Source organism: Dasypus novemcinctus, chromosome 10 (assembly GCF_030445035.2).
Source record: "Dasypus novemcinctus isolate mDasNov1 chromosome 10, mDasNov1.1.hap2, whole genome shotgun sequence".
Taxonomy (NCBI): domain Eukaryota; kingdom Metazoa; phylum Chordata; class Mammalia; order Cingulata; family Dasypodidae; genus Dasypus; species Dasypus novemcinctus.
Window position 1 is genome coordinate 43,129,573 of NC_080682.1, and position 121,896 is coordinate 43,251,468.

The 121,896-nt window shown below is 39.3% G+C and overlaps 1 protein-coding gene and 1 pseudogene across 2 annotated transcripts; both read left to right on the forward strand.

The window, feature by feature from the left end:
• The first annotated feature begins 16,460 nt into the window (after positions 1-16,460).
• Positions 16,461-62,076, forward strand: LOC101414370 (U4/U6 small nuclear ribonucleoprotein Prp3-like; annotated as a pseudogene).
• Positions 62,077-65,139: 3,063 nt separating this feature from the next.
• NUP160 (nucleoporin 160) lies at positions 65,140-121,482 on the forward strand. Of its 2 annotated transcripts, none has more exons than XM_058306199.2 (36): positions 65,140-65,394; positions 65,652-65,763; positions 73,887-74,097; positions 75,774-75,996; positions 77,241-77,319; positions 77,856-77,970; positions 78,518-78,676; positions 79,234-79,311; positions 79,962-80,059; positions 80,875-80,959; positions 82,529-82,597; positions 84,573-84,656; positions 85,500-85,670; positions 86,481-86,580; positions 86,848-87,013; positions 87,483-87,610; positions 87,690-87,850; positions 93,601-93,734; positions 94,526-94,596; positions 95,319-95,478; positions 96,080-96,149; positions 96,745-96,843; positions 97,562-97,681; positions 100,660-100,755; positions 100,854-100,948; positions 101,050-101,146; positions 101,240-101,345; positions 103,561-103,721; positions 110,987-111,047; positions 112,509-112,619; positions 113,409-113,532; positions 114,163-114,264; positions 115,447-115,588; positions 118,009-118,134; positions 119,194-119,298; positions 120,503-121,482. In XM_058306199.2, the coding sequence occupies exons 1-36, from the start codon at positions 65,235-65,237 to the stop codon at positions 120,590-120,592; spliced, it is 4,269 nt and encodes a 1,422-aa protein (XP_058162182.1). In that variant the 5' UTR covers positions 65,140-65,234; the 3' UTR covers positions 120,593-121,482. The 2 variants fall into 2 exon arrangements, with proteins under 2 accessions (XP_058162182.1, XP_071074160.1); XM_071218059.1 differs by lacking the exon at positions 120,503-121,482 and adding an exon at positions 119,701-119,835 and having other exon boundaries at positions 65,181-65,394.
• Positions 121,483-121,896: the final 414 nt, after the last annotated feature.

A 121,896-nucleotide genomic window follows, 5' to 3' on the forward strand; every position in this document is an offset into this window, starting at 1 on the left:
TTGAATTATAAGGCTCTTAGCCTACAGGCAGGAGATCCTGTCTGTGTTGAAACAAACATACTCCAAAGCATTGAACTGAGAGCTACCAAAGAATGCCATTTGCTGGTAGACCAAGGAAATGCAAGTGAAAATTTTTAAAATAAGTAAGAGAAGCTTTTTCCAGCCTTTTAGCTTCTCTCCCCAAGGCTCTAGGAAGTGGGTCTGCAACAAGTTACTGGGTCAGAGTCCAGTTTTGAGCAACTAGCAGGGACAATCCTAACAATCCAGGTCAAGCCAAGAATCAAAAAGCAGTGGTGGAAAGTGGCTGTGGCTCAATAGATTGGGCTCCCATCTACCATATGGGAGGCCCTGGGTTCGCTTCCCAGGGCCTTGCAAAGGCAAGCTGGGCTGCACCCTCAGAGAGGTGATGGCCCACGCCCATGAAGAGCTGGCAAAAGGGAGACGAGCAGACACAAAAGAACATACAGCAAATGGACACAGAGAGCAGACAGCAAGCAAGCTGAAGGGGGAAGGAATAAATAAATAAATAAATAAATAAACAAATAAAAGCAGTGGCAATACACTAAATCACTACAAAAGAGAAAGAAATTGAGCATCTGAGTAAACTATATCCTAATCAAATGCCTAGATATCAGCAAAAAAAGTACAAGCCATACCAAAAAAGTGGAAGACATGGCCCAAGAAAAGGAATATATCAAAGCCCTAGAAGAGATACAGGATTTGAGAGAACTAATTAGCAAGGTGTGCATAAATTTCCAAAATCAAATTAATGAGTTTAAAGACAATATGGTCACAGGAAGCAGAATTGGCTCAACGGATAGAGCATTCACCTACCACATGGTAGGTCCAGGTTCAAACCCAGGGCCTCCTGACCCGTATGGTGAGCTGGCCCACACACATTGCTGATGTGTGCCAAGGAGTGCCATGCCACATAGGGGTGTCCCCCATGTAGGGGAGCCCCACGCGCAAGGAGTGCGCCCTGTAAGGAGAGCCGCCCAGCTCGAAAGAAAGTGCAGCCTGCCCAGAAGTGGCACCACACACATGGAGAGCTGATGCAGCAAGGTGATGCAACAAAAAAGAGACACAAATTCCCAGTGCCACTGACAAGAATGCAAGCGGACACAGAAGAACACACAGCAAATGGACACAGAGAGCAGACAATGGGGGTGGGGGAGAGAGGAGAGAAATAAATAAAAAATAAATCTTAAAAAAAAAAGTAAGACAATATGGTTAAAGAGATAAAGGACATTAAGAAGACATTGAGTGAGCTCAAAGAAGAATTTGAAATCCTGAACAGAAAAGTAACAGAGCTCATGGGAATGAAAGACACAATAGGCAAAATAAAAAACATATTAGAGGCATACAACAGCAGACTTAAAATGAAAGAAGAAAGAATAAGTGATACCAAAGACAGAACAGCTAAAATTGAAGAGAGAAAGAAACAGAGAGAGAAAAGAATGGAAAAAATTGAGCAGGGGCTCAGAAATTTGAATGACAACACAAGATGCAACAACATACATGTCATGGGAGTTCCAGAAGTAGTAGAGAAGGGAAAAGGGGTAGAAAGAGTATTTGAGGAAATAATAGCCAAAAATTTCCCAATTCTCATGAAAGAAATGAACTTACATGTCCCAGAAGCACACCATTCCCCAGTCAGAATAAATCCAAATAGACCCACTCCAAGACACATACTACTCAGAATTTCAAATGTGAAAGATAAAGAGAAAATTCTCAGAGCAGCAAGGGACAAGTAAACCATCACATATAAGAGATGCCCAGTAAGACTTAGTGCCGATTTCTCTTCAGAAACCATGGAGGCGAGAAGACAGCGGTATGATACAATACTGAAAGAGAAAAACTGCCAGCCAAGAAGTCTTTATCCAGCAAAATTGTCCTTCAAATACAAACATGATAAAATATTCACAAACAGAAACTAAGAGAGTTTACAAAAAAGAATCCACCTTTGCAGAAAATAGTAAAGGAAGCCTGTGAACCTGAAAGAAAAGGACAGGAGAGAGAGGCCTGGAGAAGAGTATAGAAGAAAGAGTATAGAAGAAGAGTATAGAGAAAGGATAGCCAACAGAGTAAAAAGACAAAAATATGATATGACAAATGAAAAACAAAGAATAAAATGATGAAAGTAAATAATGCATTTATACTAATATCATTAAATGTGAATGGATTAAACTCCCCATTCAGAAGATACAGGCTGACAAAATGGATTAAAAAAACATGAGCCATCCATATGCCGCTTACAAGAAACTCACCTTAGACCCAGGGATAGAAACTAGCTGAAAGTGAAAGGTTGTAAAAAGATATTCCATGCAAATAGTAACCAGAAAGAGCAGGGTAGTTATACTAATAGCAGACAAAACAGACTTTAAATGCAAAAATGTTATAAGAGATACAGAAGGTCATTATATATTAATAAAAGGGACAATCCACCAGGAAGATATAACAGTCATAAATATCTATGCACCCAACCAGGGTGCCCCAAAATACCTGAGACAATATGGATTAGAGTGGACTTACTCGTATTCTACTATAGAACTATTGTGACTAGTAATGGAAAAAAATATAGCACTGATGTGAAAAAAGTGCCAATGGTAGTTGCTGAGGGCAGGGAGAGGGAAGAAGATATGTGATGTTGGAGCATTTTCGGGACTTGGCATTGTCCTAAATGATATTGCAGGGACAGATGCTGGACATTATATATCCTGCCATAACCCACTGAATGTACTGGGGGAGAGTATAACCTACAATGTAAACTATTATCCATACAGTACAGCAGTTCTCCAAAATGTATTCACCAAATGCAATCAATGAGCCACAGTGATGAAAGAGGTTGTTGATGTGGAAGGAGTGGGGGGGGGGTATGTGGGGTATATGGGAACCTCTTATATTTTGTAATGTAACATTTTTTGTGATCTATGTATCTTCAAAAAATACAATTTAAAAAATAAATAAAATAAAATAAAAATACATGAGACAAACTCTGGCAAACTGGAAGGAGAAATAGATGTCTCTATGACAATCATTGGAGACTTCAACATCCCACTCACACCATTCAATATACCAACTAGACAGAAGATCGGCAAGGAAACAGAGAACTTGAACAATATGATAAATGAGTTACTAGCAAACATATATAGAATGCTTCACCCAAACTCAGTGGGTTATACATTCTTCTCAAGAGCCCATTGATCTTTCTCCAGGATAGAACACAGGTTAGGGCACAATGCACCTCAATAAATATAAAAAGATTGAAAGTATACAAAGCACCTTCTTAGATCTTAATAGTTTGAAACTGGAAATCAATAATAGGAAAAAAAAGTAAATTCATAAATGTGTGGAGGCTGAACAATACACGCCTAAATAATCAGTGACCCAAAAAAAAATTGCAAGTGAAATCAGTAAATATACTGGGACAAATAACCAAGAGCACAACTTATTAAAACTTATGTAATATACGAAGGCATTCTTGAGAGGGAAATTTATAGCCCTACACACCTATATTAAAAAAGAAAAAAGAGCTAAATTCAAAGATTTAACTGAACTACTAGAGAAAGTAGAAAAAGAGCAGCAAACCAATCACAAAGCAAGCAGAAGGAAAGAAATAATAAAAATAAGAGCAGAAATAAATGAAATTGAGAACCAAAAAAACAATAGAGAAAATCAACAAGATCAAAAGCTGGTTCTTTGAGAAGATCAATAAAATTGACAAACCCCTAGCTAGCTGAATAAAGAAAAAAAGAGAGAAGATTAAAACAAATACAATTAGAAATGAAAGAAGGGAAGTTAAGACTGACCCCACAGAAATAAAAAGGATCATAAGAGGTTGTTATGAGAAATTGTATGCCAACAAACTAGACAACCTCGATGAAATGGACAAATTCCCAGAAATGCACAACAACCTACACTGATGCTACAAGAAATATAAGAACTTAAACCAATCACATTTAAAGAGATTGAATCCATCATCAAAAATCTCCCAGCACAGAAAAGTCCAGGAGCAGAAGGCTTCACAGGTGACTTCTACCAAGCATTTCAAAAAGAATTAACACCAATCCTGTTTAAACTCTTCGAAAAAGTTGAAGAGGGAGAATTACCCAAAATACATTTTATGAAGCCAACATTACCCTAATACCAAAGCCAGATAAATATACTACAAGAAAAGAAAATTACAGACAAGCTCTCTAATGACATAGATGCAAAAAGCCTCAACAAAATACTTGCAAATCAAATCCAACAGCATATCAAAAGACTTACACATCACAGCCAAGTGGGATTTATTCCTGGTATGTGGGACTGGTTCAACATCAAAAAATCAACATAATACACCACATTAACAAATTGAAGGAAAAAAACACATGATCATCTCAATCAATGCAGAAAAGGCATTCAACAAAATCCAGCATACTTTTTTTGTTTAGAAACACTTGAAAAGATAGGAATAGAGAAGGAAAGTTTCTTAATATGATAAAAGGCATATACAAAAAAACCAAAGCCAGCATTATTCTCAATGGGGAAAAGTTGAAAGCTTTCCCTCTAAGATCAGGAACAAGACAAGGATGCCCACTATCACCATTGTTATTCAATATTTTACTAGAAGTTCTACCTAGGACACTTAGACAAGAAAAAAAATTAAAGGCATCAAAATAGGAAAAGAGGAAGTAAAACTCTTACTGTTTGCAGATGACATGATCTTGTACTTAGAAAATTCTGAAGTATCCATGACAAAGCTACCTGAGCTAATAAATGAGTTAAGCTCAGCAAAGTGGCAGTATACAAGATCAATATGCAAAAATCAGTAATGTTTTTGTACACTAGAATTTTCAGGGGGAAAATTCCATTCACAATAGCAACAAAAAGACTCAAATACCTAGGAACTAACTTACCCAAAGAAGTACAGAACCTATATGCAAAAAACTACAAAACAATGCTAAAAGAAATTTTAAAAGACCTAAACAAATGGAAAGGCATTCCATGTTCATGGATTGGAAGAATAAATATTGTGAAGATGTCAATGTTACCCAAACTGATTTATAGATTCAATGCAATACCAATCAAAATTCCAACAGCCTACCCTATAGAATTAGAAAAGGCAATTACAAAATTCATTTTAAGGGAGATGCACCTGAACAGCCAAAAGCATTCTGAAAAAGATGAGCAACATGGGAGGAATTTCACTGCCTGAACTTGAAACATATTACAAAGCTACAGTGGTCAAAACAGCATGGTGCTGGCATAAAGATAGACACATTGATCAGTAGAATAGAATTGAGAGTCCAGAAATAAACCCTCACCTCTATGGTCAACTGGTTTTTCACAAACCTACCAAGTTCATGTCAACAGGACCAAATGTCTCTTCAACAAATGGTGCTGGGAGAACTGGATATATATAAATGAAAGAATGAAAGAGGACACCTATCTCACTCCCTATAAGAATCAACTCAAAATGAATCAAAGACCTAAATATAAAACTACTAGAAGAAAATGTAGGGAAATACCTTCAAGACCGTGTAGTATGTGCTGGTTTCTTGGACCTTACACTCAAAACAAGTTAAACAAAAGAAAAAACAGATAAACAGGACTGTATTATTCCGCCAAAGAGGTGCTGATGCAAAATACCAGAAATTGGTTGACTTTTATAAAGGGTATATATCTGGGGTAGGAGCTTACAGTTACCAGGCAATAAAGCATAAGTTACTTCCCTCACCAAAGTCTATTTCCATGTGCTGGAGCAGGATGGCTGCCTATGTCTGCCAAGAGTTCAGGCTTCCTGGGTTCCTCTCTTCCCAGGATTCCATTAACTCTCCAGGCTCAGCTGCTGTGCTTTCTCCACAAAGTCGGCTGTAGAGTATCAGGCAAACGGCTCTGTCTCTTGTCCCAGGGCTTCTACTGTGCCTAAGGAACTGTCTCCTTCCCTCTGTGTTCTTCTCCTGTGTGTTCACTTCCCAGGCTCCAGCTCTAAACTCCCAACTCTGCCCTTTGCAATGTCTTTTCTCTGTGAGTACCTACCCACCAAAGGGCAGGTACTCAATGTACTCAATGCCCTACTGACGTGGCCCAATCAAAGTCCTAATCGTAATTTAATCAATTAAAAGTGATACCTCTGACTGACCAGTTTACAAACACAATCTAATAACTATTTTTGGAATTTATAAAGAATACCAAACTGCCACAGGGGCTTTCTCAAAATTAAACACCTTTGCACCTCACAGAACTTTGTCAAAAGGGTGAAATGGCAGCCAACCCAATGGAAGAATATATTTGGAAATCACATGTCTGATAAGGGTTTAATATCCAGGATAGATAGAGATGTTACAACTCAACAATAAAAAGATAAACAACACAATTAAAAACTGGGCAAAAGAGTTGAATAGACATTTGTCCAAAGAAGAAATACAAATGGCAAAAAAACACATGAAGAAATGCTCAGCATCACTAACAATTAGGGAAAACTACAATGAGATATCATTTCACACCTATCAGAATGGCCACTATTAAAAAAACAGAACTACAAGTGTTGGAGAAGATGTGGAGAGATAGGAACACTTATTCACTGTTGGTGGGAATGCAGAATGGTACAGCCACTGTGGAGGACTGTCTGGCAATTCCTAAAGAAGTTGAATGTAGACTTGCCATGTGACCCTGCAATACCACTACTGAGTATTTACCCAGAAAAACTGAGAGCAGTGACATGAACAGACAGCTGCACACCAATGTTCACAAAGGCATTATTCATGATTGCCAAAAGTTTGAAACAACCCAGGTGTCCAGCAACGGATGAATGGATAAACTGTGGTGTATTCACACGATGAAATATTATGCACCCATAAGAAGAAATGAAGACATAAAGCCATATGACAACATGGATGAACCTGGAGGACATTATGTTGAGTGAAGCAAGCCAGACACAAAAGGACAAATACTGTATGACTGCATTACTGTGAACCAAATGTATTGTGTAATATACTGTATGATTTAAAAAAAATTATATGTGTCCAGTACATTTAATTGAGAAATGGATGTTTTTATTCAACTGTTTTCTTCTTCTTTTTTCTTTGTTTATGTTTATTTCTTTATTTCTCTCTCCTTCCCTCCCCCCCCCCCCCCCCCCCCGCCATTGTCTGCTCTCTGTGTCCATTCGCTGTGTGTTCTTCTGTGACCGCTTCTATCCTTATCAGCGGCACCGGGAATCCGTGTCTCTTTTTGTTGCATCATCTTGCTGCGTCAGCTCTCCATGTGTGCGGCGCCATTCTTGGACAGGCTGTCTTTCGTGCTGGGCGGCTCTCCTTACAGAGCGCACTCCTTGCGCGTGGGGCTCCCCTACATGGGGGACACCCCTGCGTGGCACGGCACTCCTTGGTACATCAGCACTGCGCATGGGCCAGCTCCACACGGGTCAAGGAGGCCCAGGGTTTGATCCGCGGACCTCCCATGTGGTAGGCAGACACCCTAACAATTGGGCCAAGTCCACTTCCCTTTTATTTTTTATCTTTTTTTTTTTATACTTTCAATTATTAAATGTACAAAATAAAGTTTAAAATACAAATATGTATATGCTGAGCTTAAAACAAAAGTTGGGTCTGAGCTTCCTGGTAATCAATACAACAAGAAACATGATGAGTTACAAAATACACCATGTCCCTGAAGTATAAAGAGACCAGTTAGGCACAGCACATGGTTCTAAAACTGCAGTGTTGCCCATGGGCCCTCCCAAGTCCTTAGGAGCTTATTTCTGAAAGCACAGAGAAAAGTTTTCTGTAAAATGTGACTAACTTCCTCTGACAGCTACCAGGGCCCCTGTGGAAAGCTGGATGGAATGCTCTTCATGGAAATGAGGTGAGGGCCTCAAGGAAGAGAAATGAGAAAAGTGTCTGGTGATGGCCATCAGACCTTCAGGTCTCTGTAAAATACCAAACACCAATCAGGAGCCAAAGAGTTCATCAACTCTTCTATCTGGAGCTGTGAAGATCCAAGAACCTGTTTGTTTTATTAAACTTGATCTCAGTTCCACGCCCTGCCCCTTTCCAAAACCTTGGCCTTGTTGGGCCCTGTGGCCTCTGTAGACTTTTTGGTCTCCTCAGAAGAATCATGGGAAAAAAAGAGGACAGATTTTTGTTTGTTTATGTTCTTAAAGCAGTTTTATTTAGATATATTCACAGACCATACAATCTATCCAAAGTGTACAATCAATGGTTTTCAGTATAATCCCAGAGTTGTACAGTCATCACCACAAAAAATTTTAGAACAATTTCATTCCTCCAATAAGGAAAACTCCACATCCCTTAGCAGTCACCTCTCAATCCCTCTATCCTTCCCTAGCCCTACATAACCACTAATCTAATTGCATCTTTATAAATTGATTTATGTTTACATTTTATATAAATGGAAGGACAGATTCTTGAGAAGGCTAGACAGCCTTCTCAAGGCTAGGTGGGGACACTCACAAGCACTCCAGATTGTCCCCCTTAAATAGGGCCAGATGAAGTTCTCACTGACTTTCTTTATTGTGTTTAGCTTTTAATGAAATTCAGTTAAGTCAGTTGTGCATGCTGAAATTGCCTAGCAAGGATGGCAGTGGTGGGCCTTAGATTTGGTTTATTCACTATCAAATTTCACATAGTATCTTTTCTACTAAAATCTGATTAACTCATCAGGGCATGTCAGTTTAAATTTCATCATATAACAAAAAGATATGAATTTTCATAACTGTCCTATAAAATGAATATACAAAGCAGGGAGTGGATGTGGCTCAAGCAGTTGAATGCCCGCCTCTCACATAGGAGGTCCTGAATTTGGTTCCCAGTGCTAAAGAAGATTTGCAGATGCAATGAGCTGATGCAATGAGCTGATGCAATAAGCAGACACAACGAGCAGACACAATGAGCAGGAAGCAGATATGACTCAAAGGTTGGGCACCCACCTCCCACATGGGAGTCCCAAGTTCATTTTCCAGCACCTCCTAATAAAGATGAGCAGACACAATGAGCAAACCCAATGAGCAGAAAACAAGCAGACAGACAAGGGAGCCATCTGGGGGAGAATAGTCTTAAAAAATATATATGTATATATATTTATACACACACATGAGGGAAGCCAAATGAATCCAAGAAAACAGAGCCCACATGTTTCTATAAATTAGGAGAGAATGGAGAAGGGAAGAAGTTAAGGACAGAAGTGAAAGCCCAGAAATGGTGACAAATATCAAAAACTGAAAATCCTTCTAAAGGAAGGTTTTCTTTGGATCATCATTAAATCTGCACAGAATACCATCATCAATAGGAATCCTATGCTTCCCAAGTGTACCACACTGATGCAAGGTGGTATTAATTAGGGGAGAGGAGACAGAGTGGAACTCTGGATTTTCTGCACAATTTTTGGGGTGGTACTGGGGGCCGGGAATTGAACCTGGGACCTTGTCCACATTAGCTTCCCTGAGTTGGTTTTTTCATTTGATTTGCTTGTTGTTTGTTTTTTATTTTTCAGGAGGCACCAGGAACCAAATCTGGGACCTCCCATGTGGGAGGTGGGCACGCAACCACTTGAGCCACATTTGATGCCTGCACAATTTTTCTCCAAACCTACAACTTCTCTGAAAAAAAAAAAAGGATATAAAAAGCTATTTATTCTAACTTTCCCTTTGTAGACTAATGATTAATCTCCTGTATGGTAATTTGGCATTACTTAGAGTTTGTGATAAATGCTTCTGTGGTAGGCTAGGGTTCACCAGTAAAAAGGAAGGAGGGAAGGGGAGGGAGAAAGAGAGAGAGAGAGAGAGAGAGAAGAAACGAAAAGAAACAAAGTAAAAAAATAAAGAGAAAGAAAAGATTTTCAAAAGTATGTTACCAAATTTATAAATTGAAAACAAAACTAAACAAAAAATTCTTTCCAAATCATGTTACTAAAAATAACGTTGACCCTTGGTATTTGTCTGAGGAATCCTCTGGAGAAAAAAAGATTTCATCCATTGGAGAGAAACGGGGCCAACTCATCTGTACTCTTTGGTTTAATTAGCTAAACTCTTCCAGATGGAGAACACTCAAAGCAAAGGAATATTTCTGAGTTGCCTGGATTTTTAAGTATAACAATATGTTACATGACAAAGAAAATATGTGTCCTTTATCTCTGCCTTTCCAGGGCAAATGAGGAAGTGTTCGGTAGCATGATGATTTCCAATTTGATTATTTAAAAAGAAACACTGCTAATTTTACTCAACATTTTACAAAGAAATATTGAATGCTTGCTTTTCCCATGTTAAGCACTGGGGGAGAAAAATAGGACAGGATCGTGCCTTTAAGGAACGTCACATTTAACTAGAGGTTGCATTCCTAGTGGGTGACACTGGGGCTCTATTTGTTGAATAAATGAGTGAATGACATAAGTGCTTGAATAAGGACTGTATTAGAGTCTTGTAACAAAGGTCCAAACAAATTACTGTGGACCGAGAAATCACGGGGAAAGGAGTGGGAAAGACTTCCAGACACAAAAAGCTTGCACGTGCAAAGGCATGGTGAGAATAAAGAGTAACATGTATTTAGGCAACAGCACGTAATTTGGTGTGGCTGGGGCATAATGTGTGTATGGAATGTGTCTAGAAGCAGGGAGATCACAAAACTGGGTTGGGGCTCATTTGAGGAGGGCCTTGAAAACCTGCTAAGTAAATAAATCTTGATCTTTTAGTATGCATAGTGTTTTAGAAAGTTAATGCTAGATGAGAATAAAGGTTATATGAAGAGGGGAGAGGGGGAAGAGAGGAAGTAAAAAGAATCAAATAAGCAAATATTAAGTGCTTTGTTTTTGCCTGACACTAGGATAGAGCCTCTGTGTGTGGGGGGGGGGGGTTGTTTGTTTTTTTACTTTTTAACTCTAAAATCATTTTTATCCAATAGGTTTTTTTTTTTACAGTTCTACAGTTCATCTTTTTTTTAAAAGATACATAGATCACACAAAACATTACATTAAAAAATATAAGAGGTTCCCATTTACCCCACTCCCCACACCCCTCACTCCTCCCACATCAACAACTTCTTTCATTAGTGTGGCACAGTCATTGCATTTGATGAATACATTTGTAGGTATCAGGGCTGGGGATTGAACCCAGCACCTCCTATGCAGGAAGCTGGCGCTCAACCAACTGAGCTACACCAGCAATTCTGTATTTATATTAAATCTCATTTACTCCTTACATCCGTCTCAGTGGGTACATAATATTATCCTTCTTTTCAAAGGGGGGAAACTCCAAGAACTTAAGCAACTTTCCCCAGATCACCCAGCTAATAAAAGATAGAGCTGGACTTTGAAACCAGTGGAGAATGAAAATACCATTGGACTCATAAAATCAGTATTAGGAAAAACTATATGGTGGAACACTGGAGAAAGTTAATGAATATTAAGAAAGACACACATACAAGGTATAATGAAAGAGAAGCAAGACTATACTATACAAAAGGACATTCACAGGATGTAGACAGATAATCATAGAAAACCACAACATGTGTTTTCCCCGCCCCCCACCCTTGCGGCTTGCTTGCTGTCTGCTCTGTGTCCATTTGCTGTGTGCTCTTCTGTATGTCTGTATTTATTTTTATTTATTCCGCCACCCTTGCACCTTGCTTGTTGTCTGCTCTCTGTATCCATTCGCTGCACGCTCTTCTGTGTTTTTACTTGCTCCCTTTTTGTTTCGTCATCTTGCTGAGTCGGGCCAGCAGCGCTCAGTGGCGCTTGCCGGCCAGATGGCTCTCCGTGGTGCTTGGGGGCCGGCGGCTCTCTGCGGTGTGCGGGCAGGCCGGCCTTCGCAAGGAGGCCCCGGGACGCGAACCCAGGGCCTCCCATATGGTAGACGGGAGCCCAACTGATTGAGCCACAGTCGCTTCCCATATGGGTTTTTTTTTTTTTCAAGATACTTTTATTTTTAAAACAGGTCACAACATTAAGCTTTTGGCCCCTTCTGCTGTTATACAAGCTACAAATGCTTGCTCAGCAGCTGAAGGGCATCCCTTGGAAGCCTGCCGCAGGGAGGAGAAAGCAAACGATGTAATAATGCCATTCACTCTGGCATGCTGTGCATTAGATTTTGCTCTTCACTTTTTTTTAACTTGAAACAATTTGTTATGAGAGTCACAAAGATACAACTCATGATCTTGCAACTCTAAAGCTCTAAATCAGAACCAGATGCTGCCTACTGTACCCTGTTTCCTAGAAACTGCAGAATTTTGAGGACAACACCCTGCAAGTACCACACCACTGATTTCAGTTCCTTCACAGATACTAATACATGACTAAATAATGTGGTTGCTGGGCATTGTATTGGAACATCTGCTTTCCTTGCCTGAGAGTCTTTTTTATAGCTTAAAACTTTTTCTGATTTCAAAAATAAATCGTTTTTAGCATTAAAAATCTTGAAAATACTGAAAAAGGAAGAAAATAAAATCCCCCTTAATCCTTCTACTCAGCAATACGTTAACCACTGTTAACATTTTGACAATTTTGTTCTAGTTCTCTTCCTACATATACACACACGTACTTCATGGAAAATGGGCATATAGAAACTGTTTTATATACTCTGCTTTGTTCACTGAACAATATATCATTAACATTTTTCCACATTACCAAATATTTTTGGTGACTGCTAGTATTCTATCATATGGCATAAATTGATTTAACCTCTCTTTTCATTCAATGAATTTGATTAATTGAACATATACTATGTATCAGAACTGTGCTTGACACTGAGTGCACAGATGTGAGTAACACAAAGTCCCTGCCCTCATGGAGCTTACAGTCTTCTTACTGACTTCTAGATCATTGAGAATTTTTGTCATTAAAAACTAGCACAGTTTGGGAAGCAGAAGTGGCTCAAGCAATTGGGCTCCCATCTACCATATGGAGGGTCCTGGGTTCAATTTCCAGGGCCTCCTGGTGAAAAGCAAGCTGGCCTGTGCGGCAGAAAGTGCTGGCTGTCCCACTTGGCGCAACAAGATGATGCAACAGAAAAAGACTCAGAGGAGTGACAGTGAGAGATGCAACAAATCAGGGAGCTGAGGTGGCTCAGGCAATTGAGTGCCTCTATGCCATGTCAGAAGGTCCCGGGATTGGTTTCCAGTGCCTCCTAAAGAGAAGAAGGGAAGACCAGCAGACACAGAAGAACGCCCGGCAAATGGACACAGAGAGCAGGCAGTGAGGGGAGGTAAATAAATAAATCTTAAAAAAAAAAAAGCTAGCACAGTGAAATCTGACCTCAGCTATGTGATCAAGCTTAACCTTATCAGTAATATGTCATGTTGACCATGTGTACCCATGGTATGACTTGGTGAAATGGCGTAGTCTTTCTCCTGGAACCAATCGCCCCAGTCTAGTTGTGAGAAAAACATCAAACAAACCCAAACTGATGGACATGATACAAAATACCTGACCAGTACTCCTCCAAACTGTCAAGGTCATCAAAACAAGGAGAGTCTAAGAAACTGCCCCAGTCTAAGGAACCTAAGGAGACATGACAACTAGGTGTAACATGGCATCCCGTCGGGGATCTCGGAGCAGTGAAAGGATATTAGATAAAAGGAAGGAAATCTGAATAAAGTCTGGACTTCAGTTAATATTAATATATCAATATGGGTTCATTAGTTGTGATGAACATCATAAAACATTAACAATGGGAACCGGGTCAGGGGGTAGGTGGGCAGACAGAGCTCTCTTCTAACCTTGTAATCTCTGTGTAAATCTAAAACGATTACTTTTTTTAAAAAAGCACTGTGACAATCATCCTTTATCTTGAAGCATATCTCTGATGATTTGGTGATTTCCCTAGGATAAAACCCCAAGAGTGGAATTGCTGAATCAGAGCATACACACTTTTATTCACCAGAGATTACATTTTAGAAGCGTTATAGGTGTTTTGCTGACTTTTTAAAGCTATATTAACCATATTGCTTCACCACACACAACCTCATTTTATGGATGAGGAAACTGAGATCCAGAGAAGTGACTTGCCCAAGGTCAAACTGGCTATTTAACAGCGAGAAGTAGAACTCAGTATCCAGGTTGACTGTAATGCCTGCTGGCCTGTGCCTGGTTGTGGCCAAATGAAAAATTCTTCCACTCTTAAGTGGAATCAGCGATCGAAAACCAGACCTGTCTTTGTTTCCTGTAGGGAAATACAAGGGTTTGCTTCCTTAGTTTTGAACATGGTTGCTAGGAGCTAGGAGCATTTTTAAGTAAGTTTTAAGAACGGATTTGGACACAACTAGTAGAATGGCTTGACTAAACGCCTGAACAAATCATTTTTCCTTTCTGAGTTATTGCTTCCCAATCAGAAAAATCAGAATTCCAATGCCAACTTCTTGGTCTTCAGACAGGGACCTTGTAGAGATCAAGTGGCTAGTGGAGATATATCCACAGACTAGGCTTAGAGAAAAAAGTCAGTCAAGGAAAAGGCATTCTAATGGGAACAAAGGGCCCATTTTCTGTTAAGTGGTCTGTCATAGCCCATTTCCTTGCCTGTATAGTCTCTAGACAAGGAAAATCCCAGACTTGGCATTTGTAAGGAAGAAGAGGGCAATGGAAAGGAAGGGAGAGAATTGTTAGACTTCTTGGCTGGAATTCAGAAACAAATAGTTCCCGAGCCTGGCATTGTCAGGGCCTGGGTCAGGACCAGCCCAAGGAGGCAGACAAGGAACATTACCGTTGCTGACTTGGCTCCACACACCGTTAACCCAACAGAAACTGGTGCGTAAGCAGGATCCTGGGAAATGCAAATGAAATATAAACAATCACTGGGTGCGGACCTGTGGTTGCCTATAGAATCTTTTTCAGACCACAGATTGCAGTCGTACATTTGGCTTATTTAATTTCCAGACAGTCATGCCGGATTTGGGCAATGACAAGGGCAATCTAAAATTAAAGCCCGGGATTTAGAAAAGCACTGGCCTCTGACCTCAGACTGGAGCCTCTAATCAGAGTCCTTGCCCTGACTCAGGTCAGTGAGCATCTTTGCTCAGAGATATGGAAATGACTTATTTTATTTGCCTATGAACATCATTCTGCACCTGCACTGAACTGAAATTTGGCAAGCAAAATGAGGAAGGAGTAATGTTTCTAAAACACTTCCTATTTTTATGATTTGAGCCTTTCTACTCTCTGAAGAGAAAGTATAGGAGAAAGAATTTTCAGGAGCAGATGAAAGAAGAAAAGAATTAAACAGATGGTAAAAATCTCTCAATTGATACTTATTGCCGTCATTACTTTTACGGAAGAAGACACAAAGATGTAGGTGGGTTGATTGGCACTGCCCATGATGGCACAGCAACAAAGGAAGTAACAACTCTAAGGTTCTAAGAAAGAACAGAATGAGAAGGGAGAGTCTGAAATGGTTGTGACCTCACGACAGTCTAGCTCTAAATTAGAATCTATAGTAAAATACCTGACACTGCAGCTCCTAAATGGTACTGCATGCTTTTACATGAAAAAACAGTTCTGGATTCTGTGTGCCAATAAAAAACTTTTTACTGGATTGGCTCTGACCTTGGTCTTTAAAGTTAAAATTACCCATATTTTGCTGACATGACTTAACTGCCCCTTTTAAGGCTACCTGTGCATCTGACTTTTTGTTGATGCCTCCAGTTCCACCATTAGAGATTCATTTCTTTCAATTAGATGGTAAATAGACTATATATAGCCATGTTCAAGTCAACTGATAACAGCTGTCTGAAAGACCACAATGAAAACTATTTAGAGGCTCAGTAGGAAAGACTCCCACAACCGATTAGCATGATGAGCAAGAGGGAAGAGTGACAATGCTCCATGGGTTAAGGTAACTTTGCAGTAACCGCACCTTTGGGAAGGGCAATTTATTAAGCTTTTATATGTCGTCAGCATCTCAGTATGAGTCCATATCAGATCATTTCCAATATACCAGAGCTGGTTTTAACAGGTACAGCAACTACATTTGTTTAAGTAACTTAAAAAAAAAAATTACTTAGATTTCTTCTCCCAACCCCTTGTTGTTTTTGTGCTAGCCGTCTGCTCTCTGTGTCCATCCACTATGTGTTCTTCTGTGTCTGCTTGTCTTCTCTTTCGGCAGCACCGGAACGATCTGGAGTGGGAGAGAAGTGCTCTATCTCTTGTGCCACCTGCACTCCCTGGTCTGCTGCGTCTCTTCTTGTCTCTTTCTGTTGCATCACCGCGCTGCGCCAGCTCTCCACTCGGGCCAGCTTGCCTTCACCAGGAGGCCCCGGGAGTCCGAATCACTGGAACCACATCCGCTTTCCGCAGTTACATTTTTAGAAGCAAAACTCTGGACTTATGGTCAAAGCAAGAATTTTTCCCCTGACTTTGTGAATTAAATTATGTGCAAGCTCTTTACAAAGATATAAAACTAACAATTAGACTTGTATCACAATATGTTGAAATTTATGGAAAATATTACATGAAAAGTGAAAAAATACCTAGGGCATATGGCCCCTAAAGAGAAGTCCAAAGCAGTAGAGGCTCGCTCAGGTCTGGGTGGGAACCATGGGCTTGCAGAGGCCACAGAGGATCCTGGTATGTGAAGTTATGTGTTTTACTAAAAGGGTTGAAGGAATACTGGAAAGGGAAGTGAGAAGTCACCAACATATTTCATTCATTCTACAATTTTCTTTTATTTTTATTTTTTTATTTTTTATTTTTTTAAAGATTTATTTTTATTTAATTCCCCTCCCCCAGTTGTCTGTTTTCTGTGTCTTTTTGCTGCGTCTTGTTTCTTTGTCCGCTTCTGTTGTCGTCAGCGGCACGGGAAGTGTGGGCGGCGCCATTCCTGGGCAGGCTGCACTTTCTCTCGCGCTGGGCGGCTCTCCTTTAGAGGTGCACTCCTTGCGCGTGGGGCTCCCCTACGCGGGGGACACCCCTGCGTGGCAGGGCACGCCTTGCGTGCATCAGCACTGCGCATGGGCCAGCTCCACACGGGTCAAGGAGGCCCAGGGTTTGAACCGTGGACCTCCCATGTGGTAGACGGACGCCCTAACCACTGGGCCAAAGTCCGTTTCCCCAATTTTCTTTTAAAAGAACATACTCTGGGAAGCGGACTTGGCCCAGTGGTTAGGGCATCCGCCTACCACATGGGAGGTACGCGGTTCAAACCCCGGGCCTCCTTGACCCTTGTGGAGCTGGCCCATGCGCAGTACTGATGCGCGCAAGGAGTGCCCTGCCACGCAGGGGTGTCCCCCACATAGGGGAGCCCCACGCGCAAGGAGTGCGCCCCGTAAGGAGAGCCGCCCAGCGCGAAAGAAAGTGCAGCCTGCCCAGGAATGGTGCCGCCCTCATGGAGAGCTGACACAGCAAGATGACGCAACAAAAAGAGACACAGATTCCCGTGCCACTGATAAGGATAGAAGCGGTCACAGAAGAACACACAGCGAGTGGACACAGAGAACAGACAACTGGGGGGGGGGGGGCGGGCGAGAGAAATAAATAAAAAATAAATGTTAAAAAAAAATAAAATAAAAGAACATACTCCTGCAGGGCTTTGCTCTGGAGGTCCTGGGGACAAGTTTTAAATTCTAGACACCATGTCAGGATGATTATTAAGTCTCTACGGTGCCATCTTGGCTTACCCATGAGTTATCAACCTTTTCATGATGTCTACTCTCTTTAAGCAAGGAAACCCCTGGCCCAGACTTCTTTTTTTTTAGAGTAAATCTTTATTTTCATTGGCATTTCATTTAATATACTTTCAAATTAGGTCTTTGCTCTACGATGAGTAAAACAACAGATACCCTAAGTCTCATAAGAGATTGTTTTTCATGCTGTTCATCTGAGTGGGGCATGGGATTTCAGAGCCCCCAGGGTTGACCTCTAACATTTTACCCCTTGAGAGTTTTTTATCCCCCCTCACAAAGTTCAGTGTCAATTTTTGTGCTTTTTTTCCCCTAGTAAAATGTCACAATAGGTAAAAATGCTGCACTTATTTCTCTAAATAAACTAAAAATAGTGGGAGTTTGGAGCTATTTAATTCTTCATTATAAGTCCAGGCTAAGTCATGACTTTGATTGCCATGGTCTATTGAACATACTAATTCCAAATTTGGTGACCATCAACAAACTGGCACCCACAATGAAGCCCACAGGCATAAACTTTCCAGAGTAGTAGAAATCTTATTCCCAAAATGCCAGCCAAAGTTTCAAATGTAGCCAAGAAAATCCAAATGTTCCTTGGATCCTGAGACAGCTGATAAGCACCCAGGCCTGGTAAACCCCCAAAGAGTTCAGAAGCCAGGGAGAGGACACTGCCTGCTTTGCATAGCTGAAGATCCCAGCAGAAGCACCAGTGCTGCACAGCCAACGCCACACCTCTGTACAGGCACTAGTGGGCAGGGACCCTTCTGAACTGTTCTCTTGCCACCGTGTCCAGTCAGGAGGTTACACTAGACCTGCACCCGGATCAGGGGACAAAAGTGGGTGGTAAAGCAAATCCTCTTAAATATGGTACCTAAACGACTCTCCTGAATATCAGCACTGCTTCACAAGCCCACGTATTTTAAGGCTCTCTATACAGAGGTTGGATCTACTTTTTGGAGAAATTTAAACTATTTACAAAGGTTTGGTTTAAGATTGAAGAAAGTTCTTAAAACAAGTCTACAATAAGATCCACGGGGAAGCAGATTTGGACCAACGGATAGGACGTCTACCTACCACATGGGAGATCCAGGGTTCAAACCCAGGGTCTCCTGACCCATGTGATGAACTGACCCATGCGCAGTGCTGATGCACGTAGGAGTGCCCTGCCACGCAGAGTGTCCCCTACGTAGGGGAGCCCCACGTGCAAGGAGCGAGCCCCGTAAGGAGAGCCGCCCCGCGGGAAAGAAAGTGCAGCCTACCCAGGCGTGGCACTGGACACATGGAGAGCTGACACAGCAAGATTACACAACAAAACGAGATACAGATTCTGGGTTCTGCTGACAGGAATACAAGCGGACACAGAAGATCACACAATGAATGGACACAGAAAGCAGACAACTGGGGGGGGAGGAGCGGAGAAATATATAAAAAATAAATCTTTAAAAAAAAAAGATCTACAGAGTGCTTTACACAGTGAGTTGTAAGGGAAGACACATAAGTAAATCTAAACTCTTCAACAAGAAAGGAAAAGCCCTCCACAGTATAGCCCCAGCCTTCTCAACGACTCCTTGTCCCAGTTCTTTCCATGCTTTCAAGCCACTTTTGCCTGGAATACACTTTCTTCCTTGTACACATATCTCTTTTCTAGTAATTACTATATTGTACTGTTACCTGTATTTCTCTCTCTGTGTCTCTTTTTTTTTTTTTTTTTTTTTTGAGGGCCAGGGATTGAACCTGGAACTTCATACGTGGGAAGCTGGCACTCAACCACTGAGCCACATCGGCTTCCCTGAGTTGGTTTTTCATTTGCTCATTGCTTTTTGCTTTTTGTTTTTAGGAGACACCAGGGATCAAACCCGGGACCTCCCGTGTGGGAAACAGGCACTCAAATGCTTGAGCCATATGCACTCCCCTGTTTTTCTCTTTTGTCTCTCCATTAAACTGGAAGAAACTCAAGGGCAGGAAACGTAAAATTTTTATTCTGTTAAGAAAAATTTCATGAGCATATACTAAGTGCTCGCCACCATACTAAGCACCAGAGATACAACAGTGAACAAGGCAGACAAGGTCCTTGACCACCAGAACTCATATCTGAAGGGATCTTTCAAACCACAGTGTCTAGTACGTGGGAGATGAAAAATGAGACTGAAAGAATATATGAAAGCTAAACGACATTCCTGCCAGGAATTTGAAATTTATTTGTTATGAATAACAGAGCAACACACAAGCAAAGGGCAATATATATATATATTTTTAAAACCTACGTAAATGGAAAATCTTAAGTTTATTGCATTGTGTTTGTATTCCAAGTCATTGCCACTATTAACATAATGTTGAAAGTAACTGTCCAAATGGCAGGAAACCATGTTCCTGGAACTCAAAAGAAAGTAGATAACATCAAAAGTATTCAATGAAAGATGTTATTCATAGGGGGAAATGTGAGAGGGGGAGAGGGTGGGGTGTATGGGAACCCCCTATATTTTCAATATAACTTTTCTATAATCTAAAACTTCTTTAAAAATAAAGGTTTTAAAAAGTTTCCAATGTGAAATAATAGTCATTTCAATTAAAGAATTACCTAAAAACTAAGCTCCATGTAAATACAAGGTATTACTGCTGACTTATGATGATGATTCTTGAATTCACTGTGTCTAGATCATAGATACAAAGGTGAAATGAGACTCCGTAGTCAGGAAAACATGGTACACTAACAAATATAGAGAGACATACATATACATATATGTGTGTGTATATATATATGTAAAATATATATATATATATATATTTTTTTTTAGGTACGGGGACCAGAGATTAAACCTGGGATTTCATATGTGGGAAGCCAGCACTCAACCACTGAATCACATAGGCTCCACTAGTTGGTTTTTTTTGCTGTGTTTTTTTTAAGAATATTATTTTCCTCTCCTCCCCTCCCTCCCCCCTCCCCTGCTCTGCTGTTTTTGCTGTCTGTGTCCATTCACTGTGTGATCTTCTGTATTTCTCTTTTTGTCTTCTCGACTTTCTCTTCTAAGATTCACTGGGATTTTGAACCTGGGACCTCTGATCTGATGTGGAGAGAGGTTCCCTGTCAATTGCGCCACCTCAGTTACTGGTCTCTGCTGTGTTTCACCTTGACTCTTCCCTTCGTCTCTCTTTTGTTGTGTCATCATCTTGCTGCGTGACTCACTTGCACAGGGCATTAGCTCACTGCGTGGGCACTCAGCTTTCTGCATGGGCACTCAGCTCACCACGCAGGCTCTGGCTCACCACGCAGGCACTGGCTCAACACGTGGGCACCTACGCAGGCACTCGGTTCGCCATGAGGGCACTCACATGGACACTTGGATCGCCACACGGGCACTGACTCGTCACGCGGGCACTGGCTCACCACACGGACATTTACACGGGCGCTCGGCTCACCGCACGGGCACTTGGCTCACCGCACAGGCACTCGGCTCACTGCACGGGCACTTGGCTCACTGTGCAGGGACTTGCCTCACCACGCAGGCACTTGGCTCACCATGCGTGCACTCACGTGGGCAGTCGGCTCACCATGTGGGCACTCAGCTCACCACGCAGGCACTGGCTTACCGCGCAGGCACGCTTTCTCTTCTTTTTCACCAGGAGGCCCCAGAAATCAAACCCAGGTGCTCCCATACGGTAGGTGGAGGCCTTATCACTTGAGCCACATCCGCTTCCCTAACTGGTTTTTCTGTTTGTTTTGCTTGTTGTTTGTTTTTCGTTTTCCAGGAGGCCTAGGGAACCAAACCTGGAACCTCCCATGTGGGATGCAGGTGTTCAACCTATGGAGCCACATCCACTCCCCCAAATATTTTTAACATACAGGGAAAACGACAAAGTCTATTCCCATGGAATAATGGTTCCATGAGTTGCCACTTCAGAGTATTCTGCAGGTCAGAGTCTGGAAAACATCCCACATAAGTCTCTCTGGAGCTGCATAAAGCATACTACCGTGTTAACGTCTCTGAAAAGTTCTGCAGGAAAGAAATCTGTTTAGCATTATTTATCATCATTTTCCATTTCTATTTAACCATAGAACTCTCTCATGTAGTATTAACAGCTATTGAGTTAGTTTAGGAAAATCTGCTTTAAAGTTCAATTTACAATACCTACCTATCTATTAACAGTGATCTGGCAAACCAAAGTATTCTAAGAATAGAGTGTCAGGCAGCAAAAATATATTTCTTAAATAAATAGCTGTAAAAACCTGCTGAACGCACAATAATCGTGGTAACATTGTTGCTCAATGAAATCACAATCTAGCCACTAGATGGCAATATGATTCAATTTATGTTGCAATACCACAGATTATAAGTGGTTCAAAAGATCTTTGCATTTTCTAGGAATACATATGTGCTTTCATTTAGTCATTCTTCCAACATTTGTAGGTAACTTTAAAGTTTCCAGAACTCTGATGGATATTGGAGACAAGAAGAGGAATCTAAAGGAGCTCACTGTCAAAGACATAATTCCTGGATTCCAAGGAAATAAGATGTATCACTGATTTAACAACTCTTTTCAGGAAGGAAAAAAGAACATGACTACATTAAATTTACACATGGATTTCAAGACATGTTCCTATTTTTAAATTTTTCTGTTTTGAAATAATTTCAAACTTAAGGACAGTTGCAAATATAATGCGAACCCCAACATATCCCTATCCCACTACCACAAACCCAAATCTACCAATTTTAACATTTTGCCACCTTTGCTGTATCCTTATTTTTTTTAGAGAACTTGAAGGCTTACAGAAAAATCATGCAGAAAATACAGAGTTCCATATACCCTTCCCCGATTAATACCTTACATTAGTGAGGTACATTTGTTACAGATGATGAAAGAATATAATTATACTTGTACTAATTATAGTCCAAGGCTTACATTAAGGTCCCTTGTTTGTGTTGTACAGTCCTATGGGTTTTTACATTTTTTTATTCTAGTAACATATATACAACCTAAAATTTTAAAACTATTAGACGATGAATGATTACTGTTTAAGCTAATCCATTTTGTGGGATATGTCATCACAGCTCTGGCAAACCACAACAAATCACCTAAATACCAAAAAAAGCAGTATCTGAAGAACAAAAAACATAAGTCACACAGAAAACAAATAGCTAAATGGCAAAAGTAAATCCTTCCTTATCAGTAATTACCTTAAATGCAAATGGATTAAACTTTCTTATTAAAACACAAAGGGTGAGAGGATACGGGTCAAGCAGTTAAGTGCCTTCTTCCCACATGGGAGGTCCCAGGTTCAGTTCTGGGTGCCTCCTTAAAACAAAAAAACGAAAAAACCAACTAAGGGGAACAGATGTGGCTCAGTGGTTGAGCACCTGCCTCCCATGTACAAGGTCCTGGGTTCAATCCCCAGTACCTCCTAAAAAAAAAAAAAAAAACCACCATCCCAGGAAAGAGGAGAGAGAGATATAGTCTAAGGCTGACTCAGCTTCTGACCCACAAATTTGGTCTGTTGTGTCCCACCAGCCCTTCCAGGCTGCCATCGTTTGCCTTGGGAACCGGCAAGGGACTAAAGAGATCCGACCCTCCCAATCTCCTTCCTACTAACCAGGACTGATTATTGAGGATACAGAGGGAGTGGAATTATTTCCTACCTGGGAAAAGGGAGGGGCTTGCCAGAAAATGCTGGAGAACTATCTCTGAGAAAGAGCAGTAGTAATACACATCCTCCCACCAGTAAATCCCTATGAGAGAGAAAGAAATTGAGTATCTGAGAAAACTACCATCCTAATCAGATGCCTAGCCATCAGCAAAAAATTATAAGCCATACTAAGAAAATGGAAGACATGGCCCAAGAAAAAGAATATACCAAAGCCCCAGAAAAGACACATGATTTGAGAGAACTAATTAATGAGATGCACACAAATTTCCAGAATCAAATTAATGAGTTGAAAGACAATATGGAGAGCAGATGGCTCAAGAGGTTGAGCACCCGCCTCCCACATGAGAGGTCCTGGCTTCAGTTTCTCGTGCCTCCTGAAAAAAACAAAAACAGGAGGCAGACCTTGCCTAGTGGTTAGGGCGTCCATCTACCACATGGGAGATCCACGGTTCAAACCCCGGGCCTCCTTGACCCATGTGGAGCTGGCCCACGCGCAGTGCTAATGCATGCAAGGAGTGCCGCGTAGGGGAGCCCCAGACACAAGGAGTGCGCCCCATAAGGAGAGCTGCCCAGCGCGAAAGAAAGTGCAGCCTGCTCAGGAATGGTGCCGCACACACGGAGAACTGACACAACAAGATGTCACAACAAAAAAAGAAACACAGATTCCCGTGCGGCAGACAACAACAGAAGCGGACAAAGACGCAGCAAATAGACACAGAAAACAGACAACCGGGGCAGGGGGGAAGGGGAGAGAAATAAATAAATAAATAAATCTTTAAAAAATAAACAAACAAACAAACAAAACAAACGACAAGCAAAAAAAAAAAACACTTCAGGGAAGCAAATGGGACAGAGTCGTTGAGCACCGGCTTCACACATACAAGGTCCTGGGTGCAATCCCCCACCCCTGGTACCTCAAAACAACAAAAAAAAATTAAGGGAAGTAGATGTGGCTTAAGTAGTTGGGCACCTACCTACAACATGGGAGGTCCCAGGTTCAGTTCCTGGTGCCTTCTAAAGAAGATGAACAAGACAGGAAGCTAACACGATGGGCTGGCATGGTGAGATGATTCAACGAGGAGACACAATGAAGAAACACATTGAGAGACAGAACAAACAGGGAGCAGAGGTGGCTCAAGTGATTGGGTACCTCCCTCCCACAAGGGAGGTGCCAGGTTTGGTTCCCCATGCCTCCTAAAAAGAAGACAAGCAGACACAGCAGACAGCAAGTGCAAACAATGAGGAGTGGTGGGGAAATAAATAAAATAAATCTTAAAAAAAAAAAGACAGTATGGCTAAAGAGATAAATGACATCAAGAAGACATGGAGTGCGGCGGCTTGCTCGGTCGGTAGAGGTGGGGTCTGGCTGCGGACGAGGGGTCGGTCCAGCTCTGGACGAGGGGTCGGTCCCGCTTGGGATGAGGGATCAGTCCCGCTTGGGACGAGGGGTCGGTCCGGCAGCAGACGAGGGGTCGGTCTCACAGGGGTTGCGCGGTTCGGCTGACGGGGTCGCCCGGCAAAGCCGGCGACGAAGGGGTCGCCCGGAGAAGCAGGCGATGAAGAGGTCACCCAGAGAAGCAGGCGACGAACTGGGGACAAGGGAGGCCAGGCCCTTGTCGGGGGCTCTCAGGACTGGAGGGCGCACGGCAGAAGAACTACCGCGGAGACAAGGTAAATACGCAAGTCCACTTTATTGAGGGAGAGGCAACAGTTTTATAGGGGCTGGGGAAGGCTGATTGGTCGAAACCACGCCCTGTTCTGATTGGTTGCTGGCGAAAGGTCAGTGGGCGGTACTGGACGGGGGAGGGGTGGTGGTTAGGGATTGGCTGTCGCTGTTGCTGGGGGAAGGGGCAGGGTTTAGGGATTGGTGGCTGCTGTTGCTGGGGTGGAGGGCAGACTTGAGTTTCCCGCCCACGCCTGGCTGTTGCTGCTGTCGGGGGAAGGGAAAAGGGCAGACTGGATTTTTCCGCCCACGCCTGGCTGTTGCTGCTGTCAGGGGAGGGGAAAAGGCAGACTGGAATTTTCCGCCCTGCACCTGCGCAGGGAGAAAGAAGAAGAAGGGTGCCGCCCCACAGGCATCGTGTGGCGCCATCCGGGAAGAGGGGCGGCCGCGGAAGCATGGCTGCCGAGAAGGGGAGACCCGAGGGCACTCTGCGCCCATGCCGAGCTCCCTTCAGGGGTGGCGGTGAGTCCGACCAGCCACCCTATTATGGGGGCAGTGGCTTGGCCTGCCGCGGCTGCTCCCCCGCCAGGCCAGCAAACCACAATTCAGCCCGAGGGGTGACCGCAATGGAGTGAGTATGAAGAAGAATTAAAATTCCTGCATAAAAGAGTAACACAGCTCATGGGAATGAAAGTCACAATAAGTGAGATCAAAAACACATTAGAGGCATACAACAGCAGACACAAAATGATAGAAGAAAGAGAAACTGATACCAAAGACAGAACAGTCAAAATTGAAGACAGAAAAGAACAGAGAGAGAAAAGAATGGAAAAAAATTGAGCAGGGGCTCAGGGAGTCAAATGACAACAGGAACCACAACAACATATGTGTCATGGGAGTTCCAGAAGGAGAAAAGAAGGGAAAGGAACAGAAAGAGCATTTGACGAAATAACAGCTGCTAATTTCCCAATTCTCACAAAAGAAATGAACTTACATGTCCAGAAAGCACACCGTACACCAATCAGAATAAATCCAAACAGACCTACTCCAAGACACATACTACTCAGAATGTCAAATGTCAAAGAGAAAGAGAAAATTCTGAGCAGCAAGGAGAAGCAAACAATCACATACAAGGAATGCCCAGTAAGATGTAGCACAGATTTCTCATCAGAAACCATAGTGGTATGACACAGTTAGGATACTGAAAGAAAAAGCTGCCCACCAAGAAGTCATTTCCAGCAAAATTGTCCTTTAAATATGAAGATGAAAAACTATTCACAAACAACAGAAACTAAGAGAGTTAGTAAAAAGAATCCACCTTTGCAGAAAATATTAAAAGAAGCCTTAGAGCCTGAAAGACAAAGACAGAAGAAAGAAGTTTGGGGGAGAGTATAGAAGGAAAACTAGCAGAAAGGATAACCAAAAGAGAAAAAAGGCAGACAAAAAAATAACATGACAAATGCAAACCAAAGAATAACATGGTGGAAGTAAATAATGCATTTACAGTAATATCATTAATGGGAATGCATTAAATTCCCCATTCAAAAGATATAGATTGACAGAATGGATTAAAAAAACATAAGTCATCCATATGCTGCTTACAAGACACTCACCTTAGAACAAGGGATAAAAACCAACTGGAAGTGAAAGGTTGGAAAAAGATACTTCATGCAAATATTAACCAAAAAGAGTAGTAGTAGTGTAGTAGTCAGCCAAAAGGGTGCTGACACAAAATACCAGAAATCTGTTGGCTTTTATAAAGGGTATTTATTTGGGGTAAAAACTTAAGAGTTACAATGCCCTAAAGAGTCCAACTCAAGGTACCATAAGAGGTACTTTCTCACCCAAAGTCTGTTATCACATATTGATGCAAGATGGCAGACAACATCAGTGAGGATTCAGCCTTCCTTTCCCTCTTAAGGCTCTGTGAATCCAGCTTCTTCCAGTCTCAGCTGTAGGCTGGTATAAGGCTCGTCTCTCTTCCCAGGGTCCATTTCTTTCCAGGATCAGCTTCTCTGGTCTCTTCACATGGTCAGTTGTAAACTATCAGGCCCATCTCTCTACCCAGGGTTCCAGCATCAACATTCAATTCTCTTCTCTGCCGTGTCTTTTTCTGTGTTTTCCTGTGTATCTTCTCTGTTTATCTACTTCCACGTGTTCTTAATTGAGTGTCTGTTTATATATCCTACCAAGGGGGGCAGGGACTCAACCCTGCATGACCTAATGACATGGTTGAATCAAAGCCCTAATCTTAACATAATTTAATCAGATGTCTCAGCTAAATCTAATACAATTAAAGGGTCATCATGCCCAGAGGAAGAGACCAGTTTAGAAACATAATCTAGATCTCTTTTTGGAATTCACAACATCAGACTGCCACAGATAACTATACTAATATAGGACAAAAAAAGATTTTAAATGCAAAAAAACAGTTATAAGAGATACAGAAGGCCATTATGTACTAAGAAAAGGGACAGTTCACCAGGAAGATAAAACAGTCATGAACATTTATGCACTCAACCAGGGTACCCTGAAATACATGAGGCAAACTCTGGCAAAACTGACAGGAGAAATAGATGTCTCTACAATAATCTTTGGAAACTTCAACACACTGCTCACATCAACAGATAGAGGAAACAGAAGATCAATAAGGAAACAGAGAACTTGAACAATATGATAAACGAGTTAAACCTAACAGACATATACAGAATGTTGCAACCAAACTCAGTGGGTTATATATTCTTCCCAAGTGCCCATGGATCTTTCTCCAGGATAGATCACATTTTGGGCACAATGCAATTCTCAATAAGTATAAAAAAGATTGAATTATACAAAGTACCTTCTCAGACCATAATGGAATGAAACTGGAAATCAACAATAGACAGGAAAAAGGCAAATTTGCAAATGTGTGGAGGTTAAATAACAAACTCCTAAAAAATCACTGGGTCAAAGAAGAAATTGCAAATGAAATTAATAAATATATTGAGACAAATGAAAATGAGAACACAAATTATCAAAGCTTATATAATAGAGCGAAGGCAGTCTTTTTTTTTTTAAAGGTAGAATTAATATTTTATTGTCATTTATAATCAGATGGCAGTTAGGTATAAAGTCTTCATAAGTGATCTTTTTTGTAAATAAAAAAATTACAAGTTAAGTTTAAACAGCTGACAGCTGGTTATATGTTTAGAAAACATGACTACCTTAATTCATTAATGGTGGCTTCAAACTTTTCCTTATTAGCGCCAGAAAATTCACCCACTTTTTGTCCCTTTTTATAAAACTGAAATGCTGGCATGCATTTGACTTCACATTCTGCAGCCACATCCTGACAGTCATCCACATCTACTTAACACCACCTTGCTATACTTTTCAGAGAGGGAATAAAAGAAAGGCTTGATCATTTTACAAGGCCCACACCATGTGGCTGAGAAATCAGCTACTACAAGTTTATCACCAGCACTGTTCAAGCCTGCCTGAAAATCACTCCAGGTCTCGATGTGCTTCACCATTTTGGCTGCGGGGGGCGGTCTGACGAGCGACCGACCGTGGAGAGTGTCAAGAAGGACGGGAAAAGCTGGACTGTGTCGGGCTGAAGGCAGTCTTGAGAGGGAAATTTGTAGCCTTAAATGCTCATATTAAAAAAGAAGATTAAAAGGAGAGTGTGAACTACTACAGAGTATTATCCACGTTGTGCAGCAGTGCTCCAAAAGAAAAAAAAAAATGAAGAAAGAGCTAAACTGAAAAATTTAACTGAACAACTAGAGAAACTAGAAAAAGAACAGCAAACCATTCCCAAAGCAAGCAGAAGGAAAGAAATAATAAAGATTAGAGCAGAAATAAATGAAATTGAGAACAAAAAAACAACAGAGAAAATCAACAAGACCAAAATCTGGTTCTTTGAAAAGATAAATTGACAAACCCCTAGCTATAGACTAACAAAGGAAAAAGAGAGAAGATGCAAATATATACAATCAGAAATAAAAGGGGGGAGTTACAACTAATTGCACAGAAATAAAAAGGATCTTTAGAGGATATTATGAGAAACTATATGACAACAAACGAGACAACCTAGATGAAATGGACAAATTTCTAGAAATGCATAAATAACTTACACTGACACTAAAAGTAATACAAGAACTTAATAAACCAATCATATTTAAAGAGATTGAATCTGTCATCAAAAATCTCCCAGCAAAGAAAATCCAGGTCCAGATGCCTTCACAAGTGAATTCTACCAAGCATTTGAAAAGAATTAACACCAATCCTGTTTAAACTCTTCCAAAAAATTAACAGGAGGAAAATTACCCAACACATTTTATGAAGTCAACATCACCCTAATACCAAAGCCAGATAAAGACACTACAAGAAAAGAAAATTATAGACCAATCTCTCTCTAATGAACATAGATGCAAAAAATTCCTCAACGAAATAGTTGCAAATTAACTCCAACAGCACATCAAAAGACTTATACATCATGACCAACTGGGGTGTATTCCTGGTATGCAAGGTTGGTTCAAAAAAAAAAATCAGTGTAATACACCACATTAACAAATTCAAGAACACACTTGATCATCTCGATCAACACAGAAAAGGCATTCAACAAATCCATCCTCCTTCTATATAAAAACACTTCAAAAGATAGGAATAGAAGGAAAATTCTTCAATAAAATAAAAGGTATATATGAAAACCCCGCAGCCAACATTGTACTCATTAGGGAGAGATTGAAAGTTTTCCCTCTAAGATCAGGAACAAGACAAGGATGCCTACTGTCACCACTGTTATTCAATATTATACTAGAAGTTTTAGCTAGGGCAATTAGACAAGAAAAAAAATTAAAGGCATCCAAATAGGAAAAGAGGAAGTAAAACTCATGGTTTGTAGATGACATGAACCTGTATTTAGAAAATTCTGAAATTTCTACAACAAAGCTACTAGAGCTAATAAACGAGTTCAACACAGTGGCAGGATACAAGATAAACATACAAATATCAATAGTGTTTTTGTACATTAGTACAGAACAATGTGAGGAGGAAATTGGGGGGAAATTCCATTTACAATAGCAACAAAAAGATTTAAATACCTAGGAATCAATTTAACCAAAGAAGTATAGGACTTAAATACAGAAAACTATAAAAAATGCTAAGAGAAATCAATGAAGACCTAAACAAATGGAAAAACATTCTGTCTTCATGGATTGAAAGACTAAATATCCATGAAGATGTCAATCCTACTCAAACTGATTTATAGATTCAATGCAATACCGATCAAAATTTCAACAGCATACTTTACAGAAATAGAAAGGCAATCACCAAACTCATTTGGAAGGGTAAGTGCACCCAATAGCCAAAAGCATTCTAAAAAAGAAGAGCAACATAGGAAAAATTTCTCTGCCTGTCCTTGAAACATATTACAAAGCAACAGTGGTCAAAACAACATGGTACTGGCATAAAGATAGACACACCAATCGGTGGAATAGAATTGAGAGTCCAGAAATAAACCCTCACCTCCACAGTCAACTGGTTTTTGGAAAACCTACCAAGTCCATGTCAACAGGACAAAACAGTCTCTTTAACAAATGGTGCTGGGAGAACTGGATATCTATAACTAAAAGAATGAAAGAGGACACCTATCTCACTCCCTATACAAGAATGAACTCAAAATGGATCAAAAACCTAAATATAAAAGCCAGGACCATAAAACTACTAGAAGAAAATGTAGGGAAATAGCTTAAAGACCTTGTGGTGGTTTCTTGGACCTTATACTCAAAGCATGTGCAACAAAAGAAAAAATAGATAAATGGAACCTCCTCAAAATTAAACAATTTTGTACCTCACAGAACTTTGCCAAAAGGGTGAAAAGGGCCAACTTAATGGGAGAAAATATTTGGAAATCACATGTCCAATAAGGGTTTAATATCCAGGATATATAAAGAGATTTTACAACTCAACAGTAAAAAGACAAATGACACAATTAAAAAATGGGCAAAAGACTTGAAATTGTCCAAAGAAGAAATACAAATGGCAAAAAAAAAAACATGAAAAAATGCTCAACATCACTAATGATTAGGGAAATGCAAATAAAATTACAATGAGATATCATTTCACACCTATCAGAATGGCCACTATTAAAAAGACAGAGAACTACAGGTGCTGAAGAAGATGTGGAGAGTTAGGAACACTTATTCACTGTAGGTGGAAATGCAGAATGGTACAGTCACTGTGGAGGACTGTTTGGCAGTTTCTAAAGAAGTTGAATATAGACTTGCAACGTGACCCTGCAATACCACTACTGGGTATATACCCAGAAGAACTGAGAGCAGTGACATGAACAGACATCTACACACCAATGTTCATAGTGGCATTATTCACAATTGCCAAAAGTTGGAAACAGCCCAGGTGTCCATCAACTGATGAATGGATAAACAAACTGTGGTGTATACACATGATGGAATATTATGCAGCTTAAGAAGAAATGACATTGCAAAGCATATGACAACATGGATAAACCTGGAGAACATTATGTTGAGTGAAGCAAGCCAGACACAAAAGGACGAATACTACATGATTACTATGAACTAAATATATTGCATAACACATCGCATGATCCTATTTATATAAAATGTAAATATAAATCAATTTATAAAGATTAAAAAGAGGTTACAAATTAATAACCTAACTTCATACCTAGAGCAACTAGAACGAGAAAACTAAACACAGAGTTAGTAGAAGAAAGTTAATTGTAAAAAGCAGAGATAAATGAAATAGAGAATAGAAAACAATAAAGAATCAAGAAAACCAAAAGTTAGTTCTTTGAAAACGTCAATAAAATTGGCTAACTTTTAGCCACACTAACAAAGAAAAAAGGCAAGAAGGCACAAATAACTAAAATTACAAATGAAAGTGGGGATATTATTAATGACTTTACAGAAATATAAAGAATTATAAGAGGGTACTATAAATAATGGTATGCCAAGAAATTAAATAACCTAGATGAAATGGACAAATTCCTAGAAACACACAATTCATTAACCTGACTCAACAAGAAAGAGAAGATCTGAATAGACCAATAACAAGTAAAGCAATTGAATCTATAAATAAAAATCTCTCAAGGAAGAAAAGTATAGGATCAAATTATTTCACTGCTGAATTCCACCAAATATTCAAAGAAGAATTAAACAGATCAACATCCAAATATTAGCTGCATTTTTATATGACAGTAATGAACAATGTAAAAAGGAAATAAAGACAATAATTTTATTTGCAACAATATCTAAAAGAATAAAATACCTAGGGATAAATTTAACCAAAGAGGTGAAAGACTTATATACTGAAAACTACAAAACACTGCTGAAAGAAATTTTAAAAGACCTAAATAAATGAAAAGGAATCCATGTTCACGGATTGGAAGGCTTAATATTGCGTAGTGATCAATACTTCCTAAAACAATCTGCAGATTCAATGCAATCCCTATCAAAATTCCAGCAGCCTTTTTTGCAGAAATGGAAAAGCCTACCCTCAAATTCATAGGGAATTGCAAGGGGCCTGAATAGGAAAAACAATCTTGTAAACAAGAACAAAATTAAAGAACTCATACTTCCTGATTTCAAAACTTAAGTAATTAAAAGTGTGGTACTCAAATATGGATAGACATATAGACCAACAGAACAGAACTGAGAATTCACAAATAAACCCATACATCTATGACCAGTTGATTTTCAACAAGAGCGCCAAGGCCCTTCAAAGAGGAAAGAACAGTCTCTTCAACAAATGATGCTTGCAGAATTGGATATCCACATGCAAAAGAATGAATTTGAACTCTGATCTCTCACCATATAAAAAAATTAACTCAAAATATATTAAAGATCTACATATAACAGCTAAAACCACAGCTCCTAGAAGTAAACAGAGGGAAATATTTTCAGAGCCTTGTGTTAGGCAATGGATTCTTGGATATGACACCAAAAGCATGAGCAACAAAAGAAAAAATAGATATATTGGACTTCAAATTAAAATTTCTGTACATAAGAGGACACAATCAAAAAGTGAAAAGTCAACCTACAGAATGAGAGAAAATATTTGAAAATCAAATTATCTGATAAGTGTTTAATATCCAGAATATATAAGGAACTGCTACAACTCAACACAAAAAGACAGACAATCCAATTAAAAAGTGGGCAAAAGAACTGAATAGACTTTTCTCCAAAGAAGATACACAAATGGTCAATAAGCACATGAAAAGATGGTCAACATCACTAGTCATTAAGAATATGCAAATCAAAGGCACAGTGAAATACCATTTCACACCCATCAAAATGGCTATTATTTTAAAAAATGAAAATACATATTGGCAAACAATGCAGTGAAATAGGACCCCTCCCCCACTGGAAACTGTTGGTGGGAATGTAAAATGGTATAGCCACTGTGGGAAACAGTTTGATGATTCTTCAGAAAATCAAACATAGAATGACCTTATGACCCAGCAATTCCGCCTTTAGGTATATACCCAAAAGAAGTGAAAACAGGAACTCAAACACACATTTGCACACCGACATTCATAGCAGCATTATTCACAATAGACAAAAGGTGGAAGCTACCCAAGTGTCTATCAACAGATGAATGGATACACAAAACATGGTATATACATACAATGGAATATTATTCAGCCATAAAAAGGAATGAAGTTCTGATACATGCGATAACATGGATGAACCTTGAAAATATCATGTTGAGTGAAATAAGCTAGAGACAAAAGGACAAATATGATTTCACTCATATGAAATGTCTAGAATAAGCAAATTCATAGAGACAGAAAGCAGAATAGTGGTTACCAAGGCCGGGGGGCAAGGGAGAATGGGGATTTATCACTTAATGTACACAGAGTTTCTGCTTGGGATGATGAAAATGATCTGGAAATAGATAGTCATGGAAGTTACACACCACTGTCAATGTACTTAATGTCACTGAATCGTATAGTTAAAAATAGTTAAAGTGGAGAAGCAGATGTGGCTCAACCAGTTGGGCACCCACCTACCACATAGGAAGCCCCTGGTTTGGTTCCCAGTGCCTCCTAAAGAAAACAAGCAAGACATCAAGCTGACACAATAGGCTGGTGTGGCGAGCTTACACAAGATGATGCAACAAGATGATGCAGTGAAGAGACACAATGAGGAAACCACAATGAGAGACATAACAAGTAGGTGCAGAGGTGGTTCAAGCCATGGGGTGCCTCCCTCCCACATGGGAGGTCCTGGGTTTGGCTCCCAGTGCCTCCTAAAAAGATGAGCACACAACAAACAGACACAGAGAGGAGAGTGCAAACAACAAGGATGGGTAGAAAGAAAGAAAGAAAATAAGCCCTTAAAAAAAATAAAGTGGTTTTTATGTTATGTAGATTTTACCCTAATTTTTAAAAATTGATAATTCCAAAATATCTAGTGTATAACTTGGGTGCCAAGCAGATTCTTTCCTGCTCGTATTATGTAACAATAGTTCTATCTCTTCCTGGTAATTAGGATCAATTACCCCTGTCTTTATGGTGACTCCTTTCCTTGCCTAATGATCTGTTGGCATAAGGAGCCTGAAGTGACTGGGTGGTAGACGTAGCTTTCCTTAATGGGACGCTTACTATGTTCCTGGTGGGAGCATTCCCTTTCTAGGAACCAGGACCTTTAGAATCAGCCTAAAGTTGCAGATATTGGAAGCACAAACTTCCCTCATGGGTCACTAAGTGTGATGAAAAGTAGAGCCAATCCTCCTTCCACCCCTGGCTTCCCTAGTCCACATAGCTACTGTGTCACTTTGGGTCCTCCAAGAAGCAGATGCCAAGATGAGATTCGACATGCAAGAAACTTATTCGTGAAAAAGATAAGAGGGGAGGGAGCAGGAACAGATGGGGAGAGACTTCAGACTGGTGCAGACCGGACACCTGAGAAAGGAGAGAGGGAAGGAAGGATTGAGACCATACTGCAGGTCTGAGACCATACTGCAAGTTTGAGACCGTACTGCAGGTCTGAGAAAGTCTCAGCCAGGCCAGTGGGTAGTCCCCAAACAAAATTTGCCCATTAGAGGAATCCCATATTGGGCAGTAATGGCCTGCTGTGCTCAATCAATGGCTGGAAAGAACCTGGTCTCAGCCACACTGTGGTGAATCCAAAGGACTACCAGTAAATTAAGCTCCCAGCAGTAGGTTCTTTTAAGGGACATCTGAACAGTGCACCTATTTATTGGGAACATGGCACCATGTAAGGATGGTTGATCTCAGACATATACCATATCCTGGAGGATGGTGTGCCATCCTTACAGGGTATTATCTCCAAGCTGATACTTCAGCTGAATCTCCAAAAGGCCAGCACTGGGGTGGCCAATGACAAAGGCTGTCTGATGTCAACTAGCTGAGTCATTCTCTTTACTTGATTGTTAAGTGTTTCTTCCACAGTGTGTGCTCTCTGGTGGGTCTTAACATATGATACAAATATCTTCACATTTTGTGCCCATGCCATAATAAATCTCTCAACTTGCTCCTTCCACAGACCAATCCCAGAATGCCAATCTTCAGGGAGAAAGCATTGCCTTGATTTGGACTTTCTTTTAGTCTCAAAACCATAAGCTAATAAATTCCCATTGTTTAAGCCAACCCATTGGGTATTGGCTTAAGCAGTTTAGGAAACTAAACAAATGTCTTTTCTTTTCAACCTGCAGAAATCCCTTTTGCATTTCTTGTAGGACCAGTTTAGTGGTGATGGAGTACTTCAGCTTTTGTTTATCTGGGAATGTCTTAATTCCTCCATCACTTTTGAAAGACAGTTTTGCCAGATATGGAATTCTCTGATGGCAATTTTTTGCTCTCACCACTTTTCATATGTCATCCTACTGCCTTCTTAATGCCATGGTTTCTGTTAAGAAATTGGCACTTAATTTTATTGAAGCTCCCTTATTTGTGACATGTTGCTTCTCTCTTGTGACTTCCAGAAATTTATCTTTGGCATTTGACCGTTTGATTTAAATGTGCTACAGTGTAGGTCTATTTGGGTTAACCTGTTTGGAGGTTTTTGAGCATCTTGGATGAGTATGTTTACATCTTTCATTAAATTTGTGAAATTTCAGTCATTATATCTTTGACTATCTCGTTTTTCTCCTTTTGGGACTCCCAAAATGTGTATATTGAACATTCATGGTGTACCACAGGCTCATCTTCATTCTTTTTTCTTTCTGCTCCTCAGATTAAATGACTTTAATGGGCTTATCTTCAAATTCACTGATCCTTTATTCTAATAGCTTCAACCTGTTGTTAAACCCCTCTAGGGAATTTTAAATTTCTGTTACTCTTGTCTTCAGCTCTGTTTGGTTCCTTTTCATAATTTCCATCTTTCTATTCATACTCTCTTTTTGTTCATCTATCATTTTCCTAATTTCCTTTAGTTCTTTGTCCATGTTTTCCACTAGCTCTTTGGGGATATGTAGGACCATTTTTTTTTAAGTCTTTCTCTGGTATGTCCCAGGTATGGTTCTCTTAACTGATGGTTTTCCATGCTTTAATATTCTTCTTTGCCTGGGCCACATAGTTCCCTGCTTCTTTACATATTTATACTCTTTTGTTGAAACCTCAACATTTTGATATTTTATTGTGTTAATGCTGGAATTTAGAATCTGAGGCACCTGTTCCTTACACTTGTATCCATCTAGTGTTATGACAGATCTTTCCAAGAATACCAGAAGATTTTAAAAAAGAAGAAAAAAAAAGAAAACACTTTTCCAAGTCTTTGCAGATTGACCTGTACTAGTGAGTTCCTTCAGAGCTTATCCATACAATAATTTTAAAGAATAGACTGAGGCCAAACCACAGGTCCTCCCTGATCTTTCTGCACATACATCTTGTCTCAGGCATGTGCATGTGTCCCTAGAAGTTTCCCCAGTTACACTGATACAAATACTCCCTCTTCCCTGGAAACAGTTTCCTCCCAGTCTGGGCACTGCATTGTATGTTCTATAGCCAGCAATCCCTTGCCCCAGGCAGGCATGACATGACTTCTCTCCTACCATGTTCTGTAGGATATCTTTGTGAGCTGCAGTCTTTATGCAGGGCTAATTCTGGGATGGTGAGCCTGCAACAAGTCTCTGGTTCAGTCCTTCGGGCTTCCCCCAGATGGACTGGGCCAGACTTACATGCTTGCAGTGTGCATGAGGGTTATTCTGCCTCTCCTGGGACCTGGACCAGTGATCTGCACTGTTGCATTGTCCAGCTTTACACTGAGTCTGTGAAGGGTGGGGAAGGAGCCAAATAGGGCACCACAAGATCATACCATTTTTAAGTAACCTTTTTTCTTAATTTGGTGCTTGCCCTGTTACTGCAACCCTTTAACTGTCTTCTAGAGCTTTGAGAAAGATGTTTCTGCCAGTTCTTACTGGTTGTTCAAAGCTTCTGTAGGGTACAGAGACCTGAAGTGTCTTACTCCCCTGTATTGATCTGGGCAGGCAACCTACAGCTTTTAAGTTGTCTTTTCATAGATTCAGATCATAGATTACCATGTTCCTGCAATCTTTCAACTGTTTTCTGGAGCTTTGAGAAAGATACTACTGCCAGTTCTTGCTAATTGTTCAAAATTTCTGTGTATGGCTGCAGCTCTGAAGCTTCTTACACTGCCATCTTGATCAAGATGTGTCCTTGTAATTAATATTTGCCTTATTAAATTTAAGATAGTTTTCTTCATCCTCAGCCCATGATTTTTTCTTGACAAAAAGACCAGGGCATTTATCAAGAATAATGTCATATATTCTGAATTTTGTCTAGTTGTTTCTTCCTGTATTGTTTAACTCTAGCTTTTCTACCTTTAATTTCCTATAAACTAGATGTTATCTCAAGAATTGATTAGATCTGAGTATTAGTTTATTATTACTTCTGTAACCAACTACCACAAATGTAGAGGCTTAAACAATGCAACTTAATTATCTCACGATTTTCTAGGTCAGATGTCCAATGCAGATCTCAGTGGGCTAAAATCAAGATGTTGGCAGGGTTCCATTCCTTTCTGGATGCTCTAAGGAATGATTCATTTCCATGCCTTTTCCATATTTTAGAGGCTGCCACATTCCTTAGCTTATGGCCCTCTTCCTCTATCTTCAAAGCCAGCAGTATCACATCTCTCTTTTTCTGATCCCAGCAGGGAAAGGTTCTTTGCTTTTTAAGGAGTCACGTAATTCAATAAGTTGAATAATGTAGTTATGAACAAATAAAGTATTCTTTCCAGATTGTGGAGGGCAGAATAATGGCTTCCCAAAGATGTCCAAATCCTAATCCCTAGAATCTGTCAATATGTAACATTACATGGCACTAGGGACTTTGCAGTTGTGATTAAGAATCTAGAGATGGGGAGAATATACTGAATTATCCAGGTGGGCCCAACCTAACCTCATGAGTCCTTGAAATCATAGAACCTTTCCTAGCTGAGGTCATAGAGAGATGCAACATGGCTGGCTATCAAGATGGAGGAAGGGGGCCACACGCCAAGCAATGTAGCGGCCTCCAGAAGTTAGAAAAGGGAAGGAAAGGTATTCGACCCAAGAGCTTCCAGAAAGTAATGCAGCTCTGCTGACACTTTGATTTTAGCCCAGTGAGATCCTTGGACTTCTGACCTACAGAACTGTAAGAGAATAAATTTGTATTGTTCTTAGTAATTTGTTACAGCAGCAATAGAAAGCTCAAACAATAAAGCACACAGAACTCTAATAAGATGACACATACAAATGAAATAGTTCAATAGAGTAGTCCAAATTTCCCCACCAATGGGTACAAGTAAGTTACATTAAAAACACAAACAAACTCCACTGACTTCTGTCCCCATCTACTCAGGCAGTTTCTCAGTTCCTGCTAAAAGAGTGCATCAAGAAAATCTGGGAATACTCAAGAGAGTGTCTGTGTCCTTGAAATAAGCTGTTTATGAAATAATTCATTTTCAAGTAATCTAGGGCTCCACCAGATAGGGCTAGTAACTTTGCTAGCCAGGAACTAGTCTTCTTGGGGAACTGTCCCTGCTCTCCTGGACACCAGTCCTTGCTAGGCACTTATCACACTCCTCTGGTCACCACAGACTTCTGGAAGGTACCTCCTAAAATGTATGCATCCTTAAAATAGGCAAAGCTGCCCTCAGGTCATTTATCCACAGGGGGAATAAAGGCTCTTTCCTTTTATGTATCCTGCTGCAGTAATCTCAATGCAGTGTTTGTGTAACTTGTTTTATAGAATTTGTAATGAATTCATTATTTTTCCTTTTAGTTCACCACTCTGCCCTACAAGTCCAGTGGGAGCTGGGGGTGAGGAGGGGGGAGACAAATCACAGTGTATTCAGATTGATCCCTCTTCTACAATAACTAAGTCCTACAATATCAAATTACTACAGGGCTCCTTCTCCTCTAAGGCAAAATTGTTTCCCAAGACTCTTTTCAGTCCCCTGCAAATAGATTTCTGGCATACACATCTCACAAGTTTGTCAGGTGTGCCCAGATATGAATGAATCTCACCTGGACTCAAGTTAGGACTCCCACTATATGAAGAAGGCATTAAAAAACTGGGACAAAATAAGTTTCTTTTTTTTCTCTGTCTCTTCCCCGCCCTGCTGTTTTTGCTGTCTATGTCCATTTGCTATGTGATCTTGTGTGTCAATTTCTCTTTTTGTCTTCTCTTCTCATTTTCTCCTCTAGGATTCACTGGGATTCAATTCTGGGGACCTACAATGTGGAGAGAGGTTCTTTGTCACCTGCGTCACCTCAGTTCCTGGTTTTTGTTGCATCTTGCTTTGACTCTCCCCTTCATCTCTCTTTTGTTATGTCATCATTTTGCTGCATGGCTCGCTGTGGGGCCTGGCTCACCAGGTGGGCACTGGCTCACCGTGCAGACACGCATTTACGAAGAGGCCCCAGGGATTAAACCCAGGTCCTCCCATATGGTAGGTGGAAGCCCAATCACTTGAGCTACATCTGCTTCCCGAAATATGTTTCTTGTTCAAGGAATTATAGGAAGGAGAAAGGCCTTGAAAGTCAGGGCAATTTGGAGCTATTGAAAGTTTTTAAGAAACACAACAATATAAAGGGTGTTTAGGAACACTTATCTCATAGTGTACTTGCAAAATGGAGAAGCAGTGAGAGGAAGAGGTAGAGAGAGCCATTAGGGAGTTGTTCCAGTAATCTAAGAAGAAAATGTGCAAGGTTGTAGGAGGAAAAGGGAATAGGGGGGCAAAAGAGTGTTCTTGCTATCTCTTGCTGCCTACCAAACTACCCAGAAACTTAGTGGCTTAAAAACAGCAACCATATATTTTACCCATGAATCTGTAATTTGGACAGGACTTAGTTGGGATGAATGGTCTATGCTCCATAATATATTGGAGGCCTCAGCTGGGGTGACTCAAATGGATGGGACTGGAACAGCTAGGGACTCACCAGGCATCTCTTCATATAGTCTTAGAGCCTCTGAAGGTGGTCTCCCTTGTGGTCTCTTCAGGTGGGAACCCCAGGGAAAATGAACTTCTTACATGGTGGCCTGCTTCCTCCAGAGTCAGCGTTCCAAGACAGAGGAAGTAGACTTTCTTAAGGCAAGCTTGGTACAGCATCACTTCTGCCGCATTCTATTGGTTATAGCCGTCACAGAGCCCTTCCAGATTCAAAGGGAGGGGACAAAGACTCCACCCATCTATGAGAGGAGGGACAAAGATAAAGGTCCTTGATGAGTTTTCGGGGACATGAGCTGTCCAAAGATGAGCTGGGAAATTCTCTCTGAATGCTAAATCACATCCCCTTTTAAGGCACTCAGCTGATTAGATAAAACATCACTCATTGCTGGTTGCAATCTCCCAGGTTGACCATAGATCTAAGTAGTCATCTATACAGTAAACCCACTGATGACTAAAGCCCATAAATGTCCTTATATTACAATTAGCCCAGTGCTTGCTTGACCAAAAACTGAGCGCAATTACCTGGCCAAGTTGACATTAGCTTATCCATTATGGTCTACCCTTTGCCAACTCAGCAACCATATACATTCCCTTAAACTATACTTAGTCTCTAAATAAAAACCGTGGGAAACAAAGGCACAGTGGTGCTGTTTCCATGGTTATGCTGTTAACACAGGAATGCAGAAAGTAAACAGGACCGACACTGTCCGGGGCTGGGAGAAATATAAGAAAACACACTTTGTAGTCTGAGAGAGCACTAAGACCTCGTACTCTGAGATAAGATGTTAGTCCTGCAGCTTGTGAGAACTTATAGTGTACAGCTGCATGCTATCACTTGTGCTTACTTGAGTATATATAATGTTACTTGGAAATAATAAAGTTGTCTGTTGAGCTTGATGAGTCAATACTCTCAGACCCCCTGATCCCAGTCTTCTCTATGTCTTTCATTCCCAATACCCTTTGGACCAACATTCTGACAAGTGGCACCCAATGTGGGACCCGAAGAAGTGAGTCTTCCATAATTATATTGGGAACCCATGAAAAAGACCTGGTTAAGGGTCAAGTGAGACATCCAAAGCAGAGCGACTCAAGTCTTCAAGATTAAGTAAGTAAAATAACATTTCCGTAAAGTCATCAGGGTATGGGTAATCAACCAGGATGTCTGGAAGAATATTCTCAAGAGTTAAAAACTTTATTAAATACTACAGAAGTGCCAGTTAGAACAGCTGATTTATTAGAACTCTTTGCTTTAGTTCAAAAACATTGTTATTGGTTTCAACCACAAGGTAAAAACCTTTTAAATTTGAAACAGTGGAAACAAGTAATGAAGGCTTTATGAAGAGCATATCAAAAAGGAGAATCTATTCCACTGTCAGTTTGGACTTTAGGCCAGCAAACAGCAGCTGCTGTAGATCCTTTACAGTCTGAAGAAGGAGAGAAAGATGAAATTACTATATTTTCTAAGCCCATAAGTAAATTTGAAATAAAAGAAAGTAAATTGGAACAAGAACAGGAGCTTGAGGCAAATGGGGAACCATCAGGTTTTTTCCCTCATCCTAATATAAACCCTTTCATCAACAAAAGCTCAGTGAAGTGTCCTAATGAAATATCTTCTATGTATCCAATACAACCCTCTGCACCTACTGAATTGCCTTCTGTTACTAAGTCTAAATTAGAAATGTTTTCAGACGTTGCTGATGCTTTGTCTTACGTTAATAAGATTTTTGTTCCTAATCCAACTCCACAAACACCCTTGATGCGATGTTTATTGCAGGAATCTAGATGGGGGGTCCCAAAGCTATGCAATTATTATCTGCTTTCCTGGTAACATTACAAGAGATACCACCAGATATAAATAATCTGCAAGGGGGTGTCAAGTTTCATCATTAACCAATACCTTTTAAACTATTGAAAGATTTGAAACAGGCAAAAATACTAAATAAAATCCTTATTAATGAAAGCAGGCTTGTAAGAAAACTCTTTGTTAAAGTGTTAACTAAGATAAGAAAACTATTCTGGCAGCAACTCTGTAAACCCCCTGCTGTCTACATGATAATGTAGCTGTGGGATAGTGGGGGTTAACAGAATTAAGCCAAGGGAAAAGGAGAAAAACATTGCAACATTGGTGTTCTGTTTTGTTTCCATGCTAATTCTGATTGGGCCTATTTTACCAAAAAAATAAAATTAGTACAAAATTTTTTATCAAGGTGTTAAGAGGGATTTTTGGTTTTAAATCAATAGCTTACTCCTGAACTTCAAGTCTCAGTGTAGTCTTAAAGAGTAGTAATCCAAAAGATGTGTGTTAACTGTCTGTCTAAACTGATAAATAAAAGCTTAACTGCATTTATGCTGCTCAAGTTATCCTAACTGGTTGCTGACTACTAATAAAAGAACAAGCTTCCATGTTACAGGCAACATGGATTCCAAAAGAAATCATAAAAGCAGTAAAATCTGAGATGTGAAATGATGGAGAGCTTAAAAAACAACTATACCAGAAAAGTAAGAATTATGAGTCAAATTGTAAACTTTGTTTTTGTTGGTGTGTTGTAATTGTTTTGTTCGTCTGTTCAATGTCAGTGTGTATTTTGATACCTCTGGATGGTGATATAAATTAATAAATAAAAATGTCTAAAAGAGCTCTATTCAAATGGCCTGAAATTAAATAAGTGCTTATATTAATACGTAAGTTTAAATGTTAATAAGATCTCTACAATGATAGAAAATTGTAAGTCTTGATTAACAAAATTACTATAAGTCTCTTCATAAAGAATAGTTCTTGCCTAAATTGAAATGAATAGTTTATTTTTCTTCACAGGATAAAATAAAGGATGTGAAACTTAAATGAATATTAAAGAAGGTAAAAAGTTTGTGGGAGTGCTGACTGAAATGTAATAAGCTGTTCAAAAAAAGTGTGTTTTATCCTAAAATAAGATGGCTGGTTTTCATAAAATCAGAAGGAACATATGCAGGACAGGACTCGAATGCATGTGGCAAGTTGTAAAAGGTATTGTGGTAACATTAAACAAGGGAATGTGTTCTGTGAAGGTGAAATTTGTCTTAAAATAATTACAGTCTATATGGTTATAAATAATTATAAGAAGTTTATGGAAGCATTGTTTGAATTACAGTGTTTAAGTGGCTAATTCCAGTAATTCATTCTAAAAGAATGCTTCTAGTATTACATGCCACTCGGTATTTAAAATAAAGTTATATTTGCATATAACCAAACTGAATCATTATTTTAATAAGTTTGTTTAGTGTTGATGGTAATTGTATGTCATAAGAAGTTTGCTTGGAGATAGTTTCCAAAGTCATTTGAGTAACTTATGTATGTAGGGTATATAGAATGTGTTTTTATCATTAAAGAAACAGAAAATTATTTTGTCCTAAAATAAAATTATTGGTTATTAAGAAAGAGTAAAATGTGGGACAAAACCTGAATGAATAGTGAAAGTGCAGAAGGTTTGTGAAAAAGGAATGTTTATGGTTAAAGTTGAGTATGGTTAAAGTTGAGTAAAATGTGGGACAAAACCTGAATGAATAGTGAAAGTGCAGAAGGTTTGTGAAAAAGGAATGTTTATGGTTAAAGTTGAGTAAAAAGGAAAGTTTATGGTTAAGATTTGATGGGTCTATCTATAAAGTTTTAAAAGCTTTAGTATCAAATAATATACTGATGCAAAGTTAAAATTTTGTTCTTTCTCAAAATTTCTCAAGGTGTTAGTCTGTTTTAGTAAAAGTTTATAGAGTTTTTCTGCTGAATAATCAGTATACAAAGAAAGTCTGTTTTATCAAAATAGTTTCTTGTACTTTAACCTTATTATTTCCTTTGTTTTTTAAGAAGAAGCAAGTCTTATCACTTTTAAAGGAACATAATGTTCATACCTGCTTTCTCAAAGTCAGACCTGAAAAGTATCTTTGTATTTCAAACTATTGCAAAAAATTTGTTCTTTTACCTTGAAAAAATTAAAGAAAATAAAATAGTTAAGTTCCTTTAATATGTTATAAATTGAATGGAAAGTGTTTAAAAGTATTATAAAATGAAACGGAATTCTTAGCCCTCTGTTAATTAAAGTTGTATAAGTAAAAAGTTCATAGGAATACTTAAAGAGTGTATAAAATTCCTGAAAATTTACCATTGTTTCAGCATAATATTAAACAAAAGTATTTACTGAATTATGGCAAAACAATTTATTATGGCAGACTGCTCTTTCTAATTTTATTGGGATACTTAATACAAATTTTCCATCAAATAAATTTCTGACATTTTTTCAAAACACAGCTTTTGTCATCAATGTAATAGTACAGGACCAAACAATAAAAAATGCTAGTATTTATTTTACAGATGGAAATGGACAAGAAAAAGCTAGATAATATGGACCCACTAAAAATTATTGATATTAAACAACCTCATCCCAAAAAGCAGAAGTGTCAGCCGTTATTCAATTACTTTCTGATGTACATGAACCCATTAATATAGTAGCTGATTCTGCCTATATTTGCTATACTGTTAACCATATGGAAACTGCTTATCTTTCTCAAAGTATGGAGATTGATTTACTTTTGGCAGATTAGCATACATCCATGTAATTGTAAATACTTGTAGTGGATTTACTTGGGCTTTTACTATGACAGGAGAAACTGCAAAACATGTTATTCATCATAGTCTTGCTACTATGGCTATTATGGGTGTGCCTAATAAAATTAAAACTGACAATAGCCCTACATATATTAGTAAATCATTTTCTAATTTCTATAAAGCATGGAACATCCAACATAATACTGAAATCCCCTATAATCTCTGAGGGCTGGTGCCAAATCAGATCTGGCAGATAAGTGTCACACATGTTCCAACTTTTGGTAAATTGCAATATGTTCATGTGTGTATTAACACTTATTCTCACTTTCTCTGGGCTACAGCGCATAGTGGGGAAAATTTTTGTCATGTTTATTCACATTTGTGGTCTGCCTTTGCAGTCATGGGATGCCCTGCACAAATCAATACTATAATGGTCCGGCTTATTCTGGCAAACAATTTGCAACATTTTGCTCTAAATATTCCATTGCTCATGTCACAGGAATTCCTTGTAATCCTACAGGCCAAGCTATAGTTGAATGGTCACATCATACCCTTAAGCAACGTTATTAAAACAAAAAGGGGTAGATGATGACATTATAGTACCAAAGGACCAATTGGCAAAAGCTTTATTTACTTTTAAATGTTCTTAATGTATATGATTCAATAACAACTGCTGAATGGCATTATGCTTTGAATAAGATTAAAGAAAAGATATTGTGTGACTCAGCTGAATATCAGCCAATGTCCTGGAAAGATGTACTAACTAACACTTGGCAAAAAGGGAAGGTTAAAGTATAGAGGAAAGGATATGCTCTTGTCATTACAGAAAACAGGGAACAAATTTGGCTGCCAGCTCGATGGATTAAACCACGGATAGAGGAGAATTTTGATGATAACTCTTCTTCTCCTGATTGCGTTGATGGTACCTCTGAGTCATGAAAATGAAAACCATACTTATTGGGCTTACATTCCTAAACCACCTCTAGTATGTGCTCTAACATGGGGAGACCCATCATTTCCTATATTTTTTAATGAAACATATGTGTTTCCCAAGCCTATAGATGATAGACTACCCTTAAAACCTGATGAAGAAGGGAAGAAAAGATATAATCTTACCCTTCCTTTTGATCATAGACCATTGTGTATTGGAAAAAGTCCCCCTTGCATGCAAATAAAAAATCGAACTATGGTAATTATGAAAGCTAAGGGTACCAAGTTATTAGTAACTTTGTTCCCTTCATATAATTTGGTTGTGACTAAAAGGCAAACTTACAATTGTCCACCCTGAGGCCACAGCAATAAAGAAGGATGGCAAGAATGTCATACAGGAAGAGGATCTGTCATTTTTAATGATTCCTATGGAATGGTGTGGGAAATTGCCCCTATAGGGCCTCCCAAAGAATATAACTGCAGATTTATATGGTATGGTCTTAATAGCATAGGGCAACAAGTCAGTAATATGCAATATCCCTTTCTGGAACCTCTGTATGTGAATGAACAAATGGTATACACCAAGAATAATAGTATATGGAGATATAGAGGGAAATGGATACCCACCCCATGGATAAATGATACTTATAATCTGGAAATACATAAAAACCTGTGGAAAGTATTTCTGGGAACTGCCCCTACTTATGAATAGATTGGTAACTACAGTCAAACCAGCCAATATTTACAATTAAATCAAGATTATCAATTAAGAGCATGTGTTAGAGATCCATATGTGTTTATCACTGGAAAAATAACTATAAGTGACAACGTTTTGTTTTATAAAAATGGTGCCTTGTATACATGTCTGTCAGAAAATGTATTGCAGGACAGAGACACCATTACAATGGCCAGAAGATGATGAGGTATATGGATTCCCATCCAAATGAACTGAATTTGGCAGTCATTACCTGAAAGTCAGTTGCTGCTTCACATGGCACAAGGGATCCTGAAGTGGACAAAAAGATTTGTTGGACTCTTAATAATTGGCATAAAGGGACTGATTGGAATCATTACAGCTGCTGCCACTGCTGCTGTACCTTTGCATGAGACTGTCCAGACTCAACAGTATGTGCATGATTGGCATAAGTATGCTAGTGATTTATGGCATAGTCAAGAACATATTGATGAACAATTAAATAACAGAGTTAATGATTTAGAATCAGCTGTTTTACAGCTTGGAGATCAAGTGTATAACTTAAATTTGCTTAGAGGATTGAAATGTGACTGGAATGAGAGTAATTTTTGTATTACCCTGCTTGCTTACAATGCTTCGATGATTGAATGGGAAAAGATTAAAAATCATTTGATAGGTCATAGAAGTAACATATCCTTAGAAATAGTAGAACTACAAAAAAAAATATTAGAGATGTCTCATACTCAGATTTTTGTAGCTGATGATAAGGATATCTTTGATGATCTGATTTCACATGTTAATAAGTTTAATCCAGTGAATTGGTGGAAGTCTCAACATTTTTTATCAGCACTAGGAATAGGACTCTGTGTGTTGGTCTTGTTGCTCATTGTTGTTGTCTGCCTGGGACAATGTGTTTGGAAAAGACTACACAGTGTGGATGCTATAGGGCAAGCCTATAATTTGGTGCTTGCTAAAACCTTGCAAAAAAGATCCCCATGGTCAGAGCACTTGGCTGGTAGTCAATGAAGGGTAAGACTCTCAGAGGAGGGCAACCTAGGACAGGCACAGCCACGCTGACTAAAACAAAAAGGGGGAAATGTGGTAAACAAAGGCACAGTGGTGCTGTTTCCATGGTTACACTGTTAACACAGGAATGCAGAAAGTAAACAGAACTGAAGCTGTCTGGGGCTGGGAGAAATATAAGAAAACACACTTTGTAGTCTGAGAGAGCACTAAGACCTTGTACTCTGAGATAAGATTTTAGTCCTGAAGCTTGTGAGAAATTTTAGTGTGCAGCTGCATGCTATCACTTGTGCTTACAATAGCTTGAGTATATATAATGCTACTTGGAAATAATAAAGTTGTCTGAAGAGCTTCAGAATTCAATGCTCTCAGAACCCCTGATCCCAATCTCTCTTTGTTTTTCATTCCCGATACCCTTCAGGCGGACATTCCAACAAAAAACAATAACAGACATGCATATATATACAGATGCATATATATATACATGTATCATATATGTATACATATATCCACCTAACAATGTTCAACTCTCCTGTGTACAACCAGAAATGCATTAATTAGCTACAGAATAGGATGCAAGTCCTTGGGTAATATTCACTCCTTAAACTTGACATGCTTAAATATTATGACATGAAAACTAGTATAACTTGTCATATGATAAGAGAAAAGGTTGGGGAAGAAAACAAAGAAATTTGTTTTATGTACATATACAATCATACTTATAATGAAGCAAGGAAGAAGGATTCATGACTATTACAGTCCTTGTTTCTGTACTGGTCATGTGGTCAATGTTCATATTTATCACTACCTTCTTCCACTACCCATTCCATGTTCCCATTACCCACAGCAAGCACTTCAGCTGGCCATGGTTCTTTGCCTGGTGGGGTGACCCAAACTTTCATTCCTGAAGATTCCAAGCTAGTTCTGCTTGGATGGGGTTGTTGCAATTTTCCATTGACTTTAATCATAGGGCATGACAGTACTATGAGATGTGCTAGAGGATCTCCTGTATCCTAGGCAAACTCTTCTTTACCTTCATTATGTAGATGTAGTCCTATTTCCCCTGATAGTCAGGATCAATCACCCCAGCCAGTAGAGTAATCCTTTTCTTTGTCTGTTGATTCAGATGTAAGAGGAGCCCAAAGTGGCCTGGTGGCAGTCTTAACTTCCAGTTCAATGGAATCATTGTTGTGTTCCCTGGTGGCAGCACTCCTCCTTTTGGAACTAAGACCTGCAGACTGGCAGAGGTTAAGGTTGTGGAGACAGGAAGAAAAATTTTCCTAGTGGATCACTAGGGGTAATAGTGAGTGGTGCCACTCCCATGTCCACCCCTTGATTCCTGGACCCATGAATCCTGGCTATGAGAGAAACAGCATAGAGTGGATACTGATTTAGAGCACACATGGCCCCCTGGAGGACACTGCCCCAGCCCTGCAAGGTATTGCCACCTAGGTGGCACTGTAATTGAGTCTTCAAAAGGCCATTCCACTGTTCTATCAATCCAGCTGCTTCAGGGTGGTGGGGAACATGATAAAACCAGTGAATTCCATGGGCATGTGCCCATTCCCACACATCATTTGCTTTGAAATGGGTTCCTTGATCAAAAGCAATGCTGTGTGGAATGCCATGGCAGTAAGAAAGACATTCGGTAAATCTATGGATGGTAGTTTTGGAAGAAGCATTGTGTGAAGGAAATGCAAACCCATATCTGGAGTATGTATCTATTCCAGTTAAAACAAATCACTGCCCCTTCTATGGTGGAAGTGGTCCAATGTAGTCAACCTGCCACCAGGTAGCAGGCTGATCACCTTGGAGAATGGTGCCATACTGAGGGCTAAGTGTGGGTCTCTGCTGCTGGCAGATTGGGTACTCAGCAGCAGCTGTAGCTAAGTCAGCCTTGGTAAGGGGAAGTGCATGTTGCTGATCCCATGCATAACCTCCATCCCTACCCCCATGGACCCTTGGTTCATGAGCCCATTGTGCAATGACATGAGTGGCTGGGGAAAGAGACTGAACACTAGCCAGAGTGAGTCATCTTATCCATTTGATTATTAAAATCTTCCTCTGCTGAAGTTATCCCCTGGTGAGCATTCATGTGAGGCACAAATATTTTCATGTTTTTTGCTCACTCAGTAAAGTCTATCCACATACCTCTTCCCCAGACCTCTCTGTCACCAATTTTCAAATCATCTTCCTTCTAGGACCCTGACCATCCAGCCAAACCATTGGCAGCAGCCCATGAATCGGTGTACAAATGCACCTCTGGCCATTTCTTCTTCCAAGCAAAATGAACAACCAGGCACACTGCTCAAAGTTCTGCACACTGGGAAGATTTGCCCTTACCACTGTCCTTCAGGGATGTCCCAGAAAAGGGCTGCCATGCTGCAGCTGTCCACTTTCAGGTGGCACCTGCATATTGTGCAGAACCATATGTAAAGCAAGCCCAGGTTTCTCTTCCTCAGTCAATTGATTGTAAGGGACTCCCCAAGAGGCCAAAGCGGTGGGCTGGGAAAGAGAAAGTAGCATGGCAAGGGTGGTAGCCAAGGCATTTGGGCTACATCCTCAAGTAACTTACTGGTGCCTTCAGGACCCACTTGAGTCCTATCTTGTTCATATATACCACTTCCACTTTATTATGGAGGGATGCTGTGCACACCCAAATTTATGGTTTGGTGAGTCAGACAATACCCGGCTCATGATAGGTAACTCAGGTCTCATAGTAACTGATGGCCCATGGTTAAGCATTCAGTCTACACTAAGGCCCAGCAGCAGGCCAAAAGCTGTTTCTCAAAAGGAAATAGTTATCTTCAGAGGATGGCAGGGCTTTGTTCCAAAATCCTAAGGGTCTGTGTTGTGATTCTCCTATAGGGGCCTGCCAAAGCCTCCAGACAGCATCTCCATTTGCCACTGAAACTTCCAGCACCATCAGATCTGCTGGATTATATGGCCCAAGTGGTGGTGCAGCTTGCATAGCAGCCTGGACCTGTCTCAGAGCCTCCTCCTGTTCCAGTCCCCACTCAAAACTAGCAGCTTCTCTGGTCACTCAGTAAATGGGCCGGTGTACCACACTCAAATAAGGAATGTGAGGTCTCCAAAATCTGAAGAGACCAACTAAGCATTGTGCCTCCTTTCTGGTCATAGAAAGGGCCAGATGCAATCGCTTATCCTTCACTTTAGAAGGAATATTTTGACATGCCTCACACCAGTGGACACCTAGAAATTTCACTGAGGTAGAAGACCCCTGTATTTTTGTTGACTTTATCTCCCATCCTTTCTCACCCAAATGCCTTACCAATAAGTGGACCAGTATGATGTTTTGTGGGAGGGAGAGATGATCAAGGTCCCTGCAGGCAATATAATGACAAAGGGCTGGAGAGTTGATATACCCCTGAGGCAGGAGAGTGAAGGTATACTGCTGGTCTTGCCAGCTGAAAGCAAACTGTTTCTGGTGGTCCTTACTGATGGCAATTGAGAAAAAAGCATTTGCCAGATCAACAGCTGCATACTAGGTACCAGGGGGTATGTTTATTTGCTCAAGCAATGATACCACATCTGGGATAGCAGCTGCAATTGGAGTCACCACCTGGTTAAGTGTACAATAATCTACTGTCATCCTCCAAGATCCATCTGTTTTCTGCACAGGCCAGTTAGGAGAGTTGAATGGGGATGTGGTGGGAATCACCACCTCTGTATCCTTCAGATCATTGATGGTGGTGGCACTAATCTCTGCAATCCCTCCAGGAATCTGGTATTGCTTTTGATTTACTATTTTGTTAGGCAGAGGCAGTTCTAGTGGCCTCCACTTGGCCTTTCCTACCATAATAGCTCTTACTCCACAAGTCAGGGATCTAATGTGGGGATTCTGCCAGGAACTAGAATGTCTATTCCAATTATGCATTCTGGAACTGGGGAAATAACCAAAGAATGGGTCGGGGGACCCTTTGAACCCACTGTGAGACAGACCTAAGCTAAAATCCCATCAATCTCCTGACTTCCATAAGCTCCTACTCTGACTGGACTGACAGGACTAGGCCCCATCCCTAGCCCCCATAACAGCCGCTATGTGCAGAAACTACAAGTTTGTTATTAATCTGCCCCATTGTGGAAGTGCAAACAACCATTTACTCAGAAGGAGCCACATCCCGTGACATAGAACAGCCCCCCCATTCCAGAGCCTACATGTCCAGATACAGTTCATTTCCTCACAAGAATAAAGAAGCCATACAATCCCAGCAACCCCCACACACACCCTTAGAATTCACTGCCCCTAGCCCACTGTCCCCTAGCCATCCCTATAAGCCCTCGAGTCTTACTCAAGCCCCAACCCCCTCCCACTGACTAAGCATGTTCCTGCCTATAGACGTACTATATAAACTCATGAACTTCCTCTGCCAGAGGCGGGCTCAAGTTTCTCTCCAGACCCCCGCCATGTTGGTGGGGGCTGGAAGAGCTTCCCAATAAATTCTTGCCTGCAATCGCTGGTCTCCACATCCCAATTGTCTCACTCCAATATCTAACATGGACCACAGTGATGTTTTGGGTCTCCTGGAATTAATGTAACTTCTGAGCCACTGCCTAATAATCTCCGAAATGTCTGATCATTTCCTTTTCCCCAACGCACAGTCTGGTAAAAGGCCATAGGTCTCCTTGGGCGAAGATTAACAGTGTAAATTTTTGGCAGTTTAACGGGATCCTTCCCCAAGAGGACCTGGCCTTCTCATTCAAAGGACTCTGGGTCTGTAAATTGTCTTGTCCAGGAATTAAGGGACCATGATCTCTGCATATGTAATTCGAGTTAGAGTTTTGTTTACTTGCTCTAGAACTCTTCTGCTTATACAGATCCAGAAGAAATTTAGTAGACTGCCCATCTATTTCACTTCTAGGTACCCCATGATCTATTAGCCAACACCATAACTCTACGTAACTCAGATTATTTTGAGTGCGACTTTGAACCTGCCTTTCATTGTGGTAGCCACGCACGCCTTGTCTTTAATGATTAACTGCCATACTTGACCTTTACCGGCCCCAGATCCGATCATTCCCATGTTTAAGTCTTCTAATTCTGTTACAGCCCTCCCTACAGTAATATCTGGACTATAGAGAAGAGCAACCACGGAGGTTTTCAGGGAAGATGGAGTTAGTCTTACAAATTTATTCCTCACATTCCTGGTTAAAGGTGTGCCCACTGGACATTCCTGGGTGGGTGGGCACAGCTCAAATGGTAAATCCATTCTAGCATTCCAAACTCTCTAAGCTTCTGAATTCCCTCTTCTACAGTATACCAGGGCAAACTGGGAATCTCAATCTCAGACATGCTAGGTCATCTTTTGGTCCATGTTTCAGTCAACCACCTGAACAAAAATGTTAGAGCCCTTTCTAACCCCTCACACTACAGCATTGAATTCAGAATTTCTGCTTAGTCGGCCCATGTCAATAAATTCAGCATGATCCAACTTTATATTCCTTACACCATTATTCCATACTCCTAGTATCCATTCCCACACATATTCCCCTGATTTCTGTCTATATAAGTTGGAAAACACATGCAGTTCTTTCAGAGCATAGCGTACTTCTTCATGGGCCACACTTTATATTTCATCTTTGGGGGCTTGTTGTGATTTTAGTTTAGTAATATGTCTGGAAGACAAGTGGGGTGGGGTGGGTGGATAAGGAAAAGGATTAAAATGTTTTGCAAGCTACTGACTAGGGGCATTCCTTTGCATTTTCTTCTGTTGAGACAGGATTTATCTCTTCAGACACAGGTTGGAAGGCAGATTCCTCAGGGCAGGGTGGAGATTGGGCAATACATGCTGGAGTCAGGCTGGTACCTGCCTCAGGGCTGGGAAGAGGTCCAGACTCCCTGGGGCAGGTCAGAGGCTAGGCAGTGCAGGATTCAGTTTGGCTAGTACCCACTTCAGAGCAGGAAGGAGGTCCAGGATCCCTGGGGCAGGCTGGAGGGTGGGTGATACAAGGTTGACAGAGTGAGGTCTCCCAGGGCAGGCTATTACAGGTTTATCTGGTAAAGTCTCAGGAAAATTTAGGGTTCCAATGTCCCTACCAGTATTATCATCATCCCATATGTCTCCATCCCAGTCCTCTGAGTTCTACTCCTTTCCACACAATGCCTTCACTTTAACCACTCCTGTGGCTGCAGGAGACAAGATTTTCTTTCAGAGCGCACATAGACACTTTCATGTCTTTCATGTAGCATTTAAGTTTCAAATTTGAAGCCTGTAGCTCATCTCTTTCTTTTGTAACTATATCCAGAGTATCTAGGAGGAGCCAGCCAACATCATTATACCTTTTGACTCCACAAAACTTTGTGAAGGTCTTGAAAACAGTCTCACCCAGATCCTTGCCTCCAATAAGTGAGGAAATAGGGGGATCCAGTGATGCTATTTTGTGTATATTCATTGCCAACTCACACCATGGATTGTTAGTGGTTTTTTTCATTATTGAAAAGGGAGTCATTAGGTCCCTCGTATCCAATTAGAGTAGAGAGCTAAAACTCTAAGAAAAATGTAAAACTCTAAGAAACACCTCAGACATCCCATGTTTAAGATTCTGTTTCTCAAAAGCCACTCCCAGTGCCAAGCTGTCAGGTTCCTTTGGGAAACAGAATCAACAGGCGATATCTGTAAATAGTATGAAATTTATAAGATTCTCTCACGTGACTGTGGGGATGCACAAGTCCAGGTTCTGCAAGGAGGCTACAAACCAGGGGCTCCAATGAAATCCCAATGAAGGTCCTGACAAATTGCCGGGAGATGTTGGCTGTCCAAAGACAACTGGGAAATTTGCTCTGAATGCAGAAATCACTTCTCCTTTTAAGGCATTCAACTGATTAGATAAAACATCACTCATTGCTGGTGGCAATCTTAGGTTGATCATAGATGTAATCAGCCATCTATGCAGTAAACTCACTGATGACTAAAGTCCATAAATGTCCTTATATGACAATTAGCCCAGTGCTTGCTTGACCAAAAACTGGGCACAGTTACCTGACAGAGTTGACACATTAGCCTAACTATCACAATATGGTACTAGAATAAAATTAAAAAAAAAAAAATCCATGGAACTACAAAACACAGTGAACCTAAGTGATACCATGGACTATAGTTAATAGTAGTTACAAAAATGTACTATCATCAATTACAACAAATGTACCACACCAATGCAAGGTGTTACTAGTAAGTGGTATATGGGAATCCTGTATTTTATGCATGTTTGTTCTGTAAACCCATAACTTCTCTAATTAAGAGGGGAAAAAAAGACAGAGTCCAATATTTTTTGACCCCCATGTCTTAACTGCTCCTTCCCAGTGCCAACATGCACTTTTTAAAAATTAACTTATTGAAATGTCACCCACACACAAACATATATAAACCGTAAGTGTATAGTAATAGTTGTGAACTTACAAAACAAACATATATAACAATATACAGGACTCTCATAACTCACCCTACCACCAAAACTTTGCATTGTTGTTAAATCTTTTTAACTCATGATTAAAGAGCATTGTCAAAATATTACTACTAACCAAAGGATTATTATCTTTATGTCATCTATATATGAACATACAAAAACAATTAAATGTACAGTAAAAGTTGTGAACTTAAAAAGCAAACATGCATAATATGCAGGGGACCCCTACATCAACCCTCCACCAACACCTTGCATTGTCATGGTGTTGCATTGTTACAAATTATGCAAGAATATTGTCAAAGACTTACTACTAGAGACCTTATCTTACATTTGGTGTTAAAAGATTTATTTCTCGCCAGATCCTGAGCCTCAACAGACTCCAGCACCTACAATCTGATTTATTGGACTTACCACACTCAGCTAAGATGGAGGTGAAGAAGGACAACCACCACACCATGGAGCCTAGAGTGATTACAACTGAAAATGGGAGGATTGCATCCAGCATCCAGGTGGAATCTGAGCCTCCTCTTGACATAAAGGTGCAATGGACACAACCAATCCAGTGTCCACATAGAAGAGGTGGCATTGGATTGGGAAAAGTGGACATAATGGACAAAGGGTATGGGGAAAGGCAGGAAGAGATGAGAGGTGGAGGCGTCTTCGGGACATGGAGCTGCCCTGGATGGTGCTTCAGAGGTAATCACCTGACATTGTAAATCCCCACAGTGCCTACATGATGGAATAGAGGAGAGTATGGGCCATGATGTGAACCAATGTATATGAGGTGCAGAGGTGCCCAAAGATGTACTTACCAAATCCAATGGATGTGTCATGATGATGGGAACGAGTGTTGTTGGGGGGGGGGGGAGAGGGGGGGTGGGGGGGTGGGGTTGAATGGGACCTCACATATATATTTTTAATGTAATATTATTACAAAGTCAATAAAAAATTAAAAAATTAAAAAAAAAAAAAAGATTTATTTCTCTACCCTTCCCCCGCCCCCCCTTGTCTACTCTCTGTGTCCATTCGCTGCATGCTGTTCTGCATCCACTTGCATTATCCTGAGGCATTGGGAAACTGTGTCTCTTTTTTGTTGCATCCTCTTGCTGCATCAGCTCTCCATGTATGTGGTGCCACTCCTGGGCGGGCTGCACTTTTTTCACACGGGGTGGTTCTCCTTTGCAGGGTGCACTCCTTGCACGTGGGGGATGCCCACATGGGGATGCCCCTGTGTGGCACGGCACTCCTTGCGCATGGCAACAGCACTGCACGTGGGCCAGCTTATCACACAGGTCAGGAGGCTCTTGGGATCGAACCATGGACACTCCATATGGTTGATGGATGCTCTACCAGTTGAGCCACCCATCTGCTTCCCATATTTTTATATATATATTTTTTATGACAGAAGTTGTAAATTTATAAAACAATCATGCACATGTGCAGAATTCCCAAACAACACTCCTCTATCAACACACCACACTGTGGTGGAACATTTGTTACAGAGATAATATCACCTTGTTGTGGGAAACTGGCTTACCTATTTGTTGCTTCCTGTTATTGTAGATGATGTTGCAGTTGCTTCCTGTTATTGTAAATGTTACCTTATTGTAGATGTTGCAGTTGCTTCCTGTTATTGTAAATGTTACCTTATTGTAGAAGTTGCAACTGTTTCCTGTTATTGTAAATGTTGCAGTTGCTTCCTGCTACTGTAGAAGATGTTGCAAGTTGCTTCCTGTAGCAAACAGCTGCTTGTTAGCTTTTCAAATAAATACAATGTGGAAACTAGGATTGAGGCTCTCAGTTTCAAAAGCTGTGAAGTTCCCTGGTCCCATCTTTGTTTCCTCTCTTGTGTCTTTCTTTCTGTCCTTTTATTTCTTCAGTTCTGCATCACCTTCCCTTCATGCAGACCTATTGCTGAGCTGGTCTCAGCATCACCTGATTGTTACCACATCCATAGTTTACTTTTGGCTCACATTTTCCACACTGCCTCATTATCAACACAGTACATCTTTGGCATAGATGCAAGAATATTATATTATTACTCTTAACCACAGTCCATAGGTCACTCCAGTTATATTTTTCCCATGCACTCCCAACACCTGCAGTAGTGATGTACATTTGCTCTAGCTCACAAAGGACACTTTTGCATCTGTACCATCAACCACAATTCTCATCCACCTCTTGGTTTACTGTGCTATCCAGTTTCTAGATTATTCTCTAGCATTCTGTCAATTGGCATTTACATACCTAGATTACCATTTTCAGCTACATCTCCATTTATAAACTGTTACTCACTATATGTTACCATCCACTCTACACATTTCCACACTTTTACAGTAAAGCTAATTAAAACTTCTATATACTTTAAACACCAGTAGCCCATCTCAGTCCTCCTTTATCTCCTTTAAGAATCCACCACCTACCACCAGGTCTTGAAGATATTTTCCTACAATTTCTTCTAGAATTTTTATGGTTCTTGCTTTTACTTCTAGGCTTTTGATCCATTTTGAGTTAATTTTTGGATAACGTGTGAGATAGGGGTCCTCTTTCCTTCTTTTGGCTATGTATATCCAGTTCTTTCAGCACATTTTGTTCTACCCAAGCTGTGTGGGTTTGGCAGACTGGTCAAAAATCACTTGACCATACCTATGAGGGTCTGTTCCTAAACCATCAATTTGGTTCCATTGGTCAATGTGTCTGTCTTTATACCTGCACCATGCTGTTTTTACCACTATAGCTAGGTAATATGATTTAAAGTCCAGAGATGAGGGTTCACTTCTTTTTATGATGTTTCTGGCTATTCAGGACCAATTATCAAATAAATTTGATAATGGTGTTTTCTTTTTTTTTCTTTTAATGCTGGTGGAATTTTTTTATTAGGATTGCATTGAATCTGTATATCAATTTGAGTAGAATTGACATCTTAATGATATTTTGTCTTCTAATGCATGAACATGGAATGTTCTCCCAGCTATTTAGAAATTTTTTTATTTAACACTGAGTTGCAGTTTTCTGAATACAAGTGTTTTACATCATTTGTTAAGTTTATTCCTGTCTATTTGAGTTTTATCTGTTATATTTTATTTTCACCACTCTTTTGACACTTTTAGTTACTTTTATTGATATAATCTTCTTTTCTAGACTCTCTTCCAGGCCTCTCTCTCCTGTCTTTTCTTTTCAGGCTCTTTTCCTGAAAATCTGGTCTCTTGCTTAAAAATCCTCTCAGTTTGTGAGTATCTGTGAATTTTCTAAAGTTGCCCTCACTTTTGAAAGACAGTCTTGCTGGATATAAGATTCTTGGCTGGAAGGTTTTCCCTTGTAGTATCTTAAATATACCAGACCACTGTCCTCTTGCCGCCATGGTTTCTAGTGAGAAAATAGCACTTAATCTTATTGGGTATTCCTTATATGTTATGCATTGCTTTTCTCTTGCTGTTTTCAGAACTCTCTCTCTGTCTTTGGCATTTGACATTCTGATTATGTGTCTTGGAGTTCGCCTATTCAGATTTTTTTCAGATGGTAGTACTTTCTGCTTCTGGACATGGATACCTATGTCCTTCAAAGGTTTGGGGAAATTTTCTACCATTATTTCTTTAAATATTCCTTCTGCCCCTTTTCCCTTCTCTTCTCCTTCTGGGACACCCATGACATATATGTTTGCATGCTTTTTGCTGTCATTTTGTTCCCTAAGACCTTATTCAATTTTTTCCATTCTTTCTTCATCTGTTCTTTTGTATGTTCACTTTCAGAGGCCATTTCTTCAAGTTCACCAATCCTTACTTCTGCCTCCTCAAATCTGCTATTATATGATTCCAGTGTATTTTTCATTTCATTTATTGCACCTTTTGTTCCTATAAGATCTGCCATTTTTCAATGTATGCTTTCAAATTCTTCTTTGTGCTAATTCTGTGTCTTCTTAACATCCTTAATCTCTTTAGCCATCTCACTGAATTTATTGAGATTTGTTTGAACATCTATGATTAGTTGCCTCAACTCCTTTATGTCATCTGGAGGCTTATCTTGTTCCGCTAACCGGGCCATAGCTTCCTGTTTCTTGGTGTGGATTGTAATTTTTTGTTGGTGTCTTGGCATCTGGCTTACTAGAGTATTTATTCTGGGTGCAGTTTTTCTCTTTAGTTTAGGGCTTCCTGCCCTTTCTCCCTTGCTGGTTATGCAGTAGGAGCCAAGGAAGTAATTAGTGCTGTAAGCTGTGGAGGTTCAAGCTGCCTTCATTGTCCCAGGGACAGATGAAGCTTCTCCCAACTTTCTCCTTTGCCAGAGGTAGGGACAGAGTCACAGTTGTGTGGAATAATCCCAAGTCATGCACGCCTAGACTGAGATTTCCCAGAGAGACTGATGAAGCTTCACACCCCTTTCTCCCCAGCCCATGGTAGGTATGGAGCTATAGGTGTGGGCAGCAATCTATGCAGTGCAGGTCCAAGATAACTGTAGTTGCACCAGTAGACTTCCTATTATTCAGTTTGTGCCAGCCAAAGATACCTGCAGTTATCTGGATAGGCTTGTGCAGGGCTCACCTGCCTCTTCCCTGCCAGAAGTGGGGCTAAAGCCTAGTTTAGGGCTGCAGGCCAATCTGGGTGAAAGAAACCAGTTCCATCCATCACTGCGATTTTCAGTAAGCCCAGCTTTCCCTCACATGGGGCGCAGAGTCAAAATGGCAGCCACCAGCCTCCTTCCAACTTGGACAGATTCACACCCTAGCTGTTTCTGGGGTTAAACCTTAGCCAGCCGAGTCTACCATTCAGTAGCTGAAACTGGCAGTCAAACATCTCCTCTCCCCTGTTTTGGGGAAATGGAGCTTTCAATTCCAGCCAGAGAATAACTCCTGAGGCAGCTTTTGCTGCCAAAGTAGGATAATCTCCAGCCTCTGCATGTTGGCCAGTAATTGCCTGGAGAGGCTGGTGCAGGTCCCCTAGCTTCTTCCCTGCTGGAGGTGGTGCTGGGTCCTGGGCTAGAGTTGCATTCTGATCTAGATCTGGATCCAAAGAAGCCAGTCCCCACCAGCACTGTGATTTTCAGTCTACCCTATGTCCCCTTGTGCCAGGCATGGAGTTAAGATGGTGGCTACCAGCCTCTTTCTGACTTGGACAGGCTCAAACTTCAGCTGTTCTCAGAATTATACTTTAGCCTGCTGAATTTACTCATCAGTAGCTGAAGTCAGTGCCAACCGTCTCTTCCTCCCCTGTGTTGGGGAAGTGGAGCTTCCAATTCCAGCCGCGGAAAAGCTCCTGAGGCGGCATGTGCCTCCAGTGGAGGATGGGCACCGGCCTCTGTCATGTGGATCGCTCTACTTACAAATCCTCCCTGCAGATGGGCAGCTTCCTCCTCCCATTCCTTCAAGGATGTTGCAGGATGTTCTTCTGGCCTCATGAAGCCCCCAAACAGGTGCTTCAGTTCCAGATAGCTCTGGGTGTTTACTAACTGCCCTGTAGCAGCAGCTGACTCTAGAAGCGCCTTACTCCACCGCCATCTTGCTGGTTGTCCAACGTGTACTTTTAAATTCCATGACAAGGGCAAATGTGATAAGACTGCCCTATGATAACAAAGTCTCAAATGGAGAAGCTTCAGGCAGAGATTTCACAGGCAGCTCAAAAAATAGGCATCTATACTTCAACTAAACTGGTCCTCTTTACCTCTGAGAAGGAGTTAAAGGAAGGTGATATCCCTAAAATTGAGTCATGGGATATCTTATATCACCCCAAATGGTTTTGATCTTACAGAGAAAAATCTGTAGGGAATATTATTTTGAATCACAAATCTTGTTGAATATCCAGTCCTGCTCAATCTTCTAGTCAACAATGATATGCCAGTAACTCTGGAAGTATATCTTACCGAAAAAGAACAAGAAACTTTGCAGGCATACTAGGAGGGAAGTACAGAAGTAACCACAAGAGAAAGGCAGGTTGGGTCTGATTCCTTCTTCAGAAATCAAATTGAGAATTTCCAATTTGACATGTTTATTAGGAGTAGAAGCTGTTCAGAACCCCACAAAGGTAGAAGCCCAGGTCAGAGCTCAAATAACAAAAAGACAGAGAACACATAAGGAGGTCAACACTGTCCAAAAACTTAATGCAGAACAGAGAAAGGTCAAGAAAATCGAAAAGCTTAAAGAAAACATTTCACAAAGATTACATGTGGGGAAGCGGACTTGGCCCAGTGGTTAGGGCGTCTGTCTAGCACATGGGAGGTCCATGGTTCAGACCCTGGGCCTCCTTGACCGCGTGGAGCTGGCCCACGCGCGGTGCTGATGCGCGCAGGGAGTGCCGTGCCACGTGGGGGTGTCCCCGCGTAGGGGAGCCCCACGCACAAGGAGTGCACCCCGTAAGGAGAGCTGCCCAGTGCCAAAGAAAGTGCAGCCTGCCTAAGAATGGCGCCGCATACACGGAGAGCTGACACAACAAGATGACGCAACGAAAAAAACACAGATTCCCGTGCCCCTGACAACAACAGAAGTGGACAAAGAAGACGCAGCAAATAGACACAGAGAACAGACAACCGGGGTGGAAGGGAAGGGGAGAGAAATAAATAAATAAATCTTAAAAAAAAAAAAAAAGATTACATGTGTCTGTTCATAGTGTGAAATCTGAGCAACAAAGTAAAGATGTTCAAGATTAAGGCCAATGCTGAGCACCTATACCTCACAAGGGTGCTGGTTCAGGGCAGTGGGTGTAGCTCAGTGGTTGAGCACCTGATTCTCATGTACGAGGTCCTAGTTTCAATCCCTGGTACTTACTTTAAAAAAAGAAAAAGATGTCACCGTAGTAGTGAAAGGGGGCCCCAAGGCGGAGAAAAAATTTAAGCATCTTATGCTGCATTGAATAAAATGAGGTAAACAGACATCTCACACCAAGGGAGAAGAGGAGAAATCTGATGAGGAAGCTATGAAGAAAACCAACAAATGTACATTAGTTTGGGAGGGTATAGCCAAAGATTGGAGCTCTGGGGAGATGATGTTCAAATTGTGCCCTACAGAGAACATGGCTCAGGAGTATTTCAAAAACATGGGACTGAACAAAACTAGGACCTTGCACTGAGTGAATCTGTGCTAGGTGACACTGATTGAGACTACTGCAAGCTCTTGACTCTCCCCCTTTGCCTTTGTCTCTCAGTCTTCTTCCTGATTCTACTTCCCATCCCACCTCCACCTGTGTGTGTGATCTCAAGAACTTTGCCAAGCAGACAATGGGACAGAGGAAGAACACTTTGCTCCCTTCCCCAGTCTGGTGCTGCCTTTTTTTCCCCACCACCAAATGCTGATTGTTCCTACGAGGAAACACAACTCAGTTTTCTTCGCTGTCCCCCCAGACCTGCTTCTCTTCTCCTGTTCTCATCCAGTTATTGGCAACTACCATTCTCCCAATTCTCAAAACAAAAACATGGAATCATCCTACACTTGGCCCTCTCTTAGTTTCACACTCGTTCACAGGATCCCATCATTTTACCTCCTAAATATTTCTTCAAATCTATTCCCTTCTCCATGCCAACCTAGACTACTCATGCATTCATTCAATAAGTATGTACTAAGTGCCTCTCATGATAGGCATGATTCTTGGGGTGTGGAGTCAAGTGAACAGGTGGGTGATGGGAGCATAGAAAGCAGGGAAGCAATTTAGGAGTTATAACCACAATCCTAGTGAGATGATGGTGGTTTGGATCAGATTGATGGCAGTGAGGAGGTAAGAATTGGTTGGATTTTAGGTATAATTTAAAGAAGAGTCAACAGAAGTCCTGACTGCTTAGACGGAAGATGAGAGAGAAAAAGGACCCAAAGAGGACTCCAAGAATTTTAGCATGAGTAATTGGAAGGATGCCAGTAATTGAGATAGGGAAGACTGTGGGTGGAGCAAGTGCTGAGGGGAGACATCAGAACTTCAGTTTGGGACATACCAGAATTCAATTTTAGACATGTTAAGCCTAAGATAAAGAGGTGGTTAAGCATCTATGTATAGCAGGAGAAGTATATATAGAGAAATTGAGAGGTGATGAGTCTTTTTGTTAGTTTATTATTATTATTGTTGGAATAATGAAAATGCTCTAATAATGAAGTGATGAATGTACAACTGTGTGTTTATACCAAATGCCACTGATTGTGTACTTTGAATGGATTTATGCTTTATTAATATGTATCAACAAAATTGATTTGTTAAAGAAAAAAAAATAAGTGGTTGGCTATTTAAGTTCTGGAGTTTGGGAAAAGGTTTGGGCTAGAAAAATACATTTGGGAATTATTAGCATATAGATGATATTTAAAGGAAGAAGACTTAATGAGATCCTCAGGGGAATGTATGTAGACAGAAAAGAAAAACTGAGCTCTGGGTACTCCAAAATTGCAAGAGGAGTAACTAGCAAAGAAGTCTAAAAAGGAATAGTCAGTGAAGTCAGAGGAAATCAAGATCACGTTGTGTCCTGGAAGCCAAGTGATGAAAGTGTTTCCAAGAGGAAGGAGTAAGGAATTGGCCAAATGCTAAAGGTTGTCAAGTTAAGAAATGAGAATTCAATATTAGATATGTAATGTGGATGTCACTGGTGATCTTGAAAAAAGGCAGTTTCAGAACAGCAATAAGAGCAAAAGCCTAATACAAGCAGGTTTAAGAGAAAAGGTGAAAAGTAACTAGAACACTTGAATTTTGCTGCAAATGTGGGGAGGAGGAGTAGCTGAAGTGAGTGAAACCAAGGAGGGCTTTTTTGGGGGGGAAGGGAAGGAGAAATAACAGCAAGATTATATGCTTAGGGGAATAATCCAGTTAAAAGGGAAAAATTGAAGATAGAGGAGAGAGAAGAGAATTTCAGGAATGATGCCTTTGAGCAGGTGATCTAGTGAAAAAGTAGAAAGGTTGTCTCTATATAAATTCACGGACAATTGAATTTATAGTAGCAGGAAGGGAAGACAGCACATGAATACAGATGCTGGTAAGTGGGGAGATGTGGTATTGGGGGAAATTTTTTTGGAAATTCTCTTTTGATTACTTCCATATTGTAAGCAAAAAAGCAAACTGAGAGTAAGGAGGAAGGAAGAAGTGTTGGGGTTAGAAGAGTTGTGAAATACTCATCTTGGACAGTGAAAGACTAATGGACAAGGGGAATATGATGTTTCATGTAATCAGAGGGAGGGTATATATATTTCTCCAGCCCTGGTTAATTGCATTTGGATTTAATTGAAGTTGTTGTTTTTAACTAAAGTATAATGAAGAGAGCAAGCTAAACAAGAGAGTAATTTAATGGAACTTAAGCAGAGAAAGAAAACATGAAGAAAATGAAGGGCACTGGAAAAGCGAAAGGAACAAAGGATTGTAGGTGGGATGTAGGGATTGCATTGTTGGAGGTAGAGGGAGTGCCCTAGAGGGAGTGAGCTGGAAAGACAGTGTTGATGAATAAGATGAATGAAACACAGAATGACAGAGAAGAGTTGTGGTCACTGGTAATAACAGGGTTACAGAAGTCCTGAACAAACGTTGGCTATCTTTAAGAAAAAAACCTCTCCCTCTGAAAATCAGCATTTTCCTCAATATCGACCATCTTCTCTGCCCTAGATACCGCGAGTAAATCCACAGTATTTTCTAAAGATCTGCTATAGGTCCTTATTTCATTCATTGACAGTCAAGAGAGAGAACCCGGGTAGAACGAAAGGCAAACTCCTTTTTTGGGTAACCATAACGAAACTTCGGCAGGTTGCAGGATCAACATCTAATTTAACACATTACTATGTTTCATTATACAAGAATACATGAATACAGTCTCTTGAAATAATTCCAATACAAAAGATTTCTACTCTGCAGTAACTCTCCTCCCTCATCCCACGAATCTGAAATGTGATGAAAGGAAGATTTACAGTCCTACACTCTCAAATAGGTAGAGGTGACCAAACATTTGGGATCCCGCAGGGGGCGCTAAACTGCCCAAACAGAAACACACCCGACCTCGGCCCTCCAGCAAGGTTCAGTCACGCATCCCCGGCTCCGGCATTTTAAATGGCAACAAACCGGCCACGCCCCCTAAGGCTGCCGGGAAGAGCGCGCTGCACTCCGAAAGCGTCCCAGCCGGCCACTCGTTGGTTCCTGCAGATAGAGTCGCTTCCTCTCCCTTTTCTCTACTAGTTTCCTCTCTGCCCACCATCATTGCCCGGCCAGCTCTGTGGAAATCCCTCAAAGAAGGGTCCCACCCGCCTTCCTTCAACCGGGGCCTTTTCACTTGTCTTCATCCCCATTTGCCCCACCTCCGGAAATGACGCCAACCACCCGGCCCTGTCAGTGTCCCGTCGGGCCTCGCGGCGGCGGCGGGAAGATGGCGGCGGCGGGAGCCATGGAACGGAGTTTCGTGGAGATAAGCGGAGCTGAGCGCGAAAGGCAGAGGCATTTTCGGGAATTTACAGTCTGCAGCGCTGGTACGGTAGTGGACGGAAAGCGCACAATCCTCTCACGAGTCCCCGGGTTTCTGTCCCCACCCCCCTGGGTTCATCGTTTAAGTCCACATTCCGCTGACCGCTGGATCAGAGCTTCCCCGGTGTCCCGCTTCTTTCTCTTTTTCCTTTTCACTTTGTATGGATTGTCAGTCCGTCACCCCACTTTGCTTCCTCAGCGCCCTTAGGCCCTGTCATCCGCAGAGAACCACGTGTGCGTACTGACCATGTTCTTTTTCCAGGCACTGTGAATGCGGTGGCTGGAGCCGTGAAATACAGCGAGAGCGCTGGGGGGTTCTATTATATGGAAAGCGGCAAGTTGTTCTCCATCACTAGAAACAGGTTCATTCATTGGTAAGTGCTGTTTTTGCCAACCCCTCTTGAACTTGGCTTCTTCAGTATCTGGATGTCCTTGGCTGTTATAAAGTGTTATTCTACGAAGCAATAATCGACAGTTCGCAAAAGAGAAAGACTTTTTAATTCATGTCTGAATCAGGAGAAAATTAAGGCAACGCACAGTTATAGCAGAGGTAACCACCCCACCCCTTTACCCCCAGCCTAACAGCAGAGGGAAAAGTGTAGTTTAGGTGATAAAGAACCGAGGATCACGTTTAAACATGAACTTACAGCGTTGTTGTGGGGCTGGGTTCCTTGGGGTTTTTTAAAGGCTTTTGATTTTTTTGTAATTAAAAAAGCTTCATTTTTTTATTTCACTTTCTGTCTCTGTTTTTGTGCCTTCTACACTTTCACAGTGATTTTTTGCCTTTCAATAAGGAAAGCACTGTTTTTTTTAGCTATCTTTTTTTTTCCTCTCCCCTTTTCTGCCCCCCCCCCCCAGTTGTCTGCTTTCTGTTTCCATTTGCTGTGTGTTATTCTGTGTCCACTTGGATTATTGTCAGTGGCACCAGGAATCTGTGTCTCTTTTTGTTGAATCATCTTGCTGCATCAGCTCTCTGTGTGTGCAGTGCCACTCCTGGGCAGGCTAGCTTTTTTTGCGCTGGGTGGCTCTCTTACAGGGTGTGCATCAGCAATGCACGTGGGCCAGCTCATCACACTGGTCAGGAGGCCCTGGGTTTGAACCCTGGACCTCCTATGTGGTAGGCAGATGCTCTATCCATTGAGCCAAATTCACTTCCCGAGGAAAGCACTCTTGATCCATTGTTTTTATAACACTTTACAGCTTTCTTCATTTTACAAATATTTCTTGAACCTCTATACATTAGGGCATTTTAAGGATTTTGAATTTATCCTAAGTACATCGAACAATCACTGAAGTGTTTTTAAAGAGTTATTAACACAATCAAACTTGCATTTTTAAAAGATCAGTCTAAATATGTGGAAAATCGATTTGGATTGGGTGGGGCTATTACAAAAGGACACTTTGCTTTTATGATGGACCAAGGAAGAGATGCTGGTGACTCAGGCTGAGAGTGGCTTGGAAAAGAAAAATAGATTATTCAAATGATACATTTAGAAGATAGGTTCACTAGGACTTGGTGACAGATTGAATATAGAATGGGGGTGGTAAAGGGAAAAAGAGGAAGCAAGGATACCTCCCAGGTTTCTGATGTTACTAATCAGATATGAGAAGTAGTACCATATATTGGGATACAGGAGACTGGTTTTGGAGAGAGAATTCTTTTGGACATACTAAATTTGAGGTACCTGTGCTGCAGCTCTTAGAAATGGTAGTAGGCATTGCAGTTTACAGTTTGAGGCTTAGAAGAGGGACCTATGTTAGAAATAAATTCACTTAAATTTAAGAAATATTTTTGAGTGCCTACTGTGTTTCAGTCAGTGGTTAGACACTGGAGATATAGACAGGAACAGAATGGGTAAAAAGTCTCTATTCTCATGGAAGGAGACAGGTTTAAAAAAAAAAAAAGTAAATACAATTTGTCAAGTAGTGGTAAGTGGAATAGAAAAGAAGAAGCAAGGTAAGGGCTTATAGGAGTTACTAATTTACATAGGATGGTCAGCGAAGACCCAGGGATAAGTTGACATTTGAGCAGAGAAAGTGAGTATACCTGGGGGGGAGTATTTCAGGTAGAGCCTTCCAAGAAGAATGAACAAAAAGTACAAAGACCCCTGAAACTGGAGCTTCTTGTGTTCAAAAGAATGGCAGAGGGAAGTGGACTTGGCTCAATGGATAGAGCTTGTGCCTACCACACAGGAGGTTCACAGTTCAAACCCAGGAACTCCTTGACCTGTGTGGAGCTGGCCCACGCATAGTGCTGATGCACGCAAGAAGTGCCGTGCTGTGTAGGGGAGCCCCATGTGCAAGGAGTGCACCCCATAAGGAGAGATGCCCAGTGCAAAAGAAAGTCCAGCCTGCCCAGGAGTGGTGCTGCACACATGGAGAGCTGATGCAGTAAGATGACACGACAAAAAAGAGACACAGATTCCTGTGCCGCTGACAAGAATTGAACTGGATACAGAAGAACACACAGCAAATGGACACAGAGCAGACAACAGGGAGTTGAGGAGGGGACGGGGAAGGGGAGAGAAATAAAAATTTTAAAAAAAGAATGGCAGAGTATCAGAGTCTGAAAGAAGAGTAGAGCAGTGAGAGAGACAAAGCTCAGGGCCAGATCAGGGTTTTGTCAGTTAAGTCTTACGCTTTTACTCTGAGTGAGAAGGGAAGAAGCCATTGGAGGGTTTTAAGTAGAGGGATGATGTGATCTAAGTTGTATTTTTTTTTATCCCCCTCCACCATGTCTGCTCTCTGTGTCCATTAACTGTGTGTTCTTCTGTGACCACTTCTATCCTTATCAGCAGCACTGGGAAACTGTGTCTCTTTTTGTTGCATCATCTTGTTGTGTCAGCTCTCTGAGTGTACAGCGCCATTCTTGGGCAGGCTGCACTTTCTTTCGCACTGGGCGGCTCCTTATGGGACACACTCCTTACGCATGGGGCTCCCCTACACAGGGGACACCCCTGCATGGTAGGGCACTCCTAGCATGCATCAGCACTGTGCATGGGTCAGCTCCACACGGGTCAAGGAGGCCCGGGGTTTGAACCGTGGACCTCCCATGTGGTAGGCAGACGCCCTGTCCATTGGGCCAAGTCCACTTCCCTAAGTTATATTTTAAAATCCCTGATCATTGGCTGTTGTCTTGGGAATACGGTGTAGGAGGGGAAGGATGGAGACCAATTAAGAGGCTTGTATGATAATTCACACAAGAGAAGATGGTGATTGAGGCAAGGATGGTAGTAGTAAAAGCAGAAATGTTTTGATGTGGATAGCTTTCAAGGTGAATATATTAGAATTTACTAATGAATCTGATGTGTACAGAAATAGAGGAGTTAAGGGTGACCCCAAGATTTTCAGCTTGGGCAACTGGAAGTTTTGAGGTGCCATTAACTGAGATGAGAAATAGTGCAGGTGAAGCAGATGTTTTTGTTTGTTGGGTTTGATGAGTGTGGGAATTCTATTTTGGATAGGTTTAGTTTGATATGCCTATCCAAGTGGAGATGCTAAGACAATAACCAGGAGTTCAATCGAGAGGGTGGGCTGAAGATACAGATTTGGGAATTGTTGACATGAGACGGCATTTAAGCTTGTTATATACTGAATGAGATCACCTGAGGTTTCTCAGTCTCAGCACTTGCTGGCATTTGGGACCAGATAATTCTTTGTCATGGGGGCTGCTGCAGGATGTTGAGCAGCATTCCTGGCCTCTATCCTTTTTCCTACCACCACCCCAGTTGTGACAACCAGCAATGTCTCCAGATAATTGCTAAATGTCCTGGGCGGGGTGGGGTGGGGAGGAATCACTGCCAGTTATGTATCGCTTGTACAGATGAGGGAAGAGAAGAGGTCTTAAGGACTGAACCCTGGGACACACCAACATTTAGGAAAATGAAGAACTAGTGAAGAAGACTGAGGAAGAATAGCTAGTGAAGTGAGAAGCGAACAGGAAGAGAGTGTTATCCTGTAATCTGAGGGAAATATTTCGAGATAAAAGCTAAAAAAATATCATTAAATGCTGCATATAAGTTGGGTAAGATAAGAAATTAAAATTGACTTTTGGGTTGTGGAGGTCATTGGTGACCTTTTCAAGAACTGCTCCAGGGAAGCAGATGTGGCTCAACTGATTGAGTGTTCACCTACCATATAGGAGGTCTGGGGTTCGGTACCCTGGGCCTCCTGGCCCGTGTGGAGCTGGCCCATGTGCAGTGCTGCCACGCGCAAGGAGTACCATGCCTCGCAGGGGTTTCCTCTGCGTAGGAGTGCCCCCTGCGTAGGGGTGCCCCATGCACAAGGAGTGCGCCCCGCAAGGAGACCCACCCTGCATGAAGACAACACAACCCATCCAGGAGTGGTGGCCACACACACAGAGCTGATGCAGCAAGATGACACAACAAAAAGAGACACAGATTCCAGGTGCAAGCAGACACAGAACACCCAGCGAATGGACACAGAGCACACACAACTGGATGGGGGGAAGAGGGGGAAAGGGGTGAGAAATAAATAAAAAATTTTTAAAAAAAAGGGCAGAAAGGTGAGGGAGTATTAAGAGAAGTTGAAGATCCAGGAACTTGTGCTGATATATATGTATAGCATGAGTTACCAGAAGCACAATAGCTCTGGGGAATCATCAGAGCTCAAATGTGCTCACAACCTTGGGAGAACATGTATAGTGAGCAGAGATGATCCAGGACAATGGTCTGAGTAAGGGTGAGCCAAAGAAAGTAGTGAGGATGTCTGGGGAGATGGGAGGAAAACCAAGAGAGGGTAGTATCATACAATTCAAGAAAGAATTTTAGGAAGGAAGGCATGGTCAAGTTTGTGAATGTTGCTATGAGGTGAAAAGAAAGACTGAGAAGACTTCATTGGAATAGGTATAGGACCTTGGCAAGAAGGGGGTCGGGTGGCACAAAAGTCAGATTTAGTAGTTGTGTGTGCTTGTGTGTTAAGAAATAGTTTTATTTAACTAGTTTTCATAGCTGAGCATTTAGTTCTATAAAAACTTCACAGACTGTACAGTTTACATATAGTTCACACTACTGAACAAAAGAGTAGGTCCCACAGACGTAAAAATACGGTACCAATCAAACCAAGGTAGAGGCAGATTTACACACTCTAACAGCTGTCTTTATGGCTGGAGAGGTGATCAGTTCTAAGTATAAACTTCAAAACTGTACCAAAAAAAGGTTTTGATTTAATTTATTCTTCGTACGTTCAGTATGATTGCAAGCCCAGAAGCCTAACTAATAATAGAGATCTGGAGTCAGGAATGAGACTAGGAAATTGAGAAATCTTGGCCACGGAGAAGGGGGAGAATGTAATATCTAGGTTGGGAAGTACCAGATGAAAAGGGAGACCAAGCCAAAGCAAAGTTGAATTTTGATGCAAGGCTGTGGAAGGAAAGATGGATACAGGAGATGGAATAGGTTTAAGAGAATATACGTTTAAAAGTCAGGAATTGGCCTTTATTTGCTGGACGGAGACTTTGGGGAAGTAGGCAGGTGAGTTGGCAAATGAGGCAATGGGAGTTTAGGGCAGCCCCAGCATGTTTCCTGTGGTTCCAAAGTTACCATGTGCCTGAGTTAAACTGGAAGAGTCTACCCTGCATCCTAGCACATTGGCTTTGTTTCCTGAGTACAGTATGTACTGCCATTTCTTTTTCAGGAATATGACATAATCAAGTGTTTCTCTATCCACTTTTAAGGACATTTTGCTAGAAATTATAGACTTTAAAAAATATCAGCAAAGAATGTTTTTATTTTTTTCATGTCATTGCTTTCAGCTGTGTTCCATCAACCCCTCTTTTCCATTGTATGGCCCTTAACAAAGGTGATAAATTTTTAAAACCCTTTTAGTGCTCTGAAAAGAAAAAACCCTGGGTTAACTCATAACATAAATGCCTTTATTTTCTCATTACGGGTAATAAGAAAAAATCAGCTGAGTCAAAAACAACCAAAAATTTTAATTAGAGCAAAGATGATATCCTGGAGAAAGTATTGGTAGAAGAAGGATTCATGGTGAACATACTTTTAGGGTAAGATCTCTCCTATCATTACTCAAGGAAGCATTCAGAGGAAAGGAATGGGGGAAAAAAACTTTAGAGGGCTGCTTCAAAAGAGGTAAATGACTGAGAGAGAATGGAGGGAATTTGAACTAGTGAGAATTTATGGTCAGAACAATTTTAATGAATATATTTACTTGAGAGGAGCAGAGGTAATAAAGTGGGAGCTAGAAGTTAAGGAAAATAAGCTAGTCAATTACAATTTTAACCTTGATTTTTGCTGTAAGGAGTTCATTTCAGCATTCTGGAGTAAATGTGACGACAGCAAGAGGCATAGAAGCCTTGTTTGACAGTCATTAAGTATCATCTGGTGCTGCTGAGAAGAGGGCACTAAGTCTTAAGCTGCAGTAGTCCAAGAAGAGATGACCAGTTTAACTGCAGAGATGAAAAGGAAGGAGAAATGTCAGAAAAAGGAAAGCATCAGGATTTGACAGACCACAAATGCTGAGTGAAGGACATAGACAAGTAAATATGTGCCAGTGATTTTTGTAAGATACAAATACTTGTAAATCACAAGAAATTTCTTATTAGAGTAAGATAGAATTCCATTTCTGTAATGGGTAAAAACTAGGTACAGGGGAAGGATGGCTGTTAAGAGTTTTAATCTAAATTCAAACATCAGATTTAGTGTCCTTAGGCAAAAGTTCGTTGTTTCCTACAGGAAACGTGTTGCAACTTAAGCTTGAGTAAAGCTTTCTTCCCCCAAGTTTTCAGGTGTTTCAACACAAAATCATTTACTGAATGCTGGCCTATGTCCCAGGAACTTTACTGGGTGTGAGGATATCCTAGTACACAAGACAGATATCGCTATACTCACAGAACTTTACAGTCCTTAATTAGTGATTAACAGGTTTTAAGGAGTAATAGTAAAAGTCAGAATAGGTTGTTAATATAGAAATTAACCTTAATATGTTCATTTTTTATTTACATATTTTTAAAGTATTTCTTTTAAAAGATTTACTTCCCCCTCAAAAAAAAACACATGCAAGAGAAAAAACGTAGTTACTCTTCTTTTGTGTATTCCAGGTTAAGAAGGAGTAGAAAGGGGACATACCCACATTTGTTAGATAAATTTTGATCAACTCTGTAGTAATACATGTGGAGATCACATTCTACTACAGCTAATGGGGATGTGGGGTATGAATTTTCGTTAGAATAGCATTTAATTGCATTGGATATTGTCCTAAATAAATGGGCTGTAAGGTTTAGAGATGCCTCCATTTAACAGAACCATATAATAAGATTCGAATTTTCTATTATACTGTGTTATATAACTTCAAATATGATTTGGAACAAAAAAGTTGGTCTGAATTCATTTATCCAAATTTTTCATATTGGAGGAGTTCACTTGGAAGCTCTTCTGTTGTTTTTATTTTTAAGGTTATTCTAAATTTTATTTTATTCCCTGCCCTGCCCCCACCCTGCTGTTTGGGTTTTTTTGTTTTTTTGTTTTTGCTATCTGTATCCATTCACTGTGTGATCTTCTGTATCTATTTCTCTTTTTTTATCTTCTCTTCTTGTCTTTCTCCTCTAAGATTCACTGGGATTCAATCCTGGGGACCTCTGATGTAGAGAGAGGGGTTCCCTGTTAATTGTGCCACTTCAGTTCCTGGTCTCTGCTGTGCTTCACCTTGACTCCCCCTTTTGTCTCTCTCTTATTGCATCATTATTTTGCTGCATGACTCATTTGCATGGGCACTGGCTCACCACACGGGCACTCAGTTTCCTGCATGGGCTCTGGCTCACCATGCGCGCACTCACGCGGGCACTTGGCTCACCACGTGGGCACTCAGCTCGCAGCACAGGCACCCACATGAGCACTCAGCTCACCACACGGACACTGGCTTGCCACCCAAGCGTGCTTTCTCTTCTTTTTTCACCAGGAGGTCACAGATTGAACCCAGGTATTCCCATATGGTAGGTGGAGGCCTTATCACTTGAGCACGTCTGCTTTCCCCTCCACAGTTTTGATGCTGCATGAAGCAGAGTATATCAGCTTATGGAACAAGACAGTTACACACATTTTCTGAAATCCGACATCTATTTTGGGTTGATAGAGGGAAGACTTCAGAGACCAACAAAGCTTAGAAGACCATCACATTCATTTACCTTAAGGTGATAGTGGCTGAAATCAGATTAGATGTCAGATGCAAACTCAGGTTCAGAGCTTTTCCAATTACAATGTTTTTCCCCTTTATTTTCCTATCAAGACTTTTACATTGTGAAAGGAAGCACCACACAACCTGCTTTCCTTTCAAAGACACTAATAGGCACAGTTTGCATATTGATCCAGATGGGGGCAAAGAAGGCCAGAATAGGGATCAAAAAGCAAAAGAGCTATTCTGTATTTTTAATGTAATGTCAGTGAGAAGGAAAAAGATAAACTTTTTAAATCTTTTAAAAGAATAAAAGATCTTCTCTTTTTTTTTTTTTTTTTTTTGACAGGAAGACCTCAGGAGATTCTTTGGAGCTGGTGGAAGAGTCACTGGACATAAATCTGTTGAATAATGCAGTTCGCCTTAAATTCCAAAATTGCAGTGTCTTACCTGGAGGGGTGTATGTCTCTGAGACTCAGAATCATGTGATCATTTTGATACTGACCAATCAAACTGTACACAGGGTACTTTTACCACACCCTTCCCGGATGTATAGGAGTGTAAGTTGGTTAAGTATGAATATCCTTAATTTCACAAATTACTCTGGCTGTCACAAACTTAGTGCTGGAACAATATCTTTTGGAATCGAGGGAAAATTGAGTTCCTTGTGAGGCCTCACCAAGCACACTCTGTTAGTTCCTATTTAAAATAATCAGACACACATTTTAAGTTGAAGAAAGGTTTTTAGCTAAAAAAAAAATAATAGCTTTCCTAGAGAATAATCTAGGGACTGAATAACAGTAAACCAGAGGTAGATGAGAATTGTGGTTGATGTACAGATGCAGGAGTGTCCTTCGTGAGCTAGAGCAAATGTACATCACTACCGCAGGGTGTTGGGAACACATGGGAAAAATACAGCTGGAGTAACCTATGGATTGTGGTTAACAGTAATAATATAATATATCTAAGTAATAATATTATCTAAGCCAAAGATGTACTGTGTTGATATTGGGGGAGTATGGGGAAAGTGTGCCAAATGTACGCTATGGACCTGGTAATAGTCTGATGATATCTCATAATCTGTAACAAATGTCCCCCCACGTTATGGTATGTTGATAGAAAGGTGTTGTGTGGGAATCCTGCACGTATGCAGGATTGTTTTGTAAGTTAACAACTTCTGTCATAAAAATGTATTTTAAAAATGATAGGGGTGGGTTGGGGGAAGTATACCAAATATAAGGTAAGGACTACAGTTAGTAGTAAGATTTTTTTTTTTTTAAGATTTTTTTTTTCTCTCCCCTTCCTCCCCCCACAGTTGTCTGCTCTATGTATCCATTTGCTGTGTGTTCTTCTGTGACCACTTCTATCCTTATCAGCAGCACCTGGAATCTGTTTCTTTTTGTTGCATCACCTTGTGTCGGCTCTCCATGTGTGCGGTGCCATTCTTGGTCAGGCTGCACTTTCTTTCGCGCTGGGTGGCTCTCCTTACAGGGCGCACTCCTTGCGCGTAGGGCTCCCCTACGCGGGGGACACCCCTGTGTGTCACGGCACTCCCCGCGTGCATCAGCACTGCACAGGGGGCAGCTCCACACGAGTCAAGGAGGCCCGGAGTTTGAACCACGGACCTCCCATGTGCTAGGCGAATGCCCTATTCATTGGGCAAAGTCCGCTTCCCATAGTAAGATTGTGATGAGATTCTTTCATCATTTGTAACAAGTGTCTCACAGTAATGCGAGGTGTTGGTAGTGGGTTGATGTATGGGACCCCTGTATGATGTTATACATATTTGCTTTCTAAGTTCACAACATTTATTATACACTTATTGTTTATGTATGTTCATATATAAATTATATAAAAACAATAATAGGGTGAGTTGGGGAGAAAATACACCAAATGTAAGATACTTTGGTTGGTAGTGATATTTTGAGGATGCTCTTCGATCATTAGTTAAAATGTTTAACAACAATGCAAGGTATTGTTGGTAGTGTGAGGTATAATGTCCCTGTATGATGTTATATATGTTTGTTTTGTAAGTTCACAACTATTACTTTACACTTATTGTTTATGTATGTGTGATACACCTCAATAAATTTTTTTTTAAAAGTAAAAAAAAAAATTATAGCTTTCTAAGTTCAACAATGATTTTTATTTTAAAAGATTTTGTAGCAAATAAGAGAGATGAGCAAAATTTGGGTTATTTTAATTTAATAGATTTTTCTTTTTAATTATTCCACAGGAATTGGTCATTGAAAGTCAGATGCAGTCAATATTCACTGACATTGGAAGAGTTGATTTCAGGGATCCTTGTAACTATCAGTTAATTCCAGCAGTATCTGGAATATCTCCTAATTCTACTGCCTCTGCAGCCTGGCTTAGCAGTGATGGGGAGGCTCTGTTTGCTCTACCATCTGCTTCTGGGGGAATATTTGTTCTTAAACTACCTCCTTATGACATACCTGGTAAGAATGAGAACTGAGCATGGATTTAATTTTAAACAAGGAATGTTGGTATTAAAACAGACCATAGGGGGAAAAAAAGATTAAAAAAAAAACAAAAACAGATCATAGATGTCCAACCTCATCATCCAATGCAGAAATCGCTTCTGTACTACCCTTGAAATGGTGATTGATTATTGCTTGTGTAATCCTTGCTTGCTTGCTTTTTTTTTCCCTCCAAAAGAGAATGAGATATTATATAGTAGGTAAGGAACAGTGAAGCATATTGGAGTGAAGAAAAACAGATAACTGTAAGATGATCTATTCTAAGTCCTATAATAGAGATGAGTTGACTAGTTGTCTACAGATTAAGGTACTGTATTTGAAGTAATCAAAGCAAGGAGGTTCAGCTGCTGATACTCTGTGCTCCAAGTCATCATTCTCTCTCACCTGGATTTCATTAACTTCCTAAATATCGCCCCAGGTCTGCCCTTCCCCCTCTTCAGCCAGAGTGATGCATTATAACACAAGTTGAATCATGTTACTCTGCCTCATCTAACACATCTTCTAATTCTTTCTCCTCTCTCCTACTGTGCAACAGACACATGGCCTTGTAATTACTTGGATATGCCAGACATACTTCTGCTTGAGGGCCATTGCCTGGGTTAGTCTTTCCCCAGCTACCAGCTTGGCTTATTCCCTCAACTTCTTTTGGTCTGCACTCAATGGCATACTCTCAGTGAGGGCTTCTCTGATCAGCCTTTTCAATGTCGTGGTCCCCCCACCCAACTGGCATTTTCTGTATTCCTTTCCTGTTTTATTTTTCTCTACTTGTTATCGTTTTAATTTGTTAACTGTCATTACTTCTTCCCTCTCACTGAATTGTGAGATCTGTGAGGAGAGTTTGTTTTGTTCACTGCTATATCTCTAGCACCTAGAACAGTGTCTGGCATGTAAAAGGAACACAGTGATTCATTTCAAAAGAATAAAGTGGTTCTGCTGAGCAGCAATGTCAGTTACTGTCTTTAAATGGCATGAATGTCCCCTGGGAATATAAAAACAGTTTTTATTCATGTTAATTCGTAATATTTTAGGTGTGATATGTAAGAAAGATATATCCTAAAAGTTTTTTTTAATACAGAAATGCAAAAAAGCCTGTCACCTATTATAAAGATCTTATTCATGGTTGCATCATTCTTGCCTTTGAGTTTCTCTAAGTATGATCATGAGATGTTTTGGATATCACTGACCTGATTTTAATCTTATAGGGATGGTGTCAGTTGTGGAACTGAAACAGAGTTCAGTAATGCAACGACTGTTTATAGGCTGGATGCCAACAGCTATCAGGTGAGTAGTACCTGGCAGGTAAATAAAGGAACCCAAAAATTTAACCTTTTTGTGCTGGTCAGCTCCTGTGAATGCTTCCAGTCTCACTTCAAGGCAGATAATAAAATGGAAAGGAGAGAAGTCTGTATTACATCACATTCCATCTGAGGAAAGCCAAACTCCAGAGGCTACTTCATTTGTGATTGGACACCCTGACAGCAGAAACTGGCTTACTGTTTATATTCTCACAATATCCAGTTCAGTACCCCAGCCTGATTTACCAAATCCAGTTTTGTATAAAATTAATAGAAGTGGAAAGATTTGATGGTTAAAATAAAATGGTACAAAGCAAACAGTATTCCTTTACTAGACAGAGCTTTTAAAATATAGTAATTCTTCACAAATAAAAATGTCATCATCTTATACTAACAAACTCTTACTCCTTTTGTTGATTGTGAGTATGCTTTCATAATTTTATTATGTCTTTTGTATTGCAAATTCTAGTAAGATTTTTTGCAACCAATAAAATTCTAAAACTTTTGACCTTATGTTTTTAGGGGCGATCAGGGGCCTTCAGATCGTCCCCTCAGTCTTGCTGTTCATTGTGTTGAGCATGATGCCTTCATCTTTGCACTGTGTCAGGATCATAAACTCCGAATGTGGTCTTATAAGGTATATACCAAATTTATAGTTACTATAAGTTAATAAGATGGTGAATTGTGAGAACACTGAAACAAACCTTACTTCTCAGAAAGATGATCAGATCTATAGGTTTGGATATTATGGGTTATTTCCAGGTTTGGACACTTTTAGCTTTATTTGTCATACATTTCCCCCTTTTTGGTTTTTTATTTTAAAAATTATGAAATCTGTAGAAAAATTGAAAGAGCAGTACAGTGAATATAGCCTTCACTCAGAAAGAACAAACACATTGTTGTGGGTTTTTTAGTTGTGGTGGCGGTGGTGATTTTTAGTTACATACACATAACAAATGTGTTTTTAAAATGCAAGTTAGTAAAAACAGTTTTCAGAATTCTACATAAACAAAACAACAGATGACTTTATCTGAGACTAAAGAGATATTTTTCATCTTAAAAAATCCAAGAATCCTGCAGCAGATAAATTTTTACGTGAGCTAGATATAATGGGTATACATCCTAAAAAGAGGGGTTTTATAACTTACGTGTTCTTTTAAAGCTACTTATTAACTCTTGGGCAGGACCAAATGTGCCTGATGGTAGCCGACATACTGGAGTATGTCCCTGTGAATAAAGACCTACGGCTCACTGCTGGAACTGGACACAAATTACGACTAGCTTATTCCCCTTCCATGGGACTCTACCTAGGGATATATATGCATGCACCAAAACGTGGACAGGTAAGAAATGAAAAAGACATGTATCTAGTTCTGTATGTGCTTATGTGGAGGAGTAGCTGTAGTCTATTTAAGCTCTTTGCACCAACCTAGATGTTTCATGTGTTGAGTTGTTTTTGAGATGATGGTGGGTGTTTTACTGATACGTGAATGAAAGAGAAAATACGTGATACAGAATGAAAGAGAGTAGAGGGTTTAAAGGAGTGTGAAAGGGAAAGTTAATCCAAACTAAAGGAGAAAGAACAAATTTGGAAGTTTAGACAAAAAATGTGTTAATAAAAAGGATGTAGGGATTATTCAATGGTTGGGAGGAAGTTAATTTTTAGAAATTTTTCATTTTGGCAATGGAGTAAAATACTAAACCTGAACTATTTATAGGTGTTATTATTAATAAAGATTAACAGTTTGTATTGTATGTATGTTTTAAATTGTCTCTGGTACTTTGTTTAAATATATAAACTTAAAAATATATCATTTGATTTCTGAATATTAATAACCTTTGTTTAGAAAAGTAGCATGTTGGTTGTTTCAAGGAATAAATTATTATCTTGTTTGAACAGTTCTGCATTTTCCAGTTGGTGAGCACTGAGAATAACCGTTATAGTCTAGATCACATTTCCTCGCTATTCATTTCTCAGGTAGGTTAAATCATCCTTGGCACATCATACAAGTACAAGAATGAAATATCAGTTAACCCCACTATATTGTAATTGTATTGAAGTCTTAAAGGGAAATTGTTCATGATACATGCAAACAGTTTTCATTTAGGTTTTACCAGGTCCGTGTGGTACTGTCTTTTGTTTTGTGTTTTTTTTTAAAGATTTATTTTTATTTATTTAATTCCCCTCCCCTCCCTCGGTTGTCTGTTTTCTGTGTCTTTTTGCTGCGTCTTGTTTCTTTGTCCGCTTCTGTTGTCGTCAGCGGCACGGGAAGTGTGGGCGGCGCCATTCCTCGGCAGGCTGCTCCCTCCTTCGCGCTGGGCGGCTCTCCTTATGGGTGCACTCCTTGCGCGTGGGGCTCCCCTACGCGGGGGACACCCCTGTGTGGCACTGCACTCCTTGTGCGCATCAGCACTGCGCATGGGCCAGCTCCACACGGGTCAAGGAGGCCCGGGGCTTGAACCGCGGACCTCCCATGTGGTAGACGGACGCCCTAACCACTGGGCCAAAGTCCGTTTCCCTGTCTTTTGTTTTTATCCATTTACATTGCCTGCATTTAACAATTTTTAGTCACCATAAAATACTCTCTCTTCTTATTTTAACTTTTTTTTTTTAACATTTCCTTCTAGGAGACACTGATTGACTTTGCCTTAACTTCCACGGATATCTGGGCCCTATGGCATGATGCTGAGAACCAGACAGTTGTGAAATACATCAACTTTGAACAGTATGGTTTACCTACCTACTTCATCCTATCTCACACCAAACAGTTTCATGTTAAGAAGAGCTTGTTATATTGAACCTACACAAGAAACTATTTTTTCCCAAAAGATAATGTTTTTAGAACACAAATATATATAACAAAACCAGTATGAGTATAAAATTGCAGTACAATTAATGATCTAATACATTTAATAGCTAATATTTTTAATGTATATACTATTTTTTAAAATGTTAAACATATTTTAAAATATATTTCTGAAAAATAATTTTGAACCAAACACTGTAACTTCTGAAATACCTGTGGAAGATGCCTTGGAACACAGTTTGAAGACCACTGAATTAATGGAACCTTAGAGAGTCCCTCAAAACCCTAAATTCTAGGATAGAATTCTAGGAATGGTTGAGGCTAGTTTGATCCTGAGCCACACCCCAAGAAATATGAGAGTGATCCTTATAGATGGCATTGACACAAAATATTAAAAAGGCTCAGACAGGCTCTGGAGTCGGATGTGGGATTGAGACCTGTGAGATACCCTAAGTCTTCCTTTCCATGTCTGCAAAATGGAGATAATATTTATACCTCAAAGAATTACATAAGGCATACATGGATAATGTCTAGAAGTATATTTACCATAATATCTGATGATAGTAAATGCAGAATAAAAGTTAGCTATCATTTGTTGATTTGTGTTTAGAATTGTAATTTCAGGAAGGTGCCTGTTAAAACTTGTAAGAACATTTATATAAAACTAGACTATTAAGAATGTTTCATTTTAATTTATCATTTTTATGTGGACTGATGGAATTTTTTCTCTGTAGTAATGTTGCAGGTCAGTGGAGCCCAGTTTTTATGCAGCCTCTGCCAGAGGAAGAGGTCATTATCAGAGATGATCAAGACCCCAGAGTAAGGAACACAAAAGTGAAAGTGAAATCAAGTCTTATGATTTACTCTGATCATTAGTTTGAGAAGAACCACGTGTATTAGTCAGAACTCTTTCAGCTGCAAGTGACAGAAACCCACCTCAGATTGCTTAAGCTAAAAGGAGACTATATTGGCTTGTACAGCTGAGAAGTTTGTTTCCTGGCTTCAGGCATGACTGAAACAATGCCTTCAGGACTTACCTCTCCCTCCTTTCCTTCTTGTGAACTTAGCAACTCCAGAGAAAGGAAAGCAGCTTCTGTCCCAAATCCTGGAGTTGACAATTCTTTGATCTGGCTTGAGTCATAGGCCAATTTCTGACACAGTCATGCTGAACATGAGAAATAGACTGTTATCTTTCTGGGCACTGGGCCTTGCTGTGGCAAGGGGTGGCAACTTCATTTGAGCGGGTGGAGGAGAAAGAGTTCCCTCAAAGAAACGTAAGGGGTTTGTTAGTAAAAAGAAGAGGAAATGGATTCTGGCTGACACAATTGATAGGTGTCTGCTATCCCAGCTGTTGATAGATGCACATAAACCAGAAATAAGGTAATTCCTGATCAAGAGATATGCAATGAAGAAAATAATTTTAAAAGGCAGTGTAATAGAGACCAAAACAGACTGAACTCTAATTTTCAGGGACACCATCAGGGTAAATGGAAGAAAAAACCTTAAGTTGATGCCTTAGTGTTAAAATGAAATTAAAGACTATAGCCTCTGGTTTTGAAACACTATTTGCATAATTGGAAAACCCACTATAAACATCTGAAATTGAATAATGCTAAATTCATAATCTCAAGTTTATTGGTAGTGGTTATTGATTGAGGGAATAACAACTTCTAACAGGTGACTTTTATCTGAGAACGAATCATATACTGCTTATTAAAATCCTTATTTTTCTCCTTCACTTTGATCTTTTTATCATCTGCAGAACTTCAGTAGAAGGAAAGAAACTTGAATAAATGTCTGTCAGGTTTGCTACTTGCAATCTGCTTTAAGTATTTAACTTAGTTAAAATACTTAAGTAATCCATTTTATTCCCTCTGCTTCATTTCCCCATTTGTTAGAGCTTATTGCAATTATTTTTACACAGTGTCTTTATTATTGGTTCCTTTTGTGTGTGAGCCATAAAATGACTACTTTCGTGGATGGTATAGAAACCGTGTGAATGTTGTAGTTTAGTTTAATTTTTCTCTTACAAGTGAGTATCAGCTCTGTCACAAATAAATTGAATTTACCTCTTGCAATCAAGAATGAATGAATGAATGAATACAGGCCTTATTTTTCAGTGGAACCCAATGAAGCTTGAAGTTTTCTGTGATGAGCTACCTTTATCAGTATAGTTCATCTGGCTGACTCAAAGACATTGCAGTTTTCATTCCCTGGATAAAAATATATAACATGCTACTTGATACTGCTCGAATGTGGAAGGCAAAATTTCCATGCTCATATCATGGGAATTCAAACTTTGTTAACATTTTAAATTCTTCCTTAAAATTGTTCTCAAGTTTTATCTTTTTTAGAATGAAATTAATTTATCTTTTAATGTTCTAACAGGAGATGTATTTGCAGAGTCTTTTTACACCAGGACGATTCATAAGTGCAGCTTTATATAAAGCTTTACAGGTCAGCAAGAAAGTATTTAATCTTCATTTAATACTCTTTGTTATTTTATCACAAATATAATCATATAATTATTATTTGCTATTAACTTTGTTTCCAACATACTAAACATTTTTGCAATTATGTATACATGTGCTTGTAAATACTATTGTAATTTTTTTAAAATGTTCCTTCCATTACGACTCCTTAAAGGGGAGGAGGGTCCCTTTACCAGTGACTAAGGAAGCATGCCAGTAGTAAGAAAGAGAAACTTGTGTCTGCACTATTGTGAAAACATACCATACTACATTACATATAATCTCTATTCTTGAAAGAAATTTAATATGTTTTCATGTTGCTTTTCTGTATTAATTTGCCATTTCAAGCATTTTTTTAAATGTACAATTCAGCAGCATTAATTATGTTTACAGTGTTGTGTTGCCATCCCCTCCTTCCATTACCAAACTCTTTCATCACCCCAAACAGAATCTGTATCCATTAAGCAATAACTCCCCAGCTCTTCCCCCCTGGCCCCTGGTAGCTTCTAATCTACTTTCTATGAATTTGCTTATTCTAGATATTTCCTATAATCGGAATCATATAATATTTGTCTTTTGTGTCAGACTTATTTCACTTGGCATAATGTTTTTAAGGTTGATCCATATTGTAGCATGTATCAGCACTTCATTCCCTTATATGGATGAATAATACTCCATTGTGTAGGTGTGTGTTTGTGTATAGTCACCATATTTTCTTTATGCAATTATTTTTGATGGACACATGGGTAATTTCTACCCTTTGGCTATCGTGTTAGTTAGTTTTTGATGACAACCTATTTTTACCCTTTTGTGTTAGTACAATGAAAGTCTGATGTGGGTTAAGAAAATTCTAAAAATCTAAGCTTCAAAGTTACATGTTTAAAAGGATGCTTATTGCTTTACAAAAGGATTCTTTAAAGTAACAAAAGTTTCCTTAAATTACCATAACTCATTGATTTGAAATATAGTCATTGCTCATAGAATTGAAAGGTACCTTATAGAATCTTCTGGTCAGACCTCTCCCACAAAGTAGAAATATCTTTTGTGGCTTCTCTGACAGTTTTTCAGCCTCTACTTGTCTGTGCCGCCTCTAGTGACAAGCTTCACTAGCTCCTATGTGAGGCATTGTTCCCAAACTGTGTCATTTAAAAGTTCTTGCTGTAGTAAATTGAATTTAACCTCCACTTTTGTGATTTCTTTCTTTTGGAACCTCATAAAACATGTCTCTTCCAAAGATCCACCCTTCCAATATTTCAAGAATCTTTCAAAGTAGTTTTTCTCTAGACTAAATATACCCAGTTATTTATCTTAGGTGATATGATTTCCAAACACTTGAATTTTCTTTTAGCTGCATTCTTGAATCTTTACTATTGCATGTTTTCTGTTTTCTCTGTTAAAACTTCAGGATGACATGGTCACTGTATCCTGAGGTATTTTTTTCTTTCATCACACCAGTCAGTTCTTCCTCGTTAACAATAATCAGTTGTATGATAATTCTCATTACATTTCTTACACACTTTGCACTTTAAGATGTTAAATAATCAGTTAGGCACCAATCAAATGTTTTCCTTCAGGAGAATAATTTTCCCCAGAATGGCCCACCCCCATCACTACACTGGCTTGCTTGCCTTTGTGCCAATCTTAGCATGTGTGTGGCATCATCCTTTCATCTTATACCTTCCTTCAACTGAGTAATAGCAGTTCTTTTTCCTTTTTTTTTTTTCTGCAGTGACCCAAAAGTATATTTTAAATTTCTTTATAGTTTATTCTTATCTGTAGGAACTATTACAAAATGCTGATTTCATTTGCAGAAATTACTTGTACAGTGTTCAAGGTAAACATATTCCAGGTATGCTCAGTCTCCATTGTATAGTTTTACAGTACCTCAGTGCCTTCCAAATGACTGTTTTTCATTCAGCTTTGGATATTATGTTATACTTTAAAATGTCTTTTAATTTTAGATTTTCTGCCGAGGAACAGAGAGAAATTTGGATCTCTCCTGGAGCGAACTAAAGAAAGAAATTACTCTAGCCGTTGAAAGTGAGGTGAGATTTGGGTTAGAAAACAATGATCATTTCTTCCGTCTCAATCTAGGGCAGATTGGTACTGAGAAATTGTTCACTTGATTTTGTTAGTGGGAAGTATAAATGTTTAAACCTTTTAATTAGAGAATTAAATATTTCTCTATATTTAATGCATAAAGAATAAGTATATAATGCATAAGGAATATTCATTTGGCTATAGCCTAGTGTATTAGTTAGCCAAAGGGGTGCTGATGCAAAGTACCAGGAATATGTTGGCTTTTTTATTTATTTGGGATAAAAGCTTATAGTTACAAGGCCCTAAAGAGTCCACCTCAAGGCTCCATTCTCACCAAAGTCTTTTGCCACGTGTTGAAACAAGATGGCAGGCCATCTCTGCCTGGTCTCTCCTTCCTCTTAAGCCCCTTTGTGCCCAGTTTCTTCCGAACTCAGCCATAGGCTGGCATAGGGCTTGTTTCTCTTCCTGCTGCTTTAGTTGTCTGAGCCTTCTCCTTTCTGCCACGTGGCAGGACTGAAAGGACCAAGTTCTCTCCTCTTCCCTGTGTCTTCTTGAGTGAGTGTCCATTTATATCAGCCCACCAAGGGGGCGTCCTACTGACATGGTCAAATCAAAGCCCTAACCTTTTATCAAGTAAAATAAACTTAAAACCTTTGCATGTAATACAATCAAAGAGTATCATACCCAGAGGAACAGACCAGTTTACCAATATAATTTTTCTCTTTTTGGGGATTCATAAATAGTATCAAACTGCCACATCTAATAAAATCCTATTGGACAATTTTGTTCTTTAGGGAGAAAGGTCCTGAAAGGTATCTGGAATCTAATTTTATTTTTTTCGATGCCAGCTGCAAGGAAGTGTAACAGAGTATGAATTCTCACAAGAGGAGTTTCGAAATTTACAGCAGGAATTCTGGTGCAAGTTCTATGCCTGTTGTCTTCAGTATCAAGAAGCTCTCTCTCGTCCTCTTGCCCTCCATTTGAATCCGCACACAAACATGGTGTGCCTGCTGAAAAAAGTAAGGGAGCTGAATCATCAGAAAGTTCCTTTAGACAGCTGAGGATCTTTTAGACTATTAGTCTGTTATATATTGTAGTTAGACTTTAGAACTTTTTTTTTCTAAAATTATAGTTCATGTGTAGTTTTCTGCATTATCTCTACTTTTTGCATTTTATGTATTTATATTTTATATTCACATAATTTCAAACTTGAGTTAACTAGAATAGCACAAGGAATTTCTGTATATCTTTCACCCAGAGTCACCATTTGTTAATATACATTTGCTTTTACTTCCTCTATAATTAAATATTTTTTTTCCTGAACCATTTGAGGGTTACTTGTAGACATCGTGACCCTTAAATATTTCATCATGTATGAAAAAAAAGTATGCCTTTAATGTAACCACAGGACAATTTAAAAATCAAGCAATTTGGCAAGCAGATGTAGCTCATGGCTTCCCATGTACAAGGTCCTGGGCTTAATCCCCAGTACCTTCGAAAAATAAGATAAAATAAAAATTCAAGCAATTTGATATTGATAAAAAAGTATATGGTCTGTATTCAAATTTTGGCAGTCGTGCCCCAAATTTTCCTTCCTGATCCAAGACCCCCCATTCAGGATCATACATATATTTAATTGTCATGTTTTTTTAGTTTACTTTTGAATTTTAGCAGCTTTTCTTTGAAAATTTTTGAAGACTACAGACATTTCATAGAGTGTCCCTTGATGTGGGTTTTTCTGATGTTTCCTAATGATAAAATTCAGGTCTCTTATTATTTTTAACCTTTAAAAATTAAAAAACATGTAACTGGAAGGTTTATATTTCCAGGGGTACCTGTCTTTCCTTGTGCCCTCTTCCTTAGTGGATCATTTGTATCTCCTGCCTGATGAAAACCTTTTGACAGAGGATGAAACAACCATATCTGATGGTAATAGTGATTATGTCCATATTTCACCCCTTTCCAACATGAGCCCTATGCTTTCAAATAGATGCAAAGAATATTGATTGCCACTGTGACCTTTCCTGGTTAACTTATCACATTGTAAGTATTTGAAGGAACACTGAAGAAGCCTAAGTATCCCAAGACTACAGATAGATCCCTTGGCAGAGATTATTAATATTCTATTTTAATATAATATTAATTAGCTCTTCATTGGCTTGACATGAATGTTAACTTTCTTTCTCTCACTCATAGATGTGGATGTTGCTCGGGATGTCATATGTCTTATAAAATGCCTACGGTTGATTGGAGAGGCAGTAACTATGGATATGTCAGTTATGATGGAAATGAGTTGTTACAACCTACAGTCTCCAGAAAAGGCTGCAGAACAGATTCTGGAAGATTTGATCACTATTGATGTGTAAGGAGAATTTAGGGTAAAGTGCATTTCCTAGTGGAAATTCAGCAATTTTTAATGCCAAAGTCAGGTTATTTATATATATTCAAGTATGTGCCAAGTAATGGCTTAAAATTAAAGTGAGTTACTATGATTCTAAAAGGTATTTCAGCTTTAAACAGAAAATCTAGCACATGGCTTCAAGTCTGGGAAAAAACTCCTAAAACACAGTCCAGCTATTAACTTATTAACTGAACTATTCATTGTAAAAAGTGAAAGTTTTTCTCACATTTATTTTGTCTGACACTTCTGAAAAGTTGAAGGGAAATTTACTATATGGAATAAAAGTATCTTGTATGCCAGAGTGTCTATCTTAACTTTTTAAAATACAACTCCTTCATTGTGTGGCTTATTTTCCTATTTCATAGAGTCTTTAGCTTACAGACTCTATTTATTTTTAGTAGTAATGGGAGTTTTCTAATTGTCTTTATAGAGAAAATGTGATGGAGGATATTTGTAGTAAATTGCAAGAAATTAGGAACCCCATCCATGCCATTGGACTTCTTATACGGGAAATGGATTACGAGACAGAGGTGGAAATGGAAAAGGGATTCAATCCAGGTAAATGACAAAACAACAAGTGTGTCTCTTTTATATAGATAAAACTGATACATTTAACTTCATTTTTCTCTTATTACAGCTCAGCCCCTGAATATTCGAATGAATCTTACCCAGCTCTATGGTAGTGGCACAGCAGGGCATATTGTGTGTAGAGGTGTGTGTAAAATTGCCAGTACTCGCTTCCTGATCTGCAGAGACCTTTTGATCTTACAGCAGCTATTAATGAGGCTAGGAGATGCAGTAAGTACTACTTAAGGAAAAATTTGTAAAATCTAAAACCTGGTGTGGACCTAAAAGACACCATAATAGGATGTCAGCTCTGCAAGCACAGAGGCATTTGTCTTTGTTCATTGTTCTCTGCCCCGTGACTGGCCATTCATAATAGATGCTCCATAATATATTTGTTGAATTAAGAGTAAACATTGGGAGCAGATGTCGCTCAAGCAGTTGAGCGCCTGCTTCCCACATGGGAGGTCCCGGTGCCTCCTAAAAACAAGAAAGCAAACAAAGGAAAAAGTCAACTGAGGGGAGCCAATGTGGCTCAGTGGTTGAGCACCAGCTTCCCACATACGGGGGTCTGAGTTTCAATCCCTGGCCCCAGTACCTCAAAAAAAAAAAACTAAACTAAACATTATCATCTAAAATTACAGATTAGGAGTATATATGAAGCAGATTGTTTTACTGTCTACTTTTGATTTAGAGTGGTGGAAGATTTCTTGGATTGGCTCACCAAAGTTTAGAATTAATGTTACTACTTTGGGTATGATAGCAGTATACTGTTTCTTCAGTGTAGAGGGTACTCCCCTTTTTTCAATACAGAGCTTACTTTAAGCAGTTTTGAGATTGCAAAGTTTGTCTTTGGGGTCCTCCCAATTCCATTTATCTGCTTCCTTTTCCATTCTTCTTCTTACACCACCTGACACTTGTTGCCATCATACAGTCCTAGTCCCCCACCCTACTGAACATTCCATGTTCATAATTTACCTTTTTGCCCACAGTCCCATTTGTCTCTTGGTTAGTAATCTCATCCAACCCTGGCAAGGAAGGAATCTGGTTAAATCAATTCATCTTAATGTGTAACTAGTTGAAAGAGGCCTTTGGGGACTCCCAGAATTATTTAAACTTTTAAAATCAGAGTTTATTAGCTCAAATACATTGCTAATAGTAGAATTTCAGGCAAAAAGAAGGAAAATCATTTAGGAAAATTGTTTAAGTCTACCAAGGAGAAAATGGAAACTTTTCTAAGAATCTGATATTTAGGATACACATGCTAAGCTCTTTTGAGTCTTTGTAGATTCTTTATTTCTTCCAGTGTTTTAAAATAACTATTATCTTTTTTTCCCTAAAGACAGAAGTAATAGATGTTCATTGTAGAGCCTTTATAAAATAGAAAGTGAACATAAATTAAAGATTCATGTGTAAATCTTCTACTCAGTGATAACTACTATTACCTTTTTCCTATGCAAATAGTTTTTGTTTTTGTTTGCAAAATTAGAATAGCTGCATAATACTGTTTCATAATCTGGTTGATTTTATTATTCTACTTTATAAACATTATCAGCATTTTTCCACATCATTAAATATTTTTCTACATTTTTTGAATGCATAACTTTTTTTTTTTTAAGATTTATTTTTTTTATTTATTTCTCTCCCCTTCCTCTCCACCCCCAGTTGTCTGCTCTCTGTGTCCATTCACTGTGTGTTCTTCTGTGACCGCTTCTATCCTTATCAGTGGCACTGGGAACCTGTGTTTTTTTTTGTTGCGTCATCTTACTGTGTCAGCTTTCCATGTGTGCGGTGCCATTCTTGGGCAGGCTGCACTTTCGTGCTGGGCAGCTCTCCTTATGGGGTGCAATCTTTGCGTGTGGGGCACCCCTACATGGGGGACACCCCTGCATGGCACAGCACTCCCTGCACACATCAGCACTGCGCATGGGCCAACTCCACACGGGTCAAGGAGGCCTGGGGTTTGAACCGCAGACCTCCCATGTGGTAGGCGGATGCCCTATCCATTGGGCCAAGTCCGCTTCCCTCCTACTTTAAATTACACTTGAAGTTTACCTAATTTCAGATTTATCAATTTTTAGATTTTTTTCTTTTTAACTTTTTATTGTAGTAACATGTACACTGAGAATCTCCCATTTTAACCACTTTCAAGCATGTGATTCAGTGGTATTAATTACGTTCATAATATTTTGTTACCATCACCAACATCTATTATCAAAACTGATTCATCACCTCAACTAGAAACTCTGTACTCATTAAGCAATAACTCCCTATCCTCCTCACCCCCTGACCCCAGGTAACCTGTAATCTATTTGACTCTGAATTTGCTTATTCTAGATATTTCATATACATGGAATCATATAATATTTGTCTTTTTATGTCTGACTTATTTCACAAAATGTTTTCAAGTTTCATCTATGTTGTTACATGTATTAGAACTTTTTTTTTTCACAGCTAAATAGTATTCCACTGTGTATATATACCACCTTTTTTTTTTTACCCATTCATTGGTTGATAGGCATGTGGGTTCCTTCCTCCTTTTCAGTATTGTGAATAATACTGCTATGAACGTTGGTATACAAATATCTGATCAAGTCCCTGCTTTCAAAACATTTTGGTATATACCAAGAAGTAGGATTGCCGGGTTATATGGTAATTCTATGTCCAACTCTCTGAGGAACTGCCAAACTAATTCATACAGTGACCAGACCATTTTACATCCCCACCAACAAGGCACTAGAGTTCCATATTCTCTGCATCCTTTCCAATACTTGCATACCCTTTTCTTTTTTTAAATAGCCATCCTAGTGGATGTGAAGTGGTATCTCGTGTGGTTTGCTTTGCATTTCCCTGATGACCGGTGATGTTGAGCATCTTTTCATGTGCTTATTGGCCATTTATATATGTTTTTTACAGAAATTTCTAAGCCCATTGCCCATTTTTTAATTAGGTTGTCTTTCTGTTGTTGAGTTGTAGCAGTTCTTTATATGTTCCAGATAATAAACCCTTATCAGATACATGGTTGGCAATTACTTCTTCCCTTTCCGTAGGTTGTCTTTTCACTTTCTTAGTAATATCCTTTGACATACAAGTTTGTATTTTAATGATATCTTATCTGTTTTTTATTCTGTTGCTTATGCTTTTGGTGTCATAAGAAATCACTGCTGAATTCAAGATTATAAAGGCTTCCCCTATGTTTTCTTCTGATCTTTAGGATTTTAGCTCTTATGTTTAAATCCTTCATCCATTTAGAGTTGATTTTTGTATTTGGTGTTAGGTAGGGGTCCAATTTTATTCTGTTGCATGGGATATCTAGTTTTCTCAGCATCATTTGTCAAGGAGATAGTTCTCTTCAATTAATATATTTGGCACCCTTATCAAAAATCATCTGGTCATATATATATGGTTTGATTTCTGAACTCTAAATTGTATTCCATTGGTCTTGATATATTTGTGACTATACCATACTGTTTTTTGGTTTTTGTTTTTTTAAAGATTTATTTGCTTTTACCTCTCCTCCCCACGCCCCGCCCCCCGTTGTCTGCTCTCTATGTACATTCTCTGTGTGTTCTTCTTTGTCTGTTTGTATTCTCATTAGATGACTCCAGGAACCAATCCTGGGCCCTTCCAGAGTGGAGAGAGGCAATCGTTCTTGAGCCACCTCAGCTCCCTAATCTGTTACGTCTCTTATTATCTCTCCTCTGTGTTTCTTTTTGTTGTGTCATCTTGGTGCGCCAGCTCTCTGCGTGGGCTGGTGCTCCTGTGTGAGCCAGCACTCCGCATGGACCAGCACTCTGTGTGGGCCGGCTCGCCTTCACCAGGAGGCCCTGGGCATCAAACCCTGGACCTCCTATATGGTAGACAGGAGCCCAATTGCTTGAGCCACATCTCCTTCCCTGTTTCGTTTTGTTTTGTTTTTTGTTTTTATTTCTCTCCTCTTCCCTGCCCCACCCCCAGTTCTCTGCTCTCTGTCCATTCTCTGTGTGTTCTCTGTCCGCTTGTTTTCTTGTCAGTGGCACCCGGAATCTGTGTCTTGTTTTGTTGCGTCATCTTGCTACGTCAGCTCTCCGTGTGTGCGGCGCCATTCCTGAGCAGGCTGCACTTTTTTTCCTGGGCAGGCTTCACTTTTTTTGCGCTGGGCAGCTCTCCTTATTGGGCGCAATCCTTGAGCGTGGGGCTCCCCTACGCAGGGGACACACCTGTGTGGCACAGCATTCCTTGTGCGCATCAGCACTTGGCATGGAGCAGATCATCACACGGGTCTGGAGGCCCTGGGTTTGAACCTTGGACCTCCCATGTGGTAGGTGAACGCCCTATCCATTGGGCCAAAAACGCTTCCCTCCTTCCCTGTTTTAATACTATTTTAATTACAGTGGTTTTATAATAAGTTTTGAGATCTGGAAATATGAGATGTCCAACTTTGTTCTTTTTCATTATTGATATAGCATTATATATTATTTTACTTAGAGAAATTATAGGTTCACAGAAAAATTATGCAGAAAATACAGTTTCCCTATACTCCCCACATACGCACACAGTTTTCCCTATCGTTAGCATTTTGCATTAATTAGTGTGGTACCTTTGTCACAACTGATGAAACAATATTATTATACTATTAACTATAGACCATAGTTTACATTAGAGTTCACTGTTACACAATCCTCTGGGGTTTTTAGTGGGTTTTTGCTTGTTTTTAATTTTTTTTTTAAAGATTTATTTATTTATTTAATCCCTCCCCCTCCCCCAGTTGTCTGTTCTCTGTGTCTATTTGCTGCGTCTTGTTTCTTTGTCCGCTTCTGTTTCTTTGTCCGCTTTTGTTGTCGTCAGCAGCACAGGAAGTGTGGGCGGCGCCATTCCTGGGCAGGCTGCACTTCCTTTCGCACTGGGCGGCTCTCCTTACGGGCGCACTCCTTGCGCGTGGGGCTCCCCTACGCGGGGGACACCCCTGCGTGGCAGGGCACTCCTTGCACGCATCAGCACTGCGCATGGGCCAGCTCCACATGGGTCAAGGAGGCCCGGGGTTTGAACCGCGGACCTCCCATGTGGTAGACGGACGCTCTAACCACTGGGCCAAGTCCGTTTCCCAGTTTTTAATTTTTATTCTACTAACATACAGAACCTAAAATTTCTCCTTTTAACCACATTCATATATATAATTAATTGGTGTTAATTACCTTCACAATATTGTGCTACCATCGCCACCATCCATTTCTAAAATCTTCCTATCATCCAAACAGAAACTACCAAATAAATGCAATAGCTCCCCATTCTATACCCCCATCCTGACCTGTGATAACCTATCATCTACTATCTGTGTATGAGTTTGCTTTTTCTAATTATTTCATATCAGTGAGGTCATATAAGCGTTCTTTTGTGCCTGCTTACTTTACTCAACATGATGTCTTCAAGGTTTATCCATTTTGTCACATGTATCAGAACTTCATTCCTTTTTATGGTTAAATAATTTAACATTGTGTGTATGTTTATTACCATATTTTGTTTATCCATTCATCTATTGATGGACTCTTGAGTTGGGTCCATCTTTTGGCAATTGTGAAGATATGACATTATTTATAACAGTTCCTTAGTACAATTATAATTTATTCAACCAATCCCCTCCATAGCCATCCAGGTTGTCACCTATTTTTCCCTAATAGCTATAGCTTTATGCACCTCTTTGATTAAGGCTTTTGATGGTACTGCCCAATTTGTCTCTGAAGGCCATACCTATCTTACACAACACTAGCAGCATGAGAGAGGTCTGAGAGGTCCCTCTTCTTTGTTTTTTAAACCACAGATTTAATGAAAGTTAAGCTTTTTTTTAAGCCTTTTCACCATTAGCTCCCATGACTTGGGAAACTGTGATTATAATAGCCTACCCTTTGTAACTCCCTTTGTTATTTTACCTCTACCTTAACCTTAACAGTTGCCATTATTAATTGTTGTTCATCATCTTACCCACCCCACCACCACCCCATGTGTAGGTGATTTTGGGAACTGGTCAGCTCTTTCAAGCTCAGCAAGACCTACTGCATCGAACAGCTCCTTTACTCTTATCTTATTACCTCATTAAGTGGGCAAGTCAGTGCTTGGCAACTGATGTTCCAGTTGATACACTGTGAGTTTCATTATTCTGAGTTTAATAATAAACTGTTGAGTTTAATTTTCTTCACTAAATAAAAAGTGTTACAATGTAACACGATTTACCTTTAAGATTCAGTGATCTTTAAGATGTTCCATTTTCTAAAGGTTGAAGGCAACTTTATAAGAACAGAAGTAAATATGTATATATTATGTATATATATGTGTGTGTGCGTGTATATATAATGTACAGATAAGTCACACTGAAGACAAAATAAGATGGGGCCAGAGGAGTGGATGTAGCTCCAGTGGTTGTGTGCCTGCCTCCCATATATAAGGTCCCGGGTTTGATCCCTCGTACCTCCTGAAAACAAAACAAACAACAAACAAACAAATGAAAGATCCAACACAGGGGAGCCAGTGTTGCTCAGTGGTTGAGCTCCAGCTTCCCACATGTAAGGTCTCAGGGTCAATCCCCCGGTACTTCAAAAAAATAAAAAGGTAAGCTGAGCTTCTTTGTAACCAAAGGAAGAAAGAAAGTCCAATAATTACACAAGAGTCACATTTTCAGTAAGGTAAGCTGTCCTTTTTGCTCTGGAAGATAAACCTTTCATGGCATAGAGATCTAAGAAATATCTGCTTTGGCTCATTGAAGAATTACTGTGTAGAACAATGGACAACAGTGTAAATCATAACGTTTCTCAGTATTTTTTGCTCTTCAGTGGAGCTTTTATGTGCTACTTATTAAGTAAATCAAATGTTCTTAATATAACTTCTTTAAGTAATGTTTGGACATTTGAGGATTTGTTAAACTGTCTTTTCTCACAGAGAGTCTAATCTCCAACACTTATCAGTATTGGAACTGACTGACTCTGGTGCTTTAATGGCAAATAAATTTGGTAAGTACTAATCTGTGTATGCCTTCGATTTTAAATTGGGCATTTTTTAATATTAAAGTGGTCCGATACCACCTTTGCTGTGGAGAAGTTGACTAAGCTGTTTGCTTTCACTTTGAGAGAGCATAAGCAAGCTGTGGCCTGAGACTTCTAGCTGTGGCAAGGGGTCCATGCTGGAGGCTCAGTTTAGGCATAAATTAAAGGTGTTACACAAATATAAACATACTGCTGCTTTTCTAGTATATATTTGTGTTGTAATTGATTAACAAAATCATTTAATTATTTTTTACCAACTTCATAGTATAGCTTTTCTAATCTTATTTTTTCTTAGTCAACAAATATTCATAGGAGCACGCTCTCTTAAAACATTGTGAACCATAATTCTAGATGATTTATTTTATATTGTTTTGGTATAAAACTTGGAATTGTTGGATTTTAATCTATTTATTGCAAAGACTTTTTTTTAGGGAATGTACTTAGGTGTAGTAAAATAAGTGAAAAGGAAATGACTTCCATGTTGGTTTAAGTGACTTTATTATTGCATTCTTACATCACTTCACAGAAAGTACTTTTATTTATATTGCCACTGATTATCCCTATGCTGTGTTTTATGTTTTGAAATAAATATCTTTGTTATAGACACAAAATTAATTGATAGACTGTTTTAACTGAAAATTGATGTTACTTTCACAAGTTTGTGATTATCATAACTTTTTCTTTTTAAGTGTCTAGCCCTCAGACAATTGTTGAGTTATTCTTCCAAGAAGTTGCAAGAAAACACATTATATCTCATCTCTTCTCTCAGCCAAAGGCACCTCTGAGCCAAACTGGGTTGAACTGGCCTGAGATGATTAATGCAATTACCAATTATTTCTTGCAGCTTTTGTATCCTTTTATTTAAAAGACACTTGAAAGGTTTCTTCTAGCTAAATAGTCTGAGGGTCTTATTCTGTGTATGTAATGAAGTTTTTTATGATGTTGGAGGCCTACCCACCACTCCAACAAATAAATAATAATTATTTTCAGATATAATTCCAATTTTTATTTTGTTTTGATTTGCTCAGAAGCTGAGCCACATTTTATTGGTGCACACACATTCAAAACCTGGATGCCTTTTAAGACATTATTCATTCATTCAAATACATCTTGAGCAGCTCTGTATTCCAGTGGTCAGTGCTGGGCATGCACTCACACTAACTATACATCTGCAACCTACTGGCCAGAATTGGAAATGACCACCCAGAGATGAACTACATAATTTTAGCCTATAGTTAACAGAGCTCTAAGCCAGGTGACTAGTCCTATATAGACTTTTCACTATATTTGTCTAATATTAATGTTATAACGTGATGTGGAGAAGACACATGCTCTGCCATCTTCTCTTTACCTCCTTTTAAAAATTAAGCTATTTCTTGAAGTTTGATGTCCACTGTATCCATTTAGGTTTTGCCAAAAAAAGTTTAAAATATCCTTATCCATTGACTAGATGGCCTAGCAATCCTGGTTGTCTCTTTCTAGAATGTTTGATGGGAAATTGTCAGTACGTACAATTGCAGGTGAGTTCTGTTGAACATTTCAAGTTTAGTCATTCTTGTGAAGAATGGGATTTCTGGGTTTTTTTTTTTTTCTTTGTAAATGTTAGCTGCATTTTAATTGGGCTGACAAAGGTCTGTTTATAGGCTAGGCATTACAATAATTTAAAGTGAATATACTAAGACATATTTTGGAGATGTTTTCTTTCTTTTTTTCTTCTCAGGATTATTCCTAACAGTATTATTTACAATATCTTTTTTCATCCCATCTATTAGATTCTCTTCATAGTAATACAAAAATACTATTGTCTTCATATGAATCCTTTACTGGAATCTAGTCATTAAATCAGTAAATTCTAAAAGTTGGAAAATTGCTGAGATGGGTATGTGTGTGACCTATGTGTGTGTTTGTACCACTGGAATCCTGTTTGCCTTCTTAAGATGTCTAACCTAACCTAAGGATAAATTAACACAATTAGGGTTTAATCACCAGATGATGTCAAGGAAATTATATGTTGATTGAATGCTATCTTTCTCCCTCTGTGAAGAAGGACTTGGAATGATTATCTCCTAAATAGTGCTTGTTTTCTAATCAGAAAGTATTTTTTATGCTTTTAAGGATTATATTCAACTGCTACATCCCTGGTGTCAAATCAATGTTGGTTCCTGTCGATTTATGCTGGGACGGTGTTACCTGATTACAGGAGAGGGACAGAAGGTAAACTGCATTTGAGTGATTAATGAACTTCAGTGCAGGGAGGAAACTTAATTCCATCTAAGTAGGTTGGAGAGGGTGGGAAGTATAGAATCCTTTAGATAAGAATAATGAGAGCTGTACTAGTGCCAGCTAAGGGGATGATGTAAGCAAGAAGATTGTTCTGCTGCATGCACTGAGTTAGGACTTGGAAAAATAGGAAGAAGAAATATTAAATCTTACTGCCCCCATGCAAGTGTTTTCAGGGATGCATTTTTGCAAATCAAATCTATTAATTATGTTGTTATTTTCATTGCTTCTATTTTTTATGTTTTCTGCTGCTTTTATTTTTTCCCTTGTGATAGGTTATTCTTTGTTTTCTCTGACATTCTCTCATGTAATTTTTCAAATATACAGAAGAGATTAAAGAATTGTGTAATTAATCATATATCCACCACTCAAATTCTAAAATTGTTAACATGTTGCTACAGTTGCCTTATTTTATGTCTTTATCCATCATTATCTTAAAGTTTACTTTTTAACTGAGCATTTAAGTAAAAAAAAAAGTGAAATAAAACACTAAATATGTCAGATAGAACATAAACGTGGCAGAAATTGTTAATGTAGTAGACTGTCTTAAATAATTTTACTTTTTGCCTTTCCTTTGCACATAAATCCCTCATCTGTTGGTCTTCGAATTGAAGAAGTCTATTTGTCAATTTATATTCTTTTATTTACCTAGGCACTAGAATGTTTCTGCCAGGCAGCATCTGAAGTGGGCAAGGAGGAATTCTTGGATCGTTTGATTCGCTCAGAGGATGGGGAGAGTGTGTTAACCCCCAGGCTGCAATATTATGATAAGGTGCTTTGTATCATTGTTTGGCCCGTTCTATATTATCATGTGCAAAAAATGACCCTGGAAACATTACTTAAGTATTTTGGAAAAAAATACTATAAAAATGTATTTATTCCCTGAAATGCAAAATGAAAAGAAAAATGGATTTGCCAAAAGAAATGGAAGAAACATATATTTTTAGACAATTTGTTTTAAATTTAGTTTATTATTTTTTAACGTAAATGAAATTCCCATTCAGTGAATATCATTTTATTAGCCCGATCATTATTATGATTTTATTACTTAATTTATACTTTTAATTTTTGCTGATATAGCAAAGAATTATTTGTAATGCCTCATTCAGCCTTGGTTTATGATTTGGCCCTTCAGTACCCCTCCTGGCCTTTTTTGCCTACTACTTGTTATAGCAGTAGTGACCACCTTACTGTTTCTCAAGCCTAGCACATACTCTCTTCCCTCAAGGGCTTTTTATTTGCTGTTTTCTCAGCCTGGAATGGTCTTCCTCCAGGTAGTCAAGTTACTTATACCCTCATTTCATTCAAGTCTCTGTTCTTCTGTTGCTTCATCAAGAGAGTTCATCCCTGCCTAGCTTATCTAGAATAGCTTTCCAAAGCCCTCTCTTCCCACCCTCTTTCTTTCTCTCTCAGGTTGAGGTGCCATGAACTTAACTTGCTTTATATTTCTTTATAACATTTAACTGAACTTGGTGCTCTGTTTTAGATATTGGGTTTTTATCTGGTATTTCCACCAAAAGGCAAATGCACAAGGACATTGTATGCAAAACGTTGTTTGTATTTTTTCTGAGATGCTCTGTAGCTTTCATCAGAAGGAACTGAATGACCTAAAGAACCCCTGCTCCAGGCCAATGGACTCCAAAGAGGGACTTGAGAAGAAAATATTAAAACTCACATTCACAGAAAAAATAAATTAAGATATACTAATGTTTAATATAAGGATTGACTCTGGGGCCATCCTTAGTCCTTTTATCATATTTTGCCATTTGTCATTCAGTCCCTGAGGTGGACACACGGAGGCAAGAGTGAGAATCTCACAGCTGGGGGTGGAAATTGATAGTGGCATCCTCATTTGTCCATTTATGTTATAGTTGACTGGTTACATAGATTTGCACTTTACATTGCTTAATTTTAATGAAATGTACCTTAATAATATGGACACCTGACTTTAAAAGATTCCTCCAAAGAAGCTAGCTTGAAGACAGTACTAACAATGAAAGTACATGCAAACTAGGAAAAGATAGAGCTGGTACATCTACCTTGGTACAGGCGCTTCTTCAGTCATGTTACAAGAGGAAAACAGTGACAGTCTATAATCAGATCTGACAAGAATCAGCCAAAAACAGTTGAGCTTTTAAAATCTAAATAAGTATGCATTGAGCCATGAAGTGTTAATTGATGATAGTATAAGCCCAAAATTATCAAGGTGCATTAAGCATCCTAATCATCTGTGGAAGAGTTTAAAATGTTAACAGTTGCTTTGGAAAACTGTTTGTCATTATCTAAAGAATCCAAACAATACATGAACCCTATGACCCAGTAATTCCATTTCTAAATATATGTAGAAAGACATGCATTTAGCAAAAGACATGTACAGTTACATGCGAAGCAGCATATTCATAAAAGTCAATCCTAGAAACAACCCAGGTTTCCATTAACAGTAGAATGGATCAATGAATCATGGTATATTGTTTTAATGGAGTATAACACAGCAATGAAGCGGACAATTGCTACATATAACAACATAGATCAGTACTAGACAATTATAAGTAAAACTAATCTATGTTCTTGTAAGTCAGGATAATTGGTCAATAGTGACTGGAAGGAGTCACAGGGGGGCTTTGGAAAGCTAATACTATTACAATTCTTAATCTGGTTGCTGGTTACACGCACTTAGGCACATAGGCTCACCTGGGATTTGTGTGCATTTCTAAATAAAATAATATAGTCTTTAAAAAAAAAAATCCAAAACAAAAATGTTTTTTGTACTTTAATAAAAATAATTTTAAACTTGTTTATCTTTACCTCATCTTTTAGAAATTTGTATTTTGAGCGTATTACTATTCATATGTATTAGGCAAATATGTCTAATATAAATAAATACGTGTACACATATTGAGAAATATGGACAAAGTTTGAAAATCAGTATTCTGTGCTGGGTTAGAAATGTGTGATATCATTTAGGGTATTCAGGGTTTTTATAAGGTGATGGTGTTAACTATTTACTATGCTTTAAAATCATCTGTGATCTAAAAAGTTGGTAGGATTGGTTTTATGACATGAGATTATATTATGTTCTTTCACTCAACTAATATTTATGTAGAGCCTTTTGGGTACTAGGCATTGATTTAGGCACTGAAGATAGAGCTGTAAACAAAAAAGACCAATCCTTTGCCCTCATGCTGTTTACATTCCCTTAGGAAAGTGACTAGACAAATAAATATATCAGGTAGTGATTAAGTGCTAGTAAGTAAAACTAAAGCAGATCAGGGAGATAGACTAGGGAATATTTACCTTGTTATGAGGTTATCTTAGGAAACCATGTAAGTGTGGGGGGAAAGTAGGAAGGCCTTAGAGTCAGTTTGCTGAGATTTGAATTGAAGCTCTCCCAGCTGACCTTGAGCAAGTTATTAAACCTTTCTTCACCTCAGAGTCTTCATCTGTAAAATCCTCATCTGATTGCATGTGACTGAATGCATATATATATAAGGACATGTCCACATTCATATATGAGGGGTGTGGGGAGGCTATTTGATTAATCTGTAACATGTCAAAGGGAAAAGGACAAAGCCCTGTATTTAATCTCTGTGTTATTCATTAACTGATTTTTAGTGTTTCTTATAAAAGTTTTGTAGAGGCAATGTTAGGATGGTCTCTTAAATTTACCTGTTACCTTTCTAATTAATTTATATTAATTAGAAGTGTACTACCATAGTAATTATAATAGCAATTTCTTCTATTTCTCCTTAGGTTTTGCGCTTATTAGATGTTGTTGGTTTGCCTGAATTGGTTATTCAGTTGGCCACATCAGCAATAACAGAAGCAGGTGATGACTGGAAAAGTCAGGTAACTAACTGTAATTAAGTTGTATTCCTGAAGGTTTGCTATGGATGTGGTGTTTTGATTTCCATCCCTCTTTTTTCCCCCCCACATTTGCTATTTAGGCTACTTTAAGGACATGCATTTTCAAACATCATTTGGATATGGGTCACAACAACCAAGCATATGAGGCCTTAACCCAAATTCCTGATTCCAGCAGGTAACCTTATATGGTCTTATCTTTTTTTTTTTTTAAGGCCACTTACCAGCCCTTTTAACCCACTAAGACAGCCTACCTCATATCCCGTTCTCTCCTTCTAGGCAGTTAGATTGTTTACGGCAGCTGGTGGTAGTTCTTTGTGAACGCTCACAACTACAGGATCTTGTAGAGTTTCCCTATGTAAATTTGCATAATGAGGTAATTTTACTTTTCCATTGACAACTGGGAACGACTGGGGTGGTTGCTATGATTGCTATTAATTTTGATATCTGGTTGTGTCCCCTTCATTAGGTTGTCGGAATAATTGAATCACGTGCTAGAGCTGTGGATCTTATGACTCACAATTATTATGAGCTGCTGTATGCCTTTCATATTTATCGCCACAATTACCGAAAGGGTAAGCGATTAAAACAGTCTTTGTTGGAAGCAGTTTTACTGGTTTAATCATATTTTATAAAAAATAGTATGTGTTTGACATGTAATTTTTACCTTATTTTTACCTCGGGGTAAGTATTTTTTACAAGCATTTGGGGAAGTTATGTTTAAGTACAAGGTGAGCTTCACCCTTTTGAAGATTACATGTTGACCATAAAGATAGGCAAACATATGCCCATCCTAGAACATTCTGAAGACTTTTCCAGTGAGGTGGCATCCTTTGTGCCATCTCTGTCTAACTATCAAGGAAACATCAGCTTTTTCACTAGAAGCACCTTGAATTCTTGTGGTTGGTTGTTAGTTTCTGTTCCATTGTCCTCCTCGTTTTCCTTATTTAAGTTCTTTGAACAAAATTTTGACTGCTTTAAATGAACTTGGATCATCTAATATAATAGATAATATTTCTTATTAGCTATGATTGGCTTTGTAACATACTTTCAACTTCATGCAAAATCCTTAGGAGAGGAGTACATTTATCAAATGATATGCTGGTGGCAAATGAATTCCCTTTTTTTTTCTTTTTCAACTCCTTATATTTAAAATTTTCAAGTCTGCAAAAATAAAGGATGCTGTAATGAACCATCTATGTACCCTTCACCAAATTTACCAATTAATATTTTGCCACATCATTTTCTTCTCTTTCTTTCCCTTTTTCTCTTTTTCCCTCTCTTCTTCCCTTCTCCCTGTTTTCTCCCTCCCTCCTTCCATTTATTTATTTATTTACTTATTTTTGCTGATCCTCTTGAGAGTCAAGTTACAGGCTTCTTAACATCATAAATACTGTATAGCCTGCATCTCCTAAGGACATTCTCTTTTATAACCTCAATATAATTGTCAAATTAAGAAAATGCAAATAAATAACTTAATAGATTAAGTTTAAGTGTAATGCTTTTATCTAATGTGCTGTTCATTTTCAGATTTTGCAGATTGTCATAATAATAACCCATTCCTCCCATACTTATTGCCCCCACCTCCTGGTCTACAAAAACACATTGCATTCAGTTGTCATGTCTCTTTAGTCCCCTTTAATCTGCAATACTTCTTTTAACCTTACTTTGTCTTTGATGACATTGGCCAGTTACTTTCATAAAATGTACCTTAATTTGGATTTGTATGATAACTAATGCAGTCTTGATCAGAACAAGCTAAAAACAAAACAAAATGCGTCTGCATTAAGTTCACATTTTACTAGATACTGTTCTGATTCCCCTTTTGGAACAGTTGACATTTTTCTATACTATTTTCATTCAGAATTTTTTCATGGTTTTTGTTTTTGTTGTTTTCTTTTTGCTGTTCATGGGGTTTTTTAACTGATTTTCATTAGTAAGAATGAATAGAGGTAATTTGTAGGCATAGGCTTAATATTCCTAATGGTAAAACATGTTTGCATATACCACACTAACGAAAGAAATTGTTCATGTGAGAGGAGAAGGGGATGTGGGAAGTGGGGTATACTGGAATCTCTTATGTTTTTTAATGTAACATTTTGCGTGATCTAATGTATCTTTTTTTTAAAAAGATAAAAATTTTAAATTTAAAAATAAAAATTAAATGTTTGCATTTTCTTTACTATCTTGAATCATGCAGGAAGGGAAATACAAAATATTCAGGTTGTCATTTATTTGCCTTCTCAATAATGATATCCATTATATCAATGTGATTTGGGTAGTTTAGCTAGATCAATGTTTAGGTCTTTCTGGAGTAAGGCTGTTCTTCTAACACAGTAGTCTACATATTGCAAGCACTCTAAAAACATTTGTTGGAATGAAAAGCAAATGATTTATTTGAAAGCTAAAAGAATTTTAAGTGCTAGTTTCTGAGTGCCATGCTGTCCCCAAACAATGTATTTTTCAGTGATCTCATTCAACCTCTGCAACAGAAGTATTACAAAAATAAGAATCTATGTTCTTGAGCATAGCAATCCATATTTCTCGGCCTCAGAATCCTGGATGGGTTTGGCTGATAATGTGGCTGAGACTCACTTTCTACCTTATACATGGGCTTCTGCATTTGGTATGGGAATACAGTACCTAAAAGTCAAAAGAAACATTTTCTGTGAATTTAAGTTAGTTAAACTCGATTTTGTTTTAAATTTTAATCTTTGATAAGCATAGTAAGTTCTCTGTGTGTATCTCAAAAGGAACACAAATCTAATGTCTAATTTATTATTTCTTTAGCTGGTACAGTGATGTTTGAATATGGAATGCGTCTTGGCAGAGAGGTTCGAACTCTCCGGGGACTTGAGAAGCAAGGCAACTGTTACCTGGCTGCTATTAATTGTTTAAAACTTATTCGTCCAGAATACGCATGGATTGTACAGCCAGCATCTGGTGCAGTGGTATGACTTTCTATCCAGAAATTTGGGCTCACTTTTATTGATTTGGTCCTTTTAAAACAGTTACCTTATTTGCTTCATTTCATTTAAAATTTCTACTATGGTATTTGTGAACTTTATTTTTGAGGCAATTCAATTGTTTTATACTACCATCTCTTTAGTTCCCAAGGAAGATGTGTTGCAGAGTGGTTTTTGGAGTTAAAGAGACCAGAACTTTGGACAGGTTACTTAATCTTTTGCAAACCAGTTATTCTCTTGCATAAAATAGGGATGATAATAAAAAGAAATACTCACAGTAGCGTTTTAAGGATGAAACAAGATAATTCATGTACATTACTCAGAACACTGACTATCCCTGGCATGCAGAAAGAGTTCAGTGAATGAGAACTGCTTGTATTTACATCATGTTTGTTAATTCAGTCTATATTGTTTCTTTTGTTTTGTATTGCTTTTTCATTTCAAAAACTATTTAAGTATATCATTTCATCCATGAACATACATAAACAATATAGTAGTAGTTGTGAACTTACAAAACATGCATAACATCATACATCAGCCCACCACAAATAGCTAGCCATGTTGAGAAACATTTGTAAACAATTATGAAAGAGCATCGTCAAAGTATTACTACTAACTGCAGTCCATATCTTATATTTGGTGTATTTTACCCCAGCCCACCCGATTTTTTTTGTTGTTTGTAAACCATATAATTTAGGTAAAGTACACAATGGCATATGGTAAATCAAATCACTATCATACTTATTTGTTAGTGCTTCTAATTACAAATCCTGTGGTGTGCTTTCACTATTTCTATTCATTTCCAAACATTTACAAACAACTTTTTACCAATTCTGCACAGATTAAGCCTCAGCTTTCCATTCTCTAGCCACATTCTATTCTCTGGTGACTTATAATCTAGCCGTTAACTCCATGAGTTTGCTCATTATATTTAGTTCATAATAGGAAATCATACAATATTTGTCCTTTTGTGTCGGCTTCCTTCAGTCAACATAATGTCCTCCAGGTTCATCTACACTGTCATATACTTCAAGACTTCATTTCTTCTTAAAACCAAAAATATTCCATCATGTGTATATCACAGTTTGTCAGTTGATGTACATCATATCACATTTGTCAGTTGATGAACATCAGTGTGCAAATGTTCATGTCACTGCTCTCGGGTCTTCTGGGTATCTACCTAGTAGCGGTATTGTGGGATCACATGGTAGATCTATTTCTAACTTCCTTAGGAACCCCCAAACAGATTTCCATAGTGTGCATACCATTCTACATTCCCACCAACAGTGAATAAGCATTTCTGTCTCTCCGCACCCTTTCCAACCTTGTAGTTTTCTGCTTTAATAGTGGCCATTCTAGTAGATGTGAATGATACCTAATTGTAGCTTTGATTTGCATTTTCCTAATAGCCAATGATGTTGACCATTTTTTCATGTTTTTTGCCATTTATATTTCTTCTTTTCGGGTTTTTTTTGCACATTTTTTAATTGGGTCATTTGTCTTTTTGTTGTTGAGTTGTAGGTTCTCTTTATATATCATGGAGTCCCAGTTCAATTCCCAGTACCTCCTAAAAAACTAAGGATATATATCATGGATATTAGACCTTTGTCAGATGTGTATTTTCTCCCATTGAATAGCCTCCCTTTTTTCACTCTTCATAAAATCCTTTGAGGTGCAGAAGTGTTTAATATCAAGAAGATTCTATTTATTTTTTTCTTTTGTTACTCATGATTTGGGTGTAAGGTTTAAGAGACCCCCACCTAAAATAAGTTCCTGTAGATGTTTCCCTTATGTTCTCTTCTAGTAGTTTTATGATCCTGGAATTTACGTTTAGGTTTTTGTTCAATTTTGAGTTGATTCTTTTACAGGTGAATTTCTTTCATTCTTTTGGTTATGGATATCTAGTTCTCCCAGCACCATTTATTGAAGACACTGTTCTATCACAGAAAAGTGGACTTGGTAGGCTTAAAAAAAATCAGTTGAGGGAAGTAGATGTGGCTCAAGCAATTGGGCTCCCGTCTACCATATAGGAGGTCCAGGGTTTGATGCCCAGTGCCTCCTGGTGAGGGCAAGATGGCCCAGGTGGCGAGCTGGCCCACACGATTGCTGGCCCATGTGGAGAGCTGGCGCAGCAAGATGACGCAAAAAAAAAAAAGAGACACAGAGGAAAGATAATAAGAGATGCAGCAGATCAGGGAGCTGAGGTGGGTGGCGCAAGAGAATGATTGCCTCTCTCCCACTCCAGAAGGTCCCAGGACCGGTTCCCGGAGCCACCTAATAAGAATACAAGCAGACACAGAACACACAGCAAATGGACACAGAGAGCAAACAATGAAGGGGGGGGGGAGAGATTAATTAATTAATCCTTTTTAAAAAATACTTTATAAAAAAATCAGTTGAGGTGAGTGATATGGCTGAAGCAGTTGAATGCCTGCTTCCCACATGGGAGGTCCTGGATTCAGTTCCCGTTGCCTCCTAAAAGCAAAAATAAAATAACAAGTAAACAAGTGAAAAAACTAACCCAGAGGAGCCAATGTGGTTCAGTGGTTCAGTGCTGGCTTCCCACAGAGGTCCCAGGACCTCAGAGAAAAAGGGGGGGGGGGGGAATCAGTTGACCATAGAGGTGAGGGTCTATTTCTGAACTGTCAGTTCAATTCCATTAATCAGTATGCCTGTCTTTATGCCAGTACCATGCTATTTTGACCACTGCAGCTTTGTAATACCCTTTAAGGTCAGGACACATGAGTCCTCCAACTTTGCTTTTCTTTTTAAGGATGTTTTTAGCTATTCAGGACCCTTTACCTTCCAAATAAATTTGGCTTTAATATTTTTTAAAGTAGGCTGTTGGAATTTTGACTGGTATTGCTTTGAATCTATAAATAAATTCGGATAGAATTAATAGCTAAGGGTTTGTCAGTTTTATTGGTTTTCTCAACGAACCACCTTTTGGTTTTGTTGACTTTTTGTTGTTCTCAATTTCATGTATTTCTGCACTAATCTTTGTTCCTTCTTTCTTTCTGGTTGCTTTGGAATTGGTTTGCTACTCTTTTTTCTGGTTTCTCCAGTCATTCAATTAAATCGTTGATTTTACCTCTTCTTTTTTAATATCGGCATTTAGGACTACAAATTTCCTTCTCAGCACTGCCTTCATTTTTTTTTTCTTTTTATCTTTTCATGTATTTATTTGTCATTCTTGTGTTGTCCGTAAGTGTTTTTGGTTTTTTTGTTTTTATTTCTTCACACCCCACTTGCTGTATCTGTTCATCTTCCTTGTTTCTTTAGGAGGCACCAGGAGCCGAACCCAGGACCTCTGATGTGGGAGGGAGGTGCCTAATCGCTTGAGCCACCTCTACTCCCTGCTTTGTTGTGTAGCTCGTTGTTTTTCCTCCCCACGTCTCTTATTGGATCATCTTGCATCAGCTCACATCAGCTCTCTGTCTTCTTTAGGAGGCACTGGGAACCTCCGCTCTCTGCTTTGTTGTGTCTCATGTTTTTCTTGTGTCTCTTATTGTGTCAGCTTGCAATGCCTACCCATTCTGTCAGCTCACTGTCCTCTTTAGGAAGCACCGGGATCCAAACCAGCTACCTCCCATGTGGTAGGCAGGAGCCCAGTTGCCTGACCTACATCCTCTTCCCACATAAGTTTTGATATGTTGTGTTCTCAATTTCATTTGTCTCATGATACCTACTAATTTCTCTTGCAGTTTCTTCTTTGACCCACTATTGTTTAGGAGTGTGTTGTTTAGCCTCCACACATTGGCAAATTTCACCCTTTCCTACCTATTATTTCCAGCTTTATTCCATTATGATCATAGAAGATGCTTTGTATAATTTCAATCTTAAGCTTATTAAGAGCTAGATTGTGGCCCAATATGTGGTCTGTCCTGAAGAAAGATCCATGAGCATTTGAGAAGAATATGTAACTTGCTGATTTGGATACAGTGTTGTGCTATATGTCTGTCAGGTCCAGCTCGTTTATCATGGGGTTCAAGTTCTTTGTTTCCTTGTTGGTCTTACGCTTAGTTGTTCTAATATCTATTTATGTGAGTGGTGTGTTGAAGTCTCCAACTATTATTGTAGCGTTGTCTATTTCTACCTTCAGTTTTGCCAGAGTTTGCCTCTTGTATTTTGGTGTACCCTGGATAGGTGTATAGACAGATATTAATGACCATTACTCCTTCTGGTGGATTGTCCTTTTTATTAATATGCAATAGCCTTTTGCATCTCTTATCACTTATTGCATTTAAAATCTGTTTTGTCTGACACCAGTATAACTATCCCTGCTCTCTTTTGGTTACTATTTGCATGAAATATCTTTTTCCACACTTTTACTTTCAGTCTGTTTGTATCCTTGGGTCTAAAGTGAATCTCCTACAGACAGCATATGAATAGCTCGTGTTTTCTTATCCATTCTGTCAGCCTGTGTCTTTTGATTGGGGAGTTTAATACATTAACATTCAACGTTATTTCTGCAAAGGCATTACTTCAGCCATTTTATCCTTTGGATTTCATACGTTTATCTTATTTTTGTCCATCATTTTACCTTTTTGATTACTCTTTCTGATAGTCTTCACTTCTGCACTCTCCTCCAAGCCTCCCTCTTTTCTTTTCTTGCTACTGAACTCCCTTTCATGTTTCCTGCAGAACTGGATTCTTGTTTAAAAACTCTCTTAGTCTCCATTTATCTGTGAATATTTTAAACTCACCATCATATTTGAAGGACAGTTTTGCCAGATAAAGAATTCTTGGCCTGCAGTTTTTCTTTCATTTTCTTAATTATTTCTTATCTCACTGCCTTCTCGCCTCCATGGTTTCTGAAGAGAAATCCATACTAAGTCCTATTGGATGTCCCTTGTATGTGATGTTTTGCTTTTCTCTGGCAGCTTTCAGAATTTTCTCTTTATCTTTAGCATTTGGCATTCTGTATATTGTGTGTCTTGGGATAGGTCCATTTGGATTTATTCTAAATGGAATCTCCTATGCTTCCTTGATATGTATATTAACATCTTACATGAGAGTTGGGAAATTTTCAACCATTATTTCCTCAAATATTCTCTCTACCCTTTTTCCTTTCTTGTCTCCTTCTGGAACTCCAAATAACATGTATTTTGGTGTGCTTAGTGTTATCATTCAACTCCCTGATCCCCTGCTCAGTTTTTTCCATTCTTTTCTCTCTCTTCTCTTTTTTCAATTTCAGTTGTTCTTTCCACTATGTCACTGATTCACATAATATCAAATCTACTGTTGCATGCCTCTGTTGTATTTTTAATCTCACTTATTGTCCCTCTGATTCATAAGCTGTTATTATTGTATACAAGATTTCAAATTTTTCTTTGTGTTCACCCAGTGTTGTCTTAATACCTTTTATTTATTTAGCCATCTTGTCCTTAAACTCCATGATTTGATTTAGGAAATTTGTACGAACCTCATCAATTAGTTGTTTCAAGTCCTGTGTCTCATCTGGAGCCTTGATTTGTTCCTTTGCCTAAATCATATCTTCCTTTTTCTTTGTACGGCTTGTAACTTTTTGCTGATGTCTAGGCATTTGATTATGATGCCATGTTTACTCTCATGTTCCGTTTTCCTCTCTTATGTAGGGATGTACTGGTTTTCTCACTTGTTTGTCATTTTAAAACAATTTATTGAAGTATATCATTCGCATGTGAACACACATAAACAGTGTATAGTAAAAGTTCTGAATTTACAAAACAAGCATCCCCAACCCACCCTATTTTTTTCTGTTCATAAACCATATAATTTATCTAAAGTGTACAATCATTAGCATTTGGTGTAATCACCGAGTTGTGCATTCATCACTTCAGTCAATATTAGAGCAGTTTCATTACTGAAAACGAAAAACAACAAAAAACAAACCACTATCATACCCATATGTTGGGGCTACTAAGAACACATCCTATGATGTGTTTTCACTATTTCTATTCATTTACAAACAATAAATATTTGGGATTTACTGTTAAATAGCTGTGTGTTACCACTGTTCTTTGACTTTATATATTTAGGATTGTCCCTATTTAACTGCTCAAACCAGGGCTAAGGACCCAGTAATGGGGTACAGGCCAGTTTCCAAGGGCCTTGGAGATGGGGCCATTAAAGACACCTGCATATCTCTTATTATTTTTCCCTTTTCAATGCACATTTCTGTCTGGCCTGTAAATGGTGATCTTTTGCAAACCTCTCAACTCAGACCCAGGAGTTAGGTGGGAATACATTCATCCTAACTCCTTAGGTAGGCAGGGAAAGCAATGTCCTCAGGGCTGGCCCAGGGTCACAAACAGACTTTCTCAGAAGCTGTTCTCCACCCATGCCAGACTGCACCCTCCCTCCCTTTGCCTTAGCAACCAGCCTGGATTAGTAGGGAGGTGTTTGAGAATGTAAATTATCTTTAGCTTCCTGCTGGCGCTCAGTGCAAACTATGTCACCACCCCTCCAATGCAGCAAACCTAGTTCACTGGCCAAAATTTGGGTTTACTGTAGGTTGTGTCCCTCCCGCTCCCCTTTCTTGGGGAGGGGGGAACCCTGCAACCTTCTCAGTCCGCAGCCACTGCCATCTAGTCACTGTAGCCCGCAGGCTGCTATTTGCATCGTAGGTGGGGGTGCCTGCTGCTGCTTTTGCAGCTCTGCTCACAGGATTTTTCAGCCAGTGAGACTCCTTTCCTTCACTCCTCTCTCTTCTGGGTGGTATCGTGCTTCTCCTGGTGTCCTGAGCCCCAGAGCAGTCCTCCGGTCTCCATCTGTCCTCTACCTGTTTTTTTCTAGGAGAGAAGTGATCCCTCCACCTCTCTAATCCTCCATCTTCCTAGAAGACTACAGTTATTGTTTCAAAGGACAGACACTTTGGGTTTTTCCTGTAATGCTGATAGGGTCATATATGCCCATTTATATTCTGCTGTATTGTATTGTTCCTGCCTTTATTAGGCCATTGCCTGGGGTAACTGGTGGAGAATATACCTCTGGAACTAAGGAAAGTCAACTAGTTTATATAGAGACCAAATCCATAGCCTTTGACTCAGTAATGTATTTATAGCTAGTGAGCTAGCTAGGCAAAAAACTTGACTTTGTGTGAAAGTTATAGTATATTTGTCAGAAGAGCTGTGCTAGTTGAAATAATTTACATTGAGAGAATTTTAGCATGAAAGCTCTGAAAAAAAAAGTATTATATTTTTTAAAAATAATTATGTCAGATTCATACTTTTTATCTTCACAATTAAATCACTTATTTGTCTTATCAGTATGATCGCCCTGGAGCATCTCCAAAGAGGAATCATGATGGAGAATGCACAGCTGCCCCAAGTGAGTTGGAACCTTAAAATGATTCTTTGTTGGGATAGTAGCATATTGTAAAAGTACTGTAACCTTCTTTCCTTTTTTTTTTTAAGATTTATTTTATTTCTCCTCTTCCCCCCCCCCCCCCCCCCCCCCCCCGCCGTTGTCTGATCTCTGTGTCCATTCACTGTGTTCTTCTGTGTCTGCTTGCATTATCTGGCAGCACTGGGAAACTGCATCTTTTTTGTTGTGTCATCTTGCATCAGCTTTCTGTGTATGCGGCACCACTCCTGGGTGGTCTGCACTTTTTTCACACAGGGCAGCACTCCTTGCATGTGGCAGCACTGCACATGGGCCAGCTTACCACATGAGCCAGGAGGCCCTGGGGATCGAACCCTGGACCCTCCATATGGTAGACGGACACTCTTATCAGTTGAACCATGTCCACTTCCTTAACCTTCTTTCTTTTTAGTTCCAGTTCATTGTTGAAATGTTGTTAGGAGCTGTATGCATAAAGTAATTCCTTGCTTTTTACATTAGCTTTTATTTATTTTTTTTTTTAAGATTTTTTTTAATTTATTTCTCTCCGCCCCCGCCCCAGTTGTCTGTTCTCTGTGTCCATTTGCTGCGTGTTCTTTTTTGTCTGCCTCTGTTGTTGTCAGCGACACAGGAATCTGTGTTTCCTTTTGTTGTGTCATCTTGTTGCGTCAGCTCTCCATGTGTGCAGTGCCATTCCTGGGCAGGCTGCACTTTCTTTCACACTGGGCGGCTATCCTTACGGGGCGCACTTCTTACGCGCAGGGCTCCCCTGCATGGCACGGCACTCCTTGCGCGCATCAGCACTGCGCATGGGCCAGCTCCACACGGGTCAAGGAGGCCTGGGGTTTGAACCACGGACCTCCCATGTGGTAGACAGACGCCCAGTCCACTGGGCCAAGTCTGCTTCCCTACATTAGCTTTTATTAAGTCTCTGGTTTTGTCCCCTTCTTTTGTGCTTTTGTAAATTAAATTATAAGTTACTTAATGTCTAGTGGAAATTGGCAGGTTGAGATAGTCTAAATAGGTACTTTGTTTGGGAAGCAGATGTGGCTAAAAGCAATTGAGCTCCCACCTACCATGTGGGCAGTCCCAGGTTCAGTTTCTGGTGCCTCCTGGATTAGATGAGAAAGATAGTAAGCTGGTATGACAGGCTGGCATGGTGAGCTGATGCAACAAGATGATACAACAAGGAGACACAGAGAGGAAACCCAATTAGAGACAACAAAGCAGGGAGCAGAGGGTGGCTCAAGCTATTGAGTGCCACTCTCCCATGTGGGAGATCCCAGGTTCTGTTCCCAGTGCCTCCTAAAGAGAAGACAAGCAGACAGCACACAGCAAGTGAACACAGAGAGCAGATAGAGAATACAAACAACGAGGAGGGGGGCACTAAGTAATCTTTTTTTGAAAAGTACACTTTGAAAATTGAAAATGTTTTTCTCTGGTTTATAGCAAATAGGCAGATTGAAATCCTAGAACTGGAAGATTTGGAGAAGGAGTGTTCCTTGGCTCGCATTCGTCTCACTTTGGCACAACATGATCCATCAGCAGTTGCAGTTGCAGGTATGTTGCTGGATTTTTTCTAAGTTCTTGGCTAAGCTACAAAAAACGAATTTTAAGTGCAAGCCAGTTGAGTTAGGCCAATAATTTATTAAGGAAGGGAGGGAAAAGAAATGGAAGAAAATAACAGATTATGGGTCCCAGGTAGAGAGGAAAGGGGCTGAAAAGAGATACAGAGGGCTGGTTTACGACTACAATTCCCCGTTACAAATTACAAATGCCCAGGTGTACTTGCATGTTGATCCAGGTAGGGGGGGCAGAGGTAAGAACAGGGAGTCAGTTCGGCCTTTGTGCTTGCTTTTTGAACCATAAATTACTCCTCCCCTTTGCTAATGAAAGGTGGGGGAGTCCCAAATGTTTGCTGTTTTGATTGGTTACCCCACCCATCAATCCCCTGGGACAGCCCAATGATAAATCCCCTAAGGAATATCCTGGGCTTCTCCTGGCTTCCGGAGGAAATCTCGTTCTGGATGGGGGTTCTCACAAGTTCTTCCAGCAGCCATCTTGTGTCATATCGATGGTCAACATGTTTAATGGCAGCATTTTCTCTGCCAGGTTCCAGATCTGCTTGTTGATTTCCTAATCTAGCCTTCCTCAACTAGTAATATAGCAGTTAAAGCGACTTACATGTCTGTACCAAAAGCTCATTTTTTGGGTTAGGCCATGGACTGGGCTAAATGCGTTTTAAGCATGTCATTGATACTCTGAGGTATTCATCAACAAAGCAGAGTATTCGTTTTCATTTGTATATTACCCTTGGTTGCACTAAATATCCTTTTTCCATCTCCACAGGAAGTTCGTCAGCAGAGGAGATGGTTACTCTCTTGGTTCAGGCTGGCCTCTTTGACACTGCCATATCACTCTGTCAGACTTTTAAGCTTCCCTTATCACCAGTTTTTGATGGTCTTGCTTTCAAGTATGTATAAAATTGTCCTTTTATAGTCTTAATTTTCTAACATGAAGATACTATACTCTTCCCTAGTGTGAAGCCAGTAGGCCGCAAGCCATTTGGGGTTTGAAGAAGTGTTTTGTTTAGTCTACACACAATTTAAAATTCTTATTTTATTAGTGGCTTGTGATTAAAGTTAAGGTGATTTTACATTTTTCTAAATTTATAAGTTTCCTCAAGAAATCAGAAGATATATGCATCCTTGGGTACACATTTGCATGTAAAGGGAGAGAGCCTGGGCTAAATAGTGGCGTCCATTTTGGACAGGAGTGCTCTCTTCAGTACTTTAGAATATCAGTTAGCCCTGTCAGCATTGTTACAAAGTACTTCTTATTTAAGTTACCTTTACCTAACTATTAATTAAGTAGTCTGTGAATTGGAAACGTTTTTAAACTTTCAGAATTTTTCATCATTAATTTTCTCTTAGAAATAAATTATTTCGAACCACTTGCTGATAATGACTCGAAGAACCATTATCTCAGTAGTGAATCCATTGAAAAACTAGAGCCAAAGTTGTCATCTTATCTCTCTAATTTTAGTATCAAAATAATTATGTGCTTTCAACCATTAGTTGAAATGGAACCATTTTCATTTCAGATGCATCAAATTGCAGTTTGGAGGAGAGGCAGCTCAAGCAGAAGCCTGGGCCTGGTTAGCAGCCAATCAACTCTCGTCAGTCATTACCACCAAGGAGTCTAGGTACAGCCCTAGTTTTTAGCCAGCGTTTGTTTATCCACCTGAAAGGTGTAGCTCTCTTTCTTTGATTAAATTGTCATTTCACTTTTTTCTTCTCTTTTCTTTCCTTTTCTTTCCTTTTCTTTTCTACTACGTTTTTGTAGAAGCTAGGGAGTTTTATAGTAAGGGTGATAAACATATAGTTATTATCCAAACCAGGACCCTCTGACTATGACATGTCTCCCAGTCTCCTTCTCCATATCCTCCCCCACCTCACTGACTTACCATATTGTATCAAGAAAAGGTACTCTTACAGGCAGAAGTCGCTATGTATTTGGTTTCAGAGTGGGATATGTTTCCATTGAGCTGACGTTGCATGGTTGTCATCACAGTGTCCTTTTAGAGCTTGTCTTTGGCTCCTGCTTAGCAGTCTTTCATCATCTAACCCCTATTCTCTATCATGGCTCCTTCAGATCTCCTCACTCCAGTTACTTTCCTAGTGTTCCCAGTCAGTGTCTTCCTCTCTGTACTACATTATCTTCTTCAGAATCATTCTCTAATAACCCCAGCTCTCAAATTTCACTTCCTTGAATTGCATTTATAACTTGTGTTATATCACTTAGCCCTGTAGATTTGTAGCATTTTAGAATTTGGAAGGTCTCTAATCTTAGTGTTGTGTCCACCAAATTAGCACATCAGAGTCATTTATTAAAATACAGAATCTGGGACATCACCATAATCTTTTCAGTTACAACTTCTACATGATTCTGATGTTCAGCCAGGTTTGGGAACCAGTGATCTGAGCCGGTTTCCTTGTTTGGAAATCCAGGGAAGTGAATGTGGCTCACATGGTTGAGCACCTGCTTCCCACATAGGAGGTCCCAGGTTCAATTTCTGGTGCCTCCTGAAAAAACAAAAACAAACAACAAGCAAAACAAACAACTCAGGGAAGCCTATGTGGCTCAGTGGTTGAGCACCAATTTCTGACATATGAGGTCCCAGGTTCAATCTCCAGCCCCCAGTACCTTAAAAAAAAAAGAAATCCAGAAACAAAGTGAATTGTATAAGTCATATAAATATGTGATTAACAGTAGAGAAATATAAGATGCCAAGTCATGTAGTTTTTAATACTGTTCTCCAAGTCACACTTAACCTTTTATAACTATTAAGACTCTGAAATCATTAGTCCTTTTTGCTTTTATCAAGTGCTACAGATGAAGCGTGGCGACTGTTATCATCTTACCTGGAAAGGTACAAAATCCAGAATAATTTGTATCACCACTGTGTAATCAACAAGCTCTTGTCTCATGGAGTACCTCTGCCTAATTGGCTTATAAACAGTTACAAGGTATGTAGTACCTTAACTTGTAAAGAGTAAGAAGCTTATCTTTATTCTGAAAAATTTTAAGAGATTAAAAAGTAATAGAGTAGTAATTTAAGGGAACAGACTTTAATACTTCCAACCAGTTTCAGTCTTAGCTAAAAACACTGGAACAATTTAACTTCAGATCCACATATAGTATTGGGTATTTCGATTTCAAGTTCCACGGGGTAGTCATTAAGTTAATGCCTGCTTGTGTACTCACTGAGCAATGAGTCAATGTTGAGGACAATAAGTATACATGTGGCACAGTATTTACTAGTATTACTCAAAAAACTCAGAGAAGTGGCTATAATAGTTTTCAAATATTACAATGTTTTTCTAAACTAGTTTTTGTCAAAATAATGTTCTTAGGCTACCTGTATCAGAATTAATCAAGTGGTGGTTTTCTTCAAAATATAGATTCCTGGGTCCCACCACAGACTTACAGGATGCTAGGAGCCAGGAATCTACATTTACTTTATATATATAATTTATTTTTAAAAGATACATAAATCACACAAAATGTTACATTAAAAAATATAAGAGGTTCCCATATACCCCAGTCACCATACCCCCAACTTTTCCCACATCAACAACTTCTTTCATTAGTGTGGTACATTCATTGTATTTGATGAATACATTTTGGAGCACTGCTACACAGCATGGATTATATTTTACATTGTAGTTTACACTCTCTCCCAGTCCATTCAGTGGGTTATGGCAGGATATATAATGTCCTGCATCTGTCCCTGCAGTATCATACAGGACAACTCAAAGTCCCAAAAATGCTCCCATATCACACCTCCTTTTCCCTCTCCCTGCCTTTAGCAACTCCCATGGCCAGTGTCTCCACATCAATGATATAATTTCTTCCATTGCTAGAGTCACAATAATTCTATAGCAGAATACCAGTAAGTCCATTCTAATCCATATTTTATTTCTCCATCCTGAGGACCCTGGGGTGGTGATTCCCACTTCACCTCTCATTGAGAGGGAGCTTCAGTCCCACACGGCTGGTGGATGGAACTCTCATGCCCATAGCTATAGACTCTTTCGGTTCCTTGGTCTTAATTTACTTTTGATACATACTTAAGTTTGGGAGCTACTGTATCTAAACTACCTTGGGGAGCATTTTCAAGATATAGATGTCTAAGCCCTACCTACCCTTGACCTACTAAACTCAAATTTGGGGCAGGGATATGCTTTAAAAAGCTTTACAAGTGATTCTGACACACACCTTTAGTAAGAACTGTAGGAATAAGGACTTGGTAAGTAGAGAGAGAGATTTTAGAAAAGAAAAGTATAAGATGCTACAATGGAAAGCATGGATAAAATAAGGAAAGGAAAGAAAGAATCCAGAGCTCAAAATCAAGGAAATTGATAGAAGTAGAGAAGGCATCTAGGATGGTGAAGGAAAGATTGTGATCAAATCAGAATAGAGAAAGCATAATTAACATTAATAGAGCCTTTCCAAATGGACTTTATAGACCTCTCATCATGAGAGAAAATTAATTCACGCATTTAAAACTGGTCGAGGGGAGTGGGTGTACCTCAGTGATTGAATGCCTGTTTTCCGTTTATGAGGTCCCTGGTTCAATCCCTGGTACTTCCTTAAAAGAAAAAAAATCTAAATAAATAAAATTGGTTGAGTATTTGAACTTCTTTTGTACTTATCACTTATATAATTCTGAGAAGTAATGTGAATGCATTGCTGCTGGGAAGGTCTGTTGACTTTTATAAATATGAAACTGAAGTAATCACAAATCAGGAGAGAGAGTCCAGTGAACAGATAGGATCTCACAAAGTACCTTCAGGTAACTGGGTTCAAGGGAATCCAACCCTTTTCCCAAGATGTAGATGAGTAAACCAAGGCACTCATTTATATTGAGAAATCTAAAATGCCTGGAGAACAGGCACTCATTAGCCTTTCATCAGTGCCCAGGTGAAATAGAAATAGATGTTCTTTTTTTTTTTTTTTTTTTTTTTTTTAAAGATTTATTTATTTATTTAATTTCCCCCCCTCCCCTGGTTGTCTGTTCTTGGTGTCCATTTGCTGAGTCTTGTTTCTTTGTCTGCTTTTGTTTCTTTGTGCGCTTCTGTTGTCGTCAGCGGCACAGGAAGTGTGGGCGGCGCCATCCCTGGGCAGGCTGCACTCCCCTTTTCACGCTGGGCGGCTCTCCTCAGGGGCGCACTCCCTGCGCGTGGGGACTCCCCCACGCGGGGGACACCCCTGCGTGGCAGGGCACTCCTTGCGCGCATCAGCACTGCGCATGGCCAGCTCCACACGGGTCAAGGAGGCCGGGGGCTTGAACCGCGGACCTCCCATATGGTAGACGGACGCCCTAACCACTGGGCCAAAGTCCGTTTCCCAAAATAGATGTTCTTAATCACCCAACTTTCTACAGAAGGTTGATGCTGCTGAGTTACTCCGTCTCTACTTGAATTATGACCTTTTAGAAGAAGCTGTGGATTTGGTTTCAGAATATGTGGATGCTGTATTGGGAAAAGGACATCAGTACTTTGGAATTGAGGTAGACATTTCTTTTTAATTCTATTATTATCACACTAAGGAAGGTGAGGATCTGAAAGTAAGTTGGAACTATAGTGGATTTAACTTTTGCTATTTGTAGTTACATAACTATATATCAGAGACTGGTAGCAACATAATATTCTAGTTTCCAATTTTCTGTTTATACAGTGGGAATACATTTCATTTTTCTCCATGAAAGGAATGTGACTTTAGTTAGTAGTTGGAGGAGCAAGGTAAATTAGAACAAAATGGTATGTAGTGAACATTTTCTGTGTGCCAAGGACAAGCGTTTTCTCATTTAATCCATATAACAGCCTTCGGAGGTATGGTTTTTTAATCTTTTTGTTTTTGCAAATGAGGAAATTGAAGCTCAGAGGTTAAGTAAGTTGCCAAAGCTCACACAGATTGTAAGTAGAAGGTCCAAGTCTAGAATCCATTTAGCTAAATACAGAGTGAAGCTCTTAACTTCTCAGGATAATATTTAGAACTTCAGGAGTTGAGCTCTTTTACCCAATATTTTTTCCCAGGTAATTTGCATCTAATTTTCAAACTGGAAATACTACCACTCACCAACAATTTAGAGGACACCTTTGTTGAATATATTTATCATTAATAGACTTTAGTGTTCCTTTGAGATAAGATAACATGGATTTAGAAATACATTTTATTTAATTGAAAAAAAGATGAGTTCTATAGTTCAAAAGAGAAAGAAAAGAAGGAGAGGGGGGAGTCCAATTGTATTTGTGTGGCCAGGAAGGAGTTGCACAGCTTCTTGTGGGGAGAAAAAAGTAAAGCACAAACACTGAGAGGTGAAGAATTTTCTTGTTTTTTATTATTATTATTAACGAAATAATGTAAATGTTCTAATTATGATTGAAGTGATGAATGCCTACGTAAGTGATTATACCAAATAGTATACTTTATTAATATGTATCAATAAAAGTGATTTGTTTTTATTTAAAAAGTAAAGTATGTTCTATTATAGGGTCCTGTTACAGCAACTACCCAAAAGAAATGGTAAAGTTTCCAGATTTTTTTCAAATGACATTTTTCCTTTCAGTTTCCACTGTCCGCAACATCCCCAATGGTGTGGCTCCCATATTCTTCTATTGATCAGCTTCTCCAAGCTCTGGGTGAGAACAGTGCCAACAGTCACAACCTCGCAGTAAGTAAGCTGTTTTGTGAGGAGTCTTCCATAAGCCCCTGTACCAGCATACATCTTACATCTTGCTCTTCAGTTCTCAGGCATGAAGGGGAGAGCAAAAAGCCATTCATTGCCCTTAATATGCTGCCAGTCCCTTTGTAAATAAGGCAAAGGATCAAAGCAACTTTGTCAATTTATTCAATGAAACTAATGAGAAACTGTGTTGGCATTAATTATATAGAGACCATACAGTCCATTCTTTAAAGCAGGGGTTCTTAACCTTTTTTGTTACATGGACCTCTTTGCCAGTTGGGTGAAAACCACAGATCCCTTCTTAGAATGTAGCATCAGATAGTTTTATAACACTCAACATCAGAGGTCAGAGAAAATAAAGATAAGTTGATTTTTTTCTTTCATTTCAAGGACATGGAACCCATGAAATCTTTCCACGGACCCCTGGGGAGGTCCCTGGACTCCTGGTTAAGAACCCCTGCCTTAAAGGAATCTACTGTTTGTTAGGGCAGACCTGACAAGGTAAACAGGTACATGAAATACAGTATAATAAATTGTCACTATCCTGAAAGTACTCTGCATATGTAGCTACATTTTCCAGTACTCACATACTAGCTACTGTTTACCTTAACAGCAAAGAAAGATTGTATTTACTTTGCTCACAAATGGTCATTGTAGTGGTGGCTTGTCTATCACTTAGACCTAGGTCAAGTATCTCCTGAGCCTGTTAATAGAACTCAGAATATGATTCTAAACCATGATTCATAGTACCATGAATATGATTCATAGTAACAACTTGTGTATTTGTCTTCCCAAATGGTTTTCCTAAGTGCTATCAGGCAAGAGAAAGAAAGGAATACAGCTGAGCAAATGAGTTGCTACCTATTGGATCTATCAATTAAGGACAAATAAAATGTTAAATAATTAAAACTGTCTAAAGTATAATCCCTGTAGTTCACTTGGCAGCTAATGTTTGATTCTGGGAAAAGAGCTAGTAATGCTTTTATTGTAAATACTGGTGCAATCTAAATATTTAAGAAAATTTATTAGAAAAGCAGGGTTGGAGTATGGTAAATAACAAAAGTCCAATTAAGAGAGTCACAGTGCAGACTCCTGTATTTAATAAGTCTAGTTGGGGATCTCAAAGTGATTAAGAATATCAGCCATTTTCAGTTCTTGAGCTATTCTGTGATGAATCCCTTTTCTCTTACAGCTCTCCCAGAAAATACTTGACAAATTGGAGGACTACCAGCAAAAAGTTGATAAGGCAACACGGGATTTGTTGTATCGTCGGAACTTGTGATCCATCCAGATAGTTACCTAGCCTTTGTAACCGCTTGGTGCCTCTTAGGGCTTAAGACTTTACCCTGCAGGAACCCTGTACTCAAGGCCAATTTTTTTATAACTGTAAATGATGTGTAAACATTCAAGACTACATTCTGCACAAAATAGGAAGGCGACATGAGTCAGAGGACCCTGTGCTTGCTGGTGGTGCTAACACACAATTTCTGATTTTCAGCCTTGGTCTCAAACAGCTGCTTTTGTATATGATTCACGAGCTTTTTTAGAGTTTATATTTTTTTAAACTACCGAAGACGTCCTTTATCTGTAGATTAAAACCCACCTTCACTTTCCCAAATTAGCTGATGGTTGTTGGTTTGTTATAGCTAACCACCAAAAGCAGCCACGGCAAATCCTTTCATTCTTCCCTATCACTTTTTGTATTTCAGTGGAATTATTTTGGTCCAGAACTGACACGTATTTTCTGTATTGCAAACAGAGGCTAATGATTTTGTGTACTCTTTTCATTATTTATTGTGGCATTTTTGTATGATCTTCAATAAAGTATTAAATACTTTACATAGATTAAGCCCAAATGATGACCAACTGTTTAAAGAGGATATCTTGAATTTGGTTCTAAGACTAAAGTTGATTAACTCTTAGCTAAGAAAACATTGAAAATCAGTCATCTATAAAAGCAACAGATTTTCAAAGAAAATTCAATTAGCATCTATGATTTATGATATCAAGCTTGACTTGAACATGTAGTTATTTTGCTAATGTATTGGACCAAAGTATAAACCTTCCTGGTCAAATTCAGAAGCATTCATGCCTGCAAATTTGAGAAAAGTGCAAAATAATAAAATCTTCTTAGATTTTATTCTGCATATTAAAATTTAGCTCTTAAGAAAATGATCTGTACACTAATTGTTTATATGTTCTTTGACCTTTCTTGAGTTTTTCATAAGCATTTAATTTTGATCATGCCATCAATACCATATTTACATTATATATTTTAAATAACAGTGCGAGTTTCCCTGTTGTACTCTTGTTGGTAGATATTGAGGAATATGGTTCTTTTTTATTTTAGCTCTACCATAATTAATACAAGGCATTTTGTCCAATTAGAAACCGGGAGAGCCTAGCTCTGTAGACCTGCATCTTTCAACTACAGTAAGAAATACGTTTTATATCATGGCCTGCATACACATAGATAACCAAAAGAAAGTTTCACAGAATGTGTATCCTTGCGACCTACCCCCTCATTTCTCATGGTGACCAGGGAATCATACATAACCTACAGTCTAAAAAATACTTACGCTCTGT

Excerpts from the sequence above, each read along its gene's own strand:
- NUP160 (XM_071218059.1), top strand. The coding sequence starts at position 65,235 with ATGACGCCAACCACCCGGCCCTGTCAGTGTCCCGTCGGGCCTCGCGGC. Across the intron at positions 80,960-82,528 it reads GAGATGATCAAGACCCCAGA|GAGATGTATTTGCAGAGTCT; the intron begins GTAAGGAACACA and ends ATGTTCTAACAG. Across the intron at positions 87,851-93,600 it reads TAATGAGGCTAGGAGATGCA|GTGATTTTGGGAACTGGTCA; the intron begins GTAAGTACTACT and ends CCCCATGTGTAG.